Source organism: Sorghum bicolor, chromosome 10 (genome assembly GCF_000003195.3).
Source record: "Sorghum bicolor cultivar BTx623 chromosome 10, Sorghum_bicolor_NCBIv3, whole genome shotgun sequence".
Taxonomy (NCBI): domain Eukaryota; kingdom Viridiplantae; phylum Streptophyta; class Magnoliopsida; order Poales; family Poaceae; genus Sorghum; species Sorghum bicolor.
In genome coordinates this window covers 2,293,643-2,398,796 of record NC_012879.2, presented here as the reverse complement: position 1 = coordinate 2,398,796, position 105,154 = coordinate 2,293,643, and the positions used below count along the sequence as shown (strand labels likewise).

Here is a 105,154-nt window from a genome sequence, read left to right as displayed (position 1 = left end):
ATATATCTTAAACAATGTCAAACAAAGATATTTCTTATACGAAAATTATAGTTTTTGATGAGGTCTTCTAGTTTTGATTTTTTTTCATTTGAGGTCATTAAAATGTTAAAAAAATAACTATAAAGTTCACTAGGATATTAATAGCATATCAGAACATGTCGCTAAGAAGAAATATATATTTTATATTAATTTTTTAGCTTATGACGTATATAAATTATAAAATTTGAGTTTTTTTCCATTTAAGGTGGTTAATATACTTAAAAATACTATAAATTTTCAGCAGCATATTAATTGCGTAAAAGGGCTTGTCTTAGAAAAATATATCTTTCTTATATGTTGTCGGATAATGATACTTTTATATGGCAGCTGCAACTCTCGATGAGATCTACAATTTTTCAGTTTTGAGATTTTTAATTTGAGTTTGTTGGGATGCTTAATAATATAAAGTTTCAGCAGCATATTAATCATATACCAATGGTTTGTTGCCTCATAAATTCACATCTTTCTTATACTGCACTGCACTGCATAAAAATAATCATTATATGGAAATTGTAGTTCTTGATGAGATATACAACTTTCTAGTTTCAGTTTTTCAGATAAGAGATCACATGTTGCAGCCATCGTTGTTAGACTCAAGGTTAGCACAACATCGGTGATGACAAACCCTAGTAAGGAGGGGATGAGGAGAAGGGGGGAAGATGAGGCGGAGGAGATGGGAGCTGGGGGCTCAAGGGGCACACCTGCATGGACCATTGTATGCAGCACTACAGAATTGTACTCTAGCCTTCTCTACAAACTGTATTTCTAGTGGTGATTGGGAACATGAGTCACCTTTAGAGCAGCTTCTAAAAATTATTGTCAATAAATCATAAATTTAGGTCCAAAAGATAACATTTTTTAATCCTGAGAGACCCCACAACACATACGGCCACATGTTCGCGCCATCACAAGTCACACGATTTATCATGCAAAAAATACACATTTTGCTACCGCAGGGGCTCAAAACCATGACCTCAAGCCTCACATGTATCCCTCCTAACCACTCAACTCATAACTCACTTGTATCCATATAAGATATTGTCCTCCTTATTTAATCTTTATCCAATTTTAAAAGAGTATTTGGAGTCCTAAACAAGTTCAAATGAAAAGGTTATGAGCTACAAAGTTCTATAACTTTTTGAGATCTACAATTTTAGTTTTTGTTTGTTTCTCCATCAAACGTTGTTTGAAAATAATAAATTTTAAATGTGAGAAATTCAAACATAATTTTGCTTGCGTAGATGTTTTCAAATAAAAAAGTTCTTGGTCACCTCTAGATCTACCTTGGGGGTGTTAAACAATGCCGACAAAATCCATATCTCTAGAGAGACGTGCTAGATTCATCTTGACATGCCATGTTTGTGGGTTTCCATGATAGCAATGAAATCAAGTCCATAGTCATTAATGATGTCCAAAATTTTACGGTATTTAATACTTTTAAAATTTATCCAATCATTCTCAACTATGCTCTGTTTCTAGATGCTACCTGTTGTAGTAGCTGCAGCTGGTGTTGCCCCAACCTTACGATTTCTTGATTGAATTCTTCTAGCTTCATCAACACCATGGCCTGCCCCAACCTTACGATTTCTTGATTGAATTCTTCTAGCTTCATCAACACCATGGCCTACCATTGGATCTTTGGGTCTTTGTCTTCATCCTTGTCAGGTGGTAGATACTAGGCGCGCCCTTTTTGGGTTTGGGTCTGTTGGCGGCCTAGCACGGTTTGCCTAGTGAAACTTGAGATGCTATAGTTTGTCAGGTGGAATTTGGGCCACGGTTGTGGCTTCCTTTGCTGCAGCTCAGCTGCCTTTGATGACTCACCTGTTTCTGCTCTTGTCTTCGTGATTTTCCATGGGACCATGGAAGGTTTGGACGATAACTACGGTGGTTGTCAATGTTGTTCTTGACCGAAGTCCTCAAATGTCGGGTGCCATCATACTACTAGGATTGTGAGGGAAAAGTGGATCGATGGTGAAGATAAAAGGTGAGGGAAAGTAGCAAAGTTGGTCTTGACACCAATAGGGGTCGCCCTTCATCTTTATTTACAATGACCGCTAGAGGCATTATTTAGAGTCATCCATGGACATTACATGACACCAAACGACCCTCGCACCTGCCTAGATCCAAATCATATCCTCGAGGTCCAAGGGCAATCCAGTCAAACCATCACTCATACCCTAAAAGCACTCTAACCACCCGCGACGTGTGAGGACTGCCAGGTCTAAAGTTGCCCTTTGGTGCTACTACAGATCCGTCTCATCTGGTGACTAGTCATTTCGCTCGTGCCCCTTCCATCATGAGCCACCTTGGTATCACCCTGACTTTGCCGTGTGGCCCTTTGCTCTTGTCCAGTCTGAAAAGTCATTCGATGCTTACCTCTCGATTGGCCGCCAGGAAGAAGCTGACGAACACCTGTTGTCAACAAAAGATGAATACACTATGTGAGATAACTGAATAGACGCTGTGAAGCGAATAGAGAGGGGGGAAGAGGGTGAAGCCAATTCCAACAAGTGGCACACATGCAAAAATCATATATTAGGTAATTACCATACCAAAGACAAGTGGCACACATGCAAAAATTTGGCGAAGAGGGTGAAGCTAGCTCCAACAAGTGGCACACATGAAAAAATCATATATTAGATAATTACCACACCAATCACAAGTGGCAGACATGCAAAAAATTATATATGACATCTGTCTATTCATTAGAATGGTACCATATACAATCAACGACAAGTGGCAGACATGCAAAAATCAAATATGACACGTGTAACTTTCTTTCTTCACTAGATGATTATAAATATATGCACTTTGTTCAATGAATAACAAACACAAGATTACAAGAGCCATGCGCAATACTTTAGCAAATGATCATCACCATGATGACCTTCAGTGAGTTTTTCTATCATCATGGACCTTGAAATAGCGAGTTTAAACTTATTAGGTTGTTTTGGTCATTTTTAGACAATCAGAAAATATAGCCAGGTTGTTCATTTACATCTGGTTCAATAGTTTCTTGTGCAATTTCAGTGGACACCAAGGATACCATGGAACAGTGCATTATGCAATTCTTCGCAGCCCTCACACGGGCAGCCATGCAGGAGTGCCGGCAAGACTGGCGCCTGACTATCACCGGCGACAACTTAGTTGTCGGTTTTGCTAGCCTTGGATTGGTCGACTATGTGCAGCTCATGACCGAGTACCTACGCCTGTACCATAACGATCCTGAAGGTGAGTTTTATTACACTGATAATATTTCTTAGGAGGACAGATATTGTCACTAGCAGTTTGAGATTTTGTATATAAATAATTTATTGTCGGTAGCTAGATCGGGCTACACAAAGAGCTACCGATAAAGAAACTAGTTGGACCGAGATGTCTTTTACTTTATAAAAAAGGATTTAAGAAGCGCTCGCAAGTGGTACCAACAAAATAACAAGTTGGAACTTATTAGACCATTAGTCATTTTCTCGACAATCGATCAAAAAACACATAGCCAGGTTGTTGATATTAAATCTGTTTCAATAAATATTTTTTTGGTACAATTTTGGTGGAACTAGCTCTTCATATACTTGGTAAATATAATATAAGGCATCTAATAATTTTTTAATACCTACAGGATCAAAACCACTAGAAGAGTACACCATCTCGAACACCATAACACGTATGATGGGCCAAGTCTTGCCACAAGACTCAATGAGTCAAGGGTCGCCAGTAGTGCCAAGGAGACTGTGGACCAGTGCATTGTGCAATTCTCTATGGTCTTCCCAAGGGCGGCCATGCAAGAGTGCCAGCAAGACCAGCGCCTCACTATCACCGCCGACGACCTGATCATCGGCATTGCTAACCTCGGACTTGCTGATTATATGCAGGCCATGTCCGAGTACTTACGTCTGTACTGTGAGAATGTTAATTAACCAGCAAGTTGTAGCACCATGAGCACCACCGGCACCACAAGCACCTGTGGCCTCGACCATGCAGGAAGAGGCGGTAGTGCCACCATCGCCATAACTTAGGCTGTAGTTGGGCTTGCCATCCGTGCCAGACATCATGGAGTTGGCACCTCATACTGACGTGTACATGCTATGGCCTGGAGCAGCATCGGCAGCAGCGGGCATCTCGCTGGCTCCAATGCCTCCACTTGATGCTGATGATGATGATGACGAGTGAAGTGAAATGCCCGGCCTACAGGTGGCAACTTTGAGTAGGCTTGCTGTAATAAACCCATGGACTGATGGACCATGACGATGAGAAGTATTTTCTTTAACTAGTTCAACTATTAAGTGAACGAGGCATTTCAGTGCCCTTTTTATGTTCTACCATTCTAAATATCTATAGTAAGCACTTTATTCTTAGACAAGAACCAAAGAAAGAAATGAATTCTTGAGGAACATGCATGGGTAAAACACCTCTAAAGTTAATAACTCTATACAGAGTTTGTGAGGAATAAACCCCATTAGAACTAAAATCCCAAATCAAGGAATCCTCCTCTTGAGAGAAATTAATGTTGAAGCAATTTGAACAACTTCTAACCACATATCCATTATCATATCAGCAACACATCTTCTAAAAGTACATTTCACAGGCTAGTACCATCCACACAAATCTTACACTGTTTTGGATTTCTTTTCTCTTGCATAATCACATATAATTCCCAAAATTCAGTAGCTAGGCTTGAAGTGTCAAGCCAGTTATCCTCCCAGAATTTAACTTGTTTCCATTCCCTACTTTCCATCTAAATCCCATCTTGGCTGCTAAGCAGACCACATAATACTTTCAAAAAACTGAACCTCATTGGTGGACTACAAAAAAATATTAGGATTATTAGTGCCATACTTGAAATATATAAGCTGTTTCAACATTTTATGCCCATCTACATTGTGCCTTTTGATCCAGGAGCCTAGTAGGCACAAAATAAGATCTCTTAAAATATGTATGCCTAATCCACCGTACTCTTCCAACATAGAGACAATGTCCCAGTTAACCAGGTGGAACTTGTGCATACCCATATTACCATTCCATAAACAATTAGCCAAATGGGATTGGATAATCTTGATAGCCCATTTGGGGAACTTAATGAAGGAGATAAGATAAATTGGTATACTGGTCAGGCAAGCTCTAATACCACTAGTTTGCTGCATAAGAGAGCAACTTCCCTCTCCACCTAGCTATCATTTTTAGCATCTTATCCACTAAAGGTTGTATTACCTCTCTTCTAAACTTAGAAAAATGTAAGGAGACCCCTAAGTATTTAATATATAGGAAAATGACCTAAATGGGCAAGCAAAAATGTGAGAGGTCCTATGAGCATTCTCTTCTGGAATATTCATAGTGATCAGCTCACTTTTATGGAAGTAACCTCTCATCCCTGATAACTGTTCAGACCAATACCTTTCAAGTTGTATAAGTGTTACATATAACATTCTGAAAACAGTATCATCTCCCTTTGTTATCAGCATACTGTAATGATATTACCCCTCCATACTGAAATTAGCACCTAGCCCTTTTATCGGACCACTATCATCTCCCTTTGTTAACATCCTAGTCAACACATCTCCTACCATATTGAAGAGTGAAGGAGACAGAGGGTCTCTTCTCTCAACCCTTTACCAGTTTTGAAGAAACTGCTCTCCTCTCCATTTAGCATGACTCCAACAGAGCCTTGTTTGACCACTTTCCCTATCCAATTAACCCACGTACTACTAAACCCTATAGACTTTAAAATCTCAAAGAGAAACTCCCAAGACACTATCATAAGCCTTCTCATAATCTAGTTTGAGAATGGACGACCCAGGTTCCTTACTCTTGTGAGCATTATGCACTAATTCATATGCTATCACTACACTTTCCAGAATATATCTTCCTTGAATAAAGGCACTTTGCTGAGGAGATACTAATCTATCAATATTTTTCTCCAGCCTTAAAGTGAGAGCTTCTGCGAAAATTTTGAAGCTAGAGTTTATCAGGCTGATATAGGTCTAATTTTTTCATAGACTTTGCTCCTTCTTCATTTAGGATTAGAGTTATCATTGCAAAGTTAAGCCTATACATGTCTAGTCCACCTTAGTAAATAAAAGTCATTAAACATATCTAACAAGTCTTTGTTAACAATCTCCCAGAACCTCTGGTAAAACATAAAAGACACACCATCTGGGCCTAGTGCTCCATCTGCATAACAGCTAAACGCCACCTTTTTAATTTTCTTCGTCACAAAAAGGCTCAAGAAAAGCATTCTCCTCTTCAGTGACCAAATCACTCTGATTCTAGAAATTATCTGCTAACTTAACATTCATTTTATCCTCCTTTGCAAACAACTACGTATAAAAACTAACAGCTATATCCATCAAACCCTTTTGGTCCTCTACTCAACCAGAAGGGCCCTCTAAACCAAGTCTCTTTCTCCTACTTCTTTGATTTGCAACAGCTTGAAAATGAGTTGTATTTCTATCTCCCTCTAGAATGTCTCTATCTCTAGATCTCTGTCTTGCTTTGATCTCTTCAAGAGCCCAGATATTTTCTAGATCTTTAGCTACTTTCCTAAATGTGGCCATGAATCAGGGGATCCTATTTTCCATTTCTGTCTCTAAGTTATTATACTCTAAAGCTAGCTCTACCTTCTCTCTATTCATACTGGCTACTCCATTTGAGGCCCAACCTCGAGCTAATCTACAAAGTCCTAATCCCAAATTGCCAAACCTCCATACTATTTTTTTTTGAAAGATCCGGACGTTACCGGCTTTGATTAATAATAAGAGGAGATTGTGGAAAACATCCGTTTACAAGCGCGAGGAGCGCTCCCCATCGCAGACCTTACAAGGAGTCGACCAAGCTTTTTTAGCTATCTTAACAAAACTCTCTTTTTGTAACCACCATTTCTCAAAACAAAAAATTTGCTTACCAAAATAACCATTATCTCCAGTATCTAACATGAGAGGATTGTGGTCACTAGGCTGTCTATCTAAACTTTTAACTCTAGCTAAAGGAAAATCACTCTCCCAATCAGTTGTAACAAATATCATGTCTATTTTAGCCAAAATCGGTTGATCTTGTTATTCATTCAAGTAAAGAGTCTATTGCTAGCACTTAACTCTCCTAGAGTCCATTTATGTATCCACTCTATAGTTAACCACCTGGTTACTTTTTTATCAGTGGCAAGATGAACTAGATTAAAATCTCCAGCTATTATAGTAGGGCCTTGCCACTCATTATGCATAACTACATGAAGTTCCTCCAAAAAATTTGTCTTACAATTCTCATAAGGAGAACCATAAACTACTATTAGTCTCCAACAGAAACCACTTTTAATATCTATGATCATTATACTAATGGAAAAATCAGGTAGAAAAGATGCAGGGGAAGGGATCCGCGCGTGGAGGCTGCAAACCTAGCTAACACACATTAGCCGAGTCCTTCACTAATACAGGAGAAGATTATAAAAAAAGTGGGGTCAAAAGACCACTACAATGGTACAGCAATAGTTGATCTCCAGACATGATTTCTCTCAAACCTTTGGCTCATGCCAAAAATCAACTTCTTGCATCTTCTTTAATTATTATAGCACAATCAGTGCCCGATACGCTGCCCAACATCTATAGCCTTATTGTTTACAAAATTTGCTTCATGTACCTACAAAGAGGGCCATGTGCACGTCGCCAATCTGTCCTTTGTCCAAGTGATGTATACATTAGTCCAGCTTTTTTTAAAAAAAATACCTAATTTTTTCCTCAGTATTTAAAAAGTTATGAATGGTGCAGGTGACGGTCTCCTATAGTCACACCGTCACCATGCCTTGCCAAGACCAAGTCTTTGGTATGGTGTGGCGGTTCATGTCAGCATGCTAGGATCGCCGAGCAATAAGAACTTCGGTTTTATGAATTTTATTGGATATATAAAAATATCCTTAAACACTATATTTAAATGGGCTAAATAATACACGTAGCACCATAAGTTCTATGAAATGATGTTGTGAAGGTTGTAGTTTGGTTGAAATATTTCATTTAACATTAATTTCTTTCTATTCTTTGAGGATCCATCACATTTAGCTTTTCAAATTTTCTTCAACCATGGCTTGTTTCATCTACCTGAGTTATTGACAAGTGGCATCCATGCAAAATTATATATGACATGTGTATGTTTTCTTCAATAAATGATTATCATTTAATGTCAGTGACAAGTGGCAGACATGCAAAATCATACATCTACAGTAATGACAAGTGGCACACATGCAAAAATCACAGATGGTTGTCATGCACAATCATTGACAAGTGGCACACATGCAAAAAATTATATATGACACATATAAATTCTTCTTTTTATAATATGGTCATAATATATAATCAGTGACAAGTGTCACACATGCAAAATCATATTTCTACGATGACGACAAGTGGCACACATGCAAAAATTACAAATATCTAACATGTACAACTAATGACAAGTGGCACACATGCAAAAATCATATATGACACATATAAATTCTCTTTCTCCATTAGATGATTATAAATACATGGTCTTTGTTCAATAAGAATAACAAATACAAGAATAATTACAAGAGCCATGAGCAACGCTCAAGGAAATGATCACCACGACGATCCTGAAGGTGAGTTCTACTACACTGGTAATATTTCTTAGGAGGATAAGAGATTTTTCCACTAGCAGTTCAAGATTCTTTATGTAAACAGTTCGTTGTCGGTAGCTAGATCGGGCTACATAAAGCGCTACCGACAAAAGAACTAGTTAGACTGAGATTTCTCTTCCTTTTTAGAAAGGATTTAAGAAGTCCGCAAGTGGTGCCGACAAAATCGTTCTCTCAAAAAAAGTGGTACCGACAAAATCATGAGTTGGAACTTATTAGGTTGTTAGTCGTTTTCGTGACAGTCGATTAGAAAATACATCTGTTTCAACAAATAATTATTTGGTACAGTTTTAGTGGATCTCTTTATATACTTCATCAATATGATATATGTGGCAGTAAGGCACCAAATAATTTTTTTAATATCTGCAGGATCAAAACCATTAGAAGAGTACACGATCCCGAAAGCCACCATAACGCGTATCATGCGCCAAGTCTTGCCACAAGACTCCAGGGTCACCAGCGCCGCCAAAGAGACTGTGGACCAGTGCATCGTAGAATTCTCCACGGTCCTCACACAGGCGGCCATGCAGGAGTGCCGTCGAGACCATCGCCGGACCATCACCGCCGACGACCTAATCGCTGGCATTGCTAGATTGGGATTTGCTGATTACGTGCAGCCCATGTCTGAGTTTCTACGCCTATACCGTGAGAACATTAACCAGCAAGCTGTAGCACCGCCAGCACCTCCGGCACCGCCGGCACCAGGCATGGAGGAAGAGACGGCAGCGCCACTGCCACCACCGTCGCCGGATCTCACGCTGCAGATAGGCCTGCCATCCGTGCCGGACGTCACGGAGCTAGCCCCTCGTACTGACGTGTATGCACTCTGGCCTGGGGGAGCACCTGCTGCAGTGGGCACCTCGCTGGAGCCGACGATGCCGCCACCTCCTGCTGCTGATGATGATGAAGACGAGTGAAGTTAACTGCCCGACCTGCAGCGGGGCAACTTTTGAGTAGATTTGCTCTTAATAAATCCATGGACGCCATGGACCATGATGATGAGCATAAGTATTTTCTTTAATTGATTCGAATGTTAAGTGGACGAAGGCATTTCATTGCCTTTTTTATGTTCTACCATTTCAATTTCAGAATTATGTTCCAGCCAGCCTTTGTACTTGCTGTTGAATCAAAATTTCCTTTTGTATTGGAATATAATGTGCAACTAGTAGCAAACTGTATCTTGTTCCTTATTGTTTACAAGGTATGCAAGGTAGGTAGCCAAGTGATCTATATAGCCAGATTTACAGTTCAAAGAGCCACCAAAATTAATACGACATAGGAGTACTCATTACTCAACATACATGGTTCATATATCTTTCAATGATTATTACGCTACTTTCAAGTCTATCTATCAATTGTGTCTGCGGTTTGCGAGAGCTCACAGACGCATCGCTCTTCACTCAGCAAGTCAGCAGCCGCCTGGTGCCCTGGTCACATGGGAATGAATGCCTCCAGCCCTCCACCACGGCGTCGCAGCCATTGCTGCCAGAATCGACAGGGGCTATGGCCAAGGCCTATGTGTTAGAATTAACTAATGAAATAATTTGTCTACTTAAATGTTTTTTTAATCCTTCTTAGCTGTTTTTGTTTGGTAGCCACAATTAAAAAAAAAAGCAAAACGGGAGCTTTCTCCTGCTCCGCGCAACCACGCTAGCGCCAAACAAAACTTGCTGGTCAATCTACTTCCAAGCCTGGTCAGCCAGCAACGTCGACGCCCGTTCAGAACGCCCTTAGTCTACTGCTAGACGATCAAGTGGCTGCTCTATGGCCCAGAGGACTGACAAATCTGCGTACGTCCAACTAGACAGAGGATGGAGAAGTAAGTCGATCATGGACACGATCGGTGTCTCCTTCGATGTCAAATATCACTACAACATTTTTAAGATTTAATTGTTCTCTCTTATTTTAGGTTCATCATCACTGTCGAATATTGCAGCATGGTTGACATGTTTAAACGAGTTTGATTACTCTTTTCAGGTGCTATGCAAGTCATGCAGGGATGGGGCACTTTGTATACATCGATTAGCGCAATTCCATTCCATCAAAAATTAGTGCAATTCCAATGTATACTTTCTGTTAGTGATTTCTAGAGGAGAGAGAGGTGTAATTTCGACTCAACCATATCCTAATGCATAGTTTTCAATAGTGGTTTCAAAAATTCAATTAGCACTTCCATGCACTACAAAAAAGGAAGATCAGTTGTGGTAAAAGTAACCATGTGGCATAATATACCGCTACATCTCTCTACACAAAGCTAGACCTCCAATGTTCACATATATATCCATGTGCAAACAAAATACTCCATCGCTAACAAGGGCGTGTTGCTTCTTTGCTTACAATGGAAAGCCTTCTCTCTGGCGTATCTCCAAATTACACAATGTATAATGTTTATTTTGCCATAAGATGGGTCCACCATGTATATAATTAAAAAAAATCAATTGCTGGCCACCTCGATCCTATCCATCTACGGCACCATGCTCTACTCATGGTCCACATCTTCTCTAGAGATAGCCTAATTCTCTCGCATCTCTTTGAACCATGTCATCATCCATTTCTTCTATTCCTGCATGCAAGTGTCTACTCATAAATAGTTTCTATAGTAGATACAGTTACCTACATGTAACCATGCACGTATGCTGCTAGCATTATTTTCTCACATGACTTTCTCTCTTCCTTCTCAAAAACTGACTATTAATAATCAAGCTATATATAAAGATGATTCGATAGACTATAGTGAAAATATATTTATTATATTCTTCCTTCGTACCCACGGCAACGCGCGGAGAATCGTCCTAATTTTTTTAAAGCTAAATCACTGGCACTTTGAAGCAAGCGTGAAATGTGGGTTTTGGATTGGAGGCCAAATGAAAGGTGATTGCACAAAACTTTGGATGGTTGTTGGGTGAATGGGATTACTGTTCACACGGTGATATGCCATGAAAACCATGATCCCTCCGCCTCCACGGGGAGCTTGCTCTTTGTCATAGCTTTGGCTTTGTTCTAAGGGGTTGGTCTGGGCTTGTGCTTAGTCTTGGCTTGTCTAACCTGTTTCTTCTTGGAGGATGTTGATGGTGCAAAAGGGTTTTACATTTCACTGGGTCAGGGGTCGAGAGGTTGCCCAGATATTTTGGTGGCTTGCATGTTTGAGTTTCATGCTGCCTTTTGTCTCATGTAGCCGGTGTCGGACTTGTCATACTTGTTCATGAATTCGAACAATTCACTTATGGACCCTAGAGGTGACCTTGCAAAAAGCGAGGTGCACTGTCCTTTGGCCAGACCCTCAATTGCCGCTACAATGGCAAGTGCTTCTAGGATGTTGGGTGCTTGGGCTTTGAGCTAGATGGATCTTTTTAGATAATCGGCTAAGGCCTTGTTTAGTTTTGGAGATGAAAAGTTTTTGGGTACTGTAGCACTTTCGTCTTTATTTGGTAATTATTGTCTAACTATGGACTAACTAGGCTCAAAAGATTCATTTCGCAAATTACAGGCAAAATGGAGCAATTAGTTATTATTTTTATCTATATTTAATGCTCCATGCATGTGCCGCAAGATTCGATGTGATGGAGAATCTTGAAAAGTTTTTGGTTTTTGGGTGGAACTAAACAAGGCCTCAGAGCTTGTCATCTTGCTATATGCAATTCATGATATGTCTAGTTGTCTTTTATTTTGGGTTGTTAACCTTGAATGGTGGCAAGTAGCTCAGTCTTGATCTAACACCATGGGTCATATAAAAAGTGGTTTCAGAGAGTTATACGAATCATGAGCGATGCTTTCTTCACCATAATGAATGACTTTGCCAGAGCAGGGGCATCACTGCTTGTTCATATCTATAACTCTTATAATCCTAAACCCCACTAAACTATTTCTCTAAGCATGCAAGCTATCCACCTAAGCAATGCACTACCATATTCAATTAAAATTCACTAAGTAAAACCTCAATAACTATTTATCTCAACATGCAATGCACTACCACATATACAATTAAAATCCAATAGCACACATAACAACTGTAGTGTCCATGTCAGCAAAACAAATAAATATAGCCCACATCATGATACTACATAATCCATTAATTTGCAATTCCCGCAGCAACGCGCGGGGTATGCTCCTAGTTACAACTATCTATAATTCCTTGGGTTGGACTAGACATTAAATGAGAGGGATGCACAACTCGCAATTAGGTGGTCAAGGATATTCATGCGATTGTCTAGAGAATGGGGAGTAAGATCGTACATTGGTAGTCCCATGATTTTGCTCGGCCGTCAAGGGCGCTAGGAGACGAAACCTTCATAGTCCTCCTCAGGGTCTTCGATGTTGTTTGCTCTTTGGAGATGTTTGATCTCTCTATTTAGTTTGCTTCTTATATGTTGGGCTTCTTTCACTAAAATACTCAACTGACCCGCTCTGTTTTTTGGTTGCTGCCTATTGCAGTAGTTGCTGATTGAGTTGCTCCAAACTTTTGATTTCTTGATTCAATTCTTCTATCTTCCTTCAATACCATGGCTTGTCATTGGATCTTGTCATAATCTTTGTCAGATTGTAGATCTTGGACGTGCCCTTCTAGGGTTTTGGCCTACTAGCGGCCTGACATGGTTTCACTAGGTGGAACTTGAGCTTCTATGTTTTTGCCAGGTGGAATTTGGGCCACGGTTGCGGCTTCCTTTGCTATGACCTCAGCCACCTTTGATGACTCGCCAATTTCTGCTAGTGTCTTCGTGATTTTCTTTGGGGTCTTGCAAGGTTCGAACAAGAATCATAGTGAGCGTCAATGTTGTTCTTGACCAAAGTCTTCGAACATCGAGGTGCCTTTGAACTACAAGGACCGTGAGGGAGAAGCGGATTAATGGTGAAGATAAAATCGAAGGGAAGGTAGCGAAGCTATTTATATGACAACAATGGGGGTTGCCCTTCATCCTCATTTACAAAGACCCCTGGAGGCACTATTTATAGTCGACTATGGACATTACATGAGACCAAATGACCCTTGCACCTGCCCTGGATCCAAAGCATATCCTCAAGATGTGAGAGCAATCTGGTCAAACCGTCACTCAAACCCTAAAAAGCACTCAACCAACCCCCGATGCATGGGACCGCTAGGTCTGACATCACTATCTTGGCGTTGTTGTCAGTCCATCTCGTCTAGTGACTAGTCATTTTGCTCAAGCTCCCGTTTCGTTACCGGCCACTTTGGTGTCACCCTCGCTTCATCATGCGGGCCCTTCGCCCTCGTCTAGTCTGAAAAGTCGTCTAGTGCCAACCTCCCGCTTGGCCGCTAGGAAGAAGGTGACAAACACCTACTATCAACAAAAGGTGAGTACACAACGTGATGATGAAATGAACGTCTATGACGATAACTAAATGAACGGAGAGAAGCGAATAAAGAGAGGCCGAAGAGGGCGAAGCCTGTCCCAACAAGTGGCACACATGCAAAAATCATATATTAGATGGTTGACAAGTGGCACACATGCAAAAATTATACATGACATCTATCTGTTCATTAGATGGTTACCATATACAATCAACAACAAGTGGCAGACATGCAAAAGTCAAATGTTAGATAATTGACAAGTGGAACACATGCAAAAAATTATATATGACATCTGTCTATTCATTAGATGGTTATCATATACAATCAACGACAAGTGGCAGACATGCAAAAATCAAATTTGACACTTGTAACTATCTTTCTTTATTTAGATGATTATAAATACATACACTTTGTTCACTGAATACAAACACAATATTACAAGAACCATGAGCAGCACTGCAGTGAATGATCATCACCATGCATGATGATCTTCAAGGTGAGTTTTCCTACCATGATGACTCAAAAGCGATACCAACAAAAGAGCGAGTTCAAACTTACTAGGTTCAATAGTTTTTTGTACAATTTTATAAAATCAGAAAACACATAACTAGGTTGTTGATTTACATCTAGTTCAATACTTTTTGGTGCAATTTAGTAAAGCTCTTCATATAATTGATCAATATGATATGTGACAGTTTTTTAATATCTGCAGGATCGAAACCACCTCAAGAATCATACATCATCCCGAGAGGCACCATAGCGCTTATCATGCGACAAGTCCAGCCACACGACTCAAGGGTCACCAGCAACACCAAGGAGACCATGGATCAGCGCATGCAATTTTCGGTGACCCTCACACGGGCGGTCATGCAGGAGTTTCGGCAAGACCGGCGCCTGACTATCACCGGCGACAACATGATCATTGGCTTTGCTAGCTCCGGATTGGTCAACTATGTGTAGCTCATTACCGAGTACCTACGCCTGTACCATAATTCTCATGTTAACCGGTAGGCTGTAGCACAGCCAACATGACCGGCACATGCATGTGGCCCTGACCGTGGAGGAAGAGACGGCAGCGCCACCATCACCGGATCTCACGCTGCAGTTGGGCATGCCATCCATGCCGGACGTCACGGAGCTGGCGCCTCGTACTGACATGTACGAGTTGTGGCCTGGAGCAGCACCGGCGGCGAGCACCTCGCTGGCTCCGATGCCTCCACCTGCTTCTGATAATGAAGACGAGTGAAGTGAACTGTCCGACCTGCAGCTGGCAACTTTGAGTAGGCTTGCTCTAATAAACCCACAGACTGATGGACCATGATGGTGAGAATAAATATTTGCTTTAGTTAATTCGACTGTTAAGTGAATGAAGCATTTCAGTGTCTTTTTCTATGTTTTATTTGCCATTCTAAATATGGTGTTTTGGAATAATATTCCAGGCTTAACATGTTCGCATGATAGAAAAGTTATGGCTGAAAGCACTATTCACTGATTTGTTGTGAGAGAAAAACATTATTGAATGACCGACAGATTTGACAGATAAACTCAAGCGACGAGGCTTTTGTAGGAGATTGCTATTGTTGTTGAATCAAAATTTCTTTTTGTACCGGAATGTGCAACTAGCAAGTTATATCATCTTGTTCCTTATTATTACACTATGGGTACCATGTTTGAATACTTGTGTAAGGTAGGCACATGCATGGAGCATTAGATATAGATAAAAAAATAACTAATTGTACAGTTTACATATAATTTGTGAAACAAATCTTTTAAGCCTAGTTAGTCCATGGTTGGACAATAATTATCAAATACCAACAAAAATGCTACAGTAGCCAAAACCAAAAAAATTCGCAAACTAAACAAGGCATTACTCAAAGTCAAAGAGCCACCAGAAATACGACATAGGAGTATGTGGTTGCCGCAGTCAAAGTTTAACTCATGTCACATCGAATATTTGGACATATGTATGAAGTACTAAATATGGACTATTCATGAAACTAAAAACAAAGAGTAATTTGCGAGATGAATCTTTTAAGCCTAATTAGTCCACGATTGGACACAAATTGTTAAATAAGACGAAAATGCTACCGTATCTGTTAAACTTTAACACCCCAACCAAACACTCCCTCTGGCCCTGTTTCGTTTGCCTTGTTAAAGTTTACCGTCCGCCACATTGAATATTTAGACACATACATGAAGCAATGAATATAGACGAAACTGAAAACATAGCTACAGAGTAATTTGCGAGACGAAGCTTTTGAGCCTAATTAATCTATGATTGGACACTACTTGCCAAATAAAATGAAAATACTACAATACTTATTAAACTTTAACAATCTGAATCACATACACCCATATTTATTCGTTTGGCTGATAAGCCGTGGCAGAAAATACTATTGCTGATTTGTTATAAGAGAAAAACACTGATGAATGACTGGCTAATTCGATTGATAAGCTCAAGGGAACATCAAACATCCAAATATATTTCTGCAGAGCTCACGGGCGCATGTCACATCACTCTTCACTCATCATCCAATACTAGGAGGATTCCCCGCGCGTTGCTGCGGGTATGAAGGGGAAATATAAATATGACATCATTGTAGTCTATTAAGTCATCTATATATAGTTTTAGTAGTCAGTTTCAAAAGAAGAAGAGAGGAGATCACATGAGAGAATAATTGCTAGCAGTATGCATGCATAGTCATGTGTAGGTAGCTGCATCCACTACTGAAACCATTTGTGAGTGGACACTTAATTGCATGCAGCAGCATAAAAAGTGGATGATGATGTAGCACAAGGAGGTGCAAGAGAATTAGCGTAGTGGGGTTTGTCTTTATAGGATATATAGATATAGATTTCCACGAGAACATTGTATGCGTCATCTTAGGCCTTGTTGAGTTTCTAAAATATTTTATAATTTTTTTACATTTCCCATCACATTAAATCTTACGGCACATGCATGAAGCACTAACTATAGATTAAAAATTAACTAATTACATAGTTTACCTGTAATTTGCGAAGCGAATCTTTTGAGCCTAGTTAGTCTATAATTAGATAATATTTCTTAAATACAAACGAAAGTGCTACAATGACTATTTTGCAAAAAAAATTGGAACTAAACAAGGCCCAAGTTAAGGACTTGAATCTAGATAGACAGGTTCCACTATAAAGAACTCAACTAGCTGATCTATGACTAGTGTAACATCCCGGATTTTTTTACGTAAACCAAAAATACGAGCTTTCTAAAATTTTTCCTGTAATCGTGTGAACCATATAGTTTTTAGGTCAAACTCGATCCTAACCCGCTAACAAATCGTGGCATACATGTAGATTTGTTTGTAGGCGAGTGCTTTTGTTCGTGAGTCGATTTAGAGTTGAGTCCTAATTAGGGTTTGGAGTGCACAACTCCGTAGCAAGTCTTTCTGAATCTCTGTTGGTCGCTATGGAAATGTGCTACTCTACTTTGTCTTTGTGTTGGTCGCGGCATTGTGGTTCTTTGTGCGTTGGTTCTTGTGTCATGTGGTTGGTTGGTTGTGAACCGTGCCTTCGAGCCGGTTGAGAGAGTGATGTGTTTGAATGTTGCGATCGCGAGTTGTCTCGCCATGGTCGTAGTGCCAAGCATATCCCTTCTCGGGTTGTCGTCGTTCTTTCTTTTGTTATTTGCCTGAGGACTGAGCCTTCGAGCCGGTCGGGGAAGTGGTAGTGCGTTTGATCATTTCGATCGTGGGTTCGTCCCGCCGTGATCGCGATGCCGAGCGTAACTCGTCTCCCCGTGTTTAGTTGACTTCGTCACGCTACGCTTGTTAGCTCCTATCCTCGTCCCTGGGGTTTGATCCTTGCGGACTCGATATTCATAACGACGCGGTTCTTACCCGCACCTTCGAGTTCTCTGTGATCTAGTCTAGTGGGATACAGATTAGGAGCAACCCTTGTAGAACAGTCAAAAGCCAACTCGTTGGGTGAAGCTAATGGTCGCAAGTCCACCTTGCCATGACCATCCGGCTTTACCCCATTTCTCGCGTGTTTATCCTAACCACCTCGTATGCTTTCACCACTTCGACTATAGCATTCCCTCGGACCTAGCGGTGACAACCGCATCGCTACGGGCCTTAGGAATAGCCGTGTGCTGATTAGATGCACAGTCGTGGTACCCTACGAGTAGGGTTGGATCGTGGGGTCGTATCTCTTTCATCCAACCGTCGTTCATTCCATGATGAGTTGGTCGAAACAGTATGGACTCCATTCCTCTTCTCTCTTGTTCTCAATCCCTGTAGATCCAGTAATATGTGGATTGAGCCCTTTTGTTTGTTTGGTGTTTTGATTCCATTTCTACGATTCCCGCTGTTGCTATGGCAAGTGGATCAATAGGAAGTGAAACCCGTGTCTTTTCCCGCCTTTTTGGTTCTTTGTGTTTAAACTCTTGTATGCTTGTACCTATTCGACCGTAGCATTTCTTTGGTTCTCGTGGTGACAACCGCACTGCTAAGAACCCTAGGGATGTCTTAGTGCATTCAGTGTACCTAGGTTGTGGTACCCTACAAGTAGTTTGAGCACTCGTGTTCTTGTATGTCACTCTTTCTGATTACCCCGTCTATTACCATGGCAAGTGGATTGGAAGGAGTAGACCACTTCCCTTTTTCTTCTCTCCTTGTTCCACCCTCTCTTGGCTCTCGCCAACTACAATGGCGTATGGATTGAGAGAGACCGGAACTTCCCGTGCTCATAGCCTTTTCGATTCCTGTCGATCTCTATGACACTTGGATCGAAAGACTGTAAGTTGTGGTGTTTGCTTAGAATGAGTTAGAGTCTAAGCCATTTAATAAAGCCGTACAGGTTGACTCAGTTAACCCGGGAAGTACCGGCTAGGCTAAGACTCTGGCTTGTACTTAGTGAACAACCATTCCCGTTTCTTTTAGCCCAGGGATCGGACATCCGCCGAGAGGGCTAAGTTGTTTTCCTTTCGGTGCTCTTTTAGTGTAGTTGTTCTTCAGTGTTTTGTCGCCTCTTATCACGATCTTTCTAGGTCTAGTGGTTTGATTGTTTCGCCTTGATTGTCGTTTACGAGGTAGTTGCTTCGGTTAGCGATGATCGAATCGGAACCAGTCGAAGGAAGGACATGCAGATAGGAGAAAGACCTTGGATGAGTACAACTACAAGTGAACTGAGAATCCTGGAAATGTCACTCGACAGGTGCCACGTCCCACCCAACCTCGTAGAATCCTATTAGACATGCAATATTATAGATGCTAGTGCTTTACTTTTATGCAAATGAACTATGATAGGTTGCATGGTAGAAATGCTTGTGAGCCATTGCCTTGTTGCAACCTATAACCCTCGCACACCCGCTGTTAGGTTAGATGCTTGCATACTACTTGCTACTGCTTCTACTACGCATTATATCTGTGATGTGATGCATTGTGGAGGATTGGATGTGAGTGGATAAGGCACGTGTGCCGATAACTGGTTAAGAAATGGATAATGGATATGGGGAGATCTTGGCGTGTGTCTTGGGTGTGTGGTGAGGGTTGAGTCGACCGAGCAGGATTTACGACGAGTCTTGGGACAAGTCTTGCCGGGGAACGCTACCTGGGCGTTCTCCATGAGAGATACCTGTGGCGGGTACATGTGACAGGGAGAGGTCCCGGAGTGGAGTGTCTTCGTGGGACGAAGCACCGGGATGGGAGGTGCTGTTTAGCACGGGGTAGCCGGGTGTCCCGTCGAGAGGGGCATCGGCTGGCCCCTCGTGAAGATGTCCTGTTCGGTTACCCTAAGGACTGAGATGTTCTGAGAACCGGTTCGTAGGAAGCCTTACACGCCACTCGCCTTATTATGGTGCGGGACGGATGTACGACCAGCTAGTGCGGTGCCACTACTACTAGGTTGATAGCAGATAGTGTAGGGAGGTACGGGCATGAGGACCCACACCCTCCTAAGACAGCGTAGTGACCCTTGGGGGCCCGGTACTACGCCTCACAGTCTCAGCATGCCGGTGGTACTCCGGTATGGCCCCAGTCCTGAGTGGTAGGGTGGCATCGTATTTAGTTGGAAGGCAGCCCGGTATCAGCCTAGACGAGCCGGTTCGTCGATGATGGTGATCTTGTGGTTAGTGTAAACCTCTGCAGAGTTTGGTTGATCGATCGATACATATGCCGTCTTCTCGGCTATGGACCTTTCCTATGTTCCGCTTCGCTTGACTAGTGAGAGGAGTCCTTTCTACCTTCCCCTGGTTTGTGTTGGATCCGGCGTTGGCCGTTGAGGCAAGGCACGAGCGGGAGTCGTACTTGCCGCCTAGAGAGTGAGAGTGTGGTGAGATGTGTGTGATGGGATGGATGGATGGATGTGTGGATGAGATGGAATAAAACTTGATGAATTATTATTATAAAATATTGATGAACTTGCATAGGAAAAACTACAGCTATACATAGGCCTCTTGATATACCCTTTGCATTTCCACCTACCACAAAGCTACGCAAAAGCATAGGGTGGGAGCCAGTGGCCAGTACAAATCGTACTGAAAGTTGTTTAGCAGGTTTTGAACGTGGCCTATGACGATAACTACGGAGAATAGAAGGATTAGGTGGTCTCGTTCCTGCGCTCAAGTTTGGTTCGGAGATGAAAGCTACGCCCGCTGATAAACTACGCCGACTCTGATGATTGCCCGTGAAGGAGGAGCCTTCACCGCTGACGCGCTACATCGACTCTGATATAGAACCGTGTGTGTTTCCGCTAGAAAAACGATGTAATAGGCTTGTTGACCAAGAGTTGTAAAGAAAATGTGTTGTAATTTTGGTTCTCACGATGTATGACTATGATAACGACTGATATATGATAATGAGATGGTTCAATTTTTGAATTATCACATTATATTTCGAATCTGTGGATTTTTCCCTTCGTGGAAAAATCTAGGTCGTTTCAGTTGGTATCAGAGCCATACTTGACCCTAGGACGAGACCTTTAGGACCAAACGCTAGTTTAGAAGCCAAACATTCTATCTTTTGTAGAGTTATAAATGGTAACACTTGTTTTCCCCCTTCGCCTTGAATTCTGCTGCTGACTGACCTTCCTGTTTCATAAAGTTGATCGTTGGAATCTTTCCCCATTACCGCCCACGCTAGATCGGTAGTCGTGTGAGACTTTGAAGGTCTGTGAGTCGCCTCAAGTCAACACTATGCATTAGGAGTTGTAATGCTGTTTGAGTGCTTGGATCTTATGTTGTTGCGTTTCTTCTGCTTCTTGTTGTCTGGGTGTAAGTCATAGAACCTGTTTTACGCGGGAAAAACTCTGGATTCCGTCCAACCTAGTCGGCTAAACCTAAGACCGTCCCGAGACTAGATAGGTGGCCCTGACTAACAAAGTTAAAAGTTAGGTAAAGCTGTTGCATCATGTGTTGCTCGCCTATTTCAAAACTGTTTTTGGCTTCCAAAATGAACCTGTCTTCAAAATTTTCTCTCCTTTTGGTTAAAATGTCCCCTCTCTAACAAAAGCATCCTTGTTTCAAAAGGAAAAGTGTTTCAAAACTCTCTTAATATCTTTCGTTTTCACAAAGAGAGCCATTTTAACCCTTTTCTCAACTCAATTTTATTCAAACTCTATTTATGAAATGATTTAAAAATAAGTTATCTTTCAAAAGGTATGACAAAATCGCTTCAGAAAAACAAAAGTTTTGATTTTCAACAACAAAGTGGTTTTCAAACCAAAGATTTGGCTCGGCTTTGTTTTAAAGGTCTTTGATTTTATCTCGAGAGCCAAATTCCTTTTTAAAAATCAACCTTCTCTTAAAAAGAAAAAGGAATTGCCAGTGATTTATTAAACAAAAACCATTGCAAAAAGATTTTGTTTGCGGCCTTCCAAAAAAAAAAATTAATTAGCAAAAACAAAATGAACTTACAAGTTCTGAAAGAAAATGTTATTGTTGTTAAAGCTTTATCTTTCAAAAGAGAGAAATGATTTCTAATCATTTTCAAAACTAGTTTGTTTAGTTCAAATAAAAGAGAGCAACGCCTCATTTAGAAAACTAAAAGAGTTTCAAAGTCTCTTGATTTGAAATCTTTTACATCAAAAATCTTAAAATAATAATTATAATAAAATAAATAAACTTGGTTTTCAAAATTTGCGCTGATTTCAACCCTTTCCATAAGCTATTTTCAGTTTGAGCTCTCTTTAAAATCCATTTGACTTTGTAAAATCGCTTTCACTCCATTTATGAAACCTGTTTTTCCGAAAAACATTCCTTTCAAAAGCTTTTTGCAAAGAGTGATGCACGAAAAACAGCTCTTGAAAGCCAACAACCCTAGCTACGTTTAAGCCTGCCATGCACTCTTTGAGAGCCAGATGTTCATCAACCCCGTGCGATTCTTGGACACCCATCGCCCTGATGTGAAAATTTGGATGCCCAACGACTGCAAGTGAGCCTTGCATACACTTGGAACAAGAGTCACTCCCATTTTGGAAAAAGTTTGTGGAGCGATCACATTGAAAGTGAAACAACTCAGAAGTAAGAAAGGCTTTGAGAACGACACCCTCGTCTCTTCACCGACCGAGCAACGCCTAAATCTCGGGGACGAGATTCCTGTAAGGAGGGTGGACTGTAACATCCCGGATTTTTTACGTAAACCAAAAATACGAGCTTTCTAAAATTTTTCCTGTAATCGTGTGAACCATATAGTTTTTAGGTCAAACTCGATCCTAACCCGCTAACAAATCGTGGCATACATGTAGATTTGTTTGTAGGCGAGTGCTTTTGTTCGTGAGTCGATTTAGAGTTGAGTCCTAATTAGGGTTTGGAGTGCACAACTCCGTAGCAAGTCTTTCTGAATCTCTGTTGGTCGCTATGGAAATGTGCTACTCTACTTTGTCTTTGTGTTGGTCGCGGCATTGTGGTTCTTTGTGCGTTGGTTCTTGTGTCATGTGGTTGGTTGGTTGTGAACCGTGCCTTCGAGCCGGTTGAGAGAGTGATGTGTTTGAATGTTGCGATCGCGAGTTGTCTCGCCATGGTCGTAGTGCCAAGCATATCCCTTCTCGGGTTGTCGTCGTTCTTTCTTTTGTTATTTGCCTGAGGACTGAGCCTTCGAGCCGGTCGGGGAAGTGGTAGTGCGTTTGATCATTTCGATCGTGGGTTCGTCCCGCCGTGATCGCGATGCCGAGCGTAACTCGTCTCCCCGTGTTTAGTTGACTTCGTCACGCTACGCTTGTTAGCTCCTATCCTCGTCCCTGGGGTTTGATCCTTGCGGACTCGATATTCATAACGACGCGGTTCTTACCCGCACCTTCGAGTTCTCTGTGATCTAGTCTAGTGGGATACAGATTAGGAGCAACCCTTGTAGAACAGTCAAAAGCCAACTCGTTGGGTGAAGCTAATGGTCGCAAGTCCACCTTGCCATGACCATCCGGCTTTACCCCATTTCTCGCGTGTTTATCCTAACCACCTCGTATGCTTTCACCACTTCGACTATAGCATTCCCTCGGACCTAGCGGTGACAACCGCATCGCTACGGGCCTTAGGAATAGCCGTGTGCTGATTAGATGCACAGTCGTGGTACCCTACGAGTAGGGTTGGATCGTGGGGTCGTATCTCTTTCATCCAACCGTCGTTCATTCCATGATGAGTTGGTCGAAACAGTATGGACTCCATTCCTCTTCTCTCTTGTTCTCAATCCCTGTAGATCCAGTAATATGTGGATTGAGCCCTTTTGTTTGTTTGGTGTTTTGATTCCATTTCTACGATTCCCGCTGTTGCTATGGCAAGTGGATCAATAGGAAGTGAAACCCGTGTCTTTTCCCGCCTTTTTGGTTCTTTGTGTTTAAACTCTTGTATGCTTGTACCTATTCGACCGTAGCATTTCTTTGGTTCTCGTGGTGACAACCGCACTGCTAAGAACCCTAGGGATGTCTTAGTGCATTCAGTGTACCTAGGTTGTGGTACCCTACAAGTAGTTTGAGCACTCGTGTTCTTGTATGTCACTCTTTCTGATTACCCCGTCTATTACCATGGCAAGTGGATTGGAAGGAGTAGACCACTTCCCTTTTTCTTCTCTCCTTGTTCCACCCTCTCTTGGCTCTCGCCAACTACAATGGCGTATGGATTGAGAGAGACCGGAACTTCCCGTGCTCATAGCCTTTTCGATTCCTGTCGATCTCTATGACACTTGGATCGAAAGACTGTAAGTTGTGGTGTTTGCTTAGAATGAGTTAGAGTCTAAGCCATTTAATAAAGCCGTACAGGTTGACTCAGTTAACCCGGGAAGTACCGGCTAGGCTAAGACTCTGGCTTGTACTTAGTGAACAACCATTCCCGTTTCTTTTAGCCCAGGGATCGGACATCCGCCGAGAGGGCTAAGTTGTTTTCCTTTCGGTGCTCTTTTAGTGTAGTTGTTCTTCAGTGTTTTGTCGCCTCTTATCACGATCTTTCTAGGTCTAGTGGTTTGATTGTTTCGCCTTGATTGTCGTTTACGAGGTAGTTGCTTCGGTTAGCGATGATCGAATCGGAACCAGTCGAAGGAAGGACATGCAGATAGGAGAAAGACCTTGGATGAGTACAACTACAAGTGAACTGAGAATCCTGGAAATGTCACTCGACAGGTGCCACGTCCCACCCAACCTCGTAGAATCCTATTAGACATGCAATATTATAGATGCTAGTGCTTTACTTTTATGCAAATGAACTATGATAGGTTGCATGGTAGAAATGCTTGTGAGCCATTGCCTTGTTGCAACCTATAACCCTCGCACACCCGCTGTTAGGTTAGATGCTTGCATACTACTTGCTACTGCTTCTACTACGCATTATATCTGTGATGTGATGCATTGTGGAGGATTGGATGTGAGTGGATAAGGCACGTGTGCCGATAACTGGTTAAGAAATGGATAATGGATATGGGGAGATCTTGGCGTGTGTCTTGGGTGTGTGGTGAGGGTTGAGTCGACCGAGCAGGATTTACGACGAGTCTTGGGACAAGTCTTGCCGGGGAACGCTACCTGGGCGTTCTCCATGAGAGATACCTGTGGCGGGTACATGTGACAGGGAGAGGTCCCGGAGTGGAGTGTCTTCGTGGGACGAAGCACCGGGATGGGAGGTGCTGTTTAGCACGGGGTAGCCGGGTGTCCCGTCGAGAGGGGCATCGGCTGGCCCCTCGTGAAGATGTCCTGTTCGGTTACCCTAAGGACTGAGATGTTCTGAGAACCGGTTCGTAGGAAGCCTTACACGCCACTCGCCTTATTATGGTGCGGGACGGATGTACGACCAGCTAGTGCGGTGCCACTACTACTAGGTTGATAGCAGATAGTGTAGGGAGGTACGGGCATGAGGACCCACACCCTCCTAAGACAGCGTAGTGACCCTTGGGGGCCCGGTACTACGCCTCACAGTCTCAGCATGCCGGTGGTACTCCGGTATGGCCCCAGTCCTGAGTGGTAGGGTGGCATCGTATTTAGTTGGAAGGCAGCCCGGTATCAGCCTAGACGAGCCGGTTCGTCGATGATGGTGATCTTGTGGTTAGTGTAAACCTCTGCAGAGTTTGGTTGATCGATCGATACATATGCCGTCTTCTCGGCTATGGACCTTTCCTATGTTCCGCTTCGCTTGACTAGTGAGAGGAGTCCTTTCTACCTTCCCCTGGTTTGTGTTGGATCCGGCGTTGGCCGTTGAGGCAAGGCACGAGCGGGAGTCGTACTTGCCGCCTAGAGAGTGAGAGTGTGGTGAGATGTGTGTGATGGGATGGATGGATGGATGTGTGGATGAGATGGAATAAAACTTGATGAATTATTATTATAAAATATTGATGAACTTGCATAGGAAAAACTACAGCTATACATAGGCCTCTTGATATACCCTTTGCATTTCCACCTACCACAAAGCTACGCAAAAGCATAGGGTGGGAGCCAGTGGCCAGTACAAATCGTACTGAAAGTTGTTTAGCAGGTTTTGAACGTGGCCTATGACGATAACTACGGAGAATAGAAGGATTAGGTGGTCTCGTTCCTGCGCTCAAGTTTGGTTCGGAGATGAAAGCTACGCCCGCTGATAAACTACGCCGACTCTGATGATTGCCCGTGAAGGAGGAGCCTTCACCGCTGACGCGCTACATCGACTCTGATATAGAACCGTGTGTGTTTCCGCTAGAAAAACGATGTAATAGGCTTGTTGACCAAGAGTTGTAAAGAAAATGTGTTGTAATTTTGGTTCTCACGATGTATGACTATGATAACGACTGATATATGATAATGAGATGGTTCAATTTTTGAATTATCACATTATATTTCGAATCTGTGGATTTTTCCCTTCGTGGAAAAATCTAGGTCGTTTCAACTAGTTTGCTGTCTAAGTTGATTGGCTTGTTTAAAATCCATGTTCCATCAATTTTATTAGATTTAATTTAACTTGGCCCACCTTTATTGTAACTAAATCCTAAAGCACATATTAATTAAAATCTAGTTGAAAATACTCAGCCTAACTGGGTGATTATTGCCTATATATGTTATAAGGTCAAATAAAAAGATGGAAGGTTAGCCACACGTGGTCTTGCAACTCGAAATTAAAGGTCTGTTTGGTTTCTCTTGCTAAATTTTAGCTAGTTAAAATTATTTTAGCTGTAATTAATGGAACTAAACTATTTCAGCTTTTTTTTACTTAATGTGTTTAGAAAGTTTAGCTTTAGCGTAGCGAACCAACAGGGCGGGCAAGAACGATCGAAGTGAGTTACATAAAAAAAAGTGGTGAGAGTGAGGGTCAATTAATGGACCAATGGACGATGGAGAAAGATTTTTAGATGCTTTAATATTAAGTAATATAATATTTTTCTTTTTGAAATTATAAGTCGTTCTTTTTTTTAGATACATTGCTCTTAATATGTATCTAGACATAATATATATCCTCATGTATAGTAAAAAGTAATGGTATACACAGCAAGATTGAAAACTTAGATGTACAAAGTTTTATTTTTTATTTGGAAAAAGTCTATATAACTCCCCAAACTATCTAGGGTGGACTATTTCACCCTCTGAACTACAAAACCGGATTTTCTACTTTCTGAACTTTCAAAATTTGTCAAATAACCCCCTGGAGTGGTTTTGGACGGTGGTTTTGTCTTTTTCTTTTTTATTTATTTCCACTAAATCTTTGAAAAATCATAATAAATCACAGAAAAATCATAAAATAAAAATTTTAATTTTGTTGGAATTCTGATGAGTACATCTACACAGTTGATATATAATATGGTATACTTTAGTACAAAGTTTTTGTTGTAGCTTTAAATTTATGTTTTTCTATAATTAATTTGAATAATTCGTATATGCAGTTCCTATGGTTCAATTGTGGTAAAATTTTTATGATGGGCTCATTATTGTATGCTTGAACTATGTTAAAATTTTCATACTCATTGGACCATGTATAACTTAGTTTTAGATAAAACATAGATTTAACAAAAATAGAGCTAAATAAATCGATAAATCCAATGGGTACGAAACTTTTACCATAGTTCAAGCATACAATAATGAACTCACCACAAAAATTTTACTACAATTGGACCATAGAAACTGCATATATGAATTATTCGAATTAATTATAGAAAAATAAAGATTTAAAGGTACAACAAAAATTTTGTACTAAAATATACCATATTATATATTCATTGTGTAGATCTACTTATCAGGAGTCCAACAAAATTGAATTTTTTTATTTTATGATTTTTTGTGATTTATTATGATTTTTCAAAGATTCAGCGGAAATAAATAAAAAAGAAAAAGACAAAATCACCATGCAAAACCACTCTAGGGGGTTATTTAACTGGTTTTGAAAGTTCAGGGGTATAAAATCCAGTTTTATAGTTCGGGTAGTGAAGTAGTCTACCCTAGATAGTTTGGGAGGTTATATAGACTTTTTTTCTTATTTATTTTCAAACCTACTTCCAAACTTGTTCAGCCAGCAACATCGACGCTCGTTGAGGATGCCCTTAGTATGCTCAAGCGGCCGTTGTATAGCCGGAGTACTGACAAATCTGCATTCGTTCGACTAGATGAAGGATGGAGAAGCAGGTAATGTCTCCTTCATTGTCGAATATACCACTATAACATTTTTAATATTTAATTAGTTGTTCCTTATCTTAGGTTTACCATCACAGTCAAATATATTGCAGCATGATTGACATGTTAACGAGTTTGATTTCTGAGATTTTCCCATGTGAACCATAATTATTATTCTTTTCAGGTGCTATGCGAATCATGAAAGGATGGGAGAACAAGCACTTTGTACGTGCACTTCTAATGAATTGTTTCTATTAGTCATTTCTAGAGGAGAGGTGTAATTTGGACTCAACCATCATAATGCATAGATTTCAATAGAGTAAAATGTACCGAGGGCTCTAAACTTAGATGAAGTCATCTAGATCCTCAAACTTTTAAAACACACATCTGCATACATTAAAAATGGAAAGTCAGTACCAAGAGCCGAAAGCAGGAATCGAGTAGAATAGTGCAAACTGCATGACTTGTGTATAGTGAGTAGATAAGGGCATAAGGCCCCATGGTTAGGAAAAGATTTAATGAAAATGCTTTAAAATGTTACGTTTTATGTTGGTTTCCCATGTTATTTAGACAAATTTAATTATGCATATATACAGCCTCCTTTGAACAGAAAGTAAATAGTACTTCACTTGTTGTATTTTAATTCTTGTGTTCCAAATAGCTGCTCCTTCAATTTCCTTTTGTTTTGCATCCTCATTGCTTTCCTGTTCATACGTTTTCTATCACTATTTCTGTGTTTCTCGTTCCTACGTTCCAACACACCCTTAACTTTTTACTCTGTCCACACAAACTTGTGCTTGCCAACAGTTATGCTCTTTTTTAACGTGTGCCCCAGAATGAATGTGCACACAGAAAATACGACATACTTGACATAAATGAATATTGTTCTGGATTTATTATGTCCCAATTTTTATCTTTGGATGTTTCTCATAAATTTTAAAAGCTTAAAGGTACTTTTCATTTGTTAAAAATCCTTATCAGGTGTTTATCAAAAACTTATTTAAAATAATAATGATAAAAGCACCCTGAAATCATTTCTAACCGGATAGGGTGTTAATTTAAATTATTATAAAATTTAATTAAGAGATGAAGGTTTTAGAATTCAAGTAGGAAACCTCTATAGGCCCTATTTGTAAGCCAAAAGCCACAAGCTTAGCTTCTGGGCTTTGGCTTTTAGAAAGTTCATTCAAAAGCTAAAGGGAGACCGAGCCATGAGCCTGTTCGTTGGTTTGAAAAACCATGGCTGAAAATACTATTCGCTGATTTATTGTGAGAGAAAAAAAAACACTGTTGGCTCGGATAGTGTGCTCTCCCGGTGAGGAGGCCACTGGTCACAAAGTTTGAGCACTGCTCGACTCAGTGATTCTCTATCGGAGTTTTTCCTCATAATAATTTTCATTTGCCTTGCACGGATAAGCCATCAATGTCATATTTTATAGCCATATTTTCTTATCCCTGGATAAAGGTTGTAGGTCTTACATTAGGGGTGTGATATAAGATGTGTGCGTGTAGCCGTGTAGTGTGAGTTTATGTGTGTGTTCAGATAAAAAAAGTTGAGATAATAAGGCCTTGTTTAGTTGATGAGAAAATTTTTTTTGTGTCACATCGGATGTTTCATAGAATATCAAGATGTGTTCGAATACTAATAAAAAACTAATTACATAACTCGGCTGGAAACTGCGAGATGAACTTATTAAGCTTAATTAAGATATCATTAGGTTACTGTAGCACTTAAGGCTAATCATGAACTAATCAGACTTAAAAGATTTATCTCATGATTTCTAACTAAAATGTATAATTAGTCTATTTTTATCTATATTTAATACTTCATGTATGCATTCAAACATTTAATGTGATGGATGAAAACTTTTTGGGTTAGAAACTAAACAAGGCTTAAATAAAAAGCTAAACTCCAAAAGCTTGATAATCGAAAGTGGAGGCAATATAGAAAAGCTGAAGTCCGAAAGCTTCAAAAAAGCCCAAACAAATAAGCCCATAGACCGAGCAATACGTTGCCCCACATGGCTGATTCGGTCCGGCCCAACTGCCGCACAACACTGAACCTCAGGTCTGGTTTAGTTTCCAAAAATTTTAAAGACTGTCACATTAAATCTTTAGACGTATGCATATAATCTATCTTCTTTAATACAGTCTGTCCTAAATTTCTATCCACCAATCTGTCCATATTTGGATCGCTTCAAAGCTGGTGGAAGAGGAAAAAAAGAATAGAATTTTTTCTAGGAATCCCAATGCAAAATCTCCTCACACATAACGATACACATCAGAGCATGTTGAAAATATGGAAAATACAGGGGTCTAGGTGCAAAATGTTTGTCCTATTAATTTACTTGTTTTATTCTTTAAATCGGCTAAAAATTAATAATTACGTAGTAATTCAAAGAAAAAAACTAAAAATTACAAAATAAATTTTGTTCAGCTCCACGTATATAGATCCATGCAGTAAACAAAAAATATCATAAATTTTAGTATTTTTTTGCTAGAGATGCTTGTCTATGCTTTTTAGTATAAAATTGTAATTGTAGTTACCTTGCTCCAATTATTATGAAATTTTTATGGTAGCCTATTTAATGTGATGCTTGATTTGTGGTAAAAGTTTTAGCACCATTCCTACATGTCTCACTGATTTACTAATTTACCTAGATTTTATACTTAAGGATGCTTCCACTACCTTTGCACGATGTGTTGTTATGTCATATGAACACTTCATAAGTCCATGTGTTCATAATCTACATACATTTAATTGATATATCATATTTCATTAAAATCCTAATCTAAATAAAAATAAAGCAAGCAACAAACTTCTCATATTTTAATTTAATACTAAGGTATATTAAGCGGTAATATTAGAGTAATATAAGGTTTGACTAATTTTTATTTTTATTATTAAATAAATATGTCTTCAAGCTATATATTATTGTAAATATTAACTATCTAATACCATAGATGTTATGGTTATTAATAAAATAAATTATGTGCTTTAAATTTTTATAATACATATATATATAACATTATGTCATCACTTTCTATGGTCATTTGGTGTTTTTCTCCTGTTGCAACGCACGAGCATATTTGCTAGTATTAAATATAGATAAAAATTAAAAACTAATTGCACAGTTTTTTATATATAGTTTGCGAGACGAATCTTTTAAACCTAGTTAGTCCATGATTGAATAATAATTATCAAATACAAACGAAAGTGCTACAGTGATCAAATCCAAAAATTTCACGAACTAAACAAGGCCTAACGTGTCCCCCTTCTCTCTTTCTCAAGCCTGGTTTAGTTCTCAAAAATTTCAAGATTCTTGGTCACGTAGAATCTTTTAACGCATGTATATAATATTATAAAAAATTAAACAGTTTGCCTATAATTTTTTAGACGAATCTTTTAAGTCTAGTTAACCTATAATTAGACGATAATTATCAAATAGCCAACGCTAACAAAAAAAAAAATCTGCGAACTAAAGAAGGCTTCAGTTTCTTAGGGGATGTTTGGCTGGAGGTGTTAAAGTTTAACAGGTTATGTACCTGTTTCGTTTTATTTGGCAATTATTTTCCAATCATAGACTAATTAGACTCAAAAGATTCGTCTAGCAAATAACTCTCTAGCTGTGTTTTTAGTTTCATAAATAGCCTATATTTAATACTCCATGTATGTGTCCAAACATTCCATGTGATGAGAGTAAACTTTAGCTTTGTTTAGTTGCACCTAAAAACCAAACACTTTTTAAGATTTTCTATCACATCAAATTTTGCGGGACATGCATAAAGCACTAAATATAGATAAAAATAATTAATTGCACAATTTACCTATAATTTGTGTGATGAATTTTTTGAGCCTAGTTAGTCCATAATTTAACAACATTACCAAATATAAACGAAAGTGCTACAGTATCCAGATAAAAAAATTGAATCTAAACAATTTGGCCTTGTTTAGTTCCGAAAAAATTCAGATTTTCCGTCACATAGAATCTTATGGCACTTGCATGAAGCATTAAATATAGATAAAAATAATAACTAATTGTACAGTTTGTCTGTAATTGGCGAGACGAATCTTTTGAGCCTATTTAATTCATGACTGGACAATATTGGTCAAATACAAATAAAAGTGCTATAGTGTCGATTTTGCAAAATATTTTGGAACTAAGGCCTTGTTTAGTTCTCCTAAAAACCAAATTTTTTTTAAAGATTTTCCATCACATCGAATTTTGCGGCACATACATGGAGCATTAAATATAAATAAAAACAAAAACTAATTGTACAGTTTAACTGTAAATCGCGAGATGAATCTTTTAAGCTTAATTAGTCCATAATTAAATAATATTTACTAAATAAAAACGAAAATGATACCGTATCCAAAACCAAAAAATTTTAGGAACTCAACAAGGCCTAAACAAGACCCTTTATCAATGGACACTTGATCTTGTTTAGATGCGAAAATATTTTGGATTTTGCTAGTGTAGTACTTTCGTTTGTTTGTGGCAAATATTTTTCGATCATAGACTAACTAGGGTCAAAAGATTCATCTCGTGATTTACAGGTAAACGGTGTAATTAATTTTTATTTTTATCTATATTTAATATTTTACGTATGTGCCGTAAGATTTGATGTGACGGAACTTTTTGGTTTTCGGTCTGGACTACATGACTGACTCGGTCCGGCCCAACTGCTGCACAACACCGGACCTAACGTCCCCCTTCTCTCCTTTCTTTCTTGCGACGGAGGCCAAAGCCGAGGAAACAAAACGATATTATGCAGCTCCCCTGAATCGAGACCCACCGCTCCGCTCTGCCTCACCTCGCCGACTAGGGTTTTTGCCGCCGCTGATCTCGCCGTCCCCGCCATGGACGCCTCGCACACGGGCTTCTCCTCCGCCGCCGGCGAGGCCCCGACCACCGGGGAGCACCGGATGGGGACCACCATCGTCGGGGTCTGCTACGACGGTGGCGTCATCCTCGGCGCCGATTCCAGGACCAGCACTGGTAACGCCCTTTGGCTCCTATCGATCTGTATATGCCGCAGGAGATCCTGCCGCTGGTAGGGGTAGATTTGGCGCCGGGATGGCGTTGCGGGCCTAGGTTTTCGCTTGGATCGTTGGAAATTGAGGGGCCTGGCTGGCGATGTCGGCGGCCGTGATGTGTGCTGCCTTTCTACTTTGACTATTAGGTTCATTGTTAGTTTACACTGGCGAGATTTGTCTATTTGTTTCACTGCTAGTCACTTAGTTGTTGCGACTTGCGAGATTAGCTGAATTTGGGTACTAGCAGCACCCTATGTTAAGGGGAAGTTGGCTCTCCTCTGCAGTCTGTTTAATTCTTCAAATCATTGATGGATGTGTTTCGGCCTTTATTTCTGAAGAAAAAGTTATAGGATAGTCCAACTCTGAGCTGTGCACTGTATTGCATATGATTAAACAAAAACTAACATCCATTGTTACAGTTATTATTATTTTTTGCCATGTTAACTGTGATCACAGTTCTTATGGAAATGTTAAATGTATAATGGCTCGGATGGGATTATGTGCTCCCTTTGGTTCAAGGATTTAATCCTTTTGATTTGATTAAAACCTGCCTCCTTAAGTTCGTGAAGAGTCCTACTTGTACTAGTCTAGAAAAATGATTTTGCTCCTATTTCCACCAAAGAGATTTCATTATTAAGCTGATATATTCTTTACTTTTTATTTGGCCAAGTGCTAATATTTCTTTGTTGCCTGCTCCAACTCAGGAATGTATGTAGCCAACCGTGCTTCAGACAAGATTACTCAACTGACAGACAATGTGTATGTCTGTCGCTCTGGATCTGTAAGTGTCGCTGTCTTCTAATGTTATTTTTGTATTAGGATGTTTGAGTAGAAATTTTCTTCTCATTTTGTCCCTTTGACAAGTTATTAATGGACACTCCTTGATGGTAGACAGCTTATATACTGTTGATCTGAACCAGTCAAACAACATTATTAAGAGCTAGTAGTTATTCTTCTTGCTGTTTTTATACTGCATGTCTTGTTTGGTCTGAATAGAAAGTAATTCCTCCCTTGCATGGTGCCAGAGACGGCACATTCCTTTTTGCAAGTTTTTAGTTCACATGTAAAACTCTTGCTATTTTAATTTTACCACAGGCTGCTGATACACAAGTCATTTCGGACTATGTACGTTATTTCCTCCACCAACACACGTAAGTTTGTTCTTCATGCACAACCTAACATTAATCTCTCATTTGATAAATGAATATATTGAATGATACTTAACTTTGATAAATACTACCTCTGTCCCTGAAAGCTTCAATTCCTAGAATTGTCTTAAGTCAAACATTTTAAACTTTGACCGAATTTCTTCTAGAAAAAAATGCTAAAATTTATAGTACCAAATTAGTACCATTAAATTTATCATAGAATATATTTTCATAAGATACTCATTTATGTCATAGATATTGATGCTCTTTTTCTATATAGTTGGTCAAACTTAAAAAAGTTTGACTGACACGGATTCTAGGAATTGAAGCTTTCAGGGACAGAGGGAGTATGATGGTATACAATTACTTGAGATATTTGACGTGCAAGGTAGCTAATGCTGAAGTTACCCTTCTGTGCAGGATCCAGCTTGGACAACCAGCTACTGTTAAAGTTGCAGCAAACTTGATTAGGTTGCTAGCTTATCAGAACAAGGTATGTTCCATAGCATTCCAGCACAGACTGTTAAAAGACTTTTACTTTGATAAATGATAAGCACCTGGTGTCGGAATTTGATGTTGAACTCATGTTGAACTACAAAATGAATGCTTGTTATTAATATCCAGAACATGTTGCAAGCTGGCATGATTGTTGGAGGATGGGATAAGTATGAGGGAGGCCAAATTTTCTCGGTTCCTCTTGGTGGAACTATCTTGAAGCAACCATTTGCAATTGGAGGTATAATTTTGCCCATAAAGTTGCATTGTTCCCTTCTTTCAAGTCAGTATTTCAATGCTACTTCCATTATTCTCTTTGCTGTGACATACCTTTTTTGCTATGGCTAGTGATCTAGTAATTAAATCACTTACTTTTTGAGTTGTACATGATATCTGAGTGTTCATACTCTAAATCTTGCTATGGAAAAAAACTTACTTTGCTGAGAGATATTGTTTCTGACACTTGTTATGTTATCTCTGAATTGCAGGTTCAGGTTCCAGTTACCTATATGCCCTTCTTGATCATGAATGGAAAGAGGGAATGAGCCAGGAAGAGGCAGAGGTATATCACCAAGTTCCTTCTTACTTAGATCCTGGAATTGAGATACTCTCTAGTGTAGTAGTATGACTTGAAGATTATTAATTGTGTAAAGCGAATAGAGTACAAAACTAGCCTCAATGTTCCTAATATGTTTCTATTGTTCATATGCAGAAATTTGTGGTGAAGGTAGTTTCCCTTGCTATGGCCCGTGATGGTGCTAGTGGAGGGGTTGTCCGTACAGTTACTGTAAGTTCTCTCTATTTTTTGTGCAAATTTTCATGCTCAGTTCCCTCCAGAAACTGAAATGTAGCAAATCACCTGAACCAGTTGGGTGTCATGGATTTCTTATGTTGGTTTTGGCACTCATATCTAGCATGATGTTTTTGATAGCTTCGGAGTGAAACTCAATCAGCTGTAACTGAAAATTGTAACTTTTGATCATTTAACTTCTTGTGTGGTGATATACATTCTAAAGTCCATTAATAAAATTGATTGTAGTTTCAAAAAAAAATGATTGTACCAAAATGAAGTAGAACAAAGGTACAATATCAATTGGAATGCGCCTTAACTCAATGCTGCTAGACTGCTATACTGTTTACTTCATTCAGTTGCGTACAACATCCACTAAGTGAAATCTATCTATTTGCTCATTTTTCATTTTCTTGAGGTTTACCATGCAAAAAAATTATGTTCAGTCTGCAAGAATGCAGTGTGATCTGCAAACTGTGTGTTTTGCTTATACTTATCTCTTACTGCCATTTACTGTGCTGTGTTCTTTGTGGCTTAGACCTTTTTTTAATTCAAAATAAACTCATTTGGTTACACTGCAGATAAATGCTGATGGCGTGAAGAGGAACTTTTACCCTGGCGACAAGCTACCCCTGTGGCACGATGAGCTGGAGCCCCATCACTCTTTGCTTGATATTCTTGCCGCTGGGAACCCTGATCCCATGGTGCAGTGAATTTGCCCTCCACTTCCTTTGTGAACTTTTCACTGTATCTGACTTGTTCAAACGATTGGAACCAATTCCTGCTGAACTATGTCACACCAGAGTATTTACATATTGTTATCACCCCTGTTTAGCTGAATTGTTGGTGTTTTGAGTTAATGGTTACTGGTTAGCGTGCTGTTGCTGTAGTTGTATTTGGTGAGTATACAGTTTCATCAGCTGCCAATTCATCATATGCGGTGATGCATCAGTAATGCATCCCTCGTAGCAGCCATTCTATATCTGCTACAAGAGGTCGTTCTGCCTGCTTAAGTTGACGGACAGTCAGCTTGCTGATGCTCTTTAGCTAGAACGTAAATTTCAACCAAAACATAAAAAATTTTAAGGCGCCATGTAAATTGAACATATACACGCTACAGTGATTAGTTTAATGGAGCTGCCTTAAGGAACATGAAACTCCCTTTACTGCCAGTAGCATGATTACGCAGAAGCTATGACCCTGTACTTTTCAACCTTGTAAGGCGTATTGATATCACTTGCAAGGCATACTGAGGCCTGGTTCAGTTCCACCTAAAAAGTTTTCAAGATTTCTCCTCACATCGAATCTTGTGGCACATGCATGAAGCATTAAATATAGATAAAAAAATAACTAATTATACAGTTTGCCTAGTTAGTTTATAATTGGATAATATTTGCAACAAACAAACGAAAGTGCTATAGTGACCGAAGACACTTTTAGTTTCGGCAACTGAACAAGGCCTGATATATCCCTGAAGCCACCAATTATTCATAGAACTCTTCCCATGTCATCGTTTTACAGTCGAACTTACAGGTAATGTATATACTACACGAAGTTAGTGTAGCATTTGTACAGTTTAAATTTAAATTCCATTGCGAAATTATTTTCATTTTCCATCATCAGTCAACACTATGTTTCAATTGGGCCAGGTAGAATGTGCCTCCAATAAACACAGCACCTTTCACCCGCCCTGTTTTTCAGTTTGTGTCACGGGATATAGTACATTGGGTTAGGGAGCTTGAAAGAGCGAGCACTCATGGAAGATCCCAGCAGGTCGCTCCATTGGTCGCCAGAGTTGCCTAGGATCCTGTAACCCTCTTCTTCCATTTCTTTCCTCTTTTCTGATTTGTAGACTGTCGCCGTTTTCTTGCGGTCACCTGCTGCCCTGTATATTGGGAAAGACACATCTCAGGGTTCCAGCATGAACAAACAATGAACGTTGAAGAATAGTACTGGGTGTGCGCAGGTGACAAATTTGACCGAGTTCAGCAAAGTATTCAACCAAAAGGATTCTCACTATTAACTGACAGTGGGTATTTCATGGTAGTAGATGTACTTTTGGACAGGGTCATCAATAGCATAGTGCTATCAAACATTTGGATCTCAAGCACCTAATCAGAATTCAGAGCAACAGAACAGTAACAACTTAATCTGCCTATATGATAATGCTAGTGCATTGCTGCGGCTGCAATGTTGTAATGTACTCCACTAAGCCATTCTAATATATCTCTGATCCACACAGGCTGCATTGCCTTTAGTTTAAATTCTTCGTGGAAAACTACATTAGAGAGCTCAAGCGAACAGGCCTAAGCCATTCTAATATATCTGATATCTCTGATCCACACATGCTATGGTGAACACTAGAGAGCAACTAAATTATTCATAAAAATCCTTTTTTTTATCATACCAATTATTCTGAAGAACTAAAAGGCAATATAGGGCCCGTTTAGTTCCTCTTGCTAAATTTTAGCCAGACTTTAGCTAAACTTTCAAACACAGACTAAACACAAGCTAAAATATTTAGTCCCGCTAGTCAGTAGCTAAAATAGTTAGCTGGCTAAAATTTAGCAAGGGTAACCAAACAAAGCCATAATAACGGCAGATACTAGCACACAATAATGAGTTACGTGCTTGGAACGGTAGAAATCGACTCGAAGTAATGTGCGAGGTATACCTGAGTATGAGCTTTTCCCAATCATGGAACCCCTGCTTGTTGAGGTTCTCCACCGTGACGCCTCGGTGGCCCTCGCTTCTGCCCGTGAGCAGGAAGGTCTTGAAGCCCAGCTCGCGAACCTCATTGTACAGCTTCAAGCTCGAGGGGATGGCGGCCGCCTCGCCTCTCTCCACCCACTCGTCAAACCTGTGGTGGTCGAACAACTCGGCCCTGCGGATTAAATTTAAAATCAAGCACGCCATGTGAGACCACTCTGAAATTCCGATGGAGCAGCTGACGCCTACCACTCTGAAATTCGTTCCGGTTTCGTGCGTAAGTTTTATCCATTTTCGTACGGCGTACCGAAACGCGGAATTGAAAGCGCAATGTGATCGATACCAACCAAACAAGCAAACCGGGGGATTTCGTGACTAAATTTCTGCCATTTCTTGCGGACGTGGGGATGCGACAGCGTGCGGTGGAGACGGACACGGACACGGACACGGACGGAGGAGAGGAGAAGGGGAGCTCACCCGTATCCGTGGTCGGCGTAGTAGGGGAGGTTGGAGAGCAGCGTCTCGTCGACGTCGAACACCCAGGCGTCGCGTCCATCGTCGCCGAGCGGCAAGGCCGCGCGCGCGTAGGCGGCGGACTCCCGCGCCACGAGCTCGAGGTCGGAGCGGTAGGCGGCGCCCGTGACGTAGTCCCGCACGTGCGGCACGCACTCCGGCGGCACCGCCTTCCATGGCGCGAGGTTGTTGGCCTCCGCCGCGAGCCGCCAGCTGGCGCAGCGGACGTCCGTCGGCACGGCGTCGGCGTCGGCGTCGGCGTCGGGCTCCGCGGCCCTCGCCGACGGGAGCTCGATGACGAGCGGCCGCGGCAGGAGGTGCTGCTGCTGCGCGTCCGCGTCTGGCGCCACCGCCTCGGACACGCCCTCTGCCGGCGCGAGGTCCACCTCTGCCTCGGAAGCTCCGACGGCGAGTGGCGTGGCGAGCAGGAGGAAGAGGAGGAGCGTGGCGAGCAGGTGGGCGAGGCTGCCGCCGCCGCCGCGCGCCATGTCCCGGCTTGCTGTCACCGCGCGGGGGCGGGGGCGGGTCGTCGTGGGGGCCCCCCGGCGTCAGAGAGCAGGCAGGCACGGGGGCTCGGAAGGCGTGCGGCGGGGGGCGACACGGGCGGTAAATAGGCGGGGAGGGGGGGTGAGGACAGCGATGGGAGCGCGAGGCAGGGGAATGCGTGTGGCTCCCGGCGACTTCGGGAGGAAGAGCGGGCAATGGCCGATGGAGACGGGTTAAATAGGGGAGGAGCAGAAGCAGAGGACGGAGGACGGAGGGCGGAGGGCGGAGGCGTCCTCTTCTCTTTTCGTCGTGTTTGGGGAAAAAGCAAGGCCTCCTGCGGGTCGGAGAAGAAGAAGAGGAGAAAGAGAAAGAAACGGGTCGGATTCGAATCTGAGGGAGGAGGATTCTTCGGCCCGGGGCAACAGGGGTGGTGGGGACGGTGGTGACGTGCCACCTACGGATTGGTCGTGTGCGCTGGTCGGGCGAGGCACACAAGTCTTGTGGCCGTGTCTTTGGTCGGCGCAGACGATCGATCGCTTCCGCGTGACGCTGCTGATAGATTACTAGCGCAGCGCATAGAGATATCACGTCTATCCTAAATTCCAAATCTACTCGGATCTTTTTCACCGTAAAAGAGTAGGAATAGAAAATCAAAATTATTTTTTTATGGTAAGTAAAAATACAAACCAATAACTTTATCTTCGGACTATATAGGAACGACAAAAGATCCGTGAGCTAGGGACAATCATCCAATCTTGTGTTTCGTCGTCAGAAGTAGGTTGAAGCAGCAGCTTTTGCAAAGCAGTAAAGTTTGTCTGCAACAATGGTGAAGCCGGTTGTTGGGAAGAAGCCGACGGCGAAGTCGAAGGGGAAGCAGCGGATCAAGATCGAATACATCGAGGACAAGGAGAAACGGCAGGTGACCTTCTCGAAGCGCAAGGGCGGGCTGCTCAAGAAGGCCTCCGAGCTCCACCTGCTCTGCGGCGCGCACGTCGCCATCGTCATCTTCTCCCAGCAGAAACAACAGGACGCGAACGACCCGAACCTTGCTGCTGCTGCTGCTGCTCTCGCCGCAGCGGCGGCGGCGGGTCTGCCTCCGGGCGGCAGACGCTCCTCCGCTAGGCGCAGGGGCGGCGGCAACGTGTTCGCGATGGGCACCCCGTCCGTGGACCACGTGATGAGCGCGCGCCTCGCCGGCGCCGGCGACCCGTACGGCCACCGCGCCGCGCTCGAGGAGGAGGAGGACGACGCCCGCGCCGCCGTCGCCGGGCGCGAGGGGGCGGAGGCGACCGCGCGGAGGAGGGACGAGGCGAGGGAGCTCGTGGACGCGGAGGAGGAGCGGATGAAGGCCGTCGCGGACAAGGTGAGGCTGGCCACGGCCGTGGGACGGTTCTGGTGGGAGGCGGACGTGGAGGCGCTCGGCGAGGCGGAGCTACCGGAGTTCGGCGGCGCTCTCAAGCGGCTCAGGGATAATGTGCTGCGACGCCACGCGGACAAATTGGTGCCTCAGTAGTGTCAGGGTAGACACAAAAACTGATTCTTTCTGATTATTACATGTACGCTTAGCGGCATTGTTTTTGTTACTGACGATGGTTAGTTCCTTAATTAGCTGATTGTTAGAATTTTTATCTTTTGATGAGAAACTTCTGATTGTTTAGAATTTTGATGGAGATCAAATATAAGATAGTAAAACCAGATCGTCTTGGAGTAGTACCCATCATGTAGATTCTTTGGTCAACCAAGACGATCGCGTCCGCATGCCTGCGTACCTAGCTGCGCTGTGGTCATCTGGTGAGACCGACGCGCCGACGCCGACGCCGACGCGGTGGTCGGTTGACAACCAGCACGCCGGCCGTTGACGTATTTCTGTCCTCGACTCCTGGCGGTCTTGCCAATTGCGATTCACCGGATAATAAAAAGCAAGGCAAGGCCCTTGCGTGCGTGCGCTGCGTGTGGTTAAAGCTGACCACCGCCTCACCGACCAGCGTGCTATGCCTGCTCCTTCTGCACTCGAAATTTCAGGCCCTTACGAGCCAGAATCAGCCTGCTTTAGTTTTTTAAAATTTTTCAAAATTCTCCAAACATCAAATTTTGGAACAAACTAATAACATAATTTGTCTAATTTGCGAGACGAATTTTTTAAACTTAGTTAGTCTGTGATTGAACAATAATTATTAAATACAAATGAAAGTGTTATAGTAGTTAAAACCAAAAATTTTCACTAACTAAATAAGAACTCAGCCATTAGAATAGTATTTTTCTTTTTTGTCATAACATAACAAATCAATATCAGCGTCAGCCACACCACCATGGCTTATATTACGTTTCTTTTGTTCCCAATTATAATTGTTCTCACTTTTATAGCAATATTGTTTTTACGATACAATATTGCTATAAAAGTGTATAATAAAAATTATATATCTAGAAAAGTCATAACGATTTATAACTTAAGAATCAAAGGATTACTATATCTTATGTGCACGTCTACAAGTTGTTAATTTTTATCTATCTATCTATCTATCTATCTATCTATCTATCTATCTATCTATCTATCTACATATAATTAATCGCAAAAAAAACTATCTACCTATGATGCATATTTACAGAAAAAAATGATAAATATCTCTCATCTCATCTAAAAGGTCAATATAAACTATATATCTTCCCAGGGTGTCTCTCTATATTTATCTATTTATTTCTGTTTCTATTTAAAAAAAAGCAAAATAATTGATAAGTATCTTTCATCTAAATGTCAGTGTCCACTTTAGGCTTGTTTGGTTACTTGTATTGTATACCTAGCCTAGCTCGCCTGAGTCGTTGAACCAAACTCAGTTAAACCAGGCTGAATTCATACAAAGTCGTTTGTTTGGTTGTTCATATTTGGCCATCCTAGTTGAATAGATATGGTGTTTGGTTGGCCGTATAAGAACATGTCGTACGAGATAAAATATGCAAGACAAAAACAGTTATTACATTTATTGTATATAAGTACTCCCTCCGTCCACGAAATAGTCAATTTCTAGAGTTGTCCCAAGTCAAACTTTTTAAACTTTAACCAAATTTCTAGAAAAAAATGCTAAGATTTATAGTATCAAATTAGTATTATTAGATTCATCATAGAATATATTTTCATATAATGTGTATTTTATATTATAGATGTTGTTACTCTTTTCTATAAAGTTAGTCAAACTTTAAAAAGTTTGACTGGCACGGATCCTAGGAATTGATTCTTTCGGGGACGGAGGGAGTATATTTTAGTAGTCTCAACTTTCCTTCTTAAGCTTTAATTAGCTCTTAAAGGTAGGGATGAAAACGGATCGGAGCGGTGCGGATAATGTCTTTTCCATATCCTAATCAGTTTTTCTTTATCGGATTCGGTGCGGAGCGGATAATACACGGATGCGGATGTGGATACGGTTTTTTTCGGTAGTCAGAATTGGTACGGATATGGAGCGGAAACGGATCGGAGACGGATTTTAATAGTCGAGTAACATGTGCATACATAGAGAATTATATGCTTGTCAAGAATTTATTTAGTACAGAACAAGAATAGACAATAGATAATAATATTGCATTGCATTCCATATTGCTGCTCTCACACTAATAATTAACACTTAACATGATATCTTCAATAAAAATAATAAGTTATTAGCCAATAAATAATAGCATCTAGCAAATTTTTTAATTTAAAAATTAGAACATTAAACAACCACATCATAAAATAAAATTCCTTAGCTAACAAACTTTTTAAAATTCTAAATTCTTTAGTCATGGAAGAGAAACCTTCGGATATCCTATTTTAAACATCGGATAATCCGTATAAAATTTGCGGATAATCCATATCCGCCGGATTTTACCTATTCCATATGCTATCCCGTATCCGCAGACAATCGGATTCGGATTATCCGTATCCGTACGGATGTTAAAAGTTCTTCTCTATATTCTCAAAATTCGGATTCGAATCGGACCGATTCGGAGAATTATCCACACCACTTTCACCCCTACTTAAAGGCACTAATATCACATAATATGCACTATGTATTAACTATATTCGTTGCTGCTAGCCACCTTGCGTCTAGCGAGCCAGGCCCATGGAGCCAGGCCAAGGGAGCTCTATTTTGCATCCTGGATAGGTCCTTTATTCAAGCAACCAAAGAGCCTAGTCCAGACTTGTACAGAAAAATAAATAGGCTCTTTAATCTTATCTGTAATCCGTGTATCTGTTTTCAAAAATGAACCGAACACATGACACTGATTGACACAAGTTGACACGCACAGGGCGGAAATATCAATATGCTACAATTGTCGCATCAAACATCTTGTAATAAAAATGTCCCATTCAATACCAATCGAACCCATATTTATAACAATTCAATCAAGGTTCTCAAGAATTAACAGAATTTGAAAAATAGTCTAATAATAATAGAATGGAAAACACTTTCTAGATATTAGTTTCAATTCATGAGATCCTAACAATGGCATAAGAAAGAAGAATTCGGCAAAAGGAAAGGATAATCAATCAAATACTCATGTTAGTCACTTATCTGGACTACGAACAACTAAACATGAGTTATTTCAATCAATAAGGAAATTAAAAGGGAAGACTAACCACCATGGGATGCAAGACGCAACGGTTACATATCAACAGTACGCTGTCTCAGATCAAAAGACGATTTTATATACAATACATGCTAACTCTACAGGTTCTGAACATAAACACCACATAAACAAACAAGCTGATTCATTGCTTCTCAGGTACCAAAACAGCAGCCTATTACTAACTAATCTTCTTCGAAATACTTTTCCTCTGCATCATAGTTGGCTTCTCTGGACCAATGATCATCAAGCATCTCATCATTATCAATCTGAGAATAGTCCATATGCTCAGTGTCTTCCCCGGACAGGAACTTTTGCTGCATCACATATGTGAACTGCTCCAACTGATCCTGCATTTCTTCAAAAGATAACGTCTGGTTGGAAGTCGTTGCAGCAGAGTCTCCCCCATTGTTGGACTCCACTGGCATAGCCTCATTTGCAACCACCTGCCATTATGTAAAGCAAGAAACTCATCTCCTGCGAGGGCAGTGCATCAAAAGGAAGAATCACACTGTGACGAAGTTCAACCAAAAATTCTGAGGCACTCCTAACTTCTGTAAGAGTGAAATAATAAATGGTGCAAGTGAGACGTCGTAGAGGTCCCAAAACTAAAATGGAGCACACATCAAATATGTGGTTTTAATTGCGAACTACATCGACCAAGTCTCTACATCACCAGAACAGTTTCTTAACGTTTACCATTTCATTTTACGTGAGCCTACATACTAGTAGGCATTAAAACATGAAAGTGGATCTGAACCTGTGCCCTCAGGATTTTTTTTCCATGCACAAGAAAGGTTAAACCATCTTATATGTTTCCTTCAAGTCAGAGAGACAATACCATTGCACAAATTATAGTTACCGCAGAGTTCAGGAAAAAAAGAATTGAGAGGTGGGCGTTTGGATCACAAAACGAGAGGCTAAAGAAAGAATGTGTGAATTATCTTCCAGCACAAAAACTGTATATGTAAGTTCCTTACAGAAACACTTTTTCCATGTAGAACAAGAGCAGAACAACTAGTAGTGTAGAAATTTCATATTCATACCCAGGTTCAAAAAAATACTGCCAGGTTATTCACTTCCTTCTCTACCACATGACAGACATCTAGTAGTATAACCAGCTCTCAGGTACATAATGGCTTCTGTTTCAAAAAAATCAGAGCAACCTGCCTCTAGAAACAATACATCACCATCATTCATTGGAACAATAAATCATTGTTACCGCATACTCCCTTCATTCCAAATTTTAAGTCGTTCAGGCTTTTCTAAATACATAATTTCTACTATGTATGTATACATAACATATATGTAGGTGCATAGCAAATTCATGTACCTAGAAAAGCCAAAACTACTTACAATTTGAAATGAAGGAAGTATAACTGACGGTGAAAAGATAAAGGCATTGATCTAACCATAATAGTGAAATATTAAAAAAAAATCATCCATAACCTGCAGCTCAGCGCGGTGCATAGGAGCATCTCTAAATTAGCTTCTTTTTTTTCAAATCTGAGTACTCCACTGGCCCAAAATTGCAAACAAAAACTATAGTCTGAATCTACGCATCATTATTGCAAAGTTAGACTAGATGGTTGGTTGATAGATTGCCTGTCTTCGAGATTTGTACTAGCTCCTAGATGAAAATTAGCAGTAAACAGTTGTGCATCCTTTAATATTATTCTACTGGGCCTTGTTTAGTTCCCAAAATTTTTGCAAAATTTTTCAGATTCCCCGTCACATCGAATCTTTAGACGTATGCATGGAGTATTAAATATAGATAAAAATAAAAACTAATTGTACAGTTTGGTCGAAATTGACGAGACGAATCTTTTAAGCCTAGTTAGTCTATAATTGGATAATATTTGTCAAATACAAACGAAATTGCTACAGTGCTGATTTTGCCAAAAATTTTGGAACTAAACAAGGCCCAAATTAATATACACAAGCATGTGAGCCACTGAATCAACTACAAACAATTTACAGCACGAATAATGAAAGCAAAATAAAGCCAGAAAATGTAGACAATAATCGTCACAAACATACCTCAGTCGCAATAGGCTTCTCGACCTCTGTCCCCTTTTCCTTCATCCCGTCTTCCTCGTCCTCTTCTTCCTCTTCTTCTTCCTCCTCCTCCTCCTCCTCTTCTTCCTGCTCCTCCATGGTCTCCTCAGCGCCACCACCCACCCACTCGCTGGGATCGACCCCTCTCCTAATCTGCTCCCCGCGAATCTTCTCCACGATGACCGCCTCCTCCGCGCGGCGCATGAGCGTTTCAGACCACCTCTCCCCGGGCCGCGCCATGGCTCTGCCGAGCGGGTCCTGGAACCTCCCGAGGTATTCGTGGTGCAAGTAGGGTTCCCGCTCCCTCATGGCGTCCTCGGAGAAGTACTCCCCCTCGCGGACGAGGCGGTCGAGGAACGCGCGGCGCCGGTTCCGCACCCGCGACGCGGGCGGGGGAGCCCCCGCGGCGGCGGCGCGCAGGCGGCGGAGGTGCCAGTCGACCTCGTAGTCCGGGCTGAGCGCGTCGAAGGCGGCGAGCTCGTCGGCGGACAGCGCCGCGCCGTACCGCTCCAGGAAGAGCGGCGCGTCGCGGGCGAGGAGGGAGCGGAGCTCCGCCCTCCGCCGCGGCGGGGAGGGAGGGGGTGGGGGTGCGGCCCCCGTGCCGGTGGGGGACGGGCCGAGAAAGGAGGACGGGAAGTAAAGGCCCTCGACGGCGGAGAGGCGGGTGGCGATGCGGTCCATTGCCGCGGGCTCCATGGCTGCTGCCGTACCGCGCTGCGTGGCGTCGCGTCGGCGTTCTACGGGCGGCGGGCTCAGGGTTGGGCTCGCCGGTGAAGCGGTGGGCGGGTACTGGATTGGGCCTGGGTATGGCATGGGCTTCGGGCTTCCTTGTGACGATAGGTAAAGGTTCGGTTACTCTGACGTGGGCCAATGGCCGAAATGAGATGGGTACCTAAAGTTAGGCCTTTTTTATTTGGGCCAGCTAAAGTCATTTTGACCTCTCTAACTTTCGTATGGACACGTGTCCCTAATTCACGGCTGCTTCTACTAAATTTTTTCTAGTTTGTAAAAGAAACTATTTGTTTTCCAACCAAGCCTAGGTACACCTACTAGACATGTTTAGGCATGTTTGGTTAAGTGGCTAACTTCCAACTAAATTTCTAAAAGCCACCTTGGAAATCTTTGTTTGTTGTTCCAGCCCATTAGCCAGCCCTGACACTTGTAGCCTAACTTGTTGGAAACGTGGGAAGCAGCCGTTTTCAGCAATCCTAACTTGGTCACTGCCTCGTCTTCGTTTTGCGTTACCTCTCAACTGCCAGCACGGTGCATGCTCCTATCGACAACCACTTCGACCGCGCTCGTACGCCGCTCCTCCACGCTCATGTTGTCGCTCCACCTCGCTCGAGGTGGCAGGGTTGCCTAGTTGTAGCTCGCGCGGCAGGGGCACGACCTTGGCCTTGCGCGATTGGGCCTTTCCTCCTCCCCAGCCATGTGTCCCTCCCTTCTCGCTCAGAGCTCCATCACTCGGCGCCCCCTATGCTTGCCGATACTAAGATCGAATATGTTTTATGGTCACCTTCCTAAGCAGCTAACAAACCTTATTGGACTTCATTATTTGGACCTAGTGCACAACAACATATCAGGAAGCATACCTTCATCACTAGCGAGGTTGAGATCCATGACATATTCTTCGAACCACATTGGTGAATAAAAATTATAGTAGTGATAGCATATCAACATTCATAAAAGATTGAGAGCTTAACTACACCCATGAACTCACGAAACATATAGTACCGATTGACTTATCTAGCAATGGTTTCACCGGACACATCCAAAGGAACTATCTTTACTCAAGGGACTTCGAAGTTTGAATCTTTCTAGCAATCAGATAAGTGGACCAATTCTAGATGATATTGGAGCTTTAAGGGAATTAGAGTTCCGTGACCTATCTTACAATTATTTCACGGGTGAAATCCCCTCAAGCCTAGCAGATCTCACATTTTTTAGTTGCATAAACTTGTCCTACAATGATTTGTCAGGAAGAATCCTCTCAGGACAAGAAGTACATGTACATCGGCAATTCTGCAAACAGTTGCTCGACAAATGAAACAAATCCAAATGTCAATTAAGGGCATGAAGAAAGTGCTAGGTCATCTCTTTACCTCAGCATGAGCATAGGATTTGTGATGGGACTTTGATCTGTATTTTGCACGATGTTGTTCATGAAAACATGGAGGTATGCTTACTTCCATCTTTTCGATTAGCTATATGAAATGCTTTATATGCAAGTGGCTGTCAGCAAGTCTGCATTTGTAAGAAAATTTGGGAAGGAAGAGAAGTGATTCTGTTGCACAATCCTTGGATTTGTGATGGGACTTTGATCTGTATTTTGCAAGATGTTGTTCATGAAAACATTGAGGTATGCTTACTTCCATCTTTTCAATCAGCTATATGAAATGCTTTTATATGCAAGTGGTTGTCAGCAAGCCTGCATTTGTAAGGAAATTTGGGAAGGCAGAGAAGTGAAGGTTTGTTGCTGTCGCACAAACATTGGATCCTTTTTACAGTATTTGTTTCTACTATTTCTTCTTTAGTAACGACAGAAATAACAGCCTTGCAAAGTAGTAAGTAAAGCAAGCAGCTGCCTGTTAAGACACTAGATGTGTGTACGTGTCGATAACTCGATAACCTGCAATCATGTACTTGATTAGCCAGCAGTATCTTGTAATTTCCCCATTTGTTTTGTACTCCCTCCAATCCAAATTATAAGAGACACTACTTTTTTAACACTAAATTTGATCATTCATCTTATTCAAAATCTTGTACAAAATTTGACTTCTTTTATTGTGTCTTGGTTTATTAATAAAAGTTCTTTAAGATGACTTAAATTGAATTATATTTGTATATATTTTTTTTTGATAAAGTAATGAAAACTGCGATGGCTACTGAATAAGACGAGTGGTTAAATTTAGGATAAAAAATCAAACATTTTATAATTTGGGATGAAATTAGTACTCAATTAAACTTAGGCCCTGTTACAGTTCTCAAGAATCCTAAGTTTAGTCTTGTTTCAGAGAACGTACGGCCGTACGAAACAGCTGATTAAACTAAAACCGTTCTGCTAATCCGGATGTTGGGCACGGGGTTACGGGCAGCCGACAACCATTCACGCACGGTACCTCCTTCACTGTCGCTTTCCCCAGCTCGCACACTCTCCAGCACCCCACTCCCTTTCCCCGTCCCGTCCCGTCCCGAGCTCCCGAGCTAGAACGAAGCAAGCCAACGCGGACGCACGCACAGTCGCACACTGACACGAACGCGGCGAACCCACACCCCACAGCCCCGAGGGTGAGATCCCTCCCACCAGGCGCGCGCGGGCACTGGCGCCGCCGCCGCCGCCGCGGCGCGATGGGGTCCGTGTCCCTGAACGTGGCGTCCTCCCGGCGGGGCGGGCGGCGACTGGCGTGCCTCTGCTCGCCCGGGCTGCTCAACCTCCTCGTGCTGCTCTCGCTCCTCTCCACCAACCTCCTCGCGCTGCTCGCCTTCCTCTCCCCCCGCGCCCACCCCATCCCCGCCGCCACCGCCAACCTATCCTCCTCCTCCTCCGCCGCCATCTCGGCGCAGGTGTCCGCCATCGCGCGGGAGATCGACGCGACTCGCCTCGTCCCGCACCGCGACGGCGGAAGCGGTACCAGCCTGCCCCCGGAGCTGCTCCTCTTCCTGTCCCCACACGCGCTCCCGCTGGGCCGCGACGCGCGCACGGGGCTCACCCACATGCCGGCCTCCGTCGCGCACGCCTGCTTCCGCTCCCCGTCCACGCTCGCGCTCCTGTCCGCGTTCGCCTCCTACGCGCCCTACGCCGTCTGCCCGCGCAACGCCACGCTCCCGCACCGCCTCATCTCCAAGGCCTGCGAGCCGCTGCCCCGCCGCCGCTGCCTCTCCCGGGGCCCGCGCGCCGCGCTCCCGGCCTCCAACATGGGCGTCGACAGCCGACGCTGGGTGAAGCCGCGCCACGACCACGAGTTCCTCATCGACGACGTCCTGCACCTCGCCGCCGGTGGCGGCGGCAAGATCCGGATCGGCTTCGACGTCGCCGGCGGCGCCGCCAACTTCGCCGCCCGGATGAGGGAGCGCGGGGTCACCATCTACACCACGGTGCTCGACAACGCCGGGAAGCCCATGAATGAGTTCGTGGCGGCCAGGGGACTGTTCCCGCTGCTGCTCTCGCCTGCGCACCGGTTTCCCTTCTACGACGGGGTGTTCGACCTCGTGCACGTCGGGACCACCGCATTGGCCGAAGGCGGATCGCCGGCGCTGGGGCAGGCTGGGACGGAGGAGGCGCTGGAATTCTTCATGTTTGATGTCGACCGGGTGCTGCACGCCGGTGGGCTGCTCTGGATTGACAGCTACATGTGCCACAGCGATGAACGGAGGCAGGTGCTTGTCAGGCTCATCGGCAGGTTTGGTTACAAGAAGCTCAAATGGGTAATGGGGGAGAAGGCCGGCACAGGGAGCACAAAGGTAGCAATGTACTTCTCTGCGGTGTTGCAGAAGCCGGCACGGGGTTGAAATTGGATGGATGAAATGGATAATTATGGATGGGTTGAAATCTGAGGTATGAATGTACCTTATCCTGATTGTTTGTAGTTCATCAGGGGATCTGACATGAGACATGAGCTTGCCCAATAGATGCCATGGATTAGGTTGATTCTATTGTTTGTTCAAATAGCATAATAAGTGAAAAAGAGTACAATTGTTCCACTTTTGGTATCATGTAATAGGCTGCTGTTAGCCTGTTAGGTGGGAAACATTTGAGGTAGTTGTTGCTCAAGTGGGGGATTGCAAAGTGGGTGTGCAGTGGTGTGCTATTCTCATTCAAGCAGAAAAGGAAAGTAAAGGAGGCTCTTTGAGCTATTTATTCATGTTGTCTATCTAAAGCTATTATCTTTACTGTCAGTTTAGTCTATAGTGTATGTGTATGGCACAGCTTGTTCAAATTTCCTTGGACTTGTTATTTTCCATAATTGAGGGTCTATATGGTTTTCACTGTTTATGTTTTAGTATCAATCAACTAGAACAATTGATCTGTCAAAGTGGGAGGCAATTTAATGTAGTAGAACCTGCTGAAGAAAAACACTCCTAGATACTGTATATTCTTCTGCAGCTGCCTGTCCTATCAACATATATTGGTAGAACCTATGCTTCACTGTTAACGGCTTATGTTTATAAAGCACCACACTCGTAGTAGTGTGCAGAGTTCAGGCATACTTCCACTCTGTTGATTTCTCCCTGACAATTTCGAGTGAGTTTTACATGTAACATAAACTTATGATGATTGGGTTAAAGAGTCACCACTGTGTAACTCATTCTTATCCAATTGTACTAATTGTATGTAGGGCAATATTAAACTAGGGTCACAGTGTTTTCTTGTAGATAAAATCTGTTTTCCAGCCAACTGATGGAGATTTGAGATTGTTTGCCTGACAAGTAGTTTCCTCCCTTCGTTAATGTATGAGTTTCCACAGACAGATCTTCAATTTTGATGCAGAAACATACATTGTATAGTCCAAGTTTTGCTATGGCCTATGGGCAGACAATTTCTGCTTCAACTAATTTTTACTTTCATATTTGTGGAATTTTAACCAATAGTAGTAGCATACATGTGGATAGTCCAAAGCATAATTGTGTACAATCAGGTGGTGTTATGAAATTACCTGCACACTGACTGCTAGCAGTAGGCAGTCTCTGTAAGCGGTTAAGCACTGTCTACTTCGGGAAGACATCTGTAGACAGTCTCACAAGCAGAGCATGTTATTTCTTTTTGGCAAACACAGCTCTGTCTGTATTTGCTTTGTCGACAGGCAAAATTATCAAATGCAGAGCATTGTCTTTCCTGAAGAAGAGATTCACCATTACCAGGAGCATGAAAACGTGATGTACACTTGTCCAGTATGTGAAACGATTGAATTGCTTTGGAAAAAGTGGCATGAAGACAACTAAGGGCTTGCGCTTGCTTGAATTTCTGAAGATCCTATTCTGCTTCTACACCTGATTGTGTTGATAATGTACAGTACAGATGGTTTTCCAGATTTTTTTTCCTGTGAGAGCATCTCCAACAGTTTGGCAAAAACTGTTTGGCAAATCTTGACTTTTGGCAAGTTGATAAAAAGGATGACAAGTCAAATATTTGATGATCTCCAATAGTTTGCCAAAATGACTTAACAAACATAAAAAAACGGGCCCACAATTACCTATTTGCAACCGACGGACTCTCCTTCTCCCTTCCACCGGATCGCGCAAGAAGACCGGTGGAAACCCTCTTGTGCGCTAATAGAAAGTTTCTTGTATACCGGTGGAAAGTAAAGTTTCCTGAGCGCTAGTAGAAAGTTTTCTGTAGACCGGTGGAAAACCTCTTGTGTGCTAATAAAAAGTTTCTTGTATACCGGTGGAAAGTTTATTGTTTACCAGTGGAAAGTTTCCTGTGCACCAGTGGAAAGTTTCCCTGTGCGGTGGGGCACACCTTCAGATCGAGATCTCCGGCTGGAGCACCTGGTCTCGCGACGGTCCTTCAAACGACGCCGGTCTGGGAGGAACAACGAGGGCGACCTGAAAGACGACGAGCCAAAAGTTTCACTTGCCGCGCGGGAAAGGGAAAGAAGAAGAGGGATCGCGCGTTGCCAAGCGAGTCTGCGCGGCGGATAGCTACGAGCGCGGCTCATGAATTTGCCAAGCGTGTCAATTTGCCAAATGTGTTTGCCAAACTGTTGGAGATGCATTTTTGCCCCTTTTGCCAATTTTTCAAGGATGCCAAGTGTTTTTGGCCATGGAGATGCTCTATTTTCAAAGTGGACAATGCATAGCAATCGTAATATAAAAAGCTTCACAGAAGGTGAGGTCAGACGAATAACAGACAACTACAGGACCATTATCGGGAGAGGTGCATTTGGAGAAGTTTACAAAGGAGTCCTCGATGACACAAGTATGGTAGCCGTGAAGAGGTTAATCCACAACGTGAAAGAAAACTTTGATAAAGAACTGGCCGTCCATCGTGAAATCAACCACAAGAACGTAGTCAGACTCATTGGTTATTGTGTTGGGGAAAATGCCCTAATGATGGTTACCGAGTATGTGCCTAACGGAAATCTGACTGCCATTCTTCACCGTGATAACACTCCCATCCCGTTGGATATACGACTTAGAATTGCAACACAGTGTGCAGAAGCATTGGCATGCATGCATTCTTACAAGCATACTCAAGTCATTCATGGGGACATCAAACCTGATAATATACTGCTAGATTATGACCTGAATGCAAAGGTATCAGACTTTGGAATATCAAGGCTGGTGAACACAGACATGACGCTGTACACAGGCAATGTAGTGGGCAGCATAGGTTACATAGACCCATTGTTTACCAAGGATGGATGTGTCACTGCCAAGAGTGATGTTTATAGTTTTGGAGTTGTCCTCTTGGAATTATTAACTAGGAAGAAGGCAACACCAACGAATGGACAAGTAAGCGTTGTTGCTGCATTTTCTGAAGCTCTTGAAAGTGGCCGGATCAGAGAGGCGAGAAAATTTCTTGACTCCGAATTAGATCCTTCAAGAAACAAGAATATTCTTGATGAGTTGGGAAAGCTGGCAGCTGAGTGCCTGAAGATGAAAAGGGATAAACGTCCTGAGATGAAACATGTGGCAGAACGTCTTAGCAAATCAATGAAAGCTTCACTTGAGGGAAAGCTGCGAAAGCACCTGTGCCGCCGCTTCTCATATGCAGAGATGGTGGCCGCAACAAGGAACTTTGATGAGTCGCTTCTTCTTGGTCAGGGTGGTGTCGGTAGATTTTACCGTGGAGTGATCGATGGTGGAGCAACCATGGTGGCTGTAGAGCGTTCGTGGCATGGATACGAATGCAATGAATATGGAGATTTGTTTCGTTCTTTTGTAGAAAGGAGGTCGAAGCTCAACCACATCAACATTGTGCCCCTTATTGGTTACTGTGATGAGAGGGGCGAGAGGATACTGGTGTACACCTACATTGATCATGGAAACCTACATGAGCACCTCTTCCAGACCCAGAACCCACTTACCTGGAAGCAACGTCTAGAGATCTGTATCGGTGTAGCCCGTGGCCTGCACTATCTCCAAACAGGTGCCAAACACCAAGGCCCTATTTGGTTTGCTCCTGGGCGGAGCTGCCTGAACCTGCCAGGGCTCCAGGTGAGCTGCCTAACAGAATTCGAAGCAAACACACCCCAACTCATCCACCATAACCTGAGGGTGAACATTCTTTTGGATAAGGAGGAATTGGTGCCCAAAATTTTAGCTAACAAAACGGCTGATCCTGGCTTGGATGAATTATTGGGCTGTGGCACCAGCAACAGCATGGGCAATCATGATTTCATTCCCGGTGATATTGCCGACTGGTTAACTGAGAAATTGGGTGTCTATTCTTTTGGTGCCGTTTTGCTTGAGGTCCTATGTGCTCGTCCACATTTTGACCTTAGAGATCCAGAGGAAAAGGTTAATTTGCAAGTTTGGGCGCGGCGTTGCAAGAGGGATTTTAATTGGATTGACCCCTATCTAAAGGGGAAAATTAATCCACAGTGTTACAACAGGTTCCTCGAAATTGTTGACAAGTGTCTTGCTCGTCGTTGTTTTGACCGTCCATCGTTGCAAGACGTGGTTTTGGACCTGGAGTCTGCCCTTCAATTGCAGGTGAGTGCAGAGGTGAGCAGAAGCTAGTAGTCTCTGTAAGCACTGTCTACTTCGGGAAAACATCTGGATCGTTGGAAGTGCTATGTACTAGAGCTGTGCTATTAATCAGCATTCTTTCTGGCAGAAACCATTGCTCTGTTGACAGGCAAAATATTATCAGGTTCCATTATTATGTTACATTGCTTCTCTGCTGTTAAGTACTCTAGCCCTCCAGGTAGCATGCTGATCACTGTATCACTGCAAAACAGTTGTAATCCAGATTGATGTTTCTGCAATTCTGCTATTGTCAAATATTCAATACTGACAGACAGTTTCAGGTCGTGTCTATACTGATTAGTTGCTCTGGTGCTTGAGAGTTCAAATTATTAGTTGAAAAAAAACATATAAAAACACATAATCAAATGCAAAGCAAAGAGAATTAAACCAGCTGCCTAAGTCATGGCTGAAAGTATTGTTCGCTGATTTATCGTGAGAGAAAAACACTGTTGGCTGGCAGAAAAAATACGAGACAAGCTAACGGCAAAATGTTCTACTACTAATGGTTCTCTGCTATGGTCAAATAACCAATACTGTCAGACAGTAGCAAAATTTGTTCAGATCGTGCCTATACTGTGAACCAGTTACTCGAATGCCTGAGATTTCAGATTAATAATCGATATATAAAAACACATAATTAATCAAATGCAGAGCAGTCCCAAATCAAAAACTTTCTAACAACAATTTGTACAAATTAGCAGTTGGACACTGCATGGCTGCAGTGCCAACTACACTAAGCCTATACACTAGAAAAGTACTGTAGAAAACTAGGTAGTAGCACGCATGTGGATAGTTCAAAGCATAACTGTGTACAAGCATGTGGTGTTATATGAAATTACCTGCACACTGACTGCTAGTAATAGGCAGTCCACTTCGGGAAGACATCTGCATGTTCTTCTTTCTGGCAAACAGCTCTTCTGATCACATTTGTTTCTGGCAAACTGCTACCGACAGGCAAAATTATGAGGTCCCGTTATATTACATTGTTTCTCTGCTGTCATAAGTACTCCAGGCGACAAGCTGATCACTGAATCACGGCAAACCAGTTCTTCTGATTGATTAATGTTTCTGCTATGGTCAAATAACCAATACTGTCAGACAGTACTTAGTAGCAAAATTTGTTCAGGTCGTGCCTATACTGAACCAGTTCCTCGAATGCTTGAGAGTGCAGATTAATAATCGTTATATAAAAACACATAATCAATCAAATGCAGAGCAGTCTCAAATCAAAAACTTTCTAACAGCAATTTGTACAAATTAGCAGTTGGACAATGCATGGCTGCAATGCCAACTACACTAAGCCTATACACTAGAAAAGTACTTTAGAAAACTAGGCTAGGTCTACGATGGTTCCTGCGTGCACGAGCACATCGACGTTCATGAAGAAGCTATTCAGCATTGCCAGGAGTACGTCGGTGGTTAGCAGGCTGTCAGAGCCGGCGCAGTGCGCGTGGCCGGCGGCGCGCTCCACGCCGAGCGCGGCGGCCACCTGCTCCAGCCCCCCGCGCATGGCGCAGCACCTGGCGAGGTGCTTCACGTCGAGCACATTGGGGCCGAACAGCTGACGGACCAGGGCGAGGAACCCGTCCAGCGTGGCCGGCAGCGGCTGGCCGCCGGTGAGCACCTTGGCGAGATACGCGAAGTCGTAGGAGCCCGAGAACGCGGTCCAGGTGAGCTGCCCGCAGGCGAGGCCGCTGCGGTGGAACCCGACGGCGAAGGCGTCCGGGTCGATGCCGAACTCGTTCATGGTGGCGAAGTGCATCCCCTGCGCGCGGAGCAAGGCGAGGGACGCCGGCGCATACGGGTGGCGCGCGGGGTCGAAGCCCCGGAGGTTGAACTGCCACGCGACGGGGAAGCGTCCGGCGGGGCCCGACAGCGCGATCCCGACCTGGAGCAGCTTGAGGTCGTCCACGTTCTTCTTCACCAGCGCGTAGCTCTCCCGCGGCCCGCGGAGGTACCGCGGCGTGTCCGAGTCGTGGACCGCGCCGGGGAACTCGGTGTCGACGCACACCCAGGGGTAGTGCGGCAGCACCGCCGTGAGGTTGGAGAGCTCATCGTTGAAGTTGCCGGCCCACACGTCGCGCACCTCGGGGCGCACATCCTTGGTGGCGGCCTCCAAGAACGCGCCGCCGCCGCCGCCGGGCGTGAACACCAGGGGCGCCGGCTGCGGCGGGTACTCCACCATGGTGTACTGTGGAACGATGTGGACGAAGCTACACAGCGGTGGCGGTGGCGGCGGCGGCGGCTGCAGAGGGTGGATGAGGACCGGACCGCCGTCGTGGGAGTACATCGCCGTGGCTTCAAAACCGCCGGTAAGGGTAACCGCGTCTTGGCGAGTTTGCGTTTTGAATCTTGGAACGTGGGGCGTTAATCGTGGCCGTGCCCTGGTTTTATGGTGGCGGCGCAAGATACGGGCGTGCCGACCTCGGATTGTCGAAGCGGACCAGACCGCAGTCCAATTCGACTCGAATTCTGAAACCAGATCGCCATACTCCGATGAACATTCGGAATCCCAATGTATACAATTGATTGATTTACTACTCATGACAGTCAGACTCCGGCCGGGTAAGATTTATTGGACTGTAGGAGTAACAGCAACCGGACTCGTTCTAGGGTTTCCACCCTGCAACGATCACCAATGAGGCAATGACAGTCAAAAGCATGCACGATTTGTAAACCTCAGTCCAGCTAGGATTGCATCAAATTATTGAGTAGGCATCAATCACCAATGCATCATCAGTCATCAATCAAAATTACAAGAGATTATATCTACAGAACAGGCGCCTTGTCATGTTTGCAACAAATTTCGTCTCAGCTAGTTCATTCAATACACGTCTACCATGAGGAGCTCTACGCTGTGTTTTGGTGTTCTCGTGGCACCCAAACCCAATGAAATATACAGATTAACAAATATCAACAGTCTGCCAAAAAGATATGCAGGCATGAGCATCCCAAGAGCTCAATCTTCCAGGATTACTCTGGTCCTCCTGGGCTTGTTATACAAGGTTCGCGCGCTAGCACGAGACTGATCGCCTGATTCACGGCTTGTGAGCGAAAGAGAGTTCATGTCATTGTTTAGTGTTCGGTTTATCAACGATATCTGCCTATGCTCCATCCAAGGTCTCCTTTCCGCAGATTCCACACCATCTTCAACGGAACTCAACCTCTCGTGCACCGACCGACGTGGCCACTCCCTGCTGTTGTCAGCTTGAGATTGCACGCCAGGTGAACTAGATTGATATCTCAATTCCCTTGACCTCCAAGCAGAATTCCTTTCCCTCTCAGCACTTGAGGCAGAGACAGGGCGCTGGCCATGCGGACTTTGAAGCGACAGCACTTCGACTGCAGGGGCTTGTGCATGCCTAGGAGGCTGCTCTCCAAGAATGCCGCTTCCATATTTCCCAGGAGTTGTTCTTCCTTTAGACCTCTTGCCTCTGGATACTTTGCTCAGATTTGTTATTTGGGCGTCAGGTAGCTTGCCCTTGCCTTCATCTGATGATATGCCAGTTTCTTGTACAGCTGTCCCTAGAGGGGCAAGGTTAAGCAGTTCTGGGTCATCTTTAAAATCGAATGGACGCTTTGCTGGATCCATTTTTCTGAATGTAATGGATATCCTGTGTTTCAGAAAGTAGCGCATTCGATTTTTTAATACCAAATAGTTCAATGAATTTTGAAAAACAATATGACAGATGAGTGTAACCTTTTGGTAGGGACTGCTGGAACACAATGCTTTGCTACATCAGCACCATTGCCATTCAGAACAAGCACAGATCTGTGAATTTTCATACATAGTAAGAGAACTGTACAGTTGAACTGATGGCCTAATGATTTAGCAATATGAGTTTTGTGAACTGTACAACTGGAAAACAAGGATACTATTGTGCAAATCATAAATTAAAGATATAAGCAACTCTGATCATTAAATTGAAAGCAAGATACACCAAAATGAACTGCTAAAAACAAAATACGACACGTCACAATAAATCATAGTAAATAGACATTCACAACAAAACTTTTTTTTTTGCAAAAATGTAAAATACAGGGCAAAGGAGACAATTTAAGCAAATCACTGTACGATGCAACAAGCAATCATCTAAAGAATTCAAATGACCCACTAAACAGCCTTGATATTCATATATATATTCACAACTTTGAAATGTCAAGAAACAAAACATTTTTCAAACTATCCATATAGAGTATATAACAATAAAAAAGTGCGACTAGCATAAGAAATCTATTAGCAGGCGGAAAGAATATGACAGAATATGTACCCGACAGGGAGAGGGGTCGCAATTGAACCGGTGAATTCTCCAGGGGCAGAAGCTTTCAGGTTAGATCCAAAAAGAATATTGCATTCGCTGAGGAAAGAAACAGTGCAAAATGGCCTAACAAAATCATGGCTATCTATATGTGGTGGGATGCAATCTCCAGGTTCATATATATTTACAATGCAGCTGTCTGGTACACAAGTTGTAGGCAGAACTTGCCATCGTACCAATCTCTTAATCATAGTCTTAAACAGGTCAGGCATTGGATCAGAAACAATGGTCCGTATGATGCCTGGTGGATTTCCATTCTTATCCTGCCATGATAGATTTTACCATTAGATTTACTGACGGGTGTTCAACAATGCTATTTTTATATGGGGTGTTCAACAATGCTTAAATGTACAAATATAGTTCACAAGATGGAATTTTCAGAGGAAAGTACCGTAGCATAATTGTAACAGCATCCAAATTGGATTGTTACCCGGCCTTTACCACGCATCCATTTTTGGGGTTCTGTATATGTGCGCTCTGTCATGAGAGGAACGCTCGATTTAGACAAACAAAAATAGGAAGCTAAATATAGCAAATGAACAACTGCAAGTTACATGAATAACATTCAACTATCAAGAGAAGAAAACATTATATGAATGTAATACTATATTATACAGTTCAAGATATATGAAGTATAACAGTACCTAAAATTACATCATAATTAAAATACAAATGATTTTTTTTTCAATTTCTGCTTTCTCTAAATTGTTAATTCAGTTAAAAAAAGAAATCATTTGACAAAATTTGACTAATTTAATTAAGACATCCACCCCACAAGGCCACGTAGGAGGAGCTGAAATCAAAATAATATGATTCTGTAAAAGCAAATTTGTATAAACCACCAGCTTGACTTGGTCACTGTGAACTTCTCAAAGCTTTCAATGCATACAGTAAAATTGTGATTACCTATTATAGTGTTCATGGTGAATGCGTGGACTGGAGTCACAAAAGTCATATTCATTCTATAGTATTATTATGCAGGCTAGCATTGTAGTAATAAAAGGCAACAATTTGGCTCCACAGAACAAGTTACAATAAAATATGGTGCGAGCAATCAGCCCACAAAACAGGGGTAATGGCAAGTGCATATTCCATTCTACATGTTGCGTTTCTTTATGGTTTCAACAAAAGGAGATCTTATCTGAAATGTGAAGAATCAGGTTCATTTAAGGATTTGTCTTAGCCAAAGTTGAGAACAGCCCATAATACTATTAATATACTTGAAACGTGATAGGAAATTGATCAAGGACCGAAAGAAATGCAGTAAGATGTGCATGTTTGCCTGCTTGCAAATGTTTATGTGAAATACTACAATTAAAAAAAATGTGTGGGCAACACTAAATGATGCTGAGTTAGTAATGCAGGAATGCTAAGGCTTATGATTTATATAGGAACATGTAAATATCGGTGATTCGGTGTAGAAGACTTGTTTGAATGGTTTCTGAGGTGTTCTGAAGGTGTTCAGGTCTGTCCCCAATGGCCAACGCCACACGACACTACCAGGTCCTATTACGCTTGTTGGCCATGGTTCTTAAAGCGTTGCGGCAAGGCATGGTGAACCACCACCCTCTTATCACCATTCACCAGTGGGCAAGACAGATCACCATAATTACAGATAAAGCAGAGAAGGAAAATAAGCCATTCACTCAATGGGCTATAGCCACAACAACAAATGAGCCCCCACTAGCAAATTAAAGCCCAACCCAAAGCCACCGGCTCCACTCTGGCTTCCACTTCAGGTATACGGTGCCTCCCGAGTCTGCTCCCCTTCTGTGCCGCTCTCCAGTCCCCCGATGCCACCACCCAGCAAGAGCAGTGATGAACCCGCCACCCCCAAGTGCTTCCACGGGCCATGAATCACCCCCTCCCCACTAGCCAAATGGAGCCTTGCTGCTGCCCCCTTCCAGATCACCACTGCCATAGTTGAGCAGGGGCAGATCTGCACTGGCCATCATCCTGGAGCCAGGGGGGGTGTGCCATCCATTGCACCAGAGCCTACGAGGATGAAGAAAGCAGGAGACAGGGCTGTGCCGCCCACTGTTCTCGTCCTGCTTTTCCATCCTTCCTCATGGCCCCTCCTCCCCTCCTCTTTTCCTCCCCTCTTTTTGCTGGGCATCAGCAGTGCCTTGACCACAACAAGCGCCTTGTTGCATAGGCAATGCTTAAAATCCATGCTTTCGGCTAGCGGTCACAAGACCCCACATCTAAAAAACCATGTTCATGTGTGTAATAAAACTAATGGGCATTTGACATTCAATAATAAAAATGTCTTTCCTATATTACTACCAGCTATAGGTTTGTCGACAGCAATCATACTAGAGGGGATAGTTCTGGTACTACAGAGTTGACCTCATATGGTAACATATAATTGTGGCACTTTGAATTTGATTGTCATTTGTCCTGAGGTAAAGTTGAATTTATCCAAACATTCCTCCGATGCCTAGTCATTATTATTATGAAAATGCTGTGAATTCAACCCCAACTTCTGGACAGGGCACATCATGAGTCATGGCCATTAAAAATCAGTGAGTGAGAGACTCACCTCCGAGCTCCCCACGCTGCCCTCTCGCCTGGAGGTCATACACGCATTGGACAATCCGCCGCTGCTCAGCTGCGCTGAACACGCCGGCATGAAGCTCAAGGCCAGCGAGGATGTTGACGAGCTGGCCATGAACTCTCTCGTAGCACCTGAAATCCTTGTTGCGCACGATGCTACTGAGCCTCCTCTGTTCCCGCTGCTCCCTCGTGGGCTGCACCTTGGGCCTCCCCGCCTCGGCCCCCTCGTCCCCATCCTCGGCAGCCGCGGCCGCCGCGTCGTCCTCCGCCGCCGCGGCGAGCTCGTCCTCCTGCGCCATGTCCGCCCACGACATCCTCGGCTTCTCAGCCGGCGCCGGCGCCGGCGCGGGTGGGGGCGGATCCGAATCCCAACCGCTCGGCTCGAAAGGAAGGTTCTGCTGGAGCGCCGGATCCGAGTCCCACCCTGACGGCTCAATCTGATCGACCGGCTGCCGCGGCGACGGCGGCGGCGGCGACTCCTCTGCTGCGCAGGTTGGTTGGTTGGATGGAAGTCAGGCACAAGAACTGACCGAGAGACCCTAGTAGCACAAGCGTACGGCCGCACATACGGCGGACGGGGAGACGGCGGTTACCTCGGGGGAGCAGGGAGTCGACGCGGCCGCGGAGCGAGGAGACGCAGGAAGGGCAGAGGCCGGCGGAGAGGAAGGGGAGCCAGGTGGTGAGGAACTCCCCCGCGATGGCGAGCTCCTCGGCCGTGTACCCCTGCACGAGCGCCATCGGGTCGGCGGCTCCGGCGCTGTCGCCGCCGCCGCCTCCGGAGGAAGAGGAGGAGGGCGCCATGGCCATCGCCCCGCCGCCGGAGAGTGAGAACCGCGGGTTCTGTAGTCTCTGACGCGTGGGCCCTTCTCTCGCCGCCGCCTCGCTGGCTTCCGATTTGATTCGATTCGACGACGCCTCTCTTCGCCTTTCGGGAAAGGTTTTTGGGTGCTCTTTCGATTTTCCGGGGGAAGGATAGCTGGCGTTTTTTTTGCCGTACGGAGGTTCGGTGACCGGCGCTGGGCTCTGGCTGGCGTGTGGGACCCAGCAAATCCTGGCCGTCGCTCGTAGGATGGGTGGCTTTGATTGAGTGACGAAAAAGAGGAAACGGGCGTCGGGGCGTGGCGGGCTGACGGTTGGTGTGCTTGCTTCGTGGGCTGGACCCGTCCCGGGCTTCAAGGCCCAGGTAGAGAGGCGTTTTCTCTTCGAAAATTTCAAATATTGTAAGATGGAAAGTTTGAATTTTTTTTCTGCGGGTTGTTAGTGTCTACAAACCGGATAGAAACCGCACCAAACACCACATACTCCTCCTTCTGTCCAAAAAATTACACTTTTGGAAAAGTTAATTAAATAAATATTTTAACGTTTGATCAAAATTATATATTTTTTTAGTACCAATGATACTATAAAATAAAATAAGTATCATTAAGTTAATTATGGAATATATTCTTTTAGTAAACTTAGTTATAGACATATATATTACTATAAACATTATCAAATTTAAACTGTCTTTTTAGCGGAAAGGTTGAGCTCTATAATTATAATATAGATGAACATAGGGTTACAAGTATCAACTACTAAGTAGACAACAAAGTCTAGTGCTCTTTTGATCCACACCTTGGAATAGAGATATTTACTAGCATGTTGGCCTAACTCATGAGCAACATTATTATACAATCTATAACAATGGATAAATTCAATCCCCCTAAGCTTATCACCGAGTAACTTAGCCTCTTTCGGTGAAAGTTTGGATCGATCGTTTTCATCCTTGAAAATCTCATAGTTACATTTTTTTTAACTGAGGGACTACCTATCGTAATGTAATTCTAAAAAAAATATTGTAATGTAAGATGAAAATCGCATCAATTCAAAACACCTAAAAAACCGTTGTTTGGCGTTCGATTAAGCGTGATTTTTCGGTTTTGGGGTTTTGGGTTTCGGGGTTTTTTTTGGGTTCTTGCAGCAGTGCAGCACTCGGCGGCGGTCTGGCTTCACGGCGGTGCACAGGCGCAGCGCAAACATTGGCCTGGGCCCTAATTTAGTACTACTTCATAGCACCACTCTGGCCCAACTTGGCCCATACCTCTTCGGTCTCACTCTCAAGTATGGTAGCTTCGGCGGCGCTCCGCCGCCTCCGTTCCTCGCCGCGGCTCCGGCACGCCGCCGCCGCCGCCTACGTATCTTACGGCAGCATGGGTGCCGCGTCCGCCGCCGTGGGGCTCGAGCAGTCGCACGACCCGAACCGCCTCATCGCGGAGCTGGCCGCGGCGGGGCGCGTGTGGGACGCGCGCAAGCTGTTCGACGGGACGCCCGACTGGGACGTGGTGTCCTGGACGGCGCTGGTGTCGGCGTACGCGCGGCGTGGGATGCTGCGGGACGCGCGGGAGCTGTTCGACCGCCCCGACGCGCGCCGGAACGTGGTCACCTGGACGGCGCTCCTCTCGGGCTACGCGCGCGCCCGCCTCGTCGACGAGGCCGAGGCGCTGTTCCAGCGGATGCCCCAGAGGAACGTCGTCTCCTGGAACACGATGCTGGAGGCGTACGCCGCGGCGGGCAGGGTGGGTGATGCCTGTGCGCTGTTTGACCGCATGCCGGTCAGGGATGCCGGCTCGTGGAACATTCTGCTGGCCACGCTGGTGCGATCGGGGAGTGTGGATAAGGCGCGCGAGCTGTTTGGGAGAATGCCGGAGAGGGATGTAATGGCTTGGACGACCATGGTTGATGGTGTTGCGCGGAGCGGTAAGGTTGATGAGGCTCGAGTATTGTTTGATAGCATGCCGGAGAGGAATGTAGTTTCTTGGAATGCCATGATCTCTGGGTACACAAGAAACCACAGGATTGATGAAGCACTGGATTTGTTCATGAAGATGCCTGAGAGGGATATTGCTTCTTGTAACATTATGGTTACTGGTTTTATACAAAACAAAGATCTGAAGAGGGCACGGGAGCTCTTTGATGAGATGCCAGAAAGGAATGTTGTCACTTGGACGACCATGATGAATGGTTACTTGAAAGGCAAGCAGAGTGAGCTGGCACTGGGGTTATTTAGTGGTATGCTAATGGCAGGTACCAGACCAAACCAAGTGACATTTTTGGGTGCACTTGATGCATGCAGCGATCTCGCGGCACTCTGTGAAGGGAAGCAGGTGCATCAAATGATATGCAAAACAACATTTCAGTTTGATGCTTTTGTCGAGTCTGCCCTGATGAATGTATATGCGAAGTGTGGTGAAATTGGGTTGGCAAGAAAGTTGTTTGATCTTTCAAGGGAGAAGGACTTGATATCTTGGAATGGAATCATTGCAGCGTATGCGCACCATGGTGTTGGCATAGAAGCAATCCTCTTGTATGAAAAGATGCAAGAAAATGGATATAGGCCTAATGATGTCACCTATGTGGTGTTGCTCTCAGCATGTAGCCACTCTGGGTTGGTTGACGAAGGGCTTAAGATCTTTGAATCCATGGTAAATGATAGGTCAATTGCAGTGCGCGACGAACATTATACTTGCTTGATTGATCTCTGTAGCCGAGCAGGACGACTTGATGATGCCAAAAGATTAATTCACTATCTTAAGATTAAGCCTGCATCAGGTTCTGTCTGGAGTGCCCTTCTAGGTGGGTGTAATGCACATGGAAATGAGAGCATTGGCAATTTGGCAGCTAGAAATCTCTTACAAGCAGAACCTGATAACGCTGGAACCTATACTCTCCTATCCAATATCTATGCTTCAGCTGGTAAGTGGAAAGAAGCAGCAGAAATTAGGTCAGAAATGAATAATCGAGGACTAAAGAAACAACCTGGTTGTAGTTGGATAGAGGTGGCAAATAAGGTTCATGTGTTTGTAGCACGTGATAAGTCCCACAGTGAATCTGACTTGATCTATGGTCTGCTGCAAAATATCCATCACATGATGAGGATTGTTGGAACTGTCCCCAGTGACCTTGTGCATGTTGATGAGGATGTAGTGTCGATTTAGTTATAAGCTGAAGCATTCCATTTCAACTGTATGGATTCAGTCAAACAAAGTAACCTCCAGCATTCAATTTAAGGGCAACCCTACAAAAACATCAGGTAGCAGTTCCGCTTACATCCCTTTGAGGATACAAGTACAGTGCTTTTATTCGCCATAAAAAAAGTACAGTGATTTATGCTATTATGTTTCCTCTATTTCCTGTTTGCACTTATATGAACTGAAGTGCAAGCCATTCCTCCTGCAATTGATTGGCAATTTGCCAGAGGGGATTTCTTGACACCAACACTAGCTGCAAAGCTGAATGCATATGCTGCTGAGCTCTGCCCTGCAAATATACAAAACAGAATTAGCTCCAAGATTGATGAGATCTCAAAGAAAGGATGGCTCATTTTGAGGAAAATTTAGTTTATACTAGCTCCTGGACTCAGATCGATTATCGCAATGTAGAAACAAGAGAGGTGCATGATTTTGCAGAAAAAAAACTAGGAATAGTTCAGTTTTCACCATTGTCATGATGGCCTCAGTCATCCTTTCTTAACTTTGCTCACAAAGATTATATAATTGTTCATAGCATAGCATCTTCATTGACGATGTATTATTGACGCTGTGTCTTACCCCATATGTAATCCAAATTCATGGTTCAAGCTGAGTAGTTTGTTGTAATTCTCGTGGTTCATTTGTGAAAATATAGGTATTTGACTCTTATTTGGCAGAGCTTGTAATGGTCACGTGCATGTGAATGTGACCCTGAAAATTTGGTTATATTGATTGGGGTGTATCAGTTTGTCTCTAGAAACAATAGTGGATATAATGATGTGACTGACTGCAGAAAAACAAGCAATTGGTATTATTTGTTAACATTAAAAATTATGCGTGCACTTTTCCTAAAAAGCTGATTACTGAAAAAAAAAACTCTCATCTTTCCCGACTTTGCATGAACTAAGGACTAAGGCGACCATGAAAATTTGATTTTATTGAAAAAACCTTTGCCAAACTACCTTAGTCCAAGCATTATGTAGACAAGTATGAATCTGTATGTCCTAGGTTATTAGGTTAAACTAATATGGCATCACACCTTCCATTTTTTGCATGGTAATTATGAATCCCATAACCTGCTTATGAAACTGTCATATATACACTTAAAAACGAGTAGCATATGGTTTCCTCTGACTTGTGGAAGATTTTTTCTTAAAAAAAATACTCACGGGTTTGCCCCATTCTGATGGCAGATCTAGCAGGAAGCAACATCAGTATAGGCGCATAAGATTTTTTCTTAAAAAAAATACTCACGGGTTTGCCCCATTCTGATGGCAGATCTAGCAGGAAGCAACATCAGTATAGGCGCATGGGATATTTTTATTTTAACCCCAAAAATACTACTCTCTCCATTTCAAATTATAAGATATATTGGTTTTTTATATACATTGCTTTTATCATATATCTAAACATAGTGTACATCTAAGTGTATAATAAAAAAACTATGTATTTAGAAAACCTAAAACATCTTATAATTTAGAATAGAGAGAGTAAACTCTAATAAAAGCACATACCATTTTTTTCAAAAATTAGCTCTTTTTCGTTATGTTAAAAGGCATGGCACGATAATTGCCAATGATACGGTCACACCACGTTCATTGGCAACTCAATGAACACGTTTCAACAAGAAGTTATTTAGGTGCTAAATACTCAACCAAAGGTTTAGACAAGAAGGGTTAAAAGGAAATAAACTCCCTATTGCTTGTATAGGATGGTAAGTTTTGGATTCCACAAGTCATTCATTTTTCGTGTTGGCACTCGGCCATAAGAGCACTCACAATGCAGACTCTATCATAGAGTCTAAAGTTATTTATTACCTCGAAGAATGTAAACTTAGAGTCTAAATAAGACTTGGAGTCTTATTTTTTCTACCTCTTTCTTCAATAAATATGCTGCCACATCAGCAAAATATCATATATAATATGTAATTAATTGTTTTAGACTCTGTGATAGAGTCTTGTATTGTGAGTGCCCTAAATACTCTCTCTGCTTCGTAATTTGAACTTCAACTTGTTTGAGGAACTAATGCTCTCTTTAGTCTCAAGCCTAAATATGGTCAAGACTAAAGCCAAAAACCGAAAGTCTTAACTACTTGTGGTCCTCAAATAGAACACCAAAGTTTTAACAAAGAAAGATCAAAAGGAATTAAACTTCCCGTTGATGTAGTGTAGTGTAGGTGGGATAGGAAATAGGGATTGGGGAGAGAGCGAGGAGCGTGTATTTGAAGCCTAAACAAACCGCACACATGCGTATTTCATATAAAAATGTGTTGCATGTGATGCCTAAGCCCGAACGTAAGAATTGCTTGGGGGTGGTCTCTGGTATCCATGCCTTGTCGTCATGGGCAAAGCTTAGGATGCATCATATGAATGATGGTTTCTTTATGGATAAATTTTAAATGCTAAAAATGCTTACATGTGTTAACAGAGGGAATAATTCTATACATATTGGCTCAAGAATAACCATACATCACAAACAAAAACTATCAACCACTTGTGACAGATATAGTCATCTCATTGACACACTGCATGACACAGTAGTAGCAGTAGTGGATGCCTCTTCGTTTCCTACCCGTACATTGAAATATGCTGGGTGGTTCGGCTTAGCCAGGATCTGAGTCTTGCTACTTAGCATTACAACAACATCTAGCATGGTTGGCCGATCAACTGCATTCTCTTGTACACAAAGCAATCCAATGTTCATGCACCTCATTATCATTTCATCTGAATGATGCATGGATAACAATGAAGTATCAACAAGTTCCTTCCATCTTCCCTCTTCATACAGCTGCCATGTCTGTTTGGAATTTCATCATACAATAATTAATGTAGATACATACCAATCTAACAAAATAATTTTCCATGTATGTAAACCGATAAACTTACATATCCAAGGATATTGATGAAATCTCCACAATCATGGATACCAGAATTCCTTTTTCCGCTAATGATCTCAAGAATGAGAACACCAAAGCTGAACACATCGGATTTGATAGAGAAGAGGCCCTCGGAGGCATACTCTGGAGCCATATAGCCACTAAAATGATACGTAAAGGTCAAATTGTTTATATGTCTGATTTGTATAAATGTCCATATATAAATGGAACATTTTTTGTGATACTTACTATGTACCAACCACTCTCCTTGTAGTGCTTCCTTCATTGTTATTTGAGCTAAATATTTTTGCTAGCCCGAAATCTGAAATTTTAGGATTCATTTCACTGTCCAAGAGAATGTTGCTTGGTTTAAGATCTCGATGTATGACACGCAATCGGGAGTGCTTATGTAGGTACAGAAGTCCTTCTGCTGTTCCTTCAATTATTGCTAGACGTTTGTTCCAATCCAGTAATAATTTTCTATCTTCATCTATATATTAGTTAAATGTTAGTATAACAGGAAACCCCTTGACAAACAATAAATTGGAAACAATATACTTAGAAATATATAGAGAGTGAACTATGCTCAGCTGCTAGAAACAACATACTGAGGAAGCTTTCATTCATTTTGGAACATCGATATGATAATCAATATAAAATCTTTATAAATCAATATAAAACCTAAATTAGAAGCTACAATACATACCAAAGATAAAGAAATCCAAGCTTTTGTTTGGTAAGTATTCATAGACCAAAATTTTCTCTTCTTCCTGTAAGCAACATCCCAAGAGCCTAACCAAATTTGTGTGTTGGAGTTTTGCTATGAGTTGTACTTCATTTTTGAACTCTATAAAACCTTGTCCTGAATGTGAAGCAAGTCTTTTAACTGCTACCTCTACTCCCTCAGGAAACTGACCCTGTGAAGAGAAAATATTCAGAAGTTCTTCAGTGGTATTTTGCTGCGCTGAGCTGTTTTATGATACACAAGTCACAGTTCCAATATAACTAGTGAAAAAAAGCTAAATGAAGTTCCCAATAACTTTCAGTGTTGCATATACTTACCTTATAGACGGGGCCAAACCCACCTTCCCCAAGTTTATTTTCTTCAGAAAAGTTACCTGTGGCCTCTAATATCTGATGAAAGTCAAAAACCGAAAACTCGGAGAGGTCCGCTTCCATTTCCCAATCTGGTTCATCTCCTCCTCGCAATTTGTTATCCCATGGCTTTCGTCGTAATCTTGGTCTGCCTGCATAATAACAGACATTGATGCAATGAATTTGATCTCTTTGTTAAATGCATTTTAGTGGAGTAGGGGAGTATATGCGATGAACATACCATGGGATTGTAAGAATTATACGACGACAGAGATGTCTTAATAATTAATCAAAACCAACCCACCTTTTATGTACCTTCTGCTTCGCCAACGACAGTAAAAGATGAAGCAGAGTGCTACTACCGCTAGAGGAGGTGCTGCAGACACGGCAATTACCCAGGGCTTCATCCCTGCAGGTCTTAGACAAATACACATGCATGATTGCGTGAACACTACTGAACAATCAAATCAAAGTCATAATATAATTGACACTCCAATATATAAATAAAGCGTCAGATCATCAGCAAGTACTAATTAATCTTCACACTGAGCATTCTAGACAGAAATGAAAATAACTAAAAAAACAGAGTTTTAATAAATCTCTCGCTATGTTCGAATATAGTTGTTTGTATTAGGTTAAGGTATTTCCTCCTACGTATAATTTAGCCGGTGTTGTTTTTTTAATAAGGGAACAATTTCCATCCTCTACCATTCAGGATGGTACATAGCTGAATTAGCCAGTGTTAACTGCAATATCTTTAGTCTGCTATTAGTTGTTTGAGGAGGAAAATGGCTAAATGTCTTTGTCCGTCATTTAAAATGCTGCTAAAAAAAACTTCACCACATACTCTTATTTGTTGTCGGAGCCGGAAATGGTGACGCCGGAGGGCCTGACGACGACGACGACGGCGTGATGCGCGTCGTGGCTGCGCCTTCGTAGAACATCATATTCTCGAACCTGAAGTTACACCGCAGCACGAGGACCCGTCCGCCCAGGCGCACGGACGTTGTGGCGTTGATCACGCCGACGATCCGCTGGAGGCAAGCGAGGCAGTCGCCGGCGGACAGGTCGGGCGTGCACTGAGCTAAGGAGTAGAGCGTGGGGATGGAGCTGCTAGAGGCGTCCATGAAGGCGGTGGCGAACCTCCTCGGACTGGCGGCCGCCACCTGAGCGGTCTGCGTGAGCAGATCGTTGACGTCGGCGGCGACCACGGTGGCGTCGCCGGTGATGCTCGTCGGGTTCCAGTACTGGAACAGCGTGCTCATGTCTCGGGTGATGTTGTTGGCTGGGACGAGGATGTTGCTGCTCGAGAAGCCGACGAGGCAGTCGTCGTCGTAAACGCTGGCGGCCTTGGCGTAGGGGCACATCTTGTGCGCGTACGCAAACGAGTTGTTGACGCAGGCGGCGCACCCGGTGAGGTTGCTGCTGGTGATGTCGCCGCGGCAGAGCGCGAGCGCGTAGACAACGTCGGGGGCTTTGCCGGCGGTGGCGTTGGCGAAGAGTTGAGCTTGAGAGGAGGAAGAGATGTTGGTTGAGAGGGCGGCGACGAGGGAGGCAAGGTTGGACTGGTAGGTGCCGTTGGCCGTGTAGTTGCCGGCGTTGCCGCAGACCTGCCCTATTGCCGTTGCTGACGGCAGCACGAGGAGGAAGGTAAGGACGATGATGAGCAGGACGCCCGCCATTGTTAGGCAGGCTACCCGCCGGCGCCGACCGATGGGCACGCTAGCTAGTTGCCTTGCCTGGCGCCATCTTGTTTTTTTTTTCTTTTTTCTTTCCAGGCCAACGGCTGTGGGAAAGGAGAAGATGGAAAGATATGTTTCAGGTCATCGTCTGCTGCTTTCAACAGGAAGTCAGTCAACACCTTACTTTGAAATTGGAACCATCAGCCACGGCATTTCTCGCAGAAGTCTGTATACAGTATAGCGACTGCAAGAGATGCATGGCTACCATTGCGCCAAATCATTGGCTGCGTCTTCTTCTTCCTCCCGTTTGGTTAGAGACACTCATGGTGGTAGTAGATGGTAGGGACGTGAGGACGTCGATGAGGACGGCGCTGACAGCCAGGAAAACAATGGGACAACTGAGAGAAGAAGATCTAAGGAAGAAAAACGCCGGTGGAGGGAGAAGAAATTATTGTAATGTTACTATATATATCAGAAGTATCAGGACGTGTTGATGTCATTTTGAATTATTGTCTCTGATTTAGTCCCGTTGGTTTCAGCGGGAAGTCAGTCAACGCCTTGCTTTTGCATTTCTCAAATATGTAAAAAAACAAAGGATCCATATATATCCCTGATTTAGTCTTTTAATATTTTATATAAATTCTTCCTTCATCCGTGTTGTTTCAGTCCACACTCACCCCACACCAACCTAATAACTAATGAAACATACAAGCAATAGATATCATTACCTCCAATTGCTGGACTCGTTGATCGATAATCAGACCCGTGCCTATTGGTTTTGACATAAATATTGGAAGGGGCTTAGAAACGATAATTGCTGGAATTTTGAAAAAAAAAAGAAATCTAAACGAAGTGTGAACCGAATGGAAAAAACATGATATTCACTGAAATTTTGAAAAAACATGAAATTTAAATGAAATCTCAACCGAATAAAAAATAAAATTAATGATATATATACCAGTACGACTCAAAATATAATCATCAAAATTCGGTGGAAAATCTGAATTTGGTGTAGATGCCACCAGTGCCATCCATGGAAATTAGTCGTAATAATGGAGATAGTATGATGAATATGATGATACCATCATCACTTCCAATTCAGTGATTGTAACGCCAGATGGCCAGAGCAAAAGTCTGGTTCCTGTGATGACTGATGGCCACCAGTTGTGATGAGTGATGACTGGTGGTACCAATAACAATCGATAGGTTTGTGTCACAAACTTTGGTTGTAATACCACTGGGGTGATCATCAAGCAACCGGCTCGTAATACCTTTATTTGATATTTAGGGATAAACTAACATCTAATTTCTAAACTAGTTTATCAATATGTGCTCCAATGTGACCTAGAATCATTAAAAGTTTTGTTAAATTAAAGTATGTACAACTAAATCAAAATTTATTATTTGCATTGTCTCTATTTATTTCTTAACTCAATATATATTTAGATATTATACAATCTCTATTTGGTTGTGATAAATTTATTAATTACTCTTTATGTTTCCATCCTTTTTTTTGGAATGCATCTATGGATTTTTAATATGTATTTATTTAAAAACCTTAGTTTAAATTTTATTTAAAAATAATTGCATTCGACTATAGAAATAAATATTTTTTCACTCATATCAGTAAAAAGAATAGGTAGGGGTCTACCCTACAGTTCCCATAATAATTGCATTCGACTATAGAAGCCTCTTTTATAGTCTCGAAAGTGCATTATTGAAACACCCGTACACCACCCAAACTTTTCTACTCCTTACCTCTCTAAATAAGTGTCAAGTCAAATACTTTTAACTTTAACCAAATGTATATATAAAATATTAATATTTATAATACATAATTAATATCATTAGATAGATTATCGAATCTATTTTTATATTAAACTTATTTGGAGATACAAATGTTGTTAATATTTTGTATAAATCTAATCAAATCTAAGAAAGTTTGACGGATACAAATACCATAGCGACCCTTATTTAAACACAGAGAGTACAATCCTACAACAGTATATAGATACTGCAGTGATGAGTCAGTGACTGGGATGATGGTAGAAGTGTAGAACCCATATGTCTGCCACTTGGAAGGAAAAAAAAACTATCTTGGAGTTGTGACCGATATGGTCACATCATTGATACTGCGGCCTTGTTTAGTTCCGAAAACTTTTCAGTTTTCGGAACTGTAGCACTTTCGTTTGTTTGTGATAAATATTGTCCAATCATATACTAACTAGAGTCAAAAGATTCGTCTCGTGATTTACAGTCAAACTGTGTGATTAGTTTTTATTTTTGTCTATATTTAATGCTTCATGCATGTGCCGCAAGATTCGATGTGATAGGAAATCTTGAAAACTTTTTGGATTTCGGGGTGAACTAAACAAGGCCTGCATGACTCAGTAGCTGTGGACGTCACTTCATTTCCGACCCTCACATTGAAATATGCTGGCTGCTTAGGCTCAGCCACGATCATAGCCGTCTCACTGCTTAGGCTTAGCATTGCAACAACCTCTGCCATGGTCGGTCGATCAGTCGCATTTTCTTGTACACATAACAGTGCAATCTTAATGCACTTCGTCATCTCTGCCGAGTGATTCTTGGGAGCCAAAGATGCATCAACTAGATCAATCCACCTTCCATCGTCCCATAATTGCCATGCCTGTATGAAATATGGTCGCAGGTTGTAAGTTCTAATCAAATAAACAAATTAAAACAATTGCTAAAATGACGAAGTCAATGTCTATAGACTCACATATCCAATGAGATTGATGAAATCGCCACACTGATGGCTACCGGAATTCCGTTTTCCACTAATGATCTCAAGAACAAGTACACCAAAGCTGAATACGTCGGACTTGATAGAGAAGATGCCCTCCGAAGCATACTCAGGTGCCATGTAGCCACTAAAACGATATGGAAAAACATGTCCAAGTCAATATATGTTGTTGACTTGCAATATAAACATTGATAAATGGATTTATTTTTTTATAAAACTTACTATGTACCAACTACTCTTCTTGTAGTGTTTCCTTCAACGTTATTTGAGCTGAATATTTTTGCTAGACCAAAATCTGAAATTTTTGGGTTCATTTCGTGGTCCAAGAGAATGTTACTTGGTTTAAGATCTCGATGTATGACACGCAGCCTGGAGTGCTTATGTAGGTAATTAAGCCCATGTGCTATTCCCTCGATTATTGCGAGAAGTTTGGGCCAATCCAGTAATGCTCTTTTATTTTCATCTGCACATAAAAATACATATTAGTAGAAAACACCTGGAAAATAATCAGAATTTTGTACATCTCAATGACTCTGATAGAAACAAAACCTTGAGTAAACTTTTGCCAATCTGCTGCCTTAACAAATGATATATAAACTATATGAAAAAAATGCAAATCTATACCGAAGATGAAGAAATCCAAGCTTTTGTTTGGCAGGTATTCATAAACCAATATTTTTTCCTCTTCTTGAGAGCAACATCCCAAGAGCTTAACCAAATTACTGTGTTGCAGTTTGGCTATGAGCTGGACTTCATTTTTGAACTCTGTGAAACCTTGCCCTGAATGTGAAGCAAGTCTCTTGACTGCTACCTCCATTCCATCAGCAAACTGGCCCTGGGAAAACAGAGTAATTAAAAAGTTAGGATCTTCCAATTCTACTCTATTGGTAGGCTGGTTCAATATTTCCCTATCTAGGATGAATATACCAGCAGGATAGTGACATAATCCGTAAAGTATCTTCCTCTTAATGAAAAATGTGCGCAAAAGTATTGTTGTGGCTGGTTTATATATACTGCTAAATAATTCCTAGTAAAGGAGAAAATGGCAAATGCATGTCTTTTTGCTAATTAATTTACCTTGTAGACGGCGCCAAAGCCGCCTTCTCCAAGCTTGTTTTCATCTGAGAAATTATTTGTGGCCTCCAGTACCTGTTCAAAATCGAACACCTTGAACTCTGAATTCTTCCCGTCCAAAACTAGTTCTTCTCCTCCCTGCAATTCTTGAGATCCTTATATAAATGAGAATTTTTTCTTTCATGCATGTTTGGTTATAGGTTATATGAACATATACCATTAGTTGGATTTAGTTCATACAATATGATGGAGCATAATTTCAGTATGTAACTGATGAACATACCTTTCCTGTACTTTCTGAACCAAGGGGAGTAAAAAATGAAGCAGAGAAGTACTGCTGCTAATACAGTAACTACAACAACTGGAATCACCCAGAGCTTGCTCTTGCGCCCTGATCTCAACATGATACATGCCACTTAATTAAGCACCCATCCGCAGAATCTTTATTTGTTTGATGAGTACGTACATGCATGCGCATAATTTAAATTACAACCATATACTTACTCGCCACTGTAGCTGGAGCTGGAGCTGGCGCCTCGGGTGCGCGCCTCCCGGGCCGCGGCAGGTGAGGTCTCCTTATTTATCAGCAATTCCATTTCCATCATCAATCAAGCAACAACGACTTGACCTGAAAAAAAAAGATTGGAAAATTTTCAGTTGTTGATTTCTGCACTGGGCCACCGGTGACTCAGTGCGTTGCTTTCTGTAGTCAATGCCTTACTTGGTCTTCTCCGGCAAGAACAGAATTAGCTAACTTGATTTTTCTTCGTTTTAGAACAAAAGTTCACTTCATATTTTACTTCTATAGAACTTTTATTCCTTCACTGAAACTTGCTCTTGTGCGCTTAAAATGGCCATATTCTCTGTGAAACCTGCTTGGCCAGCTCTCCACAGTTTTTTTGACTGATAAGTCATGACAAAAATCAATGATTGTTGTGAGAGAAAAACATTATTGAATGACGATAGATTTGGCTGATAAGCTCAAATAAATAGGCTTGACCAAATTACGGTGAGTAGTGATTGATATGGTGTTTCGAGCATTGTTGTATGTATGATTTATGTTCAGTTGTTCCTGATTATATTTCCCGCAAACTGGAGGCAGCGGAAAAGTGGCTTTCAGGGAAAACCGGAGGCAGCGGAAAACTACGGCGTTGTTTAGTTTCCAAATCTTTTCAAGATTTTTCGTCACATCGAATCTTGCGGCACATGCATGAAACACTGAATATAGATAAAAAAGATAACTAATTGCACAATTTACCTGTAATTTGCGAGATGAATTTTTTAAACCTAGTTAGTCTATAATTAAATAATAATTGTCAAATAAAACCAAAAGTACTACAATAAGCCTACCTTCCAAACGCTGTGTGCAGTTGCAGTAGTTATAAGTATTTCCTTTTTCCCTTCGTCCTACTCCCAGAAGTTCCGGGTTGTCCAGACGGTTTTGGATCGGATTTCTCTTTCTGTGTGTGTCATATATTTTGCTTTAACTAGGTAGCATGCCCGTACGTTGTTACGGGACAACTAAAACTTCTGTACTAAAGTTACATGAATCACACGATAAGATAAAAATACTGACAAATATTGATTAGGAAACTGTGAATCAAAGAACCAACCTAGGACGAGCTCAAAATATTCATTGGTTTAATGAAAGCCAAAGGCTCTAGTGTTTCTCTAACAAGATGATGCTTTGGTGAAAAAAATGATAAGGCTCTGATTGCAATATTATGACCTTGGTATTCACGTAGTCCATAAATTTGATTTCTTCAGAAAGTCTTTCCCTGATCTGCGCCCACAACCCATATTGCTGAAGCCTGTAACCACATGATGACAATTTTGTTGCTGATCCAATACATGTGAACTGAAAAAAGATCTGAATAAATAAAATTTTGCTTAGCCAAAGGAAGCACAACATTATCAAATGAGGACATAATGGAAATTAGGAAGCACAAGATCTTCAAAAAAAAAAGTGGTGGTAGCCTACTGCAGGTGCTTGAGATGAAGCCTCTAGGCTACAACTGAATTACTAAGACATGTCTTGCTAGAATACATACATCAGCATATTGGAATTTTCCAAAACTGTACTGAACTAAAAAAAAATACCTGTATCACAATTCCCAACCCCAGAGATACCTGAATCATCTAGTCAAACTTGATCTGTGTTATCAGTAAAGTGTAAAGAGAGAACAGAGAGGAGTTCCTCCATTAGCTAGCACACCAAAGATAACTTATATATACAAAGAAATATGAAGTCTAATTATCTTACATTTTATTTATTGTACATCTTATCTTACTATATATACTTCGGAAACTTTTGCAACCTACATACACCAAAGTAAAAAGGATACCAATTCGGCAGCAGGGAAACCCATGCTCAGTGAATATTTAAAGATGAGCATGCAGTCCAATTGAATATACTAAATTGCAATTTTTTATCAACAAAAAAAATAGCGGAACTAAACCAGAGCTTAACATAAATTATAACAATAGAAACAACAATTTCGATGAACATGCAAAAAAAAAAATATATGATTTGGGCATGAGCATGCAAAAAAAAGCATGAAGACCATCTCGATGGCCTCCCATGCTAACAAGAAAATGAAATGACATTTATGCACTAAACCATATGTGATATCATGGATCCTATATGTTCATAAAAAAGTAAGTACCGATCTGGGCAAGGTAGGGGGTTCATTGACCTTGAGGTGTGAGGCCTACATGGCTTTCTTGAGGCTATAATTTGCAATAGACATGCTATGCCCAGTTTCTCAATCTTTGGATGATGGAGGCAGCCATGTGTCTGTTATGCCCTCCGCTGATTACACCAGGTGACCAGCAACTGAGGACCAAGAGCAAGCTTGCAGTGAAGGGGCACGCTGTAGGCAACGAACAAGTGAAGAAGATAAGTAAAAAGTTGAATTTCTCAGTTAAGGGCCATTATTCTCTAGTTGAGAGCCTCTCATTAGAATCTTGACAAAAACAAACCATTATTGTCATTCGGTAAAGGGCAGCACCATGCAGTTAGTCTGCTGGTTACCATGTCCATCTTGTCCAAAAAACAAGTGAATTGACACACGGTTTTTTCTGTTGCTATTAGGAAGTTAAGGTACTAATTATCGCCTAAACACAAACATGTAGTATATATGCAAACTGATCTATAACATTATGAAACTCTATATATGAGTTTTATAGTTACCAAAAAAAGAGAAACGTGAAGTTAGCTGCAGCTGTAGTATTAGATATTGTTTGGTTCCAAGGATGAGGTGGGATGGGGATGGAATGAACCCATTTTTATGGTGTTTAGATTGGGAGCCAATAGAGTCAAGGACATCCCATTTAGAATATTTTTGGGAATCTGGGGGTGAGCTCGTCCCAGCAAATTTGGCGGATGGGGTCATCCCATGTAGAAATGATGTATCCACATCCTATTGGCACGTCGTATTCACGCATTAACTCTGTTAGCAACTCATTGTTCTTTTTGACATATTTATCAGCTTCATCTTGAGCCCAATAAAGCAATGTATCAACCTTCCAACATTGTCATCTTAAGACATGGATCAAGAATGACAGCTAAAGCCATAAGACCTTGGATGTCAGACCAATACTATCATACTTCTCTATCATGGCAATGGGTATTTTCCTAATTATCTCATCTTCATCTTCTTTCCAAGAATTAATTTTAGCTTTCCTTCTCTCCATGTCACAGAAACTCAAGATTCCATTTCTAGCGGTGTTTCTAGTACATATCTCGAACAAGGGTTGCGATGCACTAACAAATTGTGAAGTGTGAAATGCACAAGACATAACCATTGAGTCATTGACCTAACATTTTTTTCCATACCTTCAGATAGGAGAGTTTGATTGTGCTCCCACTGTCCATCTCCACAGCAGGGCAATGAAATTGATAAAATAAGAACCCAATGAAGGGATAGAATAAGCACAACGATCTGCAAATTTGTTTCAGAGAAAAGGTTTATTCGACTTAGTATAGATTAGTATAGTATATTCTATGCATCCCTACCAATCTGGATCTACAGAATCCAGCATAGAAATAAAAAAGGCAAATAGATGTGGATCACACATTGACATTTCACTTCAAAGAATGCAGAGCTTATAAAGTGAAACTTTATTTTTTACCAAGGCACATTGTATTAAAGAGGAATCCTTGAAGACCTCATATGCAAGAGGCAATAACAAATATATCAAGGACTCAGCCAATTATGCTACATGGCAAACTCTTGCGAACAATAACTATGAGAAGTTGGGAACAAAAGTGACATTACATTTGTTGTTGATCTTACAGATGATCAAAATTAGGCGTATTGGCTTCAACAAGGCTAGATAACCCAACTAAAGAAGATCCTGTAACAAAAAGAAAAACATCCACACCATTCCAATATTTAATCGAAAAGGGCATATGCATATATGTGATAGAACATGGCTTCAGTTGCATTGCTCACCTTGGCATTGCTGCAGACAGCAGAGATATAGAGTGGGCTCTGAGCTAAACAAATGGTTGGCAGGCAGAGCAAGCAGAGCAGGGAGCAGGGTTCGTATGAGTTGCCTAGGAACTGGCGGCAACATCCATCTGTTCCTTGTGCAGATGCAAGACAGAAAAGCTGATGCAAGGAAATCCCTTACAACAGAAGGATGTGTCATCACATACTACAAATTAAAGAAGGGATCGGTTTTGCACAGACGGAGGGAATTCAAGGGGTTGGCCGCACCTGGAGGCGCACCTGGACTCACCTGGCGCACGAGGAAGAACTTAAAGAAGCTCGATGGCCGCACCTGGAGGCACGCGAGGAAGAACTTGAAGAAGCTCGATGGCCGCACCTGGAGGCGCGCACCCAATGGCGAGGTCGACGGCGCGGGCAGCGATTGCGCCCCGGGGACTCGCGTGGGGAGCTGCCGAGCTGGGCAGCGTGGGGAAGCTGGGCGTCGGTGACGGCGAGGGCGAAGGCACAGGGGTAGGGGCAGGGGCCATGATTTCCTTGGAGCTCTTAGCTGGGCGCGCGGCCAACGGAGAGGGCGACGGCGCGGGCAGCTGCGGAGCTGGGCGACGGCGACGGCAAGGGCGCAGGGGCCACGGTTTCTTCGTGGCTTGGAGCTCAGGCCTCGGGTGGACGGCGTGGGCGCGATAACCGCGGGGGGCGGGGGCGACTGAGGGGTGCGGGGCGGGGGCGATAACCGCGTGCGGGAGGGGGGGGGCGATAACCGTCCGGAGACGATGACCTTCGGATCTTTTTAGTTGTAGAGATAAGGCTTTCTAGCATTGTCCTTAGGCTTAATATGTTTTGAAGATTTATTTAGGTCAAAGAACCTTCCCCTCTAAAAAAAAAATATTTGGTCACCAATCCGGTCCTTAAACTCACCTAGGTTTTTAAGTCCTCCAAAAATAATTCAGGCAAAAAATGTTGAGACCCTTCGCTCTCGTGTAACAGGCTGGTAGCTGAGTCTCCAACTCTGATCTCAGATTTTCAGGATCAAAGTACGACATAGATGTGTCATAATCAGGTGTTATTGTCAGCGACCAACAAATTAGAGATGCCAACAGTTTTCCAAATACGACGACCGTCTTGACTCCGGCACTCATAAATTTGCCGAACATTGCGTGCCGGCTGGGCCGGACCGGGAGAAGATATTGGCCAACTCAACCACGAGTCCACGACCGTCTAGCTAGTAGACTCGTCTTGTTGGTGGCAGAAAGTACTGTTGGCTGATTTATTACAAGAGAAAAACATTTGCTGAATAGTTGGTAGGCTGATGCTGGGTCGTGTTCGGCGAAGCTATCCGAGTTCATGTTTAAGTCCAAATATTATAACTTGTATTTGAAGTTTTTGAAGTACATCTTGATTAGGAGCTGTTTTAACTGTTTAACTGAAGAGGGCTCTCTTTTTCTTTATTAGGCCGAAACGTGGCCTTCAAGCCCATTAGTGGGACCACTTGTTCGATCCATACGGCCCAACTGCCTACCAGCCCAGCACCACCAACCGTCCGGACCCTTCGACTTCGAGTAGTCCCACACCGACGAGCAGCAAAGCACCCAGCCCACCCGCCGGTTGGTCACGCTCACGCACCTGCCCGATCCCGATCTCCGGCAGACGCCATGGCAGCGCCCTCCGCCGTCGCCGTGGCGGGCGTCATACTCATAGGGGTGCTCGTCCTACTCGTCGCTGGGGTCTCGGGTGCGCGCCTCCCGGGCCGCGGCGGTGCCGTCCGTGGAGCGACGGCGCTGCCGCGCGGAGGAGCGACGGCCACGGCGGTGTTCGCGCTGGGCAGCTTCTGGCGGTCGGAGGCGGCGTTCGGGTGCCTCCCTGGCGTGATCCGCACCTCCGTTGGCTACGCTGGCGGCTCCAAGGCCAACCCCGAGTACCGCAACCTCGCCGACCACGCCGAGTGCGTCAAGGTGCCGCCGTTCAAGTAGCCTCATGTGCAGTGTAGTGTTGCCGTTTGCTTGAAGAAATTGGGACATGTCTTGTTCTTGGCGTGTTGGCTTGCTTTATCGTGCATTCATGCTTCATTTTTGTTTATTGATTTAGTTTGGAGGTATTCTGCACTGAAGTGTTCCTTGAGAAATGATGATTGGCATTGACAAACTGTCTCTCTTGAACCAATTAGGTTGAGTATGATCCACGGTTGATTCACTACAGGCAGCTTTTGGATGTGTTCTGGGCAAGTCATGACCCACGGGAGGTGTTTGGGCAAGGGCCAGATGTTGGCAACCAGTATAGGTGATTGAGTTATCATCTCTTTCTGGCAAAAGTGGTTTTTTTTTTCTTGCATGACTTGCGGGGGCCCTTTTGTCCAGTAATTTTTTTTTATAATCTTTACTTGTGTCCTGTGCCATTGCCAGACTAAAGCCATGGTATTTTTCCTCCAATCATAGTATCATGAAACTGATAATAAATTTGATTTACAAGCATCCTGTGCCCGATTCATGTTAGGCGAATTTCAGTTACAATGATTGCATGATGCTTCTATCAGTTTATTAAAGTCACCATTTTTACTTCAAATCATGGTATCCGGATTTATAATAGATTGGATTAACTTGATCTTTTACGTTATGATGTAGATGTACCATGCCATTTGTATTTTAAGCAAACGGTTTTCATGAATCGTGAATGAACATTATGTCTGTTATGTGATTGGATAGGTCCAAAAGACATGAACATAATTCTCAAGTCACTGGTGTGGTTGCAGATCTGTTATCTTCACTAATGGAACCATTGAGGCCAGATTGGCTGCTCTTAGCAAAGAAAAAGAACAAGCTAAAGATCGTAGCAGCGTTATTACCACACAGATCCAACCATTGGGGGTGTTTCATTCTGCTGAACCAGAACATCAGGTAGCAATTCCACTATACTTCCCTTTGATGATCCAAATGCAATTCAGTATGCTACTTTTTATTTCCTGTTTGCATTTATATGAGCTGAGTTTCTATGCTAGAAATTTGAACTGAAGCGCAAACCATTCCTCTTGCAATTGATTGGGAATTTGCCGGAGGAGGAGCTCCTGACATCAACACTAGCTGCAAAACTGAATGCATATGCTGCTGAGCTCTGTCCTGCGAATACCCAAAAGAGAATTAACTCCAAGATTGATGAGGTCACAAAGAAAGGATGGCCCATCTTAAGGGACATTTAACTCATACTGCTCCTGGACTCAAACCGATTGATGCAATGTAGACACAAAAGAGGTGCATGATTTTGCAAAGAAGGTTTTTAGGAATACTTAAGTTGTTCACCATTGTCATGGTGACCTTAGTTATCCAGTCTTCACTTTGCTCATGAAGATTATATAGTTCGTAGCATCTTCATTGGGATTGTTAGAAGCTATGTGTTACTCCATTTGTAACCCATATGCATGGTCCAAAGCTTTGTCAATAGACAATAGTTTTCTTTTTGTATTTTTTTTTCTTTTGTCAAAATATAAATATTTTGTTTTTATTCATTAGAGGTTGTGTTTGTCGTGACTGATGGTGCGTGTAAATATGACCATTAAAATTCGGTTATGTTGATTAGGGAAGAATCATGTATTCAGTTTGTCTTTGCAAAGAAAGGGCTAATATGACAAAAATTATGTCATTGCAGAGGAAAAAAAAACAATGTGGTATTGCACATTTGACAAAGCTATTGAAGAAACACTCCAATCTTGTTAGTTCAAATATCTTTCACATTTTTGCTAGGTTTAGAGCCCAAGAACAGGATTGAAGGGGACTGGTCTCTTCCATTTTTTTTCTCCACCTCTTCTTCTCCCTCACCCTCCCCATATTTCTTCTCATGAAACAGCTGCTGGGGGCTAGAGCCCCGTAGTCCCCTATAGACCTGTCCCTGACTTCTGCACCATTCGGATATGTAAACGATGTGGACAATCTCAGTTCCCTCTAAAATCTCAACTTCAACTCATAATGTAATTTTGTTTGGTTTTGGGACCAAATCCCAATTCCCTCTTAAAATCTCAACTTAAAATCATCATAATGTAATTTTGTTTTGATTTTGGGATCAAATGAGATAGCAGTGTAAGATGCTTGCATGAGAGTGGAGTTGCATCTCATTTTGTTGTTTTGGAAGTAACTAGCACTATAAAACACACAAATGTGGTGATGGCACGGGGGTTATATAGCAAGCCATATACCAAAATTTCAGTTAGTTAACAGTAGGGTTAACTAGAATGCACATCAAATGAGTATGATCTTTTCCACAAAAGCAAACCAAGAGGAATAAGAAAACAGGGACCAATTTCATTTGAGCAACAGTACAACAGGTGATGTTGAATGGTGGAACTCATGAGTCATGACTGACTCGTGAGTAATGTCATAAAATTGATTGATTTTGGTACAACTTCCTGTGGACCCTCATTGTTATATTGTTCTTCATCTCAGTACAGGGAAGACATGGGATAATGACTTGAGGTCCTGCAAAAGCTATTTATTTGGTACACTGAATTTCTGACTGTAGGGAAGAAATTGGATGTCCCAGAATTATAGCTCATTGCAATGTATTCATTCATAATATTCTGAGGCTAGACATGTTTTTCCCTACGTTCCATAAGTCTTCATCTCATTGAAAGCAAGAAGTTTGTAAAAATTAGCACTCATCACACACATCATCACTTTGCTTGAAGTACCCTGCTCTCCATTCTCGCCTGAAAGCTGCCCAACCACACATTCCAGAGTACAGAACAAGAGAACGTTCAGACTTGAACAAGACAGTTCAGAGTTCAGAACACGTGCAAGTTAAAGAGTTCAGAACAAGACAGAACCCGAAACAAATACATCCGTCCCATATTATGAAACCCTATGCCCTATACGATAAAGTAACATGGCCTTATACTCGTAAAAGAAACATGGCCATTTTCTTTCAATTTTTTTGCCATTTTCTTTCAACATGGCCCTACACTTTCCATTTTCGCATGGTTATGATGTCAATAGCCAGCTTCTGAAGCTGTGTTATATACACTGAAAAATGAGTAGTATTCGCTTTTCTCTGACTTCTGAAGATTTTTTAGAATATTGACGGACTCGACCCATGTACTCAATCTGCCATTTGGCTGGATTGAACTCTGACATGGGGCGAAGAATGGACTGCGCAGGTGTTGAAATTTGAAACCAAAGCACCCGAATGTGAAGCGGGTCTGAAACTCTGAATATTTCCTTCCAGAACCTGCAAACAGGCCACCAGCAGCAACCAAATGGAGCATTAACTGATGATCTGGGAACTGCATTCTGTTACACTGGACATGGAAATGGAGTATTTCTGGTGGTTATGGCTGTTCTCAAGTCTGAAAGCTTGTTTCTTACAAGTAGTGCACTATCCTAGTATCCTTGTAACCTGAGATCAGTGATGGGTTAGGACTCGGTAAAGTATAATGGCAGCCATGACCTATTGGAACGATACTGAATATAATCACGTGTTGCATAAAGAATTACTCTCTCTATCTCAAATTATGAGTCATTCTAACTTTCTCTCAAGATCTCAAAAACATTTCAAGTTTGACCAAAATTATAAAGAAAACTACAAAGATTTGTGACATCAATTAGAGCTAGTATGAAAATATAATTATTGAAGAATCTAATAATAGTTATTTAGTATCATAGATATCATTATTTTATTATATAGATTTGATCAAACTTAAAATGTTTTGACTCTAAAAAAAGTTAGAATAAATTAACCAAGAATTATACACTCACTTTAGGATATCTACTTTTATTAATAAATTAACCAAGATAGACTCGACCGTCTAGGTTAATCAACACGGTCTTTTGAGGATGTCCATTTTTGTAAACGATAACAGATTTAACTAGTGCTTATTTGTTGCACATCTTCGGATCAGCTGGTCAAGTCATTAGAGCATCTCCAAGAGACTTCTCATATTGTTATTAAATGCTAGGAATCGAGATTTTGTTAAAAAAATACTCTCCAACAGCTTCTCTAAATAAATATAGTCATCTTCTATTTCGGATTTTCGCTAGCCAAAAATAAAAGACGAGAATGGCTCTCTAAAGTATGATATGAGATATAAAAAAATTGTCAGAGTGAAAAAATATAGAAAATAATTTTTATATAAATGACTCTCCGTACAATGATTTAGAGAGTAAGATTTAGAAAGGCGCTGCGAGATATTCTTAGTCTCACTAGAGACGCCCTAAGTGAAGCATCCGTTCTACCACGGCTAGTACCTGATTAGCTGTTAGCTGATGGTTGCAGCCGGCGCGGTTCGGTTCGATTGTCTCTGCAGCTAACCTTCGTCATCTTGCGTGCGTGCCAGGTGCAAGTGCAACGTTGGCCTGCCCTTCCAGCGCTTCCCTCACAAAGGGATTTCAGCCTTCAGAGGTTGTCTGCTCTGCATCCGCACAGGATCATCCCAGTTACCAACTTACAACAAACTCACCACAAGAAACTTGTAAATCCACAGGCCCTCTTACCTTAATTTTAAGCAAGGCGCGGAGAGTAAACAGTGCGAAATGTCTGCAATTCCTTTTACAATCAATCACATTGTGGTTGTGGCTTTCATTCTAGCAATTGCAAGTAGAGACAATGTTTGTTGTTTTGGTCAGAGTCGATGCGATCAGCTCATGGTTACACATGAAATCACTTGTTACTGGACAGACAGTGTACTATATACACAGCTCCACAAAAAATGCAGGAAATCCTTTCACAAAGCTAATGGCTACTCCTACCAAAAAAACTTCTTAACAATCACAGAAGGACGCGAGTCAAAGATCTGGAAGATGGCTAGGGTTGCTTCTTGATCCGTTTCGATGCTGTTTTGGCCAGAGCATTGCATATCTCCCTCTTTCTTTTGGCGTTTTCGTCCATCTTCCCAGAGGCAACGTTGGCCTGTCGTTCCAGTGCTTCCCTCACAAAGAATTTCAGCCTCCATAGGGTTGTCTCACTCTGCATCAGGGACCAAAGTTAAAACGGACTGGAAAAAATAACCAAAATGGTAGGAGGAAACTCTCAAGTTACATGCACAGGGTGGTATTCTTTCCTTTTCCTTAATTCTAAGCCATGATGCAATATAACCAGTTATGTCTATGGTTGAAACAAAAAAAAGAAAGGGTGAGCGCAGGGAACACATAAACCATTACCTGGGCATCCATATCAAGATCCACTTCTTCTGCTTTAGTTTGGAAGCTAGGATTGTCTTGTGCAACAATTTCTAGCGCCTTGTTAAGATCATCTGGAGACAAGTGGCAGATCCCTGCACCCAGCTTCCTCTTCTCATCTGTGGTCATTTTCCTATAATATAAAAAGTTCAGCAACCATGTGAACCAGATTCAGATACAGGGTAGAATGTCATCATCACAACATAAAAAATAATAGCATATAATCAAAACAAAAGGCATAGGATGAGCATTATAAGATTTACCTGCATCTGTGAACCACCATTTTCCGGAGTTCCTCCAGCTTCCTATTGATCTGATTTAGCTGAGGAGAAAAAAGAAGAGAGGTACTGAATATCCATGGGAAAGAATAGGATACTTGAAAATCTAATACTGAACGAGGCAATGAAGATGAGTCGACATTTGTACATATTGCATCCAAAACCACACCATCAAACTGCTATTAACATCCCAACAACTAACAATGTAAACAAGCATCATACCTCATCATCAGTATCTTTTGCTAATTTTGCGATTGCAACTTCTCGAGAAGTATTTGTGGCTGCAACACCCTTTGATTCCTCCTCCTTTTGTCTTTTTTCCTACAAGCATATGTACAGAAAATATAATGCACAAATAAAAGGTTCCGACATGCTTTTATTGACTAGGCGGTGAGAGAGAGAGGTATGACTAAAAAACTTTACCTCACTCTCAACTTTAGGAAGAAAATGGAGCCACTTCTCTTCAAATTTCTCAAGCAATGATTTAGCCATCAAGTGGACTACATTTTGATCATCATTGTACTTCATCGCATTGGCAAAAATTAATCGAACATCAGAACATATTTCTCGAACATTGGTGTAACAGGTACCATCTTTCCTTTCCATTTTCTTTTGGATGGTAGAGAAGTCCATAGGTTGGGTAATAATCTGTTAACAAGATAAACTAAACATATTGAAATCACTACAAACAAGCTTTACTGATACATAAATAAATAAATATTAAATGCCCCTGCTTTGGCTGTTGATAATAACAAAACCAAAGCAGCTCTAACTATGGTGCATCTAAGCAGCTTCCAAGGAGAAGCTAAATACAGAGAAGCATATACAGCTAAATGTCAAGGATTCCACAATTTGAAGCAATATCCAATCTTGTAACAGATAATAGAGGTTAAGGACACAACCTTGTACATCAGGAAACTGAACATAAACTGTTGTATTAATTCAATGGTAAAACTCTAAAAAGGGGTGAGAAGGTTCCACTGCTAAAGGAGAAGCCACTCACTACAATGGCTCATATCCATTGTAGTTATATTTATATACCTGTGCTTGCAATATAATACAAACAGAGGCCAAACTGGATCAAGGTAAAAGTCAGTGTACCTCTTCAAGATTAAGTATTGCTCATACATCCAGGATAACACTAAAGACATACAGCAACATCAGTAATGATTAATATTTATACTAACCTACAACAATATCCCCTTGTAATCAAAATTACTACTCCGTTAGGAATCAACTACAGCAATAAATGAAAAATTATATTAGCAGGCTTAGCCATTACTTTGTGATAGTCAGGAATGTGCAGGGTTACAACATCCACCGGCTTCAGAAATGGCCATGCATCTTTATGAGAGGTGATCTGGAAGGATGAAAATCAAGAAGACTGAGTGAAATGACAAAGGAATAAATGGGTAATTTCATATTGCAAACCAATCACACATTTTCTGATTCTCCTAGAATAACTAAATGAAAAGTTAGAAGGACCTAAAAGTAATTGAGGGATGTTTCTCTATCCGAAGGAAGAGATGTAGTGATCTGGGGTTTAGAGAGGTCAGGGAGACACACAACAAAATATCTATATAAAGGTTTGACTTCTGGTGGTGTGGTGAGTCAACATATGGTGGATGTATAAGACTGCAAAGCTCTTCTAATGGTGAAGATCTTTCTGTGGATGGCATTCCATGGTAGGATCCAATCAGCAGTCCGAATTAAGAAAACAAAGTGAATGGGATAAGAACAGTGCAAATTTTGTGGAGATGGTGAAACTACTGATCCTATCCTTTTTCTGTGTCCTATTGCTCTTTTTTCTGTGCTTTTTTTAGAAGTCTGTTTCTGTTTTGTGATTCAATTTTGTTGTGCAGTAGACTGTAGTGACTTTTATTCCTCCTGACTTCAGATATAGGAAGACAAAGGTTTGTGATTCAATTTTGTTGTGCAGGTTCTCTGTGGGTGCTGTGGAACAAAAGGAACGATCTAGTGTTTAACAACAAATTGACCAAGGAGCCAAAGGTGGTAGTGGTCATATTCAAGCTGGTGGCCTTGCTGCAGAACTGGATGGTGATGGTCTCAGAGAAGGACAAAGAAAAGAGCGGCAGAGCTTATCAGGCACATGGTAAATGGCATTGAACAAATTTGGAGGAGTGCTGTTTGCTCTAATGTGGTTGAGTGTTGGCTAGGTTGCAGTAGTCTGGTGTTGTTTTTGCATGAAGCGCTTAAAATAAATGTGGCTATGGCTGTATATTTGTGGCATTTTTGCTGGTAGGTTTTTAGAGGAGTTTGCAGATTGGTGGTTTAGATTATGGCGAGTATTGAGTTAGTTTGTGCCTTTCAGGTTTTAGCGATCTTCCGTTACGAACTCGTGTCCGCTGTCCGCAGTAAGCTGTGCCAATGGTCTTTGGTCTAAAAAAGGAAATTTGAAGGGACCACTGGAGAAGAAAATTATATTATAAACTTTGACAAAAATTATCTACAAGCTAGAGAGATATCAGGTACTCAATTGAAATAATTGACCTTGAATATTATCAGCCAACAACAAAGATGTGTTTTTAGCCTCAATAAAGATACTTTTTAGTTGCATATGTGATCTCATCAATACCGCTTTCAAAAGCTGCAACCGTAAACCGTTTCATTTTGATGATCTATCACACGTTCATGTCGTTTACTGCTCTAAATTGGACAGACTTTCTACAGAATGTTTTTATGATGCAACAAAACAGACTGAACCCAACAAGCACTGTGTGCAGAGATTATTATTAATGCCAAGATTCAAGAAAGAACTCTAGAAAGGTCACCTCTTTCAAAAGCACGCCGAACTGGCGCATAAGGTCGGGCATCCCCCTCGAGTATGCCCCGTGCCTGCCGCCACCGCCGCCCTTCCGCCCGCCGCTTCCGTGCTTCTTGCCATCATAGAAGTCCACCACCTCTTTCACCCGCTTCTCCAGCTGCAGCACACACATGGCAAACAACCCCCAATCTGAGAACTACTGCGCCCGAATTGTCGCGCGAACAAATAAGAACACAAATTCCCCCCAAATTCGCCAAACAAAACATTCTAATCGACGCTTCTCCCGCACTAGAATCGCGTCATCGTCGCTATACGAGACGGGACTAGGAGCAGGCAGTCGGAGGATTACCACGTCGGTCTTCGAGACGAGGTCGTCAACCTGGCGCCGGAACGCATCGGCCTCCGACTCCACCTCGGGGGGGACAGACTCCGCTGCCGGCGCTGGGGCGCCGTTCGCCGGCGTCATCTAGGGTTCGCGGCCGCGCGCGTGTGCCGGCGAACACCTGCAACTGCACTACAGCCGACCGCCGCTCTGACGGTTTTTTTTTTGTTTTCCTTTTTCCTTTTTTTGTTTTTTGGACGGCAAGTGCTGTCTATGATGATGAGCATATGGGGGCCTCCTGCGCCGGCAGGTGTACAGATCTCTATGGGCCGGGCTGAACATGACGACAACATGGGCTGGGCTGCATAGGTGGGCTAAACAGGCCTAATCCGCAAGGTTGTGGATTGCTTTTTTTAAAAAAAAAAGAAGAAAATGTCTAATTTATTTGAGCTATCTTTAGAAGACATTATTTGGTTGTAAGCACAAATTTTAGTATTCCTAACTTTTCATGTGGACAAAGAGAGTTTGGATGTGGGGGAGGGAGAGTGACAACGGTGACAATGGATGTGACAGAGCTTGGATAGGTGAATTCCTACTCAAGGCCTCCCTCTAGACACATGCTCCACCGGAGATGTCCTAAATCCTGGCAACCCTAATTCCTAAATAAGAACATACGAACCCAGAAAGGAAAGTTGGAGGGAGAGTTTGGATCTATAGGTGGGAGAGGGAAAGAGTGAGGTTGAAGTCCATGTCACAATGGGATCTATCGAAGTACATGTATGGATAGAGACAAGCCACGTGATAGCCATGCCACAAGATTTAATTTCCACCATTAGAGAAGGTTTCACCTAAAATATATTTTTGCTAGCATTCCATAGTGATAGAATTATGCACCCAATAAGTGTACACCCAACACTGCAGACTACACTATGTTGGAAATAAAAAAAAACCCAACTGAAGCCAATTCAAGAAGGTAACCACTGGATTGGCTAAAAACCAAAGGATTGGCCTTTACTTTTATCAGAACAAGATCAGTTAACCTCATTTGTGCAGAGTAAGCATGTAAGCCTGAAGAAACTAGAAATGATTGAATTGAAGATACTAAAACTTTAAACTTGTCCAGAATGATGAAATTTAATGTTTTGGACTTTTGGTGAGTTTGTTATTGTTATCAAAGAGAAGACGCAACTAACCATCTAGGATCAAATTGCTTTGTCTTAACTCAATACTAAGCCTGTTTGGTAGCTCTGAGCAGTTTCGAGTCTCCCATGAAATGCAAGAATCACTGCCAAACAGGTGGGTAGAGAAATGTTTCACTAAATCGATTCTCCTCTTTCTGCCTGTGTACTAGGAGCCAGAAATGTCCGAGTAGTTTTACCTGATTCCGATTTCTTAGCTCCCCCCTCTCTCTACTAGCATCATATTTTTTTTTCAGCTAATCATTTTTAAGCGTAAAAAGTTTAAATGGCTGCATTTAAGCTGTTCCTTCCCCATAAAAAAGTTGTAATTTTTTGTAACATGTTTTCATTTATATGATTTTAATGAAAAATATTTAAAAATAGAATTCAACCTACTAACCATTAAACTGATTCTGATTCATCATAAAAATGTCCCTACTAAAATTCATATCCAAAGAATTTCTATAAAAATTCAGATTCATACCAAATGCACCCTAATTAAACATCACAGTTGCCAAGTCATTTCTTATTCGTTTAAGCTTTTTTTTTTCTGGATCAGAAAAGGGTATGGACTGTAAGGCATGACACATAAGCCATGAAAAGAACAAAACTTAAAAGTAGTTAAAAGGAGGTCAAGCATGAAGCAAGTAGTCCCAAAGGTGTCACTGTCACCAAGATCTTAAACATTGCAAGGCAAAAGCAGCAGGAAAGCTGATGCAAGTTGGCATGAGATGAAACAATTATCTCAGTATCTTGTAGTAAGAATGAAAGGGCCTGGCTGAACCAGGAATTGACATGCAATCAGGGCTCTAAGAATTACAGAAGACCGGCTGAACCAGAGATCTGAAGTACACAGACGTGGCCAGACTCAGTAGCAGCTGATTGGGGTGTCATTCCTGGACCCAGCTAAAGGAAGAATCCGAGCAATTGTGAGTCTCCATGAACAATAATGATTATAAGCAGGGATGCATGGAAACCAGGCACAGGAAGGCATACTCCTTGTCGCTTGGGAGGGAAGGAAAGATGCCATGCATGCGCATGCGCATCGACCTGGCCTGAGGATGTCCTGTACACTGTTCAACCCACAATTTTAATACACCCGAAATTCAAAAACTTTTCAAAATTTACCATCACATCAAATCTTACGGTACATGCATGAAGCATTAAATATAGATAAAAAATAAGTAATTGCACAATTTATCTATAATTTGCGAGACAAATCTTTTGAGCCTAGTTAGGCAATGCTTGACAAAATACAAACGAAAGTGCTACATTATCTAAAATATTTTTCTCAAGGAACTAAACAAGGCCTTAGAGAATTGCCATCTTTCAGAGTGCACGCATCACTGCCACTTACAAGTTTACTCCATCTTGGAAAATGGGCAATTCCAGTTGAAATGTGGAATTGTACTCTCAAAACGTTGCTTGACTCGTGTTTTTCTTTGGCTTCTTTTTTTTTTTTTTTTGCAGATGTGGCACCGACAGTTGGAGCTGTCGTCAGGGATGCAAACTCTTCAGTGCCGTCTGGTCAGAAAACACCTTGCATATGGTGAGCTTGTGAGCTCTGATTGAAGCATGATGGTTGTCTGAAACCTGAATTTGAACTTCGAATTGTGGTGACAGGTGTGCCTGCAGTGTCGCACCGACGTTTTTGACAGGGGACGTGCCTGCAGAATGACACTGTCCAAGTCCAATCCAGACTCACTGCGAGTTTGCACTGCGGCTCTTTGAGTTTTTTTTACAGTACTACACCTCGAGCAGTCGAGCTCCGGCTCAGCCTGTGGGTGTTGCTTTTGCTTGAACCTTTGACATGGACGTGCCTCGGCGATGCATCTGTCATTGGTCGCCTGCCTGTGGCTATTGGTTTCTGCAACCGGCGTTCTGGAGTTCTTGGATCCTAGTGCAGGAGCAGTGGTATTGTTTAACTGTCGGCAGATCTGATCGAACCATCTGGAATCGCATTTCTACTGTATGTAATCCGTGGATCTGTGCCAACTGCAACTGCAACTGGGCACTAGGTCAATGCATGGGGATCATGGAACGGAAGACAAGTCCGGTGCTCCCGGCGGCCGGTCAAACCAAGGCACCTCGTGCTCTTGCCGGTGCCCTGCACTTGCTTTTTACCGTCTCAAGCAAACCTACTCCGTATTTGACTTCCACTCGCCTACGCGAGGTGATTAAGACGATGAGAGAAAAACCATACATATTTATCTCCCTTAAAAAAACATACATTACTTTCTACTAGACAGTGATACGACCCTCCCAAAAAGAAATAAGAACATGATGATATATCAATTTTGTTATTACTATATATATGAAGTGGATAGTACTATGCATGGTGCAACACAAGTGGGATCAGGGATAAATGTGTATGGAATTTGCATATATTTGACCTTTTTCTTTTTTGCCATTAGGGTGTCCCCAATATCCGATCTAATCGCCAGCTAAGCTGTGAAAACAAAAATCACTGGCTGCACAGCTAAACACTGATGTGGAATAGAGGGAGAGACAGTGTGTTCCATGGGAACCATATAGGACTTAGCTATAAACTCATCGCTAGCGACTTGGTTTATCGCGCTTCTCTCTCCTCCATATCACAAAACTGCTAGTAGCTCGGAGCTACTCGTTTGGGATGCCTCACATTTTCTTACATGTTTGAGAACAAATGAAAAAACAAACACTCTCCTTGAACAATTTGTGATGCATGAAAATTGTCATGCCATTACCTTGCAAAATAAAACGCCGTGAACCATTCTTATTAAAACCTAGTTTTGATGTTAAAACTTTTGGCGTGCACGTTTATAAAATGATAAAAGGGCTACATGCATGTTTGTGTGGAGATCAGATGTATATTTGACCTTTGTACCTTTTTCGGCATTAATAACTAGAACACGAGCGCGATGTGATCCAACTAAAACAGATGGGTGCAATTATGCTTTTATAAACAGTACTAGATAGCTACCGTTTCATGGTTTAAATGGTCATTTTAAATTTTCGTACTAGCAAGTACACAAATATTTTCATATGTTTCGCCAGCCTCCAGTATTACAACCACGTCTTTTTTCTATATTTTCATATTTTTTGTGTTTAGATGCACTAGAGCTAATGTTAGCTATTTTTTTTAAGTCAAGTCTTACTAGTTGATAGCCAATTTAGACTGCTTTTTAGCTCAGACCGGTAACTAGTTAATATCTATAACTTTTATAAAGCTAAACCTCATTAGATGAATTCTCTCTTCATGCAAAGTGTCCACATCATTCTCCACCGAGTGACCCACTAAATATTCTATCTCTTCATGCAAGGTGTCCACATCATTCCCCACTAAGTCCATGTCACCCCACATTAATTACAAAAAATGACCATGTCATCTATTAACATACAAGTCATGTACTACACTATTTGTTTCATCATCAATTAATTCCTCTATAATGTAACCAAATATTAGTTTTTGTTCTATTATCTTTTACTAGATCTAATATAATAAAATACATGCAAGTCAAATTCATATGTATACATACATAATAGACTGAAATACCATATAGTAATGTTATGTATATAATGATTTATTTTTAAGAAAATCCCGCAGCAACGCGCGGGGAATTCACCTAGTTATATTAATCAAACAAATAAACCCTAGAAATTTGAATTTTCTGCTTTTTTTTGTGTGTGTAACATTAACTCCTTGGTGAATATGAGCACGATGACATCACCCCTGAAAGGTGGTGATACAGCTGGTGAAAATTATGCTTATTAATTATTACTCTGTAAACAGTGCTGTACTAGACAGCTAAAGCCAACCTTTCAGTTTTTTCTCTTTTTTTTGCACTAGGAAATTTATGGACATTTTATTTTTCGTACTAGCAGACCAGTCAAAACGATGGTTACTCAGAAGGTTATTATTGCACGTGCAGAATTGTGAAAAAAAGTTATATTGCACGTGCGAAATTGTGAAGCACTTAGCCTCGAGAAACAAATAAATAAAATTTCTGCTATATTATTTTTTAAAAATTGTACTAACAAACCAGTAAAACCGATGGAGGCGTGAGAGTATTCTTCCCACCATTAAGGAATTAAGGAGAACTATAGTTCTAAAGGAAAATAAAATAAAAATACAGTTATACATGTTTCAAGCCTAGAACATAGCTTCACAAAACACAGCAAATTAAAGGCGCATTTCCATTGGCCATGGCGTCCCTAGCTAGGAAAGACCAATGGGATAGGGACTAATTAGAAGGTTGGAAAAGGATAGAGTTAACGGTGGATGTTTGCTTCATCCTAAAAACAACGATAAAAGGCGTTTTTGTGATTATATTTTTTCTACATCCTTCTATATTAATAGGAATATATACTTTGATGAAAAATATCCTCCAACAATCTTTTTCAGTTAAATATCTAAAAATTGTTAATTAATTTTCTAACAATGCGCGCACAAGATATAGAAAAGTTGTAGAAGAGTGAAAAGATATAGATAATATTTTGTATTCAAATGACTCTAAATAATGATTTTATTTAGAGAGTAGTTTTTTTTTTAAAAAAAAGAGAGTCTTGGAGATGCTCTAAACATGTGACACTCATAAGTGCATCATGCATTTTTTTCCCTTAAATTTTGTATTTTTATCCTTGGTTCAAAAAATCTTAGTACATTCACGGAGCCAAAGGGATGGAGTGGAGATATACAGCCACCGATATTTTTGTTCACACAAAGTCCGCAAAAGGAAAAGAGAAATGTTTCGGTTTGCTCATTTGGCAAGTATACACGCACACTTGACTGGTGGACCAGACCCCGGTGCATCGGCTCTGCAGGCGGGCCCTACAAATACTCCCTGCCTCCCCTGCTTTCTTCCCCCCAAATTTGCTTCCCTTCCCCCACCCCCGCAGATCTGACCGCCGACCTGAGGCAATCCCCAAATGGCTCATTCCAACGGCGCGGCCGCCACTGCCACTGCCGCCGGCGACGGCGAGACCGCCCCGGTGCCGCGGTCCCTCGCGCCGGCGCGGAAGGTGGCGCTGATCACGGGCATCACGGGGCAGGACGGGAGCTACCTGACGGAGCTGCTCCTGTCCAAGGGGTACGAGGTGCACGGCCTCATCCGCCGCTCCTCCAACTTCAACACGCAGCGGCTGGACCACATCTACCACGACCCGCACGCGGTGCCGTCGTCGCCGCGTCCCCCGATGCGGCTCCACTACGCCGACCTCTCCGACTCCTCGTCCCTCCGCCGCGCGCTCGACGCCATCGCCCCCGACGAGGTCTACAACCTCGCCGCGCAGTCACACGTCGCCGTCTCCTTCGAGGTCCCCGACTACACCGCCGACGTCACCGCCACGGGGGCGCTCCGCCTCCTCGAGGCCGTCCGCCTGTCGCGCAAGCCCATCCGCTACTACCAGGCGGGCTCCTCGGAGATGTTCGGCTCCACGCCGCCGCCGCAGAGCGAGGACACGCCCTTCCACCCGCGCTCCCCCTACGCCGCCGCCAAGGTCGCCGCGCACTGGTACACCGTCAACTACCGCGAGGCCTACGGCATCTTCGCCTGCAACGGCGTGCTCTTCAACCACGAGTCCCCGCGCCGCGGCGAGAACTTCGTCACGCGCAAGATCACGCGCGCCGTCGGCCGCATCAAGGTCGGCCTGCAGACCAAGGTCTTCCTCGGCAACCTCTCGGCGGCCAGGGACTGGGGTTTCGCGGGGGACTACGTCGAGGCAATGTGGCTCATGCTGCAGCAGGATCAGCCGGCCGATTACGTCGTCGCCACTGAGGAGTCCCACACCGTCGAGGAGTTCTTGCAGGCTGCCTTCGGCTACGCCGGGCTCAACTGGAAGGATCATGTGGTCATTGACAAGAAGTACTTCCGGCCAGCAGAGGTCGACAGCCTCAAGGGGGACTCCACCAAGGCCAGGAAGGTGCTCAAATGGAAGCCCAAGGTTGGGTTCCAGCAGCTCGTGGAGATGATGGTTGATCACGACATTGAGCTCGCCAAGAAGGAGAAGGTCCTGGTGGATGCTGGATACCGTGACCCCAAGCAGCAGCCATAGGAACAGTGCAGATGCTCCTTGCTCTGTTGGGACTTGGGGTTCGGATTTCGATTGTTGCCTTGTAGCTCATATACATGGTGGTTCTCAGAGTAGAGGTTGACGGAAGTTATTATCGATACTTCTTCTGGTAAGAAATAAGGATGGTTGCAGTATGATCTCACAGTATCTTCATTACTTTTCTGACTATGTTATGCACTTTAATCAAATGAATGAATGAATAATTCATGCCAATTTTGTATTTGGAAGAGGATGATATGCCTGCCTGATTGCAGCTGTTGATGTTAAGACCAAAAGTGTCATCCTGATAGCATCTGCTTCAGTTTGTATTGTTCTACTTCAGCTACTGCCACACATGTTCTGTTTAATTGAAATAGTTTTTTTTTTCGCTGTATACCATGAATTCTAGCCTCCAGGAAGGTTAATTTCCACAGTTCTGGCAGTACGCGCTGTCCAGTTTAGCAACGAGTCTCCTAAAGTTTAAGGTTACTCTTCATATGCAATGCAAATGACATCATATCTGATCTGAAACCAATAGGCAATACCGCAATAGCAGATCAATATTGCCCACGGCCCCACGCTGAATATAACATGTTTTCAGTAAAGCCAAGAGAGTTCATATATGATCCTATAGCATAATGGGCTTCATGACAAGCATTGGGTGTTGTATTACCTTTCCTTTGTTTCTTCTGTTTGTTACCTTCTTGGTTAAGTGGTTCTGGATCTGGCTTTATTAGTAGCTAAAAGATTCAAGTCCATGGTTATGATCGTCTTCAGCTGCTGAGGTATTTACAAATATCGGTGAAGTAGCATGATTTGTCCTTTGGGCTCTTCTTGCATCTTGGGTTTAATTAACTTTTGCAACAATAATGCTGCTTGGATAGGTTTTTTTTCCTGACTTCGACGATCAACATTTTTACTTTTTCAGTCTGCGTCATATTTCAGATCTGACGACAACTGGATTATTCTGAGTTTTCTGTAATATTCTGTTGTGTTATAACTTGAACCTCTTTGTTCTATGTGATTCTTGAACATTTAGGTTGTACAACATGCATTATGTAAATGGAGGCTTGATTTGTCACGTCCATATATGTTATACATTTGTAATCAGTACCGTTTTCTAGAATTTGGCAATATATCACGTCCATTGCACATGTACTTGATGTTGATATACCTCATCCTTAATTCAGGTTGATGTGCTGTGATGCTGTACAGAATGGATTGTCAACTTGGTACCGTCCGAGTACGATCCAGTGATTTTCATGGACCACTATTTTTTCAGTCATGATCCATACATACAGAACTTGCATGGATCAACTTAGGCCTTGTTTAGTTCGCCCAAAAACTCAAAACTTTTCAAGATTTTCCGTCACATCGAATCTTGCAACATATGCATGGAGCATTAAATATAGATAAAAATAAAAAAATAATTACACAGTTTATCTGTAAATCACAAGGCGAATCTTTTAAGCTTAGTTACTCTATGATACAGTATCGTTTTTCCAAAAAATTTTGGAACTTAGTGGAGTTGCGGGTGCATAATTCTATCATAATCGAATGCTAGCAAAAATACGTTTTACGTGCTCCAAGGGTGGAAACCTTGTGGCGCGGCTGCCACATAACTTGTCTCCGTCCACACCACTACTTTGATAAACACCATTGTGACATGGACTTCAAACCTCTCTACCACCTATAGATCCAAACTCTCCCCAACTCGTTTTCCGGGTTCATAGGATTTAGGGTTGCCAGGGATTAGGACATCTCTGGCTAACCATGCCATGCGCCAGGTGACGGCGCCAAACTTTCTATGGCGAGCAAAAACGTCACATACGTGGATAAAAATAATACTAGATTCTATACAAAAGTTTGTGGCATGACAAAGTTGAATAATTAGGCCGTGTTTAGTTGATGTTCAAAAAAAAATTCAACAAACTGTAGCACTTTCGTTTGTTTGTGGTAATTATTGTACAATCATAGATTAATTAGGCTCAAAAGATTCGTCTCGTAAATTTCGATCAAACTGTGCAATTAGTTTTTAATTTTGTCTATATTTAATACTCCATATATGTGTCTAAAAATTCGATGTGACAGGGAATCTTAAAAAATTTTGGGTTTTTTGGTGGAAGTAAACAAGGCCTTAACCAATTGGTCTTGCAGGGTGTGGTAGCCTGCGACAGCCTTCACTGTGGCATGGCTGGCTTGGCGGCCAATCTCCCTGATTCCCTCCCCCACATCCAAACTCTCTTCACCTCAAAACGCATACTAATTCAATTTGTGCTTACAACCAAATAATATCCAAGCAAAAAGAAGCCGACACTCTCTTCGCCTTGGCCGCGTGGGAAATTTGGAAGTAACGGAATGCACGTTGTTTCCGAAGCGCTTCCTCCACCGTCAATCAGCTCCTGTCCACCATCAAGCATACTGCCGATCAATGGATTGAGGCCGGGGCAAGAAATTTGGGTCGTCTCATCCGGGAGTAATAGGTTACGCATGAAAACGGGGGGCGAGGCCGCAAACCTTGTAAAAACCTTGGGCAGTACCCCACCTCGCGCCTCTGCGCGCCTGTAAAAACAATTGCTTCTACTTAATACAAAATATAGGCATATTTTCCATGTAAAATATTTGGATAGTTTTTTCAAAATTTATTTTTATGAATTATTTTCCATGTAAACTTAGGCATACTAATTCAATTTGTGCTTACACCTGCGCCGAAGAGCTCGGGGAGCAGGCAAGCGAGCGCTCTTCCAACTGCCCAAAACGCCACCTGTATAGCTTACAGTTTTTGGTTTAAGGTTCTGATTGCTTCGGGTATTTGCAGCCGCCAGAGATGCAGTGCCACGGACGATGAGAACATCCGGGAGCCCGATGAGACTGTGTGCCGAGTTGCATTAATACCGATTGATATGTTTAATTTAGTGAAGAACTGCAAAAGCATTGCAACTAATACAATAATTGTGGGGATCCGATAATTAGGTCACTATAGTGCCACTTGTACAAACTATGAAATAGTGACATTGTTCGGAATAGCCTTGTTTAGCTCGCAAAAAATTTTGCAAAATTTTTCAGATTCCCCGTCACATCGAATCTTTAGACACATGCACGGAGTATTAAATATAGACAAAAATAAAAACTAATTGTACAGTTTGGTCGGAATTGGCGAGACGGATCTTTTAAGCCTAGTTAGTCTATGATTGGACAATATTTGTCAAATACAAACGAAAGTGGTACTATTCCTATTTTGCAAAATTTTTTGGAACTAAACAAGGCCTAAAAGTCACAGCTGAAATGAAACTGCAAAGCATAAGAGTGACAGTGATGAGATCATTTATGTTAACTAGTACACTAATTGTTTGCCCTAATGATCCAGTCTAGTTTGGTTGTGCATCACCATCATATTTCCCTTGTTCCTAGTAATTTGTTAACTGCTCTCTAAGCTTTTCTTGTGCATTGTGTTCACTGTTCAACTTGATTTTATTGGGGGATGCAGTATCACTCTCTATTGGAAAGTATTACGAACCTCTATCTATGTCTTTGCGGATGAATGTTCATTTGGATTGCTGTCAATTTTACTCAATCTAAAGCTCTGTATTCAATAGGGGTTGTGTTTAAAACTTTACTTAAGACCACTATTTCAACTCTGCACAGTTTCTATGTTTGTGAATATGGAATAACTTTTCATGTCTGCAGCTGTTTGCAGGAAATGATGCAAGATTAATTCAATGCAATTCTAAAGCAGCACATAACCCCAATTATGACATGCCACTTCAATTCAGGGGTATTTATTTTATATTCTTATCCCTTCTGCATGAATTTCTGCTCCATATCTGCTGATTTTCAATTTGTGATGATTTCGTGTTTTTATATTCTTCCTACAATATTATCGTTCGTTTGTCTTATAAGCCGTATTTTATCTGATCTGTTCACTTGTCTTATAAGCCGTACTTTTTCGAATGGGACCTGCATTTATTGACGAGTTAATGCAAGTGATACCAAATTAGCATTATGTAAAAAAGGGAACATATGAACTCAAGAAAGAAAGTATGACATTTTACTGATTTAATTTTTAATTTAATTGGTTCAACGAGGCACCTTTATAAATTCATCCAAATACATTTGTTTTTAGATTGTGGAATTTTGTAACACCCTAAATTTTGCTTCTTTGAAAATAGAGCTAAAATAATTTATTTTGTATTTTTGTGCTCATGAAAATATAGTAAAATGAAATATTTCCTTAAATTAAAATTCATCATAGGGTTTAGCAACGTTGTTGTGCATACATGCTGGTACATATGTTTTATGTGATGTTCGTTTGTTGCTCCTTTGTGTGTCGAGACTAAGCAAAGTTTTTAAAATTTCGTTTAGTAGAACGATCTTCTTTAGTCAGTACATCTTTATCTTTATCTACAACCAAATTCCTTGTTTTTAACCTCAAATTTTTATTAGAAGCTTCCTAAAATCTTTTCTTTGTCACTCAAAGCACTTCTTTTAGTTCCTCGTCCATCAAGCAATCTCTACAAACTTTTCGGGAATTTTTTCATCTTCTGTTCTCACTTTTCTCTGAGCATGATCTAATTTTTAGATGCTCCAAACAATCTTATCATAAGCTCCAAAAACTTTATTCGGGTTCCCCATGTTCTATAATAACTTTGAGAATTTTTCCCGAATTTTCGGAGCTTTCGAAGTATTTTTCATGGCTTAACTACTAATTCCGGACTTTTCTAAAATTATTTTATCCATGAAAATAATTAATTCCGAAAATAATAAACTTCTTTCTATTTTTTTTCAACGTCAAAGCCCATAATAAATCCCAAAGACCATATATTTACTAATGGGCTTTAATAATTAATTAAGCCTATTAGTAAAGATGAAGATTGCAAATCAATTAGTACCATATCGCTAGTTGACGTGGAGATGGGGAGTTTATCTCCCTATATATGAACCAACCCCTTAGGCAAAACACACCAAACACTACCATATGGGAAGCCTTTAATTTGAGAATTTCTAAGGTAGTAAAATAAAATTATATTTTCTTCTCTACAATGTGATCGCTATCGTCTCGCCTATACACGACATCTACGAACGGTCGGCTGCTCCGATTTTGCTGTAGCTCCAAGAAAGCGTCGCTGCCGGTGAACCTGCTCCTTGTCCATCAACGTGAGCACCAATCACTTTGTATTTCAGTTTGGAAAACGTAAACTCGGTTTAGATTAAAAATACGTTTTCTATAATTACAAGTTTGTCATTGATTTTGTTTAGCTCATAAAATATTCATCTTAACTCCATTTTGACCTATTCAAATTGCGTTGGATTCGTATTAATGAGCTCTACATGTTAGTAACTTTATTTTCTCAGTTTGAAATGTTTTATTTTCGAGACCCTGATTAATTAATTATTATTCTATAGGAAATCTTAGAAAATTCATAACTTCTCTGTTTTAGCTCTGATTTTCGTGAAATCGTAGCGATGCATAGAATCATTTTGTAAACCTTTCATACTGTTTTTATATGGTTGGTGTACTGTTCTAATTATAGCCTTGTTTGCTTCGTGTATGTTGTCTCCAATTGTTTGTGTGTTGATGATCGATTTAGACGGTAAACAATTCGTGGTGAACAAGAGTACTTCAGTGATTAAGATCAGAGCCTTGGACAACTAGTAAGACCAGCAGGATCAACAAGAGCATTTGGATTAAGGCAAGTATAGCATTTGGATTTTATTTCTGTGACCATGATCATGTGACTAGATAATGTTAAGTAATAAACAATAAAAATGACTTTTTAGCAACTTGATGATTTGCCTGTACGTGATCACCCGGGATAATAGTGCAACCATGAGGGCTATAATGGCTCTGACTTTAGCTCAGTATGAAGACATTTTCTAGCTTGTTAGAGGTCACCCGAAAGGGCGCTAGAGGGGCTGAACCGACACGGGTATAATGCGAGCCCATGTCTCTATGTGTATAGGCTGCGCGTCATTGTGCCATTCGGAAGGAGGTATCTATATCTGCTCGCCAAGAAAACCTTGCGGCCATAACATGTTAGACGAACTTTTGAAAGGCTTCATAGTGATCCCTGCCGGCCTTCCTAGGAAGGGGGTTAAGAGACTCGCGACCTTGGGTAAAAGGGTAAATCATGACTCATGGGTAAAGATGTACAACCTCTGCAGAGTGTTAAAAACTAGTATACTAGCCGAGCTCACGGTCAGGAGCGGCCTTGGGGACATCTACACTAAGAGTGATGATTCTTGTGTGTTAAATATAGTCATTGTTTATTGTTTAATGCTCTACATTATTTATGTCACATTGATCATGAGATTGTGGGATCTATACAATCTAGTTGCTATACTTGTGGAGTTCGACATGCACTCACTCTTGCTATTTCCCCATACCTCAGGAGATGTTTTAGGCTTGTGATCAACCAGTTAGTTGGATCCTGTAAAGAGAAGTTAATACCCGAAGTTGGAGTTGTCTATCCGTTGTTTGCTTTTAAAGGTTATCTCTTTTATACTAAGTACGTTATATATTTATGCATTGTCTTTTGATATTACCATTTATTTGTAGCTATATATGAGATTTGACTTCTAAAACTCACATATGGTGCATATCTGGTTTTGTCCTTAAAATCGGGTACTACAAATATGCAAAGAATAGGAATTTCACTTCACTTATTGTTGTCACAAATCGAAGGGAACCTGGTATGGTTTCTTCATATTGGTGCTAAAAATTCTTTAACTTCATCTTGCTTGTGACATCTGGCTGGTTTTTATGTGCCAGATGCTCTACTTATCATTGGGTTACCTGATGGCCCTACTGCACATTTCAAACTATCCAAACTTGTTCTTTGGAAGGACATAAATATCCATTGTTTGGTGTTATATTTCCTGTATTTATCATTGTTGGTTCTATAATTTGTTTTCGGCATTTTGTGGTCATCGCAATGGAACAGTTATGTGTTTGTGAACTTTTGTTGAATTAAAAACCTTTTGTGGATGCTCATGTCTACAATTTATGAAGAACTTGCTGAATGGCTTGAGCAGCTATCTGCCTGAAAACAAAAAGACTGAGCCTCTGATGAAACCTTGAAAAAAGATAATAAAAATATTACTATCTTGTTAGCTTACATTATTAGTAATATTTATCAGACTCCAAATAATAATAAAAAATGCAAATTTAACATTTACATATTTTTGGGTGCGTACAGGTGAACAAGCCTAACCTCAGGGAAAATCAGACAGACCAGTTTGCCCATGAACCTTTACTTTTTTACAGAATTGTGGAAATGGGGATTGAATTTTTCTGCCCTTATCACAAATAAGGTCTTGGTCATCCAATGGATTTTTACACGAATTGTTGTTTATTGTCTCTATTCCCCCTAACAGTCTCTCTGATATTTTAGTTGGAACATCCTATGACGTTTTTTTGTGTCATGATCTGCGAAGCATGATAGTAACACTTGTTAGAGACCACAATAAACTTTTATGCAGTAGATTGCTCTTGTTCCAGACGCCTCTACATGGTATTGTGTCTCCACTCTACTAATGTACCTAGATGTCCTCCCTTGTTTGTCACTATTTTGGATATATAGCCTTGTGTTTTTCAGTTTTCGCTACAAAGGACATGGTATTGCTATGGGAAAAAGAGGATTTTTCCTAATAAGTCCTATAGCTAAACCCCTTCATTTTGAACTCCCAGTTTTATGTTGTGGGAAGGCAATGTGGATATGCACAATGCTATGTTTGATACATAGGCATATTGGCAAAAGAGATAATGCATGATGCATGGTAGATGGCACAGAGATGAACGATATTGAATTATTTATTCAGGTGGTTCAGATAGCACCTCAAATGGTAAAGCATTGAGGCATAACCTCTTTGACATAATTTTACCATAAAGTTTTGAGACAAAGAGGTGCAAGGAAAATGAACAAAAATCAAGCTGCTATCAATTACACTGTCTCTTTTCTGACATGCCATGTCCTTGTTTTAATTTTCCACGCCTTACAGTGTCGTATCGAATTATTGCATGGATGAAGTTGGTTAGTAAATGTTTAATGCCTTC

At 42.0% G+C, this 105,154-nt stretch overlaps 15 protein-coding genes and 1 long non-coding RNA gene across 20 annotated transcripts; 8 read left to right on the top strand and 8 right to left on the bottom strand.

Moving 5' to 3' along the window:
• On the top strand, nucleotides 8,596-9,591 carry LOC8068424 (nuclear transcription factor Y subunit B-3). Its single transcript, XM_002437749.1, has 2 exons — nucleotides 8,596-8,638; nucleotides 9,044-9,591. Exons 1-2 carry the CDS (start codon nucleotides 8,596-8,598, stop codon nucleotides 9,589-9,591), a joined length of 591 nt encoding a protein of 196 aa, XP_002437794.1.
• On the top strand, nucleotides 32,691-36,364 carry LOC8070706 (proteasome subunit beta type-6). Its single transcript, XM_002437748.2, has 8 exons — nucleotides 32,691-32,998; nucleotides 33,741-33,817; nucleotides 34,132-34,187; nucleotides 34,605-34,677; nucleotides 34,809-34,920; nucleotides 35,168-35,241; nucleotides 35,392-35,466; nucleotides 36,051-36,364. Exons 1-8 carry the CDS (start codon nucleotides 32,860-32,862, stop codon nucleotides 36,180-36,182), a joined length of 738 nt encoding a protein of 245 aa, XP_002437793.1. The 5' UTR covers nucleotides 32,691-32,859; the 3' UTR covers nucleotides 36,183-36,364.
• Nucleotides 36,910-39,487, bottom strand: LOC8068423 (acid phosphatase 1). The gene is made up of 3 exons (XM_002436396.2): nucleotides 38,656-39,487; nucleotides 38,144-38,353; nucleotides 36,910-37,354 (listed from the first exon to the last, which is right to left on the bottom strand). Exons 1-3 carry the CDS (start codon nucleotides 39,177-39,179, stop codon nucleotides 37,177-37,179), a joined length of 912 nt encoding a protein of 303 aa, XP_002436441.2. The 5' UTR covers nucleotides 39,180-39,487; the 3' UTR covers nucleotides 36,910-37,176.
• LOC8070705 (agamous-like MADS-box protein AGL62) lies at nucleotides 39,573-40,864 on the top strand. The gene has a single exon (XM_002437747.2). It carries the CDS (start codon nucleotides 40,001-40,003, stop codon nucleotides 40,688-40,690), a length of 690 nt encoding a protein of 229 aa, XP_002437792.1. The 5' UTR covers nucleotides 39,573-40,000; the 3' UTR covers nucleotides 40,691-40,864.
• LOC8068422 (coiled-coil domain-containing protein 97) lies at nucleotides 43,690-46,800 on the bottom strand. 2 transcript variants are annotated; one of them, XM_002436395.2, is made up of 2 exons: nucleotides 45,814-46,763; nucleotides 43,690-44,219 (listed from the first exon to the last, which is right to left on the bottom strand). In XM_002436395.2, exons 1-2 carry the CDS (start codon nucleotides 46,642-46,644, stop codon nucleotides 43,959-43,961), a joined length of 1,092 nt encoding a protein of 363 aa, XP_002436440.2. In that variant the 5' UTR covers nucleotides 46,645-46,763; the 3' UTR covers nucleotides 43,690-43,958. The 2 variants fall into 2 exon arrangements, with proteins under 2 accessions (XP_002436440.2, XP_021304563.1); XM_021448888.1 differs by having other exon boundaries at nucleotides 44,065-44,250; nucleotides 45,814-46,800.
• Nucleotides 48,989-50,702, top strand: LOC8068421. Its single transcript, XM_002437746.2, has one exon. It carries the CDS (start codon nucleotides 49,180-49,182, stop codon nucleotides 50,338-50,340), a length of 1,161 nt encoding a protein of 386 aa, XP_002437791.2. The 5' UTR covers nucleotides 48,989-49,179; the 3' UTR covers nucleotides 50,341-50,702.
• Nucleotides 52,624-54,826, top strand: LOC8070704 (probable receptor-like serine/threonine-protein kinase At4g34500). The gene is made up of 3 exons (XM_002437745.2): nucleotides 52,624-54,489; nucleotides 54,635-54,703; nucleotides 54,797-54,826. The coding sequence occupies exons 1-3, from the start codon at nucleotides 52,624-52,626 to the stop codon at nucleotides 54,824-54,826; spliced, it is 1,965 nt and encodes a 654-aa protein (XP_002437790.2).
• LOC8068420 (probable CCR4-associated factor 1 homolog 11) lies at nucleotides 55,714-57,094 on the bottom strand. The gene has a single exon (XM_002436394.2). The coding sequence runs from the start codon at nucleotides 57,068-57,070 to the stop codon at nucleotides 55,856-55,858; it is 1,215 nt and encodes a 404-aa protein (XP_002436439.2). The 5' UTR covers nucleotides 57,071-57,094; the 3' UTR covers nucleotides 55,714-55,855.
• Nucleotides 57,215-62,356, bottom strand: LOC110430888. Of its 2 annotated transcripts, none has more exons than XM_021449055.1 (6): nucleotides 61,994-62,356; nucleotides 61,387-61,884; nucleotides 59,236-59,321; nucleotides 58,797-59,107; nucleotides 58,226-58,297; nucleotides 57,215-58,139 (listed from the first exon to the last, which is right to left on the bottom strand). In XM_021449055.1, exons 1-6 carry the CDS (start codon nucleotides 62,205-62,207, stop codon nucleotides 57,485-57,487), a joined length of 1,836 nt encoding a protein of 611 aa, XP_021304730.1. In that variant the 5' UTR covers nucleotides 62,208-62,356; the 3' UTR covers nucleotides 57,215-57,484. The 2 variants fall into 2 exon arrangements, with proteins under 2 accessions (XP_021304730.1, XP_021304731.1); XM_021449056.1 differs by having other exon boundaries at nucleotides 61,387-61,881.
• Nucleotides 63,457-66,163, top strand: LOC8070703 (pentatricopeptide repeat-containing protein At2g35030, mitochondrial). Its single transcript, XM_002437744.2, has 2 exons — nucleotides 63,457-65,469; nucleotides 65,595-66,163. The coding sequence occupies exon 1, from the start codon at nucleotides 63,503-63,505 to the stop codon at nucleotides 65,372-65,374; it is 1,872 nt and encodes a 623-aa protein (XP_002437789.1). The 5' UTR covers nucleotides 63,457-63,502; the 3' UTR covers nucleotides 65,375-65,469; nucleotides 65,595-66,163.
• Nucleotides 67,772-71,206, bottom strand: LOC110430887 (cysteine-rich receptor-like protein kinase 10). The gene is made up of 7 exons (XM_021449054.1): nucleotides 70,225-71,206; nucleotides 69,682-69,786; nucleotides 69,345-69,529; nucleotides 68,989-69,199; nucleotides 68,532-68,772; nucleotides 68,293-68,443; nucleotides 67,772-68,203 (listed from the first exon to the last, which is right to left on the bottom strand). Exons 1-7 carry the CDS (start codon nucleotides 71,057-71,059, stop codon nucleotides 67,916-67,918), a joined length of 2,016 nt encoding a protein of 671 aa, XP_021304729.1. The 5' UTR covers nucleotides 71,060-71,206; the 3' UTR covers nucleotides 67,772-67,915.
• Nucleotides 72,959-75,396, bottom strand: LOC8068419 (G-type lectin S-receptor-like serine/threonine-protein kinase At1g11410). The gene is made up of 7 exons (XM_021450134.1): nucleotides 75,172-75,396; nucleotides 74,904-75,055; nucleotides 74,451-74,661; nucleotides 74,049-74,289; nucleotides 73,803-73,953; nucleotides 73,438-73,709; nucleotides 72,959-73,191 (listed from the first exon to the last, which is right to left on the bottom strand). The coding sequence occupies exons 1-7, from the start codon at nucleotides 75,302-75,304 to the stop codon at nucleotides 73,152-73,154; spliced, it is 1,200 nt and encodes a 399-aa protein (XP_021305809.1). The 5' UTR covers nucleotides 75,305-75,396; the 3' UTR covers nucleotides 72,959-73,151.
• On the bottom strand, nucleotides 76,447-80,072 carry LOC110431250. The gene is made up of 5 exons (XR_002448671.1): nucleotides 79,358-80,072; nucleotides 79,181-79,259; nucleotides 78,739-78,844; nucleotides 77,597-77,773; nucleotides 76,447-77,054 (listed from the first exon to the last, which is right to left on the bottom strand). It is a non-coding gene; the product is annotated as an uncharacterized LOC110431250 (long non-coding RNA).
• LOC8070702 (peptide methionine sulfoxide reductase A5) lies at nucleotides 80,917-82,984 on the top strand. 2 transcript variants are annotated; one of them, XM_021449661.1, is made up of 4 exons: nucleotides 80,917-81,306; nucleotides 81,519-81,631; nucleotides 82,054-82,245; nucleotides 82,347-82,984. In XM_021449661.1, exons 1-4 carry the CDS (start codon nucleotides 81,007-81,009, stop codon nucleotides 82,357-82,359), a joined length of 618 nt encoding a protein of 205 aa, XP_021305336.1. In that variant the 5' UTR covers nucleotides 80,917-81,006; the 3' UTR covers nucleotides 82,360-82,984. The 2 variants fall into 2 exon arrangements, with proteins under 2 accessions (XP_021305336.1, XP_002437788.1); XM_002437743.2 differs by having other exon boundaries at nucleotides 80,924-81,306; nucleotides 82,101-82,245.
• LOC8068418 (transcription factor GTE1) lies at nucleotides 85,851-90,157 on the bottom strand. Of its 2 annotated transcripts, XM_002436392.2 has the most exons (8): nucleotides 89,921-90,157; nucleotides 89,579-89,728; nucleotides 88,069-88,146; nucleotides 87,210-87,434; nucleotides 87,009-87,107; nucleotides 86,772-86,830; nucleotides 86,491-86,641; nucleotides 85,851-86,296 (listed from the first exon to the last, which is right to left on the bottom strand). In XM_002436392.2, exons 1-8 carry the CDS (start codon nucleotides 90,035-90,037, stop codon nucleotides 86,135-86,137), a joined length of 1,041 nt encoding a protein of 346 aa, XP_002436437.1. In that variant the 5' UTR covers nucleotides 90,038-90,157; the 3' UTR covers nucleotides 85,851-86,134. The 2 variants fall into 2 exon arrangements, with proteins under 2 accessions (XP_002436437.1, XP_021305335.1); XM_021449660.1 differs by lacking the exon at nucleotides 88,069-88,146.
• Nucleotides 95,913-97,436, top strand: LOC8068417 (GDP-mannose 4,6 dehydratase 1). The gene has a single exon (XM_002437742.2). It carries the CDS (start codon nucleotides 95,980-95,982, stop codon nucleotides 97,102-97,104), a length of 1,125 nt encoding a protein of 374 aa, XP_002437787.1. The 5' UTR covers nucleotides 95,913-95,979; the 3' UTR covers nucleotides 97,105-97,436.

What these genes read in the sequence shown, in the direction of transcription:
- LOC8068424 (XM_002437749.1), top strand. Translation starts at nt 8,596, where the DNA reads ATGAGCAACGCTCAAGGAAATGATCACCACGACGATCCTGAAG. An exon ending in TCACCACGACGATCCTGAAG is followed by an intron (nt 8,639 to 9,043) that starts GTGAGTTCTACT and finishes TAATATCTGCAG; the next exon opens with GATCAAAACCATTAGAAGAG.
- LOC8070706 (XM_002437748.2), top strand. Translation starts at nt 32,860, where the DNA reads ATGGACGCCTCGCACACGGGCTTCTCCTCCGCCGCCGGCGAGGCCCCG. An exon ending in TGCTAGCTTATCAGAACAAG is followed by an intron (nt 34,678 to 34,808) that starts GTATGTTCCATA and finishes ATTAATATCCAG; the next exon opens with AACATGTTGCAAGCTGGCAT. An exon ending in GCAACCATTTGCAATTGGAG is followed by an intron (nt 34,921 to 35,167) that starts GTATAATTTTGC and finishes TCTGAATTGCAG; the next exon opens with GTTCAGGTTCCAGTTACCTA.
- LOC8068423 (XM_002436396.2), bottom strand. Translation starts at nt 39,179, where the DNA reads ATGGCGCGCGGCGGCGGCGGCAGCCTCGCCCACCTGCTCGCCACGCTC. An exon ending in TACGCCGACCACGGATACGG is followed by an intron (nt 38,354 to 38,655) that starts GTGAGCTCCCCT and finishes TTTAATCCGCAG; the next exon opens with GGCCGAGTTGTTCGACCACC. An exon ending in TGGGAAAAGCTCATACTCAG is followed by an intron (nt 37,355 to 38,143) that starts GTATACCTCGCA and finishes CCCAATATACAG; the next exon opens with GGCAGCAGGTGACCGCAAGA.
- LOC8070705 (XM_002437747.2), top strand. Translation starts at nt 40,001, where the DNA reads ATGGTGAAGCCGGTTGTTGGGAAGAAGCCGACGGCGAAGTCGAAGGGG.
- LOC8068422 (XM_002436395.2), bottom strand. Translation starts at nt 46,644, where the DNA reads ATGCCATACCCAGGCCCAATCCAGTACCCGCCCACCGCTTCACCGGCG. An exon ending in AGAAGCCTATTGCGACTGAG is followed by an intron (nt 44,220 to 45,813) that starts GTATGTTTGTGA and finishes ACATAATGGCAG; the next exon opens with GTGGTTGCAAATGAGGCTAT.
- LOC8068421 (XM_002437746.2), top strand. Translation starts at nt 49,180, where the DNA reads ATGGGGTCCGTGTCCCTGAACGTGGCGTCCTCCCGGCGGGGCGGGCGG.
- LOC8070704 (XM_002437745.2), top strand. Translation starts at nt 52,624, where the DNA reads ATGCATAGCAATCGTAATATAAAAAGCTTCACAGAAGGTGAGGTCAGA. An exon ending in AGTCTGCCCTTCAATTGCAG is followed by an intron (nt 54,490 to 54,634) that starts GTGAGTGCAGAG and finishes CTCTGTTGACAG; the next exon opens with GCAAAATATTATCAGGTTCC. An exon ending in TAAGTACTCTAGCCCTCCAG is followed by an intron (nt 54,704 to 54,796) that starts GTAGCATGCTGA and finishes CAATACTGACAG; the next exon opens with ACAGTTTCAGGTCGTGTCTA.
- LOC8068420 (XM_002436394.2), bottom strand. Translation starts at nt 57,070, where the DNA reads ATGAGTAGTAAATCAATCAATTGTATACATTGGGATTCCGAATGTTCA.
- LOC110430888 (XM_021449055.1), bottom strand. Translation starts at nt 62,207, where the DNA reads ATGGCCATGGCGCCCTCCTCCTCTTCCTCCGGAGGCGGCGGCGGCGAC. An exon ending in GCTGTTACAATTATGCTACG is followed by an intron (nt 59,108 to 59,235) that starts GTACTTTCCTCT and finishes CTATCATGGCAG; the next exon opens with GATAAGAATGGAAATCCACC. An exon ending in CCAGCAGTCCCTACCAAAAG is followed by an intron (nt 58,140 to 58,225) that starts GTTACACTCATC and finishes TCTGAAACACAG; the next exon opens with GATATCCATTACATTCAGAA.
- LOC8070703 (XM_002437744.2), top strand. Translation starts at nt 63,503, where the DNA reads ATGGTAGCTTCGGCGGCGCTCCGCCGCCTCCGTTCCTCGCCGCGGCTC.
- LOC110430887 (XM_021449054.1), bottom strand. Translation starts at nt 71,059, where the DNA reads ATGGCGGGCGTCCTGCTCATCATCGTCCTTACCTTCCTCCTCGTGCTG. An exon ending in GGCTCCGACAACAAATAAGA is followed by an intron (nt 69,787 to 70,224) that starts GTATGTGGTGAA and finishes TAAGACCTGCAG; the next exon opens with GGATGAAGCCCTGGGTAATT. An exon ending in TCATCAATATCCTTGGATAT is followed by an intron (nt 68,204 to 68,292) that starts GTAAGTTTATCG and finishes AATTCCAAACAG; the next exon opens with ACATGGCAGCTGTATGAAGA.
- LOC8068419 (XM_021450134.1), bottom strand. Translation starts at nt 75,304, where the DNA reads ATGTTGAGATCAGGGCGCAAGAGCAAGCTCTGGGTGATTCCAGTTGTT. An exon ending in CTTGGATTTCTTCATCTTCG is followed by an intron (nt 74,290 to 74,450) that starts GTATAGATTTGC and finishes TTTTATGTGCAG; the next exon opens with ATGAAAATAAAAGAGCATTA. An exon ending in AGAAGAGTAGTTGGTACATA is followed by an intron (nt 73,954 to 74,048) that starts GTAAGTTTTATA and finishes ATATCGTTTTAG; the next exon opens with TGGCTACATGGCACCTGAGT.
- LOC8070702 (XM_002437743.2), top strand. Translation starts at nt 81,007, where the DNA reads ATGGCAGCGCCCTCCGCCGTCGCCGTGGCGGGCGTCATACTCATAGGG. An exon ending in ACCACGCCGAGTGCGTCAAG is followed by an intron (nt 81,307 to 81,518) that starts GTGCCGCCGTTC and finishes TGAACCAATTAG; the next exon opens with GTTGAGTATGATCCACGGTT. An exon ending in GATGTTGGCAACCAGTATAG is followed by an intron (nt 81,632 to 82,100) that starts GTGATTGAGTTA and finishes GTGTGGTTGCAG; the next exon opens with ATCTGTTATCTTCACTAATG.
- LOC8068418 (XM_002436392.2), bottom strand. Translation starts at nt 90,037, where the DNA reads ATGACGCCGGCGAACGGCGCCCCAGCGCCGGCAGCGGAGTCTGTCCCC. An exon ending in TCGTCTCGAAGACCGACGTG is followed by an intron (nt 89,729 to 89,920) that starts GTAATCCTCCGA and finishes TGTGTGCTGCAG; the next exon opens with CTGGAGAAGCGGGTGAAAGA. An exon ending in ATCTTGATATGGATGCCCAG is followed by an intron (nt 86,297 to 86,490) that starts GTAATGGTTTAT and finishes TCCCTGATGCAG; the next exon opens with AGTGAGACAACCCTATGGAG.
- LOC8068417 (XM_002437742.2), top strand. Translation starts at nt 95,980, where the DNA reads ATGGCTCATTCCAACGGCGCGGCCGCCACTGCCACTGCCGCCGGCGAC.